The 144,179-nt window shown below is 43.3% G+C and overlaps 1 protein-coding gene across 1 annotated transcript; it reads right to left on the reverse strand.

The window, feature by feature from the left end:
- Positions 1-43,084: 43,084 nt before the first annotated feature.
- On the reverse strand, positions 43,085-102,027 carry JUP (junction plakoglobin). The gene is made up of 15 exons (XM_088474688.1): positions 101,888-102,027; positions 65,518-65,732; positions 62,308-62,561; positions 61,556-61,794; positions 60,813-61,014; positions 58,227-58,371; positions 56,303-56,406; positions 53,069-53,407; positions 52,809-52,964; positions 51,766-51,885; positions 47,484-47,634; positions 46,838-46,959; positions 46,652-46,691; positions 46,035-46,189; positions 43,085-45,521 (listed from the first exon to the last, which is right to left on the reverse strand). Exons 2-14 carry the CDS (start codon positions 65,723-65,725, stop codon positions 46,050-46,052), a joined length of 2,220 nt encoding a protein of 739 aa, XP_088330814.1. The 5' UTR covers positions 65,726-65,732; positions 101,888-102,027; the 3' UTR covers positions 43,085-45,521; positions 46,035-46,049.
- Between the last annotated feature and the right edge of the window lie 42,152 nt (positions 102,028-144,179).

The raw sequence follows: 144,179 nt of genomic DNA on the forward strand, positions 1-144,179 counted from the left end.
CGGTTTGGGTAAACCACCGTCAATTTGCCCATTTTAAACCCGTCACCCATTGCCAGCGGATTTAAAAGCACCATCCAAATAGCTGATTAGTGAATCCAGCAGTATATAGGTGATGGACGCTGATTTGAAAACACCACCAAACCTGCCATTTTGTAAATCTGCCTTTAAGGTTTTTTATTACTAAGTCAAAACTAAGAGGTTCCAGTTGCTGGTGTGGCAGGGATTATCCTACAACTGGGGATACCAGTGGTGGGTTGGCTGGCTTGGCCAAGCTGTGAGAGAAAGATTAGTAACAACCAGTGGAGGCTCCAGGGGTGGGGCTGCAGTACAGTTCAAAATTCAAATAGGGGAGCCACACCTACTGCCAGTGAGTCCCAGCCATCTATGTTTAGCAGCGTTTGAAATGGCAGTTGGTGTTGCTCCCCTACTTGAATTTTGAACTGCACTACAGCCCCACCTCTGGAGCCGCCACTGGTAACAACTAGTCAATGAAAACCATCTAATTCCACAAAAAGCACAGTAGAAGAGATTGTGTACTAAGGCCATCCAGCCACACCTATTTATATAATAAATAGGCATCTTAGGAATCCCTTTTTTCTACTTCAGGGTCCATAGGGTATCCACAGGATACCTTGGGGTATAGGTGTGACGTCAGTCGCAGGGCACCAAAGAGTTAAGCTTTCAGCCTCCCAGGATGCACTAGGTCCCCCTCCTATACCCCGCCCCCGGGCCAAGGCACCTCAGTTTAGTTTGGTGCCCGGCCGGAGTCGGGTGCACCTGTTGGAGTGGGGGCTAGAAGAGCCCCTGAAGCTTATTCTTCATGCAGCTGTGGCTGCACATCTGGATGTACAGCATGGACAGTCAGTCCTGACGTCCATGCTGTCTTCCCTACACCCCGCCGGTACCAGAACGCCGGTACTGATCCGGGGATGCTGGTGGGCGTCTGGGGTCACAGCTAGCGGTGACCCCAGATGCTCCGGACCATGGCCGGATTCAAGGGGGACAGAGGTAAGCAGCGGGGTCCCGCGGTGGGTCCCCGCTGATCACATGGTCCTAAGTCCCCAGGCAGGGGGCTCCCTGGGGACTGGCTGCAGCGTGGAGCCAGGCGACCAACCTGCGCTTCCACTACCCCCTGGGACAGCGGACCGCAGCAGAGCGGTAGCGCTGCGGCGTCCCAGGGGTTAAATGCATGCCAGGGGAGCGCGCCTTCCCTGTCTCACAGCCGGCGCCTCCCCCGCTGCACACAGCCCTCTCTGCATGCTGCCGACTGGTCCTGTGGCAGCGCTCCTCCCCCAGGCCAGCCTCCTCTCTGCTCCTCGGCGGCCATCTTCTCCAGAACGCATGGTGAACGCTGCTGGAAGCGCTGGACGGAAGCATCGTGGTCTGGGTCCCCCCGCATACCTCTCCTCCGCTGTGGTCAGGTCTGTGTATGCAGCGCTGTGTCCTACCAGGCCCTGTGTCTGTGTAGTTGAGTGATCAGCGCTGTTAGTGCAGGAATTGTTATTTTTCTGCATTGTATGTGACTGTGCTAGCGCTGCTGCCTGTAATCTTTTCTTCTCTAAACTGTCAGCTTTATTACTGTCCCTGTTCTTTCTGCTAAAGCCCTTGCGGTGCGGTGCTGCAGGGTGGTCTCTCGCCTATTTAATACTTAATTGGTGAGAGAGGTCACATACGTGGTGCCATCATGTCTGAAAGTGATTTTCCCCTCCGGCTACAGTGTACCACGTGCAAAGTACCGTTAGCGGAGGGGGAGGGTAGCGCGGAGGGCCTTTGCCGGCAGTGTTTGTCCATGGCGCGGCCTATTACGGTTACAGCACCGGTACAGGAGCCGCCCTGGGCTTGTTTCGCTCAGGCGTTAACAGCTTTAGTGGGCCAGTTAGCTCCGCAGCCCGCGTTTACTCCGATGGGTTTGTCCCAGCAGTCTGTGGTGTCGTCACCCATGCAGGGGTTCCCACGACAATTGGTGGTACCCCCCAGTCTCCCTATTTCCCCGCTCCCGGGTTCTCAGGAGCCAGCGTGGGTTAACTCCCTGACGAGTTCTGTACAGCACTTGTCGGATGTGTTGCAAGGGGAGTCTGTGATGCGGTCTCATAAAAGGCCGGTGGCGTCTCTGTCCGCTCCTTATGAGGATGACGAAGGGACGTCTGATGATGGGGAGATTCTAGATCCTTACGATCAGGAACCTCTCCATACTAAGGACGCTGATGCTAAGTCCAAAGTATATATTCCTGGACTTATTCGGGCGGTCCGCACAGCCTTGGTGATTGAGGACGAAGTTCCCCCAGCGGCTAAATCTAAGTATGCCTTTTTCAAAGATGTGAAGGGCGATGCCACAGTCTTTCCTCTTTCGGGTCAGTTGGTGGACCATTTAGAGGAGGCGTGGAAACAACCTGGCAAAAGATACCAGCCGCAGAGACGCCTGGCGGTGGCTTATCCGTTCGCGGATAATTATTTTGCGAAGTGGGAATCCCCTCCACAGGTGGATTCTCACGTGACCCGTCTTGTCCGTAGTGCCACATTGCCGATGCCATCCATGTCCTCCCTTAAGGATGCTACGGACCGCAAGGTAGAAATCTGCCTGAAGTCCGCTTATTCCCTTGCTGGGGGGGCAGCACGGCCGGCTATGGCCATTTGCTGGGTTGCCAGAGCGATGGAGCGCTGGGCGGATTCATTAGAGGCTTCTTTTGAATCCGACTGTCCGGCCGATCAGGCGGAGTTGATTGGCAATCTCCGTGATTCGGCCACCTACATCAACGAGGCGGCTCTAGACATTAGTACTCTGGTGTCTAGAATTTCTTCAGCAGCGGTAGCTGCTCGTCGCACCTTGTGGCTGCGATCCTGGAAGGCGGACGCAGATTCCAAGAAAGGTCTGGAAGCGTTGCCGTTTACCGGAGAAGTTCTCTTCGGTCCGGATCTGGATAAGATTGTGGCCACGCTGGCGGCAGCCAAATCTGCCTGTCTCCCGTCGGCCGCTGCTCCTTCTGGTTCGGGACCATCGTCCTTTCGGTCATCTAGGGCCCAGGGCAGGCCCAAACCACAGTCGTTTCCTCGACAGGCTGGCCCTAAGAAATCGGTCAAGCCCCGGAAGCAGGCATGGAGTACCAGACGTCCGGCCCCCAAGCCAGATGGCAAGCCTGCGGCCTGACGGTCCGGGCCTCCCTTTGGGGGATCCCAGGGTGGGAGGCCGCCTGCTACAGTTCGCCCAGTGTTGGTCGACCACTACGACAGACACTTGGGTTCTGGAGGTGGTTTCCCACGGATACGCCCTCTCCTTCCGGCACAGACCCCCGGCTCGCTTCTTCACCACGGGTCTCCCATCAGACCGGAACAAGGCTACGGAGCTGCGGAAGGTATTGCACACTATGCTCCAGGCTGGAGTTATAGTGGCGGCTCCATTCTCCCAGAGGGGCCAGGGTTTCTATTCAAATCTATTTTTGGTACAGAAACCCAATGGGTCATATCGTCCGATTCTCAACCTCAAAGCACTCAACAAGTCTTTGCGGGTCCCGAAGTTTCGGATGGAGACCCTACGGTCCATCATTCTGGCGCTGGAACCTGGGGACTACTTGGTGTCATTGGACATACAGGACGCTTACCTGCATGTCCCTATTCTTTGGCGCCATCAACAGTTCCTCAGGTTTGCAATCAGCAGCGACCACTTCCAGTTTCGGGCGTTACCTTTTGGCCTGGCAACAGCACCACGTGTTTTCACCAAGGTGATGGCGGTCATGGCGGCTTCTCTGCGGCTGCAGGGAGTCCGCATGTTGCCGTATTTGGACGACCTGTTATTGGTGGCAGGATCTCCAGAGCTCCTGTTACGCCACTTGGACCTGACCATTGCACTGCTGCAACGGCACGGCTGGCTAATCAACTGGCAGAAGTCCACTCTAATCCCGTCTCGGAGGATTCTGCATCTTGGAGCCTTATTGGACTCGGGACAGCAAAGGATCTTCGTGACGGAGGACAAGATCTCTGCTTTACAGTCAAGGGTGCGCAGTTGTCTGCACAGCCGCCGGGTGTCCTTACACTCGGCGATGAGGTTACTGGGCTCCATGGTGTCGGTGTTCGACATGGTGGAATACGCCCAGTTTCACTCCAGACCTCTGCAGCACCTGATCCTGTCCAAGTGGAACGGGCTGACTCAGTCTCTGAAGTCCCAGACGATTGTGCTCACCCAGGAGGTTCGCCTGTCCCTTACGTGGTGGTTACAGACGACCCACCTCAACAAGGGACGTCCGTTCTGGGTTCCAAATTGGGTCCTGTTGACAACGGACGCCAGTCTTCGGGGCTGGGGAGCAGTTTCGGGTCCACACTTGTTCCAGGGCAGGTGGACGCCGACAGAAGCGGAGCTTCCAATAAATATCTTGGAACTCCGTGCGGTCTTCAATGCTCTCCAGCAGGCACAGCGGTTTCTCCAGGGTCGCCCGGTGCAGGTCCAGTCGGACAACGCTACCACCGTGGCCTACATAAACAGGCAAGGAGGAACTCGCAGTCGGGCGGCTCTCGTAGAGGTCTCTCGGATCCTGGTTTGGGCGGAGCGCAATCTTCCGGCCATATCAGCGGTCTTCATCCCGGGAGTGCTCAATTGGGAGGCGGACTTTCTAAGTCGCCAGGACGTTCATCCGGGGGAATGGTCCCTGCACCCGGACGTTTTTCAACTACTGGTGGACAGGTGGGGTCTTCCAGAAATCGACCTCATGGCGTCCCGGCACAACAACAAGTTGCCGGTGTACGGGTCTCGCACAAGAGACGAAGGGGCGTCTCTGGTGGATGCTCTGTCCGTCCGGTGGACGTTCCGGTTCGCATACCTGTTCCCTCCGGTCTCCCTTCTTCCACGGGTAATCCGGAAATTCAAACAGGAAGGAGGGACGCTCCTGTTGATAGCTCCCGCGTGGCCCAGACGGCACTGGTTCTCAGACCTTCAGGGTCTGTCCGTGGACATTCCTCTGCGGTTGCCGCTACGACCGGACCTTCTGTCTCAGGGTCCTTGCCTTCACCCGGACCTGACTCGGCTGTCTTTGACGGCGTGGCTGTTGAGACGGCCATGCTGAGGTCCCGGGGGTTTTCCAGCTCTGTGGTGCGTACCATGTTACGAGCTCGGAAACCGTCTTCCGCGAGGATATACCATCGCGTGTGGCATACGTTCTTCCAGTGGTGTCGACCGAGAGGTTATGCACCGCGGGAGTTTCGTCTGTCTCGGATTCTCGCCTTCCTGCAAGCGGGACTAGATCATGGGCTTCGCCTTGCTTCTTTGAAGGTACAGGTTTCGGCCCTATCTGTCTGGTTTCACCGTAGGATTGCTACAATCCCGGATGTGCGCACCTTTATGCAGGGTGTTCTCCGCATTCAGCCGCCCTTTGTTCCACCTGTGGCGCCTTGGGATTTGGCTGTGGTCCTGAGGGCTCTCCAAGGACCGCCGTTTGAACCACTGGGCTCAGTGGATCTTAAATGGCTAACAGCTAAGACTGTTTTCCTTCTGGCCATTGCTTCGGCCAGACGTGTTTCTGAGTTAGGGGCTCTTTCTTGTAGACCCCCTTTCTTGGTTTTTTATGGGAACAGGGCAGTGCTCCGCACTCGGCCCGAGTTTCTTCCCAAAGTTATTTCCCAGTTTCATATTAACGAGGAAATAGTTGTTCCGGCCTTTAACTCACCGGGTCTTTCCGTGGGTGAGGCCTCTTTGGATGTTGTGCGGGCCTTAAGGACTTATGTTGACCGCACTTCTTCGTTTAGGAAGTCGGACGCTTTGTTTGTCCTCTTTGGCTTCCGTAAAAAGGGTTGGCCTGCTTCAAAGCAAACTTTGGCAGCCTGGATCCGTATGGCTATTTCTGAAGCTTATCTTCATGAAGGCCTACCGGTCCCTCCTTCTCTGAAGGCTCATTCCACTAGGTCTGTGGGTCCTTCGTGGGCAGCTCGACGTGGTGCCTCGGCAGTTCAGATCTGCAAGGCTGCTACGTGGTCTTCTGTCCATACCTTCGTGAGGTATTACAGGTTTGACACCTTCGCCTCTCAGGATGCTTCCTTCGGGCGGCGGATTCTCCTTTCTGCACAGGAGCGTCCCCACCCTTAAAGGATACTGCTTTGGGACATCCCCAAGGTATCCTGTGGATACCCTATGGACCCTGAAGTAGAAAATATGAGATATGGTAAGAACTTACCCTTGTTATCTCTATTTCTACGAAGTCCATAGGGTTCCACAGGACTCCCGCCCTGTCGCACCTGTGCTGCAGATGGGCTTTGCTCTGGTCACCGGTTTTCCGTCTCCCTCTGGTGAGAATGTGATTCTTGTATGTGTCCAGATCTTTGTTCTCTCTCTTCCTTCTCCTCCTCCGGCCTATGGCTTGGTAACTAACTGAGGTGCCTTGGCCCGGGGGCGGGGTATAGGAGGGGGACCTAGTGCATCCTGGGAGGCTGAAAGCTTAACTCTTTGGTGCCCTGCGACTGACGTCACACCTATACCCCAAGGTATCCTGTGGAACCCTATGGACTTCGTAGAAATAGAGATAACAAGGGTAAGTTCTTACCATATCTCATATTTTTACACAGATGGCTGTATCACGGATCTCACAGGCAGCTATCTTTAGATCTTGCATGCTAGTTCTTATGTCAAAATGTGCTGTTTAAGCACCATATCGTGTCCTGGAGTGACGGGGAGAGTTCAAGGGAAATCGTTCACGATATTGCATCATGAGTACATCGTTCCATGTGTAAGGACTTTAAGAAGCAGTTCACGGCTGGGACAATCAGCGCCAGTGAGCCCCCTCTGTCCCCTGCTGCCCTTGTGCACTGCCCCACTGCTGCCACTGCCCCACATGCCTGCAGTCTGCCCCTGCAGCCGTCTCTCTCTGCACCCCCGAAACACCTCCGGTGTGCTGTCGCCACCACCACCAGCGCTAATGGGCCATTTTGTTGCCCTTCTCCCCTGCAGGTGGCCCGGTTTGCTGCTCCCGTCCTTGATGGTTAATAAATCATAAAAGAAAGCAATGAAATTTCATAGACAAAAAAATGCGGTTTCACATGTCCCATTAAGGCTTCTTAGACATGATCTGAAATTTCACAAATCCTACTGAATTTCTGCCACTTAAACTTAAAAAAGCAACGAAATTTCAATCAAGGCTGACTCCTTAATAGACCTGTTTCTTGTGCAATACAGATCTGGTATGCCATCGCACCCTGTGGTTAACTGCAGATTCAGCACTCTCACAGATTGCTGTCACTCACAAAATGGTGGAGCTGCTACTCTCACAGAGTGAGATTGCGGTCACTCACAAAATGGTGGAGCTGCTAATTCACAGAATTGTGTGCTCATTGGCATACGCATGCAGTCTATGCAACTGAGGTCTGAGCAGAATATAGAGCTGCGCAGATGGGCTAAGAGTGGTGTGGATGGGTCGAGGAGATAGAGCGATGGGGAGGGGGGGGAGATTAAGCAGTACAGATGGGGGGTAGCCAAGTGATGCAGATGGGCGGAAAATGGTGCGGATGGGGGGTACAAATTGATGCAGATGGGTGGAAAACAGTTGTGAAGATGGGGGAGACAGCAGTGCGGATGGGGGAGACAAAGTGGCATGGTTTGGGGGGACAGCGATGTTAATGGGGTACAGAGTGGCATGGACTCTGGAAGACAGTGCAGTGCAGATGGGTAAAGACAGATTGGTGCAAATGAAGAATACAGACTAGACAAATGAGAGATAACACCGGTAGGGATTGGGGAAGACAGATGGAGCGGATGGGGGGGAGACAGAGTGGTGCAGGTGGGGGGGCGAGAGAGTGGCATGGTTAGTGGATACAGAGTGGTGCAGATGAGGGGAAGACAGCAGTGTGGTTGGGGGGAAGGCAGTGGTGCAGATGGAAGGAAGCAAATTGGCACGGATGCCAGAAAGACAGGGTGGCGTGGATGGGGAAAGACATTGGTGCGGATGGGGGAATACAGACTAGCACAGCTGAGAGACCACACAGCAGTAGGGATTGGGGAAGATCAAGAAGCATGGAGGCATATAGGGGAAGAAAGTGTACATGCATAGACAGAGTATAATAGTTTTAGTAATTAGGGAGCTTAATGTGTATTCTGAATAAGATGGATGTATGGAGTGAGAAGGATGTTGCAACCCAGTGGGATTGTTGTGGTGACCATTGATTGTGGGCACTGAGTGAGATGTGTGTGCTACATAACTGCTCAGACTGCAGTTGCATAGACTGCATGTGTGTATTCCAATGAGCACACCATTCTGTGAATTAGCAGCTCAATCATTTTGTGAGTGACAGCAATCTCACTCTGTGAGGATGCTGAATCTGCAGTTAACCACAGGGTGTGATGGCATTCTATATCTGTATTGCGCAAGGAACACGTCCATCAAGACGTCAGCCTTAATGATCGGAATTTCATTGCTTTTTTAAGTTTGAGTGGCAGAAATTCAGTAGGTTTTGTGAAATTTCAGATCATGTCTAAGAAACCTTAATGGGACATGTGAAACCGTAAGTTTTTTTGTCTATGGAATATATATTATATATAGTAGTTCCCATATGGCCAGTAGTCAATAATGCATCAATTGACCATTATAAAAGCTCAGTCAATTCTGTTGTCCAGCATAAAGACCCATTTATGGCATAAAAAGATGAGGATGCATAGTATAGACAAATGCTAGGATCATATTCATCAGCAGCAAATTTGTATGTACGGTATCTGGTTCACAGTATCTAGCTTAATCTAGGGAAAGCTGGGTCATATTTGCTGAAAAAAATAATCTTTACAATATTCGGTGTCATCTGTAGCTAAGGAAGTTGGCAGAAAAACAAAAAAGCGGTAGTATAACGGTGCACAAATCGATTATTGTAAAATTAAAATATAACCTTTATTGTATATTCATTAAGAGAAAATTCCCCTCCGGGAATAGGTTAGTATTTAAAAAAAGTAATAAAATAAGGAAAAGAAAATTAACAAAAATATTTAAAATGATGTGCCAGGGGTCTTATCATACCAACAAGAAGAGACTCCTTATATTATCTTGGATATTAGGCACTCTTATATCTTCTTATGATCAGATGATCATTAAGTAATATATCTCTGTTATGTCTAATCTGTTATTGCAGTATGTAATTCAAATAAAATGAATGATTAGACAGAGATCTATAATGTTCTACATCATACAAGGCACCTGACTGTCACGTATGTAACAGACATATGTACACAGATTACTCTAGAGGTGCATTTTAGAATGTATATAATTAGGGGTATGCCAATTATATAGTCACCCCTTATTGATTTAACTAGTCTTGGAGCTATACAGGATATTCTTATGCCCTAATCTTCATAAACACAATAATATTTAAATATATTATTGTATATTGATCCTTCTCTTTGAACCAATTACATTTATCTCAAACCAGTTATACATATGTTATATTGGTATGTAATCAGATTGTGTGATTACTAGTGTAGGACTAATCACTCTGAAATATGGCATATATGTCGATAATGGTTATAGTTGGTGACAAAATGTAAAGGAGCAGCGTCAGGAATGGTCCCTGGGTTTAGTTCTCTTATAGTAACTCACACTACTTACACACAATTATAGATTAATCATATGATGGTATATAGTTCAATTGCATAATAACCAGTATAGAAACTGGTTACTCAGAGATATAAAATGGATGCAAAGTATAGCTGTAATTGGTAATATGAAGTTAGAGAATTGACCCTTAGTTTAAATAGGATAGACAGCTGATAATCAGTCAATTCTCTGTATATAGCACATGCCCTTATGGATTAGTTTAAACAAAAAATCTAAACACATTAGAGACCAAGTAATTACTGCTGTTTTATTCGTTCTCAAAAAGATAGAATAAGTGACATATTAATATTAATTCAAACGGAGTAAATCATATATCCAGCTGTACCCACACTGTTTGGAAGCATAGATATAATGTGTACAATAGCTAGGATGTTTATTACAGTAATGATTTGTAACATTGCATCTTTCTAGCAATGCACCTATGCATCCAATCCCTCATTCCCTGGCTTCTATAGGCGGCTTGAGAAACTTGCCTACACTCACCTCACACAAACTATTAAACCAATGTTAGTCCGGCTTTCACTCCCAACACTCCACAGAGACTGCACTGACTAAGGTGGTCAAGAATTTGACCAATGCTAAGTCTAAAGGCCATTACATCTAACTCTCCTGGCTCTGTTTTCTGCATGTCATTGTCAGCTCTCTTTTCATAGAAATGTGATAATCCCTAGGTCTTCAGGACACTATCCTATTACTAGTTTTCATCCTAATTATCAATTTGCTCTTTCTGAAATGTTTGTTTCTCTGGATCTTCCTACCTCCGCTATCTTTATCAGTTGGAGTACCACAAGGCTCATTCCCAGGTCCTCTGTTTTTTTCTCTATTTATTTCACCTCTCTTGGAAACTAATCAGCTCTCTAAGATATCAGTATGTATGCGAGTAATAACCATATTTACCTATCCACTCCAGATCTCTCTACATCTGTGTTGGCCAGTGTTGCTGAATGTCTTTCTGCCATTTCATCTTGGATGTCATCTCACCAATTCATACTCAATCTTTAAAAAACAGAGTTAATAATATCCCACCTGCCAACAGTAGTAACAGACCAGACAACTTTATTTCTGTTGACAACACAACAATAAGCCTTACCCCTCAAGATTGTGGTCTAGGTGCAGTGGCAGATCAAGTAAGAAATGATAGTTGGGGTACCATGAACGGGGAAGGGTGGATAGAGGCATAAGATTTGGTCACGCACCTGCTGTAAGTATAGGCCAACTCAAAGGCGCCATGGCCTCTTGTCTCATTGCTGGGTGAAAGCAGTGCATGAATAATCATTCTAGCACCCCTCCTATCAACCAGCCTAAACATAAAAAAACAGTAGAACCAACATGGAACAAAAAGTATATACAATAACAAAGCCAAGACCAGATATGTCCTACCTGCAGCTTTAACAGCTTACTGCATACGCCAGCTGGTGTTCTAAGTTCCATAAGTGCTTGTCTAAATCTTGGAAACTTTTGGGCCTGTTTGGAAAAGTGATAGGTAGTAAATACCTGCATTTAAAAAAAGTGCAAGATAATTTAGTCCCCCCCCCCCCCCCTGAATCTGCAATTACCAGCCAACATTAAGCATTAGTATGCATGGATCTGTCTCAATCCCTCATTATTTCTCACTGCCCATATCTATTGTATTGCCTCTTCAATAGTGTTCTCACTGCCACCTCTCTATATGACTAACCCCAACATAGCTGTCTCATTGTTCCCTCCCTCATCACTCTGAGTGCCCCCTCTATTCCTATCTCATTGTCCCATCCATTGCCATCTTAATGTCCCTGCATATCTTTCTGATTGCTCCCTCCAGAGTTGTCTCATCAAGCCGTCCCTGCAGATCTCCATGATTGCCCCCTCCCTCCATACTGTATCTCTCTGATTGCCCCCTCTATATATCTCTCTCATTACTCCTCCATAGCTCTCTAACTGCCAGTTCCTTCCATATCACACTGACTCAGAGCTCTCACTGACCCTCTTGCAGCACACACTGGCTCCCTGCACAGCCCTTCTCACAGCTCACTCACTGACACCCTCACAGCACTAACTGACCCCCCCCTCACAACACTTACCTTTTCAGCACTCCACTGCACAGCTTTCCTTCAATGACCCCCCTCCCAGCTCTTGCACTGCCCCCCCCTGACAGCCTAACAACTTACTCACTGACCCCATCACTGCACACACTGCCCCCCCTCCCTGCTTACAGCAAACACTGACCCCCCCCCCCTCACAGCACACATTGACCCACATATTGCCCCCCTCACCGCACCTTCTGCACCGCTTACAGCTCACTCAATAATACCGCATACACAAGTTGGACGATATGAACGATAACGATATAGTTATTGTTCATCGCTTTCAATATCGTTTGTGTATCGTTTGTGTATGCAAGACATAGTTAATGATGCACATTCCCACGGATCATTAACGATGTCTTTCATCGCCCGTACTTGCAGGAGGTGATGAGGGCGGGTGCCGTCTTTGAACGATATTGTTAACAATATCGTTCAGTGTGTATGTTCAATGTCATTAACGACATTGAGCCCATTCATGGAGCATATTGTTAAGTGTGTATGCGGCTTAACCCCCTCAAAGCACAGACTGTCCCACCTCACAGCACATCAACCTCTCTCACTGATCCCATCACTGCACACATTGACTTCCTTACAGTTCACTCACTGACACTCTCTCAGCCTTCCTAACAGCTCACTGACCCTTCATTGCACACACTGACCCGCTGTTGGCTCTCACTGAACCCCACCCATCTTTCAATTACTCCCTCACGAGACTCAGTGACCTCCTCCTTTCACTCACTGGACCCCACACAGCATATATTGCCCCACTCACAACACATTCTGTGGCGCTCACAGCTCACTCAATGACTACTCTTCTGGCACTCACAGACCCTTCCCCCACAGCCCTCCATACAGATCACTTACTGACACCCTCCCAGCTCAATGCACTCAATTACCCCTCACAGCACACACTGGCCCCCTCACAGCATATATTGCCCCACTCACAACACATTCTGTGGCGCTCACAGCTCACTCAATGACTACCCTTCTGGCACTCACAGACCCTTCCCCCACAGCCCTCCATACAGATCACTCACTGACCCCCTCCCAGGTCAATGCACTCAATTACCCCTCACAGCACACACTGGCCCCCTCACAGCACATATTCCACCCTCACAACATACTGTGCAGCTCATATCTTACTCAATAACCCCCCCTCCTCTTAGCACAGTCTGAGCCCCCTCACAGCATGACATCCTCATGCATATAGCAATAGATAGACCAGAATGCAGGCAGTTGCTAATTGTGAATAGGGGCGCCCACTAATGCTTCTGTCATTTTTGACAAGCAGAAAAGAATACTCGGCAAATGGGAGGGAGGCTGTCATATGTGCTTTAAGGCAGGGACATAGTCAAGCAAGCATTTTGCTTTTGGCATTTCATATCAGATATTTAATGTTTGAAATTGTTGCTAGAGGGGCAGGGCCTTGTCAACAACAAGCCATGGCAAGGCCTCCCTAGGAAAACCTCAACTTGGTGGACAAAATGATCAGAGGTAAGTCGGTAGCTGATCCCAGCAAGTCTGTGCGACAAATAGCCCAAGAGTTCTGGAAAACTATAAAGTAAATGTCCACATTACAACTGTAAAGCATTGACTGAAGGATCTTACTGGGTTGCTGTCTGGGCACGAAACCCCTTCATCAGTGCCAAGAATAAGAGACCAACAGTTGCATTTGCCAAGGAGCACCTCAACTGGCCAGCCACTGGTTGCTCTAAGTTATTATGGACTGACAACAGCAAGTTTAATCTGGTGTACTCTGAAAGAATAAAGTATGTACGTCGCCCTAAAAATCAAAGTTACAATGCATGGTACCCACTGTGAAACATGGTAGTGGACACATCATGGCAAGGGAGTAAGTCCTCTACACATTGTAGATTTTACGAAAAAAAACATGCTCAACTAGACTCCCAAACACGGTTCCAAAATAATTCACAAAATGAACTGTACTCGAGTGGCCAAGTTAGAGTCCCGACCTATATCCCATTGAGCTCTTGTGTTAAGAGCTAGACAAGTGTGTTAGGGGTACTCAAACCAGGACACTTTGTATTTTAGGGAATGGACAAATAGTCCTCAGGAACGCTTACGCAATCTTGTTTAATCTATGCCCTGACAATATCAGGCCATAGTATCAGCAAAAGGTTTTGCAGCAAAGTATTAGTGCTGCTGTCCTAAAATATCCCATTTTATGTTATTTTGTTGCAAAAACACTTATGAGCCTCAGGATATTATATTTTCTTTATTATCATACATACAAAAAGTGCAGTAAAAAATTTAGTTACCAATTTTTGTTACTTTGTACCATGTTCAAAAATGATGGGGCACTGTATGCTGTGGCTGCTGTGTAAACTAAAATTATGTGGTGCAGGGCGCAGTACAAGTTCTGTAGCCCACAGATTCTGACAAATGGCACGCATCTGACAGTCGATTAGGCAACATTGCACCAAGAGCTCCTTCTCCACCCACATCACACCACCAACTAAAGGCACCAATGGCCAGGACATCAGAATTTCTTGTCCTATCTAGCATACTCCTACCCCTGCCGGACCTTTGGATGGTGTCACACTATGCCTGGAGTCAGGAGAGGCTGGGGGAGTGACACACTATCATGCCCCCAAATGTCATACACCAGTGTCTCTAGTAATGCCACTGGCTCGGCCTATCCACTATGCACAAGATTTGCATCTTTCATTCGCACTCATTACACGCTCCCATTCACACTAACAGGACATTTTTTCAGGCTGCACCCACTCTGTGAAATGACCTTTCAGACCCCGACGCTATTTGCGGACGATGGTCTGATTCAGAGCCACTTGTAAGCGGCCGCTCGTTCGCTCTGAGCGATGTTCGCACAACTGCACATGCGTATGGTTTGCAATGCGCAAACCAGTCATTGTGGTAAAAAATCGTGCACTCGTAAAACAATGAGGGGCTGCTAATTTGATTGACAGAATGTACCGTTTGTTGGTGGTAACAGGGGAAGGTGCTTGAAAACGGGGGAGTGGAGATCCAAACGCAGGCGTGCCTAACGGTCAAAATGGCGTTTAATGGGAGTGCATAATTAGTAAAGGAGCGTCATCGACCACGTCACTTGGTTGTCTTTTAGTCTGAACTGCTCGCAGTGATAGCGGGAGGTAAATCCTACCACAAGCACTGCGAGCAGTTCAGATGCCTTTCGATGTTCCCGATTAATAACGGAGATGACGTGTGATGCGAACAGCAAAGGGGCACCTTTACAAAATAGCGAGCGCATTTTTCGGACGTTCACTCAGACATAAAGGCGTCAACACACCGCAAAGAGCGAGCGCTCAATTTAAATATCCGGACCCTTTTTAAGGACCTGGAAAGTTAGCAATTTGTGAGTAAGATCTGACCAGCTGCTGGGTGTGGGTTCGATGTCCTTCCATGTGTCCGATGTTTGGGCGGTGTTGTGAATGGGAGTGTAGGCAGAGGGCGTGTGTATGTTAGCTATATCTAATGCAGGAGTTCCCAACCACGGTCCTCAAGGCACACTAACAGTCCAAAGTTTAAGGATAGCTATACTTGAGCACAAGTGTCTTAATTAGTATCTCAGTTATTTTGATTTAACCATCTTTGCTCAAGCATGGATATCACTAAAACCTGGACTGTTAAACAGGCAATACATCAGAACAATATCGTTCCAACCAGCCAACTAGTTGGCTGATTGGATCGATAGTTGGGCAGTGTGTGGGAGCAAACGATAATCATTCATTTGCTCCCACAAAATGGCTAAAAAAATAGTCGTTCCAACTAGTTGGGAAAATCAAAACTGAATGATAAGTAGGTGGACACTGGCCTCTCTGCCTGCCTCCCACAGCCAGCTAAAAACACGGCAGCAGCGGCGGGCGGTTGGAGAGCTAGGGAGGGAATACAGTAGTGGGCGCGGGCGTCCGCTGCACGCTGGTAGGAGTGGACCACTGGCCGAGCCTGTCAGAGACAGAGAGAACCTACTCCCTGGTTTTGTAATCAATCCCTTCCTAAGGGCATGGCAGGTGGCATAGTGACAGGCTGACTGTCGTGTTTGGATTCCGTAGTTGTCATGATCTGTCATCATTGTTATTGGGAGCCAGAAGCTCTCTGGGGCTTGCGGCCACAAGCCCCTACCACAAGGGTCTTGTCGCAAGCCCGATGGTCGCGATGGTCTTGACCATCGCGACCATCATCCTGGCCGCTTGCAATAGCTGCGGGTGGTCACCCACAGCTATTCGAGCAGCCAGAAGGCTGCACAAAAAAAAAACGCCCAGATTCAGAGCGTCTGTCTCTGAATCAGGGCCAGAGTCCGGATCTGTGTCACTACCTCCAACCCACACTACCATCTTGGGAACTCAAAGAGGACATTTTATGCGGTCAGGGATGTTTTAAGAGAGGAGGGGGCCCGTGTGCACTCCTCATGCCTGGTGACCCCCTCATCTCTGCCTGGTGGCTGGCAGCCATTTCCCGGCGTTCTGTGCATGCGCAGTAGACCCTGGGCACACGCTAGTGCCGGAGTCTGCTGCGCATGCGCAGAACACCGGAAAATGGCCGCAGCGGCCATTTTTCCCAGTGTTATGAGCAGCAGTGACACCCGACGCGGGACCTCGGACAGGAAAGTTTAAAAAAAAATATGGGTGCAGTGTGTGCGGTGCGGGGCCCCCCTGGACCCGGGGGCCCATGTGCCCCGCACACACTGCACCCATTATAGATACGTCACTGGATGCAGTGCTGTTTTGCCATGGAGGGCAATTTACATGCTGTTTTAAACGTCTTTGGGGTCTATTTACTAAGCAGTGTTAGGAGACAGAGTGAAAAGTTATAAGAAATAGATAAGGTGCCAGCCAATCAGCTCCCAACTGTCATTTTTCAAACACAGCCTGTGAGATGACAGTTGGGAGCCGATTGGCTGGCGCCTTATCACTTTCCACTCTGTCTCCTAACACTGCATAGTAAATAGACCCTTTTATCTTGTAAGTGCAATGTGTTATTAAAACTTGAATTTTACCTTAAGGTTTTTGCACTATTGCCTGTTTCTGTTCTTGTGTTCCCCCCGTTTATTTGCACTGGTTGCATATATGGGAGACACGCCTGTTGTTTCAGGATAAGGATACGTTGCATCGTTGGGATGAACATTTGATAGGACTGCTTGATTGTCAAAGAAGAAAAATACACACAGGACTATATGTAACGTGAACACATTTATTCTGGTGGTGATCATTCTTCACCGCATTTTACCAGGTGTATTGAATCACTCACCTGTGTATTGTCTTACATGTTTAAATAGGACGCGTGGAGTTGAGGCCAATATATCTGTCTGTGTGTACCCAGCTTAAGCAGTGCTGATTTGCACTACTAATTACCAATGTCAGCTGGCATGCCTTCCGATAATTGTTAAAAGGTATGATATTTTTTTTTCATCACAAGAATTTTTTTTCGTTTTTTGTTTTACCAAAATGCCATAGGCCGGGGGAGGGAGAGGGCGCCAGAGACTTTTTCGGCAGGAGAGAGCTAAATTTATAGTTACGCCACTGGTTGGAGGAAAGTTGGCCTGATGTATGGCCAGCTTTAGTGTGCCTTGAGGACCGAAGTTGGGAAACACTGATCTAATGGGTAAATAAAAACGTAGAGGCAAGGAATAGCAATCAGCTTAAAGACGACAATTTAAAATAAAATTAAATAAAAAAACAACAACAACAAATATAGCATTTACAATATCATTTACAGTTTAACATGTTAAGCTGCATACACACACACACAACGATTTTGTTACCAACGATTTTATGAACGATTTTCTGTCAGATTTTTTAAAGTGTAATGAACGATTTTTTGAACTACAAATGATATTTGTAACTTCCCTTAATGAAAATCGTTCAGTTGGTCAGTCAGAATGAACTACAAACGGGAACGCGCATGAACGATAATCGTTCATCGTTATAACTCAGAAACTGAACGATTTTTTCAACAATTGAACGATAACATCGTTATAGTTAAATTGTTCAAAAAATTGTTACATGTGTATGCACCTTCAGTCAGAGATTCCCAAACTCTGCCATTACAGTCCATGTTTTAAGGATATGCATGCTTGAACACACGTGACTTAATTAGTAACCATCTGGACTCAAGCATGGATATCCTTAAAACATGGACTGTATTGGGAACCTCTGATGTAAGGTATATTGTAACCATGACAGATGCTGAAGTCATGCATGAGTAAGACCGATTCCAATTGCTCTAAAGTTGAATAAATATAGCTGCAAGAGCAGAGTTGCCTACCTTTGAAGATCTCTTCCCAGGAGAAGCCCGGGTAAGAGAAGCAGGAGGGAGGCAATGGGGGGCAGGGCCTGACGATTCACGTAATTAAGCCCCGCCCCCTCGTGGTAAAATTGCAGCGATTGGCTAGAATTTGCGTAGGGGGCGGGGCCAAATGACGTGATTCATGTAGAATCACATTTTAAGCCCCGCCCCCTACTGGGAGACCCGTGATCGCTGCGGGTATTCTCCTCATTCTGCCCACTTCACTAGGAAGTGGGCAGAATGCAGGAGAAATGCCTACCCTTCCGGGGGTGCAGGGGGTTAGCCGAAAAATCGTGAGCCTCCCGCGAAAACCGGGAGGGTAGGCATGTATGTGCAAGAGGTTATTTGGAGTTTCATTCTATACCCGTTTGTGTACTACAATTATCTCATAATATCTCTTAATATTAAGCATTTCATAAAACAAACAACTTTAGATTTGATATAAATCTGCAGTTTAACTATAAAACAGTAACTACAAAAAGTGGATTAATCTTCTAAATCAAAACATACACTTTCTACTATATATGTAAAAAGATATATACTAATAGAGGGACAATTTGAAAGGTAAAAGATCAGTGGATTGGAATACAAACACGGATAGATGAAAGTTAAGGATTATCTTGTGCGAGTACTTGGGCAGTGTAAATTTGACACACATGGCAAAGGCTTTGTTTTTCAATATGCAATGCCAGAAACGTAGTTTTAAAGTTTAAAGCAGCTTGTTTTAATGGGGAACAAAGTACATGAAGACCTTTTTAGAATAAAATTGAAAAATTGTATAATTTATATAAATGTTAAACAGGTTATTTGGTTGATCATCCATACAAATAGTACTGCAAAAAGTTCAACCATTATCTTCATTATTCGAGACTTCAGAAAGTGTTGCAAGTCTGCCGCCCAGTGGCCTGATGCAGTACAGCATATATATATATATGATAAAGAACCTTATGTACTATCTCCAGCTAACATTTGCCAATATATTTGTTTTCATCAACTTAACTTATAGGTTTTAATAGTTCCAGTGGGATCTTTTATAAACTAGAGACTATGCAGAAGATGCTGCAGCCGTGTGACATGTTGAGCTAACATTATCATGCTCCTGCTTTATGATACAGTGCTGTATTCACAGCGCTTCACTTTTTCCACATTTTGTTATGTTACAGTCTTATATCAAAATGGAATCAAATCATTTTCTACATCAGGGTCCATAGGGTATCCACAGGATTGGGGGTATAGGCGATGGCGGCAGACATCCAGGCACCACAGAGTTAAAAACTTCTCCATCCTCCCAGGATGCACTGGGGTCCCTCTCCTATATCCCGCTCCCGAGCCTCAGGCACCCAGTTTTCGTCGGTGCCTGGCCGAAGTCGGATGCACCGTACAGAGTGGGGGTCTGCAGGCCCCTGAAGTTCTTCAATGCAGCTGTGGCTGCACAACTAACGAGCAGACAACATGGACAGTATGTACTGACGTCCATGTCGTCGCTCCTACACCCCGCTGGTACCAGAACGCCGGTACTGATCCAAGGATGCTGGTGGGTGACTGGGGTTACAGCTAGCGGGCGCCCTGGTTGCCCGGACTGTGGCCGGATTTAAAGGGGTTCCGGTAAGTGGCAAGGTCCCGCGGTGGGTCCCAGCCGAATAGCACAGTCCTTAGTCCCCAGGCAGGGGGCTCCCTGGGGACTGGCTGCAGTGTGGAACCAGGCTACTGATCCCTGCGCTTTCCGCTACCCCCTGGGACTGCGGACTGGACAGAAACAGTAAATGTCCAGCGTCCCAGGGGTTAAATGCATGCCAGGGGAGCGTGCTTTCCCTGCTAAGCAGCCTGCACCTCCCCCGCTGCACACGGCCTCTCCACAAGGTGGTTAGGCATCTGCATGCGCTCCGCCTCCGGACCAGCCCTCCCTCTGCTCCTCGGTGGCCATTTGAATACATGTGGCAAACACTGCTGGAAGCTGTTAACGCAGGCATCGTGGTCTGGGTCCCCCTGCATACCTCTCCTCCGGTGCAAGGTCAGTGTATGCAGCGCTGTTTCCTACCAGGCTGAGGTCTGGTTAGTTGATGAAGCGCAGATACTGCAGGGTTTTCAATATTCTGCATTGTATGTGACTTTGGGCTATCGCTGCTGTCTGTTACTTTCACATACTGTCAGCTATTTTCCCTATCCCTGTTTTTCTTCTCTGCTAACAAGCACTTGCGGTGCGGTGTTGCAAGGGGGATTTATACCTCACTATACAACTTGTTGTTAAGTGCGGTGGTCACATACAGCTCCGGGTCACACACTCAGTATGTCTGAGAGTGAGCATGATTTCCCCATTCCGCCTCAGTGTACTGTATGCAAGGTACCATTGGCAGAGGGTGATGGTAACTCTGATGTATTATCTAAGGCGTGCCTGCGGTGGCATGGCCGATTTCTGTCACTACACCTGTGCAGGAGCTACCATGGTCTTGTTTTGCTGCGGCACTTACTATCCTGGTGGGCCAGTTAACGACAACCCCTGTGTGTCCCCAGATGGGGGTCTCACAGCAGTCTATGGTGTCGTCCCCTATGCAGGTGTTTCCTAAACAGTTAATCGAACCTCAGAGTTTCCCGTTGTCGCCCCTCAGGTCATCCATGAACCTGCATGGGCTAATTCACTGTCTACCTCAGTACAGCAGCGGTCAGAGGTGTTACAGGGCTAGTCGTCTGTGTGGGCGCAGAAGCGTCTGCTGCAACCTCATCAAGATCAGTATGCTGTGACGACAGATGATGGCTCATACGTGCGGTGCGCACGGCCTTGGTTATTGAGCATGGCGCTCCTCCTGTAGCTAAATCAAAATATGCTTTTTTCAAGGATATTAAAACCGATACTACAGTGTTTCCCCTATCTGATCAGCTAGTGGATCGTTTAGAGGAGGCGTGGAAAACGCCGGGTAAGTGTTACCAGCCCCCTAGACGGTTTGCGGTGGCATACCCTTTTGCAAATAATTATTTTGCAAAATGTAATAACCCGCCACAAGTGGATTTACACGTCTAGTAAAGAGTGCTACGTTACCTATGCCCTCTATGTCCTCCTTAAAGAATCCAATGGATCGCAGGGTAGAAATATTCCTTTGCAGGAGGTGTGTCCAGGCCGGCTTTGGCCGTGTGCTGGGTGGCAAGAGCTATGGAGCACTGGGCTAAAACCTTGGAGGCATCCCTGGACCCAGACTCGTCACCTGAACAGGTGGAGGTGGGTAATTTAAGGGACTCAGCTACCTACATTAATGAGGCAGCTTTAGATATGGGCCTCATGGCGTCCAAGATCTCCTCGGCAGCAGTGGCAGCTCGTCGTATCCTGTGGCTGCGTTCTTGGAAGGCGGACGCCGATTCCAAAAAGGGCCTATAGAACGCAGAACAGACCGAGGGTACAGTCCTTTCCTAGGAGGGCTGCCGCCAAGAAACCTGCAGAGCCCAGGACGCAGGCCTGGAGTACCAGACGTCCCACTCCCTAGTCTGATGACAAACCTTCGGCCTGGTGGGACGCGCCTCTCTTTGGGGACCTCAAAGTGGGAGGCAGACTTCTGAAATTTGCCCAAAAAGCTGGTGTCTGACCACTTCAGACACATGGGTCGGAGAAGTGGTCTCTCAGGGGTACGCCCTCTCCTTCCGCAGGAGGCCTCCCCACCGGTTTTTCACCACGGGCCTTCCGTCCAATCAGGACAAGGCCCAGGACCTCAAGAAGGTAATGCACTCGATGCTCCAGAATGGAGTTATAGTGCCAGTTCCTTTGTCTCAGAAGGGATTGGGGTATTACTCCAATCTTTTTCTGCTGCAGAAACCCAATGGGTCCTACCGGCCAATACTCAACCTCAAATCCCTCAACAAATTTCTGAGGGTTCCTCAATTCTGGATGGAGACCCTGCATTTCATTAGTTTAGCAGTGGAACCTGGGGATTTCATGGTGTCGCTGGATATTCAGGATGCTTACCTGCATTTCCCTATTGTCCCAGCACACCAGTGCTTCCTCAGATTTGCAGTGGTCAAGGACCACTTCCAGTTTCAGGCTCTGCCCTTTGGTTTGGCTACAGCACCTCGGGTGTTCACCAAAGTTATGGCCGTTATGGCAGTTCCTGCGGTTGCAGGGAGTCCGCCTGTTACCTTATCTGGACGATCTCCTGTTACTGGCGGAGTCTTCAGAGAAACTTCAGTGCCATCTGCAACTAGCAGTCTCTGTATTGCAGTCTCGCGGCTGGCTGATAAATTGGAAGAAGTCCTCCCTGGTACCATCTCAGAGGATGCTCCATCTAGGAGCTCTGTTGGATTCCCAACATCAGAGGATCTTGGTGACGGGAGAAAAGATCTCCGAGTTACAGGCAAAGGTCCATCTTTGCCTGCAGAGTCACCGGGTTTCTATTCACTCGGCAATGAGGTTACTGGGACCCATGGTATCCATGTTCTACATGGTGGAGGTTGCCCAGTTTTACTCGAGACCTCTGCAGAAGCTGATCCTCTCCAGATGGAATGGGTCGCCCCAAAGGATAAAGAAACAGACTATGGTGCTTTCCCCGGAGGTGCGATTATCTCTGGCCTGGTGGCTACAGACGGTTCACGTGAACAAGGGGCGCCCCTTTTGGAACGCAGACTGGGCCCTTCTGATGACGAATGCCAGTCTCCGGGTTGGGGAGCAGTGATGGGTCCACACTTCTTTCAGGGAAGGTGGACATCGGTAGAAGCTGCTCTTCCAATAAACATATTGGAACTGCGGGCAGTATTCAAGGCTCTCCAGCCAGCAAGACAGGTCTTGCAGGGAAAACCTTTGCAGGTACAGTCGGACAACTCCACCACGGTGGCATACATAAACCACCAAGGAGGGACTCGCAGTCAGGCGGCTCTGACAGAGGTGTCCCGCATTCTAGTATGGGTGGAAAAGCATCTCACCCCAATATCAGCAGTGTTCATACCAGGAGTTCTCCACTGGGAAGCAGATTTTCTCAGCAGTCAAGACGTGCATCCAGGAGATTGGTCTCTTCACCAGGAAGTGTGTCAGCTACTGGTGAACAAGTGAGGCCTTCCAGAGATAGATCTCCATGGCCTCACAACACAACAACAAACTGCAGATGTTCGGGTCAAGAACAAGAGACGCAAAGGCTTGTCTAGTGGCTGCTATGGCGGTCAAGTGGACCTTCCAGTATGCGTACCTCTTCCCTCCGTTCTCCCTTCTTCCTCGAGTGATACGCAAATTCATGCAAGAAGGCGGCATGCTACTGCTGATTGATCCAGCGTGGCCCAGGTGGCACTGATACATGGATCTTCAGGGTCTCTCAGTGGACCCTCCGCTGTTGTTGCCTCAATGTCAGGACCTGCTGTCTCAGGGTCCTTGCCTTCATGCGGACCTGAGTCGGCTGTCTTTGACGGTGGGGCTATTGAGACTGCCCTCTTGAGGTCCAAAAGTTTCTCCAGCTCTGTGGTCAACACCGTGCTGAGAGCTTGGAAGCCTTCATCTGCCAACATCTACCATAGAGTATGGCGGGCTTTCTTCCAGTGGTGTCGCACTAGAGGTTATGCTCCTCAGGCGTTCAGATTGTCCAGGGTTCTGGCCTTCCTACAAGCGGGTTTAGACCAGGGTCTTCGCCTAGCTTCCCTGAAGGTACAGGTGTCTGCACTTTGTGTGGTTTCATCGTAGGATTGTTATGCTTCCTGATATCTGCACCTTTATGCAAGGGGTGCTTCTTATTCAGCCTCCCTTTGTTCCACCTGTGGCACCATGGGATCTGGCTGTGGTCTTGAAGACTCTTCAAGGACCACCGTTTGAACCACTGGGCAAAGTGGATTTGAAATGGCTACCAATTCAGACTGTATTCCTTCTGCCTATTGCTTCGGCCAGAAGGGTGTCAGAATTGGGAGCTCTCTCATGCAGACCTCCATTTCTAATTTTTCATAGACACAGGGCTGTGCTGCGCACTCGTCCTGGGTTTCTTCCAAAGGTGGTATCTAGTTTCCATATCAACGAGGAAATTATTGTACCATAGTTTACTTCACTGGACCTTTCGGTTGGTGAGGCCACCTTGGCTGTGGTGAGGGCTTTGAAAATCTATGTGGACCGCACTTCTCAGACTCTGTTTGTCCTTTATGGCTTCCATAAAAGAGGTTGGCCTGCCACTAAACAAACATTGGCAGGATGGATTCGACTGGCTATCTCTGAAGCTTTTGCTCACGAGGGCCTTCCTGTTCTATCTTCTGTTAAGGCTCATTCCACTAGGTCTGTGGGTCCTTCGTGGGCAGCTCGATGTGGCTCCTCAGCTGTTCAGCTTTGCAAGGCGGCCACGTGGTCATCTGTCCATACTTTCGTACGGTATTATGCTTTTGATACCTACGCCTCTCAGGATGCTTCCTTCGGGCGACGGATTCTCCTCTCAGCACAGGAGCGTCCCCACCCTTGAAGGAAACTGCTTTGGGACATCCCCAAGGTATCCTGTGGATACCCTATGGACCCTGAAGTAGAAAATATGAGATATGGTAAGAACTTACCTTTGTTATCTCTATTTCTACGAAGTCCATAGGGTTCCACAGGACTCCCGCCTTGTCGCACCTGTACTGCAGATGGGCTGTGGTTCTGGTCACCCGTTTTTCCGTCTCCCTCTGGTGAGAATGTGATTCTTGTGTGTTCCAGACTTCCTTCTCTCTCTCTTTATCCTCCGGCCTATGGCTTGTGACGAAACTGAGTGCCTGAAGCTCGGGGGCGGGGTATAGGAGAGGGACCTCAGTGCATCCTGGGAGGATGGAGAAGTTTTTAACTCTGTGATGCCTGGATGTCTGCCGCCATCGCCTATACGCCCAAGGTATCATGTAGAACCCTATGGACTTCGTAGAAATAGAGATTACAAAAGGTAAGTTCTTACCATATCTCATATTTTTTTCCTCAAAATTCTACACACAATACCCCATAATGACAACGCGTAAAAAGTTTTTTTGAGAATTTTGCAAATTTAATAAAAAAAAAAAAAAAACACTAAAGGTGCGTACACACACGATGTAACTAATGAATGATTTTCGTTCAGTTTTTCCCTTGAAAAAGTGAACGAAAATTGTTTTACAAAGTAGTTGGTTTTACTTTACTTAATAAACAATTTTCTGTGTGTTGAAGGAAAAATGTTGCAACTTCTATTGAAAATCGTTCAGTTGGCCAGTCTGACTGAACTACAATCAACAAACGTGAACGTGCATGAATGATAATCGTTCATCGTTTATCATTTTACACTGAATGATTTTTTGAACAATTTCGACGTCGTTATAGTTAAATCGTTCAAAAAATCGGTGTGTGTGTATGCACCTTTAGAAACAACATGTACTTAAGTATTCACGGCCTTTGGCATGAAGCTCAAAATTGAGCTCAGGTGCATCCTGTTTCCACTGATCATCCTTGAGATGTTCCTACAGCTTAATTTGAGTCCACCTGTGGTAAATTCAGTTGATTGGACATGATTTGAAAGGTATACACCTGTCTATATAAAAGGTCCCACACTTGACAGTGTATGTCAAAGCACAAACCAAGCATGAAGTCCAAGGAATTGTCTGTAGACCTCCAAGACAGGATTGTCTCGAGGCACAAATCTGGGGAAGGGTACAGAAAAATATCTGCTGCTTTGAAGGTCCCAATGAGCACAGTGGCCTCCATCATCCTTAAGTGAAAGAAGTTCGGAACCACCAGGACTCTTCCTAGAGTTGGCTGTCCGTCTAAACTTAGCGAACGGGGGAGAAGGGCCCTAGTCAGGGAGGTGACCAAGAACCCGATGGTCACTCTGTCAGAGCTACAGCATTCCTTTGTGGAGAGATGAGAACCTTCCAGAAGGACAACCATCTCTGCAGCAATCCACCAATCAGGCCTGTATGGTAGAGTGGCCAGACGGAAGCCACTCCTTAGTAAAAAGCACATGGCAGCCCGCCTGGAGTTTGCCAAAATGCACCTGAAGGACTCTCAGACCATGAGAGACAAAGATTGAAGGCTTTGGCGTGAATGCCAGATGTTTTGTTTGGAGGAAACCAGGCACCGCTCATCACCAGGCCAATACCATCCCTACAGTGAAGCATGGTGGTGGCAGCATCATGCTGTGGGGATGTATTTCAGCAGCAGGAACTGGGAGACTAGTCAGGATAGAGGGAAAGATGAATGCAGCAATGTACATAGACATCCTGGATGAAAACCTGCTCCAAAGCGCTCTTGACCTCAGACTGGGGTGATGGTTCATCTTTCAGCAGGACAACGACCCTAAGCACACAGCCAAGATATCAAAGGAGTGGCTTCAGGACAAGTCTGTGAATGTCCTTGAGTGGCCCAGTCAGAGCCCAGACTTGAATCCAATTGAACATCTCTGGAGAGATCTGAAAATGGCTGTGCACCAACGCTTCCCATCCAACCTGATGGAGCTTGAGAGGTGCTGTAAAGAGGAATGGGCGAAACTGCCCAAAGATAGGTGTGCCAAGCCTGTGGCATCATATTCAAAAATACTTGCGGCTGTAATTGCTGCCAAAAGTGAATCAACAAAGTATTGGGCAAAGGCTCAATGTACATGTGATTTCTTTGGGTTTGTTTTTTTTATTTTGCAAAAATCTAAAAAAAAACTTTTTACACGTTGTCATTATGGGGTATTGGGTGTAGAATTTTGAGGAGAACAATGAATTTATTCCATTTTAGAATAAGACTAACATAACAAAATGTGGAAAAAGTGACGCACTGTGAATACTTTCTGGATGCACTGTACATGAAAGAAAGATATGGGTGCCCAATTATCAATAGTCGCATTTGCAATGTGATATGGGTGCGATATTAGCGCCACAAGTATCAATTTGCACATACAGGGACTCTGAGCACAGCGCAGGGACAGGCTCCTTTCAGAGTGAGGAGACCATCTCTTCACTTCTTTGCCGGGACTCCTAGGCATGCACAGTCTTCAGGCCACGCATGCGTGGCAGCCATTGCCAGGGAGGGTTTTTTCAGAACCCTGTCCCGGTAAATTTTATGAAGTGTAGTTAATAGGCTACAGCAGCTCTCCTAGGAGTATATTTACTAAAGTGCAGGTTTTTAGATTTCTAGTTGTTGCCCGTACCAACCAATCAGATTCTACTAATGTATCTAGCACCTTCTAGATTTGAAGATAATAGCTAGAATCTGATTTGTTGCTATGGGCAACACCTCAACTTCTAAAAACCACACTTTAGTAAATATACTCCCTTGACAACGACTCTAGGGACCCCAGTCTGAAGTACAACACCAATTCCAGATATCAGTACTGCTATTGCTAGGTTACTAGTGTCGGACACATTTTGTAGCACATAAACATAACCACAGCTAAGCACATTAGTGCTTCTGCAACAGAGGCTGGCACTAGTGGAGTTGCCGTAAAGTTACAACTATTTCTACTTTCCAGGTACAGTCCCAATATATCCCCCTTTCTACCACCGTCTCTCTCACATATCCCTCTTTCTGGGACTGATTCAGTGGTGGACACTAATGCGGACATGACTGTGACTTTTTGCGGAGTCACAGCACAGTCCCACAACACGCCCCTGTGGCCGGAGGCTGACCACACGTGGCTAATGGTGGCCGCAGCACTGAAGGGGTTAAACCCCCCTCCCCCCGTGCTGCAGCGCCATTTTTAAATGGAACAATAGGCGCCCAATTTTAAATGAGTCAGCGGCGCTAGGCGCTGATTGTGTAAAAAAACATTTTTAAATGTTTTCATCTGCCGTGGCAGCTCTGTATGTTAACCCCCTGCTCCTGGCACTCCAAGGCAGCTGGGCCGAGTGCTGCACCCAGGGGGTCTGGGCAAGCCAGCCCCCCTTGCGACGATGCAGGGCTAGGAGTCGCCGCCGAGTGCTCCACGCTGCAGATCGAGAACTTTGCTCCCGGCGCACCAGCACTCCGTGGGTTACAGGAAGCCGGGACCATTGTCCCGGACTGCAGGGCTGGCCACACACTGGGAGACCTGGAGAAGCCAGCTCCAAGTGCAGCAGGGCTGTAAGCAGACCGCCGAGGACCAAGAGCTAAGCTCCCAGCACTTCAGGGCGGCAAGTAGCCGCTGCAGTTGGGATAAGTGTCTGAACTGCAGGGCTGAGTACTGCACACGGGGACTGGGCTAGCCGGCTCCCTGTGCAGTGACTGCATGGAAGATCCCAGCTCTACAGTGCAGCCAGTCGTAGGCTAACCACCGGTGCGCCGCACTGGTGGTCAGCAGTAACACCAGCCTCAGGAGCTCCGGAGGCGGCCGGCTATGCAGTAAGAGCTAATAGCGCTGGGGGCACTAGGCAAGCAAGCTCCTGGTAACCCCCGGCGCTGAGAACCCCCAGCACTGAGCCCAGACTGCAAGAGTGCTGGGCTAGGGAAGCCCAGCGCTGAGCACTGGGCGCACAGTACAGCCATGGCCAAAAGTTTTGAGAATGACTATTGGTTTTCACAAAGTTTGCGGTTTGTGTTTTTAGACCTTTTTGTCAGATGTTACTATGGTAACTGAAGTAAAATTACAAACATTTAGTTTATGCAAAGAGTCAATATTTGCAGTGTTGACCCTTCTTTTTCAAGATCTTTGCAATTCTCCCTGGCATGCTGTCAATCAAATTCTGGGCCACATAATGACTGATGGCCGCCCATTCTTGCCTGATCAATGCTTGAAATTTGTCAGAATTTGTGAGTTTTTGTTTGTCCACCCACCTCTTGGAGGATTGACCACAAGTTCTCAATGGGATTAAGGTCTGGAGAGTTTCCCCTGGAAGTCCCAGGGGATTCGGGCTCCGTGTCGGTTGCTGGATCCCCCAGCCATTTCCAGGGAGATGAACTGCTCTCCTATGCAGCCTCATGCTTGAAAGTGGTATGAGGAGGTGCATGGAGAGCTGGCTAATGCAGCCAGCTAAATTGTTTCAGGGAGTTCACAAAGAGCTTCCCCTCAGTGGCCAGGAAACCCTGCCTAACCTTGGTTGCCCACCCCTGGAGCTCAGAATATGGCAGTGGTGACAGGTTTAGTCCCTTAGCAGATTCCTGGAAGTTCATTTTGGAGAGAAGTTTCCCCCAGCCCTAGACGAGCCAACTCCTGGGTGGCAACTAAAACACGAGGTGGGCTCAGGCACAGAGGAGTGACCACTCCCCACTGTCCATAGGAGACAATGTTAAATGTGCATGTGGACAGCACATGCACTTAAGTTGATTGGTTGAAGACCACAGGGCGGACTTACTCCCTGTGGGAATGTGTATTGGAGTGGCATAAAAGGGCATGTGAGCCCTGTGTGTATCTTTTTGAACATCAAGGGCTACTGTAACAACTTTGTATGCTGACCCCCTTAAAGCTGAGGGAAGTCTTTAAGACTATTGAGTAAGAAACATCTTTACCTTTACAATGACTGCATCAGAGTCCTGCGATAACAGAATTTCGCCAAATGCAATTCCGTTCTCCGGCTGTTCTGGATTGAGCTCAGGTGTCTCCAAGCTCAAGTCCTCTGCCAGCTACTGTGCAGAGCCTGGTCCACCGCGATGGATTAGAGAGTATCAGCCAACACCAAGCAGGGGTGGCCACAGTTAGCCGATGTATACACAGCAGTAAGCGGTTCTAAACGCTGATTGAAGGAGTTTGGTGGTAGTTGCAATGTTACATGCCCATGGTGCAATGGGCGGACTCAGTAACAGGCAGTTACTGATGGTAAGAGAGAATTCATGATACCCCAAGATCCAGTGGGGATCAAAACCCAATCTCTGATCACCTCAGGCCACCTCCCAGTCACTGCCCATGGTATTGCACCCTGTTCCTAATGCCTAGGACTCCATACCCAACAGCACATAGAGAAATACACTCAGGATGATGCATGCGCCAGAGGCGTTTTCAGGACCTTTCACGTGAGTGCAGTAGCAAAAAAATTGCTCATCTGCGCAAACATGGCCATTGCATCCACCTGTGAATCAGGTCCTCTCCCTCTTTTCTGTCTCTTTTCCCTCCAGGGAGGCCCAGGGTGTGTTAAATGTGTGGCGTTTGTGACAGTGGGAGCCACGAGCAGGTGACATGTGCCACCGCCTGGCTCTCTCTATGTATGTCATATAGTGATGTTTAGATTCAATAAATATCACACAATGATCTTGTAGTGTTTTAAATGTCCATTAAGACACTACCATAGAAGCTTAGCTGCACCGGTTTAGCAGCAGAAGATATATACTGTGCCAACATTTTTAAATATGTGGTATCTATGGGACCACTCTAAATAGAATGTAAGCATGCCAGCAAGTAAACTAAATTATGATTAAACTCTGATTTCACATGGATGGCAGGTCCTATTTTGTCAAGTACACACTAATAAAACTGTACAAAAAAAAAAAAATGTATAAAAAAAAAAATGTATACACTGGGGAGGGGGTGCTAAAGGCTGTAGCTAGCATACTAGTAAGGTGGATTAGGTTGCAGACTTATCTTGAACCATACTTGAAAGCTCACACAATAATCTACTCTATTTCTAGTTCTCTTTTACATACACACTAATATAATTTTGTTACCAAGAAGCGCTCCACCATTTTATATATTATATCCACTATATTTCTCCCTCAAGAACAGGCAGTGACAGTCATGCCCCACTTTGACTGGGAGTCTTGATCAGGGCTGGAAAATGTTAGTTGCTAAATGGTTATGGTGGCTGAAAAATCCACTTTGGTATTGGGAACTTGTCAGCCTGCTTTTTACTGGCAGCCATTAATATGCTTGTCCTCAGTGTGTAGAGTTGGTTTCATAATTCTATTACTGCACCCAGAGTCACACCCTAGTGACCTCATACAGGGAAAGTCTGTGTGGACATCAATAGCATAGGATTATGTAATGCATTGTACATATAGCATCTCTACAGCTGGACAGAAGATCTGATGGGTCCCGAACAACGTACGTGGTTAGGTTAATGTACTAAATGGTGACAACGGCAAGGTTGTGCAAGTGTGAAATTCAGAATGTAATAATTGTACAATGAGAAAAAAAATATATATATTTTTATCTCTAATAGAACGACTTGTAAACCGATCATATATAAAGCAGAACTCACAAAATACTGTAAATCTTCAAAAATGTTTAGCAGAAACCTAAGTAGTAGCCCACAGTACAGCACTACCTACACAAACATTTTCTGCATGGAGAGGTTTCCTACAGCCCCATCACAAAAATCTATGTCTAAAGCAGCGGTACACAAACTCTGCCATTACACTCTACATTTTAAGGATATCCATTCTTAGACACAGGTGTTTTATTAGTACCTCAGGCAATTTGATTTAACCATCTGGACCCAAGCAGGTATATCCTTAAAAACTGGACTGTAATTGCGGAGTTTAGGAACATCTGGTTTAAAGTGTGCAGAACATATTTAGAGAGGCCAAAATTAGTGTCACAATGTGCTGAAGAGTTGAACTTATTGACTACAACTAGCGACGAGAAGCAACAAAAGCGATCACTTTCTTTTACACAAAGACATTTTTATTTTATTTTTTTTATCATGCAGGGATAGTGCTCACTTTCTTCACTAATCTGAGATGATAGGTGAGATGAGCCATTAAGGCTCTCTGTTTATGAAAAGTAACTAATGCAGATCAGGAAAGGATTCAGATTGGTGGATTGGTATAACCAAGGCCTTTCACAGATTTCTTCTTGTTGGGAAGAGTTATCACACCTTTACTTAATCATAGCAGATTTGCCTCATAGCAATAGTGGGCCACATACGTCATTGCATAGATTAGAGGATCCCATCTCTCATCGCATGTATGTACTTGCTAGGAAATAGATAAAACAATGTATTGCATGCAAACAGTATAGTTATGTCAAATGTTTCAAATAGAATTTAAAGTAGAATACAATTATACCAAAATGCAAATGTGAAAGAAAATAACTTCTAGATTAGTTAGTTATGCATAATTCAAAACTGCAATTAACATCCTCTGTTTATCATAAAGTAAACATCAATAATTGAACTAATAAAGCTTAAATAAGGCACAAATTAAATTACATTTGTAAAGCATAGCTAAGTGTTCATAAGAAAACTGTTACAAATTAGGAATATATGTAAAATAATATCAAGTTGCCCTAGTTTGGTGTGTAAAAGGTGCATACACACTTAACTAGTTAGATGGTTGGACAAAAAATCTTTAAGTGGTTGGAATGAAAATCTGGTAAGGTATGAAAGCAAATGACAGACAAGTTTGTTAAATGTTTGTTCTAAACAATTTGTAAAAACAACAGAGTTCGTCCATTTTCCAGCATTTGGGAGCAAATTGCTGATTGTCATTTGCCTTCATACCTTACCAGATTTTCATTCCAACCAATCAGCAAATTGCTCCCAAAAGCTGGAAAATGGACGAACTCTTGTTTTTACAAATTGTTTAGATCAAACATTTAACAAACTTGTCTGATGATTGTCATTTGCCTCACTACCTTACCAGATTTTCATTCCAACCAATCAACTACCTGGATGATTGGACAGAAAATCTTTGCGTGTGTATGTAGCCTTAGACTACATGCAGTATGTAAAACAAGTTTGTGAACTTGTTAGGGTAGCTACTGTCTGAGTAATGCCATATTTCTATGCAAGTCTGCCCCAAACATTGATTAGGTTTTTAACATGGAATACAATCTCAAAATGCATTTAAAATATTTATATGCTGATATATTACTATGAAATGAATGCCCAAATAGTGATCAAATACTCCTATAAAGTGCTAAATTATATACTGTATTGCAGACAGATCTACTCAAGGGGGGTGGTGAAGGAGTGACAAAAGATTGTAACACACAAATATTAAATCATGTAAAAGTTATTCTGTGTCTATATGTTGAATATGTGTTGAAAGCTGGTTGAGGTAAAATGTAGAATATTGCACTTTGATATAACGCAATTTTTTATTAAACCATATGTAAAAGCACAACCTACGAGATCCAAATTGTATTAGCAAGGACATTAATAAACATACGTATAAGCATTTATCAGGTTGGCAAGTACAGGCTCTGTCTACAAATATATGGACAGGAGTACCATTGAACTTGATGGATGGATCAATGATTCTAAACATTGACATAATTAGTACACAAATAGTGTACTCCAATCATGGTTCCTAGGGGTAAAATATTATATATAAAAATAATTAAAAATTGGACACTCTTCTTTGACAAACTCCGGTGCCTATGTCAAGGGGTAAACCGGACAAAAGGAGGACAGTGTTCTAGGATATACTACAAAATTAACCACTGAACCCAGCAAACACGTTTTGAGTTACTTATGGTCTCTTTCAAGTGGTGACTATTTTCTTCTAGGTTACTTCCCTATTTACTCAGTGGAAGGTGAATTACATGAAAATGGCCACTGCTCTCCAAGCACACATGTAATCAATATTTATTCTCCCCAGTGTTTCCTCAGGATAACTTGAACAAAGATGGTAAATGGAATCCCACTTGGAAGCTCACTGGCCACATTTCACCAGAGAAATAACAGACTTTGCTGCCAAAATAAGGAAAGTGGTAAAATATGATTTTACATCAAGATTCCTTTTTGGTTGACATAGATAGCAATTGATCAGCAGTGCATCCTAATCAACTACTGCCTCCAATAACAGCATATATTGTATAGCCAATTATCACTATATAAAGTGATTGACTTCAGTACTCATATTTGACTTAAATATGGTTATGAAAGCAATTTATGCCTTTTGCGGAATTAAGGCAAGTTATTACTGAATGTCATACAGTAGAATCCTTTTGTGTAAATCATGTACAATTACCAGTGAAGGTCATATTTAGTAATGGTATTATGCCAGCCAATTGGCAAGTACTAGGTTAGAAAACCTTACAGTTAGGTACTGTCATTAGGATCTGCTTGTGCATTCATTTAATCCTTGATGAATCTTGGTTTTATCTTAAATATAGAATTTATTGGCAATTTGCATACTTTCTTGTTAACATAGAAAAAAACACTCCAAGTTTTAGTGTGTCAATATGTCTTAACTGTTGTTGCTACAATAAGAATCTTCTTTTTTCCCATGTGCTCATGTAGAATGGTGTCTTTCCATACTTTTGCTGGAGTTTGTCTTTTCAAAATATAACTTCACAAGATTCAAATAGTGTGAAATACAGAACTCCTGACTGATACCCTAAACAGTGCCTGGGGTGAAATTGATGATTATGTTGGCTATACAGTGTCACAATTTTACATTTATTTGCTTAATGGAGTTTGATACGGAATTCATAAGATGCCGGCGTTCGGGATCCCGGCAGTCAGAATGCCAACACTTTGTTGGTCGGTATCCTAACCATCCCCCTGTCCCTACCATTATATCCCCCCCCCCCAGTGCCTAAACCTAATATCCCCGCACCCTAAACCTAGCCCTCCCCCTTAGTGCCTAACCCCAGTATTTACCATCGGCATTCTCGCCTCCGGAATCCCCTCGTTCTGGATATTGACCACATCCCTTTGATACAGTAGGTGAATATATAATAGTACTATACATATTGTAGTTCCTTTTTATGAATAGCAGTATAAACTCACTCACTTTTGGAAAAAGACACTAAAAGATGTTCCCACAATGCATGTTTTTCATTAAAATGAACCCATTTTTTTCTTCTATGTCAAATATAAAATATGCAATGTAATGCAAAAAAAATTCAATCAGAAATAAATTTGGTCATGTTTTAATTTTCAATCACTGTACAGGTTTGGGGTCTTGTAATACAAAGTTCATGGAACATGGGTTTTCCAGGTTCTTTGGCCTACACCAGTGGTTCCCAAACTTTGTGTCAGAGCTCTTGCAGGGGGTGCCACTGGTTGCTGGTCCAGGACCAAATCAAATTATTTATGGTTCATGTGATAGGCAAAATGTATGTAAGGATGACAGGGAAGCACAAATTTAATTTAATATTTTTTGCAGAATTTCTCAATAAAGGAACTATTGGCTTAGTGGTGCCGTGAAATAAAATAGACTGTACAAATAAGCGCTTGAACAAAAACATTCAAATGCAACAAAATAGCATTCAACAAGGAGGGTCACAAACTCCCAAATTAGAATACATTAAAGTGTAATGCTGTCAAATGCACTAATGAACCAATAGCATGTTATCATAAAAAAATTATTAAAATGATCATCACCCTAAAATCATTCCAGCAATGTCTCTTAAAAGGAAGTTCCACTTTCATGAATCCTTCAAAACACAACAATGCTTTCTTTTCCTCTCCCAGAAACATCAAGATTTTCCCCAATTTTCCTTTTAATTGTGTATTGATCATCAAGTGAACCGTACCATGTACATATAGGAAACAGGAAAAAATAGAAAGTCACTAGTGCAGATACCTTCAAACAAAGATATCATTTTAATAATAAATTGCACTCCTAAATAAAAACTTTTTTTACAAGCATATAAAATCATGGACCTCTTCTATGAGGAATCACCAATATAGTCATCAACCCAGATGTTAAGTGCATGGAACAGCTCGGGCTCCGAATCCCCCTTGTTCTGTGCAAGATTGATGAAATCCAAACAGGTATCCCCTCACAGTCCAAAGTCTTTTCAAGTAAAGCGGTGTGGCACCCGAAAAGACTTTGGACTGTGAAGGGTTACCGGTCTGGATATCATCAAACCTGCACAGAACAAGGGGGATCCGGTGCCCTATCTGTTCCATGCACTTAACATCTGGGTTGATGAACTGGGTGGGTAGGAACCGCGCTAACACAGGGAGGGGTAGTGGTGAAGATGCGGGATGTGGGCAAGTGCAGGGTGGAGAAAAAAAAAAAAAGGAAGAGGGGGAGGCTGGTGGTAAAGTGTGGTGGGGGTAGGTATGTGTGGGGTCTGGGTGTGTCAAGGGAGTGGAAAGTGCTGAATCTTCTTACAGGAGTACCTAGTCCTGTCTGTAGTAACAATGAAACTGGAGGTTAGGTGCGCTTTTTAGAAGTGTGTTGCTGGAGATGGTGGAGTTGTGGTGTTGAACTATGTTGTTTATATGATGGGAGATGCAGAATTGTAAACAGTGTAAGAGCCAAACAGTTTAATTCGAGTAGTCACAATGCTGCTCCGAAATGGTCAGGGGGAGAGGGTGGTATGGTTATGAGGCCTGGCTAGGGATCTAGGGACAATGGGGTTGGTGTGGTAGTAATGGAATGACTGGCTGTGTGTGAATATGGGTAGACCCTTTCAGGGGGCTCATTGTCATGCGGTTCTAGACCAGCACGTACTCCCTGCTGGACCTTTGGTCTACAGTCTTATGAGCAGATATAAACTATACAACGCGTTTAGACTGATGAGCCTTTATCATCAGTCAAAATTCGTTTGACAACCCCTCCCCCCTACAAGCGCACAAAGGGAGACTCCGGCATCTAGATACCAAGTCCTCACTTCCCGCCCCCACCCGATAAAGACAAGTCAGCGCAACATCAGGAGACGCGCTCCTCCACAGCACTGCTCCACTGTGTGCAGTGCAGAAGCCCAGGAGGCCGCTAGCACCATCAGCAAACAGCAACACATCCTGGACTGGTCCCAAGTGCCGGTACACATGAGCAGTGCACATACCACGGGGCTTAAAGACAAAGGGGAAGGTCACCCTCCTCCTGAAGGCCAGACTCCAGCACCAACAGCTGAGACATCCTCGAGGCCCTGGAAGGGTGAGACTTCCCCCACACTGTGCAATCTCCACAGGTAGCCCCAGAGCTGTGAAGGACTCCACAGGTGCGTTACCACACAGATGCCCCAGTGAACCATCCTCTGCCTCCTGCACTGCAACAAACAGCACAAGCCAGGAAGAGACAGTTTGGCAGCAAGAATCCACTGCCAGCAGCATCTCCACTTTTCCCAAGAACCTACCGGTAGGTAAGAACTTCGCCAAACCACCGTGTGGGACACAGTCTACTCTCAAAATCTGAGACTCTCTTCACCCAACCACCTAGTCCACACACTTACAGTATATCTACTCATAAGACTGTAGACCAAAGGTCCAGCAGGGAATACGTGCTGGTTTAGAACCGCACAGCAAGGAGCCCCCCTGAAAGGGTCTACCCATATTCCCACACAGTGCCAGCCATTCAGTTACTACCACACCATCCCCCAACCCCATTATCCCTAACCAGACCTCATAACCATATCTCCCCCCCCGACCATTCCGGAGCAGCATTGTGACTATTCAAATAAACCGGTTTGGCCCCTACACTGTAATATAGTTCAAAACCACAACTCCACCATCTCCAGCAACACACATCTAAAGATCACACCAAGCCTCCAGTTTCATCTGGGTTGATGAGTATATTGGCGATTCCTCATAGAAGAGGTCCATGATTTTATATGCTTGTATAAAAGTTTTTGTTTGTGAGTGCAATTTATTATTAAAATTATACCTTTGTTTGAAGGTATCTGCACTATTGGCTATTTTTTTTCCTATATGTATGTGGTACAGTTCACTCGATCATCAATACACAATTACGGTAAATGAAAATTGGAGAAAAATCTTGATGTTTCTGGGAAAGGAAAAGAAAGCATCATTGTGTTTGAAGGATTCATGAAAGTGGAACTTCCTTTTAATAATTGCTGGAATGATTTTAGGGTGATTAATGATTATTGTAATTATTTTTTTATGATAACATGCTATTGGTTCATTAGTGCATTTGACAGCATTACACTTTAATGTATTCTAATTTGGGAGTTTGTGAACCTCCTTGTTGAATGCTATTTTGTTGCATTTGAATGCTTTTGTTCAAGCGCTTATTTGCATAGTATTTTTTTTCATGGCACCACTAAGCCAATAGTTAGTTTATTGAGAAATTCTGCAAAAAATTAATTTAACTGAAATTGTGCTTCCCTGTCATCCTTACATTCAGTCATGGGGTGATGGACAGGGTTGCAATTCTGTTTGTGCACATATTTTATGAATGGCAGCCACCAAATCTGGCTTTTAAGAGACATTACTGGAATGATTTTAGGGTGGTTAATGATTATTTGAATAAATTTTTTAGTAGTGCTGTGAACAAAATGCTTTTAACTTTAGGGCACTATGATTCAAGAACATTTGGGAACCACTGCTCTAGGGTTTATTTTTGGTCAGAATCCAGTTGACCTACTAGTATATGTTTGGATTGTGGAAGTAAACCCATGAAAATGCAAACTACACACAGTTAGAGCCTTGATCGGAATTGAACGCAAAACATCTTCATAAACAAGCGTTTTGGCTAGGAGTGCAGTGAAAAACAATGCTCTGCGACACTGTGATTAATAAAGGTTTGGGAACCACTTGCTTACACCATTCCCCACACAAAGATGGTAGGTCACGATCATAGACAATGTCTTTTTGATATCTCCCCCTCCCCCATGATAAAATTGTTAGCAGTCCTCTTCATTGAGGCAGAAGAGGTCTGTATAACCCCAGCCATTAAGCAGCAACATTTAACGCCTCATGTACTTCAGAAAACTTTTATAGTGCAAGTTCTGAACAGATCCTGTACCTGTACTTTTAAACAAATACATTGTCATTCAATTTGCTCACACATAGCAATGTGCATCTTCAGGATAAAGTGTATAATTTAGAGCTTCCATTTATGTGCAAGGATTTAGTTTCGGCTGTGAGTGGGTACCTTCAGCAGTGATGAAAGTTAAGAAATTAAGAGTTATGGTATAACATACCTTTGTTAACTCTTTCTTCGAGGTCCATAGGGTATGTACCTTGAAAATACTTTGGTGCCTGGATTACTAAAAACCACATACCCCAAACAGTTAACAAGCTCTTAGCTCCCAGGATGCACTGGGTCCTCCTCCCTATATACCCAACCCCTGGCTACAGGCAGTTTGTTATCAAGCCCAAGCAGGAGAAGGAAAAAGGATGAGATGGACAGACAATTGTACTCTAGACACGCTCCTAAGAAGAGGGCATCATAAATAATATAAAAGAAAAGATTACCCAACACCACTAGGTGCGTATGGGTGGGTGTCCTGTGGACCCTATGGACCTCGAAGAAAAAAAAGAGTTAAACAAAAATGTATGTTATACCATAACTCTTAATTTCTTCTTCAGGGTCCACAGAAAATACCTTGGGGATGTCCCAAAGGGTTCCCTTTAAGGGTGGGGATGGTCCAGTGTTTCAGTAGAAAGAAGAATCCTACACCCAAAGGAAGCATCCTGAGAGGCAAATGTGTCAAATGCATAAAATTTGACAAAGGTGTGGACAGAAGACCACGTGGCTGCCTTGCACAATTGTTCAGCAGAGGACCCACAAGGAACCGCCCACGAAAGACCCACAGATCGGGTAGAATGTGCTGTTACCACGTTCAGAACAGCAAGATCAGCTTGTGTGTACACTTGAGAAATTGCCATATGAAGACATCTGGCCAGAGTGTGCTTGTTGGCTAGCCTCGCTTATGACAGCCATACAACACAAATAAAGAATCTGACTTCCTAATGGAGTTGGTGCGATCCATGGAGATATGCAACGCACGTACAACATCCAATGTTGCTTCACCTGCCGAGAAGCCTGAATAGCCGGAACCACAATTTCTTCAGTTACATGAAAACTGGATACCACATAGGAAGGTACCCCGCCCTAGTACAAAGCACAGCTCTATCCTGATGAAATATCAAAAAAGGAAGAGAGGAGAAAGAAAGAGCTGCCAAAGCAGAAGCCTTACGGGCAGAAGCGATAGCAAGAAAAAAAAAAACCTGTCTTTGCTGTCAACCACTTAAGGTCTACTGATTTCAGGGGTTCGAATGGGGGAAGCCTGTAGAGCCCTAAGAGCCAACGTCAAATCCCACGGAGCTACCGGAGGGACAATAAAGGAGACTGAACCCTCAGAACACCCTGAAAGAAAGTCCTAACCATCAGGCAATGGGGCGATTCTTTCGCTGAAACCAAAACAAAGTGCAGATGCCTGAACCCTCAGGGTGGCTAGACAGAGACCAGATTCTAATCCAGCCTGAAGAAAAGAAAGCACTGGAGAGACCCTAAACATTTTAGGATCATATTTTCTAAGTTCACACCACTGAAACTACAAAGTGCCGCCAAAATCTGTAATAAATGCGGGCATCGTCTGAATTACCGAACCGGAAAAACCTTTGCTTTTAAGACGGAAGTTTCAAGAACCACGCCGTCAAAGAAAGACGAGGAAGGTCCGGATACATGCAGGGACCCTGTATTAACAACAGGTCTGGCCTTAGAGGAAGAGACCAAGGAGTGTCTATGGAGAGACTCGAGGTCGGTGAACCAAGGGCGTCTGGGCCAAGCAGGGGCTATCAGTATTACTGTCCCGCCTTCCTGCTTGAACTTCCTGATAACCCTTGGAAGAAGGGAAAACAGGGGAAATACAGTAGATTGGCAGTAAAGTGGAACTTCAGTTTGGCATGAGCGTCCACAAACACAGCTGCAGGATCCCTGGTTCTGGACCCGTACCTGGGAACCTTGTGGTTGGGACCAGAGGCAATGAGATCTACCACTGGAAGACCCCATCTGTCCACTAGGCTCTGAAGTACCTGTGGATGAAGAGCCCACTCTCCGGCATGTATATCCTGGCGACTTAGGAAGTCTACTTCCAAATTGAGGACTCCTGGTATGAACACTGCGGAGATCGCTGGAAGATGACATTCTGCCCAGACCAGAATGTTTGATACTTGCACCATGGCAGCCTGGCTCCACGTGCCTCCCTGATGGTTGAGGTAGGCTACTGCGGTGGCGTGGTCAGATTGTACCTGGACAAGCGTGCCCCTTAGTATTTCCTGTGCTTGAACAAGCGCTTTACATACTGCCCTTAGTTCCAGGACATCTATGGACAGGAGACTTTTCCCGGTCGTCCATTTCCCCTTAAATGTGTGTCGACCTGTCACTGCGCCCCATCCGGAGGCTGGCATCGGTAATGAGGAGCACCCAATCTGGAATCCAGAATGGGCGACCCTTGTTGAGACGGAACTTCTGTAACCACCATTCTGGCGAGAGACAGATTGACTATCGAGTGGTACTTTCGGTTCCAGTGTGAGAGGATTAACCACTGCAATGGTCTAAAGTGGAACTGGGCATATTTTACCATGTCGAAGGTGGACACCATGGATCCCAGAACCTGCATTGCTGAATGAACAGATACTGACCGGCTGCGAAGAAGCCTGCGTATCCGCAACTGAAGGGCCGCAATCTTGTCTTCTGGCAGATATATCCTCTGTGCCAGAGAATCCAAGCATGCCCCTAAGTGCACCATCTGTTGTACTGACAGAAGCGACAACTTCTTCCAATTTATGATTCCGCCATGCCTGTGTAAAACAGGCAATCGTCAGTCTGAGATGATACTGCAGCTCTTGTGGAGATTGTTGCAATAACAGGAGATCGTCCAAGTATGGCAGTATCCTGACTCCCTGGTGCCTGAGACAGGCCGTCATTACCGCCATGATTCTGGTAAGCACCCGAGGGGCTGTTGATAAACCAAAAGGCAGCGCCTGAATTTGGAAATTGTTCTGCAGCACCGCAAACTGCAGAAACAGTTGGTGGGACGGTGTAATTGGTACGTGCAGATATGCATCCTGAATATCCAAGGACACCAAAAAATCCCCATGTTCCATTACCAAGAAAATTGACCAAAGGGTTTCCATACGAAACCTGGGCACCCGGATAAACGTTTTGAGTCCCTTCAGGTTCAGAATAGGCCAGTGAGACCCATTGGGTTTTTGAATCAAAAATAGGTTGGAAAAAACTCTTAGTTGATTCACTGGAATCGGGACTATTACCCCTGACACCAGCAGGGAGTGAATGGCCACTGCCGGAGTTACACAAAAAAAAAAAAACCTTTGTGGGGGACTTCTCCAGAAAGTAAGAGCATACCCGTGGGAGACCACCTCCCAAACCCAAGCATCTGTTGTGAGATGCCAGGTGTTAACTACGAACAGCCAAGTAGGATATAGAGCTCTGTATGACCTGTTCACCGTAGGAGAGGCATACAAGGAGACTGACCCAACCTCCTGAGGACACAGCCACTGAAAGCACCTGAGAGTGGTCTCTGGGTGGCTCATATAGTGGAGGCTTGGAGGAGCAATCAAGACGAGGGAAACATACCTTGACCAGTGTCTGGGTCGGGGAAGGGGCCGCCGGGGAGAGCGTACCTCCCCTTTGCCGTATAGGATCCACCTTGCACACTGACATGGCCGCCACCATCTAGCCCTCAGCTGTCAAGATCCCTCACGTCCCGGTGGTCTAGTGTGGGAGGCAGTTTACCTGGCTCCTCACTACAGCGTCCCCCGGCCAGTCTCCAGCACCAGAGGCACGGACTGCCACGTAGTTCCCCGGCATCAGCGGCCGCAGGGAACCACCTTACCTGCATCCCCGATGTTCCCGGCCGCAGTCCTGGGCTCACTATGCCCGCCAAAATCACCAGTTCCCTCACTGGTGTTGCGGCACCGGCAGGGGAAGCTGGAACAGTGACATGGGCGTCTATCCGGATGCCTAGCTGCTTGAAGTCTCCTTTCCATCAGCACATGCCGCTTACTCTAAATAAGGAAAAAAAACCACAAAAAAACCACTTGTTTGGGACTGCCGTCGCAGTCCCGCTGTCAGCAAGGTGCCTCCTGCACACCAAACAAAAAACTAATTGCCTGTAGCCAGGGGCGGGGTATATAGGGAGGAGGACCCAGCGCATCCTGGGAGCCAAGAGCTTGTTAACTGTTTGGTGCCTGGACTCCTCCAGCCACATACCCCAAGGCATTTTCTGTGGACCCTATGGACCCCGAAGAAAAATAAATTTTATGGTTCAAAATTCAAGATGGCTGCCACACCTATGTACAGTGCTTTAAATTCTTTAGCTGGTCCCTGTAGAATACTACATTCACATATCCTACTCAATCTGTGATGAGGTTATAAATTGTCCGGAACTAATAAACTGGAAGATTTTCTGAAAACCTCTTTGCATATTATAGGGATGAGAAGATGCTGAAAATGTTCCATCATACCTTTAGAAATTTGTGGGCTGAAAAGAAAAAGCAGTCTATCAATTCAATATAAACCTTAAGCACTCGGGAAAGAATCAGATAATATTTAAATAGTGTCATGACAAACTTAACAGGAAAAGAAAAAAAAAAAAATTTATTTGTTTTATTGGCTGCTTTCAGTCTATACAAATATTACAGTAAAAAGGTAAGCTTTAATCCAAAATTTCAATCAATCATTCTCAAAAATATGAAAAACAAAATAGATTTAAGAAATAAAACAAACCAGAATAAAGTTGAACACAGAGCAGCAGGTTAGATTTATTGCCAAAACAGATTTATATCAAACTGGAAAAAGAAAATGTATATACATTTCTAAAAACATGACAAGTATCAGTAAGTTTACCATTATAATATGCATTTAAGAGGAATGTTTTTTCTGTTTTTAAACCAAAAAATATCCACCCAAAATTAGCAATCACCACCAGTGAAAATAAAAAATCACTTCAAATATGCCCCAATAGCTCCCAATACTTTTGCACAATGATTTTCAACATGACATTTCTTTAAAAAGTGGCAGAGTATAAATTGTAAAGTGCACCTGTCGCCTACACATAGTGGACACAGCCATATTGTTCATTTAACTGTCTACACTCTGTGTAGTGTGCATAAAACTGTACTTTCCTTACAAAACTTAAATTCTCTAAAAACAAACCTAAAGAATATGGACAGTTATATTACTTGCACATTTAAATTCTTATACATACTTTGGTTTAACTAAAGGCAAAAAAAACACTTTCATGAAAGGAGAAACAAACATTGGCAAAAAGCAAAAAAGAAAAGAAAAAATTATCAAGGCCATAAAATAATCTGAATAATTTGAGCATACTAACCTTTTGAAATCCAGCAATGTGGATATAAGCAGTAGCACTTGCACAGTAGCACTTTGGGGGGGGTACCCCCTACCCCCCAAAAATAATAAAAAAAACCCAACATTTCAATTATTGGTTTAGTGGTAACCATTTCAAAGAAAAAAAAATCCATGTGCAGTGACCTCATAACAGTTACACTAAAACCAAGTATAAATTACAAATATAGCACATAGCATCTAATCAAAGAGGACCACATTAAATGGGAAACACCTGAACACGTTGTATTAACCATTTTCCTTGAATGGGAACACAAAATTCATCAAAGTGTACAATTATTTTTTAAGTCCCCTAGCAGTCACTAGTGACTTATTTCACAGACTCACCATGAGCCACTCAAACAGAACAAGTTATAGGTAAATATGAAAAATAAACAAACCACCCTTAAAGTATTGAACAGAAGTAGAATGTATTAATTCTGCTTCTTGCACCAGTGGAAGACACTTTTACCAATGGAAATATCTAGGCATAAACATTGCAGGTGTTCATTCCCATTTAATAAAGGTTTGCTAACAATACACCAGAAAAAAGGGGACTTAAGCTGGCCACACACTAGACCAACTTTCATCCAACTAGTTGATTGGTTGGAATTAAAACCTGGCAATGTATGAAAGCAAATGACAATCCGCAATTTGCTCCCAAACGCCGGAAAATGGACAAAAACTGTTGTTTGAACAAATTGTTTAGATCAAAACATTTAACAAACTTGTCTGAACGACCATTTTCATCTGTTTTCTGGCATTTAGGAGCAAATTGCTGATCATCATTTACTCCCAATACGTTTCCAGATTTTCATTCCAACCAATCAACTAGTTGGATGGTTGGATGAAAGTTGGTCTAGTGTGTGGCCAGCTTAAAGCAAAATCCAAGGGAAAACAAAAATGTAAAAATAATAAACGAACAAAAAATCATGAAAGACATGTCTAATTTTAAAAACTAAAACTGCTAGTTGACATATATTGCTACATGGTTAATATTTTGGTATTCTTCTGTACAATAAGAAAAAACATTGAGGTCACTGCTACAAGAATTAAAGAGCAGCCATCGCATAAATGCAAAGCAAGAAGCCATTTTGAGAGCCTGGATTCTTCTAAATATCGGTTCATGAGTTGACAAATAACAAGAGAACTGAAAGGTTGTTTTCTCAAAATGGATTCTACCACTATGCATAGGAGATGGTTGTATCTGAAACTGGTAAAATCACACAAGAAAAAGAAAAATGCATGAAATGAGTTAATATATTTATTCACAAAAATGATTACCACTGAACAGAGATTCACTCTAGTGACAAGAATGTTAACAGTACGGAATTGTAGACAAAACTGAGAAGGGGGAAAGGTGAAGTATTTAAATGTGGCATTGTCAGGGCAACAGATCACTTCAGTATTGGGTAAACAAACATTTTTAACGGTTAATAAATCTCTTAAAAGAAGATCTTTGTAAAAATAAGGTTGAATAGAAGCCTTTTGCATGTTAAAATGATAAAAAAAGAAATACAATTATATATATTTATAAATCTATAGAAAAAAGTCTTTAGGCCAATGCACAAAATTAAGATTTAAAGAGGCATGGAGAAGAACGGTTTATTAACCTCGATGCCCAAGAGACAGAGGCTAATATGCAGCATTCTAAAAGCAGGACCCCTTATGCTGAGCAGAGGTTATAAAAGAAATTGACCCCATGCAAAAGTCCATCAAATAAAAGCTCTTTTTAAAAAGGGAGAGTTTGGGTAAAGGAGATGCAGGAACAAGTTCTTGGTAGGCACTTCTGTCTTGATTATGCTCTTCCACACTAAGGGACTGGAAAAAAGAAAGATAAATTAGGCCGAACGTATACATGTGTTCGCTATGAAGACAATAATGCATTAAACCTTGGCAAAAATGCACATCATTAAATGCTATACAGCACATTACAATGAATCACGGAGACTGGATAGCTGCATAGCATGCAAGTCTGTAGACGTGAGAAACCGTTCCACAAAGGCATGTCTGAGGACAGCGCAAGCACATGTCACACTGTAAATGCCGGGTAGGACAGTACAAATAAAAAAGTTCATTTATCATTATGGGAAAACCTTACTGCAGTCACTTACTGAATAACCAGAAAGTAATCTTTTGAATATTCAATTTACCATGCAGGCAATAAAAAAGGATCAAGTCCAGGGACTGTAGCAACCATGTTACAATGGAAATGCCAGGACAAAAATGTATTCCATGCTGTAGATCTTTTCCATTCTTGTTCATAAGAACTAAACCTTCTTACATCAGAGTCTGGGGATGACTGGATTGCCTGCCTGTGGGGCAGACTATTACCTTGTGCATGTAGAATTAAGCCATCATGTTGTTATCAGGGTATCCCATTCTTCCTCCGTGATCACTGTAACCATCCATTCCGTATTCTCCGTCCAGATCGCCCAATTGATCTAAGGGAATCTCCTCTGTGTACATGGAACGATAATTTTCCAATTCTGCAAGGCAAGAAACTGCACATTTAGCCCACAAGCATACAGAGCAGAATATTTTACAGTAATGCTCATCCAAAACCATGAACCAGTGACTAATAGCTGTAATATTCATACATCAAATTGTTTTTCCATTTTATCTTTTGTCTAGGATTGCATTTGCCAGGGGAGCTGTCAGGCTCAGCCACCTACAAAGTTTAGTCCCTGGGGGGGGGGGGGGGGGGGGTAAAGGTTTTGGTTAGACCCCTAGATATGTATGGACTTCTGTACCTTGCAAAATGTACCCAACTCCCAACAAATGTCAGTTGTCTTTAAATTAATCACATCAATATGTAGTCACTGATGTGAGTGGCCAAATATGCTCTGTAAAGCGCTGCAGAATACGTGTGCGCTATATAAATAACTGGTAATAAATAAATAAATCTGAATGCAGATTACGTGCGGAGAAATTTAGGCAATTTCACTTACCATCTGGGTAAGGATCACCGATGGGAATCATGCTCTGCGCCTGGAAATTAAAAAAGGAGATGCTCACTAGGCAGTTCAAGCACACCTATAAAACTATTAAAAGGGTTATAAAAAAACAAAACACAGCACCACACCAACAGAAATAACTATATTACATGCTCCACTCAGTGACAATGGATCACTTACCGCTTCCCAAGCTGCAGGGTCCTGGCGAAAAATGGCATTAGTAAGCTCCACTGACACCCTCTTTCTATAGTCCGGGTTCTTGTCCTCAGAGATGCGGAACAGGACAGCAGCAGCATAGGTGGCTGGGTTACAAAATGTGAATGATGGTTATTATAGAGACATACAGGGTCTAGGATAGGTAAAGTAATCTACAGTAATGTTCCATAAACTCATGAACATGGATGGAAGTGGATTTTGAAAATAACATTGTACCAAGACTGGTGCCTGACAAAGTAACAAACATAGTTTTGACTCTCACAATTGTGCATGGACTTTGCAAAAAGTGAGCTGTGCTCGAATTTATGGATACTGCTGTAAAATAAAAGTATTTGTATTCACAAATTCAGGAGTATTCAGGTTGTGAATTCAAGATTACACAAATTACACTGATCCTACTGCAAGAACCAGGAAAGGAGCATGGAGACATGCCAACCCAAGCAGAACATGGCCTAACAGTGAAAGCATGCAAAAAGTATGTTGCGTTAAGCGTGGAGCTGCATTAATTTAACTGCAACTCACCTCTTCCTCCCCCGCTATACAACACAGCGCTTACCTCCATATACAAGGTAATGGGCATTTCTAATACAAGTGGTGTGCTGCACCTCACCTGTGCCCTCATTACGGCAATGCAGTAGTTCCATAAGTGGAGCAGATGCACCTTCCGCATCAATGGTGTCTGCTGCCTCTTTGTCCTGTGCGAGTTCGCAGAGCACTCCAGCTGCAACTCTCTGTATGTTCTCTACGGGAGAGTACAGGAGCTGTCAAGGACAAAGGAGTACACAGTTAATAACAGACCAAAATTCATTCATTGGAACACAAGAGGTCAAGTAATTTGGATGTAATAATAAGACAATACAGTGCAGGGGACAAATACCAAATTAGAACTCTTCCCTACAATTGACCCTTGCTCATATAGTTATTACAAAGTTTAAATGGTACCTACACGGTCAGTACATTCTGCAAGTGGTTCTTAAAGTGGAGGCAATTCAAAGTAATAAGCAGCAGAAATGGAGTTTCGCCTAAAAACTTTTCATCTCAGACTGGTGACCCTTGTCCAATGCATGTGTCTAAACTAGTAACTTGTACAAGGTTAATAGTATTTACAAATTAATTATCCCTTTTTATGAAGGTCAGAATTTAATTTTTTACTTTAAGTTAACTAGTCTTCCCAAATCCTGGCTTCTATAAAAAAAAAAACAAATAGCCACCAATTACAGAATACTCATACAGGCTATAAACTGGGTTCATCTGAAGTTTAAATGATGGGAAAATGGCTTCTCTGGGACTGATGCAGAGTTGTTAGCTAAATAGTTGTAAATTACAATATAAGAAAAACAAAAAGCCAAGCATGGACAAATTGTATAATTGTGTCCATATGTAGAGCTGTACAGGCGTTAGGTGTGCCCACATGTGCAGCATATATGCCTGGCTTAGGGCGCATCATCGGTGTAAATTTGCAACTGTCCTATACCTGACAGGTGCATAGGCATGTTTCGGCAATTCTGCATGAGCTGCATTTTGCTTACGTTAAACCACCCATTCTGATCCTTGCCAAGCCTCTCCAAGTGCAGACGGGCATAAGTGCTAGAATCATACAAAGAAGAAAAAAACCCTTGGGTGCTGGAGCAAAAATGTCTAAAAACAAAAGCTGCTGCCAAGAGGGATTACCATTCCTCTAAAGGAATAAACCAACACAGAAATAAGCAGTGCTAGAATCATGCAAGTCTGCAGAGGTGCTAATGCACACACTTTCACACAAGAATTGCTATGTTAACTGACATACATCCCATGCGGCTTCAGTCCGTGTGTTTGGCAATTTCGAGAGGGAGAACAAAGGGGATTTCCCAGGAAAAACTGGGAGACATGGGAGCACAATCTTGGATACATGACCTACTTACAGGTCTGGCATTGGGGCAAGGGACCAATAGCATGATAGCGTATACAGAGATGCAGCATCCATGAGTGTTCAAAGCCTTTACAGAGGGATCTTCAGTGAGCGTTTAAATGTCATCCACTGGACACAATTTGGAACTACTGGACACTGCAATTTCCAAATTGCACCTGGATTTCTGTAGAAGTGCATAAGTTTATAAAACACAATGGTGGCATTTGCATTGGGAGCAAATATTCGCTCAGCCAGAAGGTAGCAGTTGGGAGTAATGAAGTCCAAACTAGACACATAAGTTTATCATGTTCTGCAGACCAGTGTAAAAGACGTACACATTTCCAGGTGCTCTACAAGCAGTGCAGAAAACAATGAACAAAAACATATACTGCACACACACACAGCTGTCACATATGCCCTCACATGTAATAAGTGCCCCATATGCCCTCACTCAGGATACTACTCGGTAAATAGCCTAAATATATATTTTAGTAGAAAGCAGAGCAGCACAAACAGGCCACAAAGCAGCAGAACCGCACACAGGTCACAAGGCAGCACAGCCCTGCACACACACACACACTGGCCACAAGGCAGTACACCCGCACACACAGAAACATAAGCTAGAGCAAAAGCAGATAAAGTAGAACCATACCCCATATATTGATTTCATCCACCTCCTTTCATTGATACATTTGCTTTAAATAGTGCACCGCGTTCATCCATGTGCCGGAAATATGGCTCACGTTAATGGAGCAATTAGCAGCACAAATTACTAATTAATGAGGTGGTGTGTTTCCAGCCCAGGACTTCCATTCCAATCAATTATGGTGTGCAGTGGATAGGTCTGGAATATCCAGGGACAGCATCCACACAACACTACATTTGTCAGCTTTTATTACAGACAACATGTCTTCTGCTAAGCTTTCATGATGCGTTAACAGCAAAAGTCAGATAAAGGTCACAACTGAGGTTATTCTGCTGACTAAAACCATGTTTAAATGATTCAGTGTGAATGCATTTTGTTACATGCAATGTGTAGCTCTTGCAACACATTTACACATATAGCTTATGGTCAGCTGGAGTAACTTGCACGTTGCATAAAAAAAACATTCAAACACACAGACATACATATATATATAGATAGATAGATAGATATATATCTCTGATTGGATACCGCAAGTGCACACCATCTATTCACCGCTTGCTCCGCTAAGCAGAGCGGCAGGTGAGAGGGTGCCTCACAACCTCCCCTTCCACCATGGACGGTGGGTGGGACAGGGCCCCGAAAAGTGGGACAGTCCCGCCAAAATTGGGACTGTTGGGAGGTATGATAAAGGAATGCCCCCCGTTCTGTGCTGCCTGTTCACCCAGATCTCAAAGACTGTTTAGTAAGACCCAGCCATTTGGATCCCATGAGGCTAATGATTGCCCACATGCAAGTCAAAAGTACGTCTGGCTGTAAATTTGTTCAAATTCAAATGGTATTCAACCATTCTCAGCAATCTTTAGAAACGGAGTTCGACACATGCAGAAGTTTCTGGACCATTTGCCCTAAATTAGCTGATGAAATTGCCATGTGTGGTGCACTTTACCTTGCCTTTAAAAGCCTAATACATGATAAAATCTGTGGCACAGAGGTCACAACGTTTTGGGGCACAATAAATTAAGAAGTTATTTCCAAGCAACAAAAAGATGCAATTTATTTAAACTTGGAAAATTGAGGCTACCTTTTAAGTATGAAGTTTACTAGTCTAATACTCTTATTCTGTATATCCTGCTCATTCGGGTGCACTCTGTTCGAGCTAAAACAAACAAACAATCTTAAGCCAAGATGATTAGAACATTTACAGCAGCATAGTATAGTCAGGTGCTAACCTTGTGGTGGCAGAGATTTGCACATACATGCAGGCCTGTCCTTACAGACAATCACTGGATGGAGCAGTGTCAAAACACTGCATACAAAATACTAAGAGGAGAGAGAATGCTAACCACCAGACTATCTGCTCAGGGTCTACGTAGTGGTGGCTTCATTAGAGTGACTGTTTGCAGCAACTGCAAGTTGCAAAGTTGTTCTGCTGCAAAATATTAATATTCAACAATTACTAGGACAAACAGTAAGCTGGGAGCTATGAGTCCATATCAATAACTTAAATGCATCACATTAACACTTTTCTCCCATTTATTTCTATTTGTATTTTTCAACGTAAACATGGAGGCCAATAAACACTTATTTTGGAGTGCCTTTGAAAGCTGCCAACAGCATTTGTGAAAGCTAGCTTTTACTATGTATGTATCTTTTGTTTTGTCTGTCCCTTACATCCTCTCCAAACCATCCTGTCATATTTATTCATGCATGAGAAGTCTTCTATAATAACTGGCTCCACTGATAGGTTACAATTCCAGTGTGCGAGATCTTTTGATGTGTAGTCAACAAAACAGCAGCAAAGAGACTAGCATTACCTTTCACATCTGCCAATAGCCTTCACAGAGAGAATGTAATACAATGTACAGCATTTGGAGTCACCTCTATTAGGCACAATTAAACACGGACGGCCAGAGTTAAGTTTTTTTTACTGTGCAGAGAGGTTTTGTGCCAATCAATAATGAAGTCTTAGGGGTATAGTTACTAAAGTGCGGGATTATAGAGGTGGAGATGGTGCCCATAGCAACCAACTAGATTCTAGCCATTATCTTCTAGAAGGTGCTAGATAAATAAGAATATGATTGGTTGCTATGGGCAACACCTCCACTTCTATAAACCTGCACTTTAGTAATTATACCCCTTATGGTGTAGAATATTTTCAGGGTCTAGTGCTGGGACTTATGGTTCCAATGTAGCTGGATCCACAATCTGGATACAAAATAAATGCACAGTTGTAGTAAATTTAGATGGCTGATGTGCATTCTCACTCCCTGTGGTCTTTAGCTACCCCTACCTCCCACACAGAAATGTAGAAATACTTTCCCCCACATACAATGCATGTTCCAGTCTACTAAACCTCACCTGTACAAACAAGGGGATTGTGTTGAGCCTGTAGATTTCCATGCGGTTCATAGGCTCTCTGGCCAGGATGTGAAGGGCTCCAGTACAGCCTTCCACTATTTCCTCCATTCTGACACCATCCTAGAGAAACAGAGTTTGACAGATGAGATCCAACTTGCCCATCTAGAATGCCTAGTTCCCACTCTATTTAGCACATAGAACAATACAGAGCAGTCTGAATCAAGGAAACATTTGGGTATGAAACAATTAATTTGTCATATCTATGGCAGTGTGACAATGTGCAGGAAAATTTTATTTTTAGAGGTAAGATACTTTTTATTACAAACCTCATAAATCCTTAAGGTTTTTACTTTGTTGAAAAGTTAGATTGTATATATTTTTGTCCACTAGAGGTAGGCACCCTGTGGCTTTGCAGCAGATCTAGATTGCTGAGACTTGTGATTCCATTGTAACTGGAAAGCCACAGGCTGCCCTTAGATATACTCTATTTGGCAGGATAGGGATGATTGTTAATTATAACAAAGTTGAAAATATTACATTAAAAACAAAATCCTGACTATTTACCAGAAAAATAATTGACCAATTCAGACATTGGGCGATGTAAAAACAAAAATGGTTCCTACAACGTGTATAAGATTAAATACAGTTAATTGGTAACTAGTGAGCGATGACAATTTCCAGCATGCTCAAACCTGCGAATATGTAGTTTACAGCTTTCATGTTTACCGTCCCAAAAGCGTCTCGAGTGTATGAAGACACTGCGGGGTTAATGTAGCAGCTTTCTATGAAGGAAAATATTGGCTATATGGAAGTTCGCACTGTATAGCACTTATGTGCTTTACAAAATGAAGGACAATTGCCTGATACTACTCCAGGAAGTTGAAATTTGTATTAAAAAAAAACAACTAAATTTTGGTTCTGCAAATATATTTTAAATCTTATTTATCGGATCCTAAATCAGCAGTTAATCATAAGCTATAAGCTACAAAAAAACATAATAACCAACATGTTACATTAATATCACTGCATCTAAATCATCTCACCGTGTAAGGTTGCTGGGTTCCTGATGCTGCGTGTCTCTGTGCATCCTGATGGGCCTTAACCAACAGCTGGACCAGACGGGGGATGACACCAGCATCATGAAGTGGGGCATGATTGGCAGGACACAAAGCCAAGTTTCTTATCAAGCCAATGGTTGCCTGTTCATTCAAGGAATAGACCTTAGTACTATATATGTACTATAGTAATAAATGTAATGGTAAAACAATATAAGCCATGGCAGCTTCTACATCAGGTTTCTTACCTTGACCAGGGGCCACTGGAAAGGCGGGTTGATCAATTTGACAATGGCTGGGATGCCATAGTGAAGTCGTACAGAATTCTGAGCCACTTCTGCATCTGGGTGGCGACTGGTTAAATGGCGCAAAGCACAGACAGCAGGCTCTGCAATGTCATCCTTGTCACTTGCTCGTAAGATCGTATGGATCAGAGATTCAACCCCGTTGCTTTGGGTCACCAGAGTTTTGTTGCGCCCGTTGTTGCAGGTCAAGTTGGACAAGGTACCGGTGGCACAAGTAAGAACATTGACATCATCTGAGCTCAACTGGTTGACCAAAACTTTCAGCACGTTATCCAAGCCCTCCTACAATTTAAATTCAAAACAAATTTGTTGAAAACTATTTGACAACATACAGAAAATAAATGTAAAGCTATATACACACACTATACAATGTGTGACCAAGCGACTGTGCGATGCAACGATACATCACATGCACCGTACACGCTGCATGATCTGGTGTATGACGGTGCCTTGTGTCGTTATATGCTGCATGTAACAGCACTTCGCTGCTCAATGCATCATCCCATCCGCTGTGCAGAACAGCAGATAGGACAATGCGATGAACGAGCATCGTTAACGTATCGGACGTACACACTATACGATGTGTAAGATATATCATTCCAATCTACACTGGAATGATATAGTGTGAACCCAGCTTTAATATGTAAGTTAGCTTTTGATAAACTCAACTCTGCCTCCAGTTTAGTGATCGAATCTTTGGACCATAATTTACATACTTATGTCATGTAGTAATTGTTTGCACAAATATATTGTCAGGAACAGCAACTTTCTGGTTAAAACTTAGTATGCAACATTTTTGTAAGTTCAAGGGAGATACAGTATTAAAAGTTCTCTCAATTAAATGTGTGAGGAGGGATGTTCCTTCTGCTAAGTCTTAACCATTTAATGATAGTTTGTTTATGCTATGTAGTATGTCATTGTAGTCAACATGGCTGTACATATGGATTTAGGGGGAGTTGTCCTAAGCCTTGGAGAGATGATACAGTACCAACAAATCAGCTCCTAACTGTCATTTTACAAACACAGCCTGTACAGTGACAGTTAGGAGCCGATTGGTTGGTACTTTATCTCTTTCCACTTTCTCTCTCCCCAAGGCTTAGTACGTCTACCTGTTTATAACCTCGTTATATCTAGAAAATGCTCCTTTAGCACAAATAAAATGGACATAAAAAGGACACAGCAAAATTGTCCCAACCTCAATGTATTGCATCCGAGTGAAAGTTATTAAATGCCTTGTTGGATGGAATGAGTTTTTCTGCTATAAGAGTATGATATGGCTCCCAGCACTGCCCTGGGGGTAGCCCACACGTGTTTTCTTCATAAAGGGGGTACAGGGACAAAGTATAGTATTGGATATCTCAAAACTTTACCACTATGAACAAGACATAACAGAAACCAGAGCCCCCTGAAAACTGGAACACGAGAGGACAAATAATTGTAAAGAGCAGCCACTAAAATATAAAGTCCCTGTCTATACTTCTTAAGCTATTTATCATTTATGAACCACGAATGATCTCAGCACTGCGTATCCCCTCTTCCTGATTATGCAGAAAGTAATAACGTTTTTGTGATAATAATAAGAGGACACAAGGGCCAAGTGTTCTTACACATGCTGAGGTGTGGCTCGCTGAAAAACCACAAACCTTTACTGTCTTTCATAGACTAGTACATGCAAGGTGTGTGCAGTATCTTAGAAGAGTACACACCCATGTTTGGTTTAATTGCACCATATAATATTGTTAGTCAACCTGCCTGTAAAGTGAAGTGAAGTCAGACTGGGTAAGTGAGCTCTAACACTACAGGGTGGTAACCAAATGCTACAGGTGAAACTTGCGACCGACAGGCTCCATACAAAGCCAGCAGCTACAAATGAGGACGCAAAATTAAGGTTTTAAGTTGGATTCCTCTCAAAGCCACCTTTTGGGCATCTCAAGATGAAAATCCTTTTCACATTGAATAAAAAAAGGGAGGCGATTTACATACACATGCAGAGAATTGCTACGTTGTATATATTGTTGTGTTCAACGGCAATGGAAAAATAAAATGTATGGAAATTCTCTGTAGGTGGAATTCCACTTTAAAATGGCAATAAACAGCATTATATAAGTTACTGTGTGTAGTAACATAGGCATTTCCCAGGCCCACCCATTTGGCATTCACCTATTTCTGTAGAAATATTCAAAATACTTCATACCATACTGTAATTCGCATGAAGGTCTTTCACTTGGTCACAGGAAGATTTAATATGGCAATCATGTGGTAAAGTGCAAAACCTCAGTAAAGACAGAGAACATGCCTCTTGGGCCAGTGACATTATTTAATCATAATGCAAATGCTGCGTTAGGCCTCTGAGAGATCACCAGCTCTTATGCTTGGGATACACTATACTATTATCTGTTAAGCTTGGTACAGACTGACCGATACATTGGCCGATTACACAGCGGCAGCAGCAGGGAGGGGGCGAGACACGCCCCAAGCAACATGCCCACTGCTCGCCGGGACCCGCAGCAGGACACAGATTATGTAGTGTGTATGAATGACCATCATCTGCAGATATATCTGTCAGGTGTGTACCCACCTTTAGACATCTGTCTAATCTGGTTGGTTGGAATGAAAACCAAGTGATGTATGGGAGCAAATGACATTCGACCATATGATCCCAAACACTGGAAAATGGTCAAAAATGATTGATTAAACCAAACGAATGTAACCAATCTAAACAACTTGTTTGAACAACCATTTTTGGGATTTTTCCCCAGTGTTCGTGAGCAAATGGTCGATTGTCATTTGCTCCCATACACTACCAGATTTTCATTGCAACCAGCCAGATTGGACAGATATCTGATAGATAATTGTATAGTGTATGCCCAGCATAAGTAACAAGTATTATAGAATGCAAACTTTTTCGGGCAGAGCTCTCTCCCCTCGTCTCCTCTACGTAATTATGTAACTTGTATTTATGTAATTATGTATGTAGAATTGTAAACTTGTCTGAAACGGTCTAATGTTCTTTAGTAAATGTTTTGTATGCTTTATGTCCTGTATATAGCATTACAGAATGCTTGTGTATACAAGTAAATAAAATAAAAAAAAGACTATACACTTTAATACCAGTGTACACATACGCTGCATCTAGTAAATCTAGTAGTGACAAGGCAGAGGTCTGTCAGGTCTCACCTGTTTAGTGGCCACATCAGACAGATTCCGTAGAGTCCACAAACAGTTCTGTACAAGTCTAGGGCTGGTGCTGGAGAGATGCTTCCCCAGAGCCTGCATTCCTCCTGAAAGAAAATAATTACAATTTTAAAGTGGTATGGCGTGAGCAATGGCTGGGAATGATAGTGAGAATGATACCACCTGAGGTGGTAATAAAGCACATGCAATGACATGACATGTGCCTGGTTACAGATCAATTATTTATCAATAAATATAAGCACTGAAAATGCTGAGCGTGTGTCCTTTGGGCACTGTAATAAGTGCGGTGCTGCTATTAACATTCCGAAGCAATGATTTCAATTGAACCAAACTACATAGGAGCCCTTAGGGCGCTTATTGTAAAAGTGTTTTCAAAAGTCTACACTTTTATAGACTTTGCACCCAGGTCATTTTCATTAGCCTAACAAATCACCTCCTGATCTGATATGTACCACAAAACTGCAATCACAAACGCTAGATAGATTCACAATCTGACGTTCGGAAAGATGGTTAGCAAGTGACGGCCGACTGCTAGTGTATTCTGTCATCGTCCAGTTGTATTTATAGGACCCAGTGTCACTAGATGCTGGAGCTTTGTAAGATGGCATCCTAAATGTATGACAAATTAGACACGGACGAAGCCTTTTGGCAGAACCGGTCTATGTGGCAAAGAAAATAAATCTGTTTTCTATTGATGCGTAGTTCATCTTTAAATGCAGCATTTACTGCATATGCTGCCACAAAGTAATGAATAGCTTTCCGTATTCCAATTCACACAAGTGCTCATGCACTGCAAGTGCATATGCATGTAACTTAGGTTTATTTAACTTCTCATGTTTATCTTCATTTGTGCTCCTAAACTGTATCCTAATAAAAACTAATAGCATGATTAAGTTTAACTTGGGTAAGTGAACTTTTAGTGTCATATAAACTATATAGACAAAAAAGTGATTGGACACACCCACGCAGGCAAAATGTATACCATCCCATTGCACAAGTTCTAAATGGCCACTAATGTGGCGGTTCCGACAGTACAGCACGCGGTGGACCTACAAAGTACCGACCAATAAAATCTTGTTAATCTATTTGCGGTCAGTGTCCAATAACTTTTCTCTACATTGTTTTATACACTATCTTAAAATATCTAGAAAAATTAATTCTGTAACACTTTGCAGACAAGCTGAGGAACTCTGGTAACCTGTATAAGGCCAGATTGGGTAAAGCAGGTAATTACTTCCACACCAGTGCAAGGCTCTCCACTCTTGAGGAAAGGAGTGCAAGGCTAAGATTCCCTTGTGTGCCAGGACTGCACGCAGACATATGTGACAGGTTACAGAGCAGCTTTCTTGTACTCAGTGCCTTCAAACCTTGCCAGAGAACATCACAAGGAGCTGCCTGTTGGCTCAGAACAGACGGGCTAGCAGCTGACTCAGAGTGAAAACCAACATAGTTAGTGGTAGAGGGATTAAGATGGAAAGAAAACAATAAATATCTCGTCCTCTGAAGGAAGTCAGAAGATCTTTAATTCATATACAACACAAACAGATTTAGTAATCTATAGTTTTACTCCCCTGTAATAGGTTTAAACACTTGGCCACTCACCTCTGATGCCATATGTGTATGTATAATGTAAAGAAAAATCTTATTTAAAATGATATATTTCACATATACATGACTAGCAAAAACTTGGCTTCATAAATAGGCTTGACATGAACTGACCTGGCTGAATACATGACGAATTAGTTTGTAATCAAGCAAAAAAAAAAAAAAAAAAAGTGATATCTGCAGCAATATTTACATAATATTCCATCTCAAGTACCAAGTTATACTCCCAGGAGAAAAAAAAAAAGTTTGCCTCACCACTTGAGGAAGCGTCAAGTCATTCATATCATCAGAATTTACTTACCAGCTTCAACAATGGCTGGCTTGTTGCTGGGACATACAGACAGCACTTTCAGCACTCTGCTTGTGGTCCACAAGAGTTTCTCATAGTTGTAGGTCCTCATGATTTGCACAAGACCCTGCGGTCCTCCATTGGCCAGGATAATGAGCTAAAGAGACCCAGCATATCAGTTTTATTCCACTGTTCCCCACAAACAAAGTTTTAACCATGAAAAGTACCACGCCACTAACTAAGCTCCTCTTTACGAAGTTCATACATTAACTAATATTTCCTGATCATATCTAAACATACTATTTCTATTATGCTAAAAATTCCAGAAAGTTACATATTTTGATTCGGTCTCTGAATGCCAATGCCTCAAATATTATACCGCTAAAGCCTTATATGCAACTGGATTGTCCACATTCTGGAAATGAAAGTTAAAAATGGTTATGGCCAGACATTGGGCGCTACGTACAGTAATGCATACAATGAAGAAAAACTAGAACTCTAGCGTGAAAACAATAGATTTTTCCACTGTAGATTGGTATAGAATAATGAAAACCTTTATATAGAAATTTAGAAAAATCCTATCTGAGGTATTACAAAATAAAATAAATTTTTTCAGTGAAGATTGAAAGTATATCTTAAGGGGTTACAAGGGGGAGATCTTTCTTATGTCAATACTTTGCTAATTTAATATATATTTTTGTACCCAGCTCTTCTATAGTTGTTTCTTTGACATTGCAGCAGTCTACAGGTTTCCAATACACAGATTTAAAGAAATAATTGAATGACAATGTTGGCCTTCACTCAGAGGAATAGAACACACAATGGGCCCAATGCAGTGTAATGCTTTTGCACAGAAGCTGCATCTTTGGACACAACTGCTGTGCAAAAATATGCTGAGGCATCTCAGTTCCGACGACGCAGAATCAGATCATCACCACGACCAGCGGTCGTGATGTTTGCAGCACCGGACATCTGAGTAAACCTAAAGCTTAGTGATAAACAAAAATGGCAAGTTACTCAAAATAATTTGTCCACTCCTGGTGCTTGCAAGGGAGGGGCTCGTCTAGACAAGAAAAAAAAAAACACAGAATTCCCCCAGCAGACTATAATGAATCAGTAAATGAGACTTATATTGTCAATTTAGAAATATATAAATGTGTGCGCGATTATCATGTAGTATAACAAAATACACAAAAGTATGACCCAGAGTGGGTGCTATTATCATGTAGTGTTAGGACCACCATAACAGAGACACCTTGAAGTGGCTGGTGGCTTAGCCATATGTTTGCAAATATATATGTAAACTGAGATATCTGCATTACTACCATCATATAGGATGTTAGTTATTTACTGGTCCATTAGTTTGTGTGGGAGGAATGCTGTGTTCCAAGCCTATAGCTTGCTCAGAATGGCCACACCTCCTGCCTGCTTGCAATGCCATTAAATCTGCGTCAGAAGACTCAGACAAGTGAGGCTAACATGCCCCAGTTTTCTGGAAACTCAGGCAACGCCCGCCCCAAAATGGCCACAGCATGCCAAACAAGCTGCAGCTTGGGGCCATCGCGTGCGATGTTGCAGGACTCGTTCTGCACATGCACATTGCGGGTCCTGCGCATTCGCAGTCCACCCACCATTGGAGTTGAGTACAACTCTGAATCAGGTCCAATATGTCCACTGCTAAATTGCACACATTTTATAAAAATGGACTAAACATCAGTTCTGTATATGGAAGCTTTTGCTGACAGGAGAGAATAGATCAGTTTTACATGTTTCCATATCTATCACCTGAAAGCACTCATCAAAAGGTCTTTTTTATAAAGAAAAAAAAGAAATCTACTAAAAAGAAATGCCTAGCCAATATGTATTTCATGTGGATAGAAGACGACCAGAGGCAAAAAAGGATACCAGTGAGAAGAATAATACACAAATAAAAAGTATACTATTTTCAGATACAAATATCATTTTCTAGCCTAGGAATAGGTTAGAAAATGAAACAGAGATAATAACCAAGAACTTTACAATTAAAAGGTCACCCAGCAAGGTATGACATATTCAAATTAATGATTCAGACAATAAGTGTGGCTCATATTAGGCCTGAATATGTACTACTATTTAAGACTATCCACATTGAGGCAGAAATATTAGAATAACTACAAATAACTTGGCTTTTCCCAAAGAGAGATCAGTCAATGTACTGCCTATAAACAGGATAAATCAGTCTGAATTTGCAATAGGGAAACCTGAACTACAGAGGTGTCCACATACATCTTCCTTGAGCGTTAAACAGCCATTCTAGTTGCGCCATGCCGTGTTGTAACTCAGATCCAAGAGTCTTTTCATTCTACATTCAAATGAATCTTATTCACAAAATGATGCAAATGTAACACACAAACAGCTCCTGCTGATTAAAATGATATGCACCATGCCTATATTCTGTGTGCGACTGCATCTGCAATGCTATGTTAGTGTCAATGCCTGTGACATGTCATGTGTTTACTGCGACTTGTAGTGCTCGAAAGTAAGATGTATGTGGACACATCTTACGCAAGCAGAGATTGGTATTAAAGCTGTTTTATATTATATCGTTCCAGAACTTACCTTGCTTTCTTGATTTCCATACGCCAGAAGCTGCAGGCAATCTGTTGTAATGGCTAAGAATTTGGGGTTATTCTTGTTGAGCAGGGGAACCATTTTCTGCAGGCCATCAGCTAAACGCACAGCCATCTTTGCACCTTCTTGGTACAGCAGGAGATTGTGCAAAGTGGTGATGGCATAAAATAGCACAGATTCCACAGGAGAACTATGAACATGGGAGAATGAGCCAAAAGTCAGCAAAAGGGAAAATTTATAAAATGAAAAAAAAAAAAAAAACTGTCCTCTTTAACAACTATCAAGCAAATTATCAAACCTCAAATACAATGTCCTCTGTAATTTTTTTTTTTTTTTAACCAACTCACAATCAAAGCACCACAAGAGCAATGAAGCATTCAAGCGTATCTGTCACCACCACATAGCAGAAGACGACATTTTGTGTGTTGAACAAATATTAAGAAAATGGTCCATCAGTTAATTGGGAAACAGAAGCCATCGATGCTTGAAGCACAAAATTCAAGTCCCAATGTGTGAAAATGACAGGTAAACTTAAACTGATGTGTAAAAAACAAAAGCAGTGATTTAGAGACAAAAAGGAGAAAAAAAAATCATCAAGATGTATACAATGGGAACAGCATTAAACACAGATACATACTTTGTGGGTCAAGAGCCCCTTTATTTATGGCCCATAGAATGGGAGAACCTAAACTACAGTACTTTAAGAGAAGTAGCTTGGCACAGGAGATTACCTAAGCATACGAACAAGAGCAGGAATTCCCCCAGACTTGAAAATAGACAGAAGTCCCTCACGGTGGTGGGACAGGTTGTGCAAGATGCTGGTGGTACAACGGGCAGTTTCCATGTCACTTGTGTTCTGCATGGTCCGCACCACAGCTGCCACGATCTGAGGCGACTGCATCAGTGCTCTGCGGGATGCTTCCTTTTTGGACAGCTGGTTCACAATCATAGAAGCCTTGTTTACAACCACCTGATAGAACAAATGTTATATTAGTTAAGCCGCTTAGAAATCTTACCATCAGGTCACCACAATACCTACAAAGTCTTTCACCTCAGATTTAAAAAGAAACTCAACTCCTACAAATCACATTTATATATTCATATTACTGGCGTCACTAGGGCCTCCTAACCCCATTGAGTGCTGCGAACGGGGGCCTTAGCATGCAGTCACACTCCCAAGAGTGGAACACTTGAGTGGGCATGGAGTCACATAAGGCCACGCCTCCGTCATGTGATAATCGCCCAAAAAAGCGCCGCCGAAACTCTTGAACGCTGGAGCTGCCAGACCCACCGTACAAAGTAACCAGTAGACCACCGAGGATGCTTTGTAAACATTCTAGTTATGTTGACATGCATGTCGACATTACGACCAGCTAGACATTCTCATTCCCTTTCCACAACAATGCATCTTCACATCCACATTTTGTATGCAAGCAGTTAAAAATCTAATAAAAACCATTCTCAAATTACAAGGTGGCCATACCGGGTCCTCATCGTTCAGGAGTTTGGTTAACTCAGGGATGGCACGGGTGGCCAATTCAGCATCATCCTGGTAGTTGATAAGGTGGACAATGGCAGATTTCAGCATCTGTGAGGGCTCTGCCAGTTTCTGCACATTGGTCTGTTGTCCATCAATCTGTGTTGCTATCAAGTAGGTAGAATGGTCTTCAACGGTCTCAGGATACATAGCTGCACGGACACGCTGGGCTCGTGTCATGGCAAGTTGAGACTCTACCTCTGCAGAAGGAAAGAGAGCAAATTAAAAAGTATACTTAAAGCAATATTCTTCTATGTTCATATCTTATGTAATGTGTAGACAAACCTGTTTCCACCTACTCCCTGGACTAAATCCTAGCAAAATATAATCATGGGATCAATACAATTAGAAGCAGCGGCTGCAAAGTGACAAAGAAATAACAAAATGCCGGCAACTTGCAGCCACTTTGCACACATTTACTCCACCAACACCAAAGAGGTGCACACTAAAAAATGTACAGTAATTCTCTGTGATGAGATTAAATTGCCCCTAGAAGTTTGCAGGCAGAGAAGGCCAATACTCCAGCACTGAACTTGTCCAAAAATAATCTATTTTTATAACAGTTATAGATTTAAACATTTTTCAAGATAAATTTGACCACTGCTAGCTGTGTGCCAACTGATGCTGTAATAAACTAAAATATGTCCTGGTTAGCTTCATAGAACATTTATGGAAAAATAAGTTGAATATAAAACTACATATTTTTTCCTATAAATGAGGCTTAGGAATAGTAGTTGTACAGTTTTTAGATAAACTCGAAGTTCTATCCAGCCTGCATGTTGGGACTGCTATGTGTACAGCAGCAGGAGAGGCACGAGGTACCTGCCATAATGAAACTATATATCCCATCGGCTAAACTTTACAAAGAAGGAAGACATGGTATTTAAGCGTTGAGACTACTTCAAGTAGACAGGTAGTCCCTTATAATACTTGTTCTGGATACATGCTAAGTAACCGCCCATAGGCTGAGCATACGGTACTGAGCCATCCAAAATAAGGAAAGTCTCCTCCATAGTCTCTTGCAATTTAGCTATTCCTAACCATATCCCGGCAGCCTATTTACAGTGAAGCTGACTAATTATCCTAAACGGTTACACATTGAGTTAATTAACAGGGGAAACAAAGAAAATGGCTAACAAGACAAATACAGAGCCCTACAGAAACAAGCCGATTAACATTCTCCCTGCAATCCTATGGCTGCAAAGCAAGAAACTATGGGTTTGACTAATGGCTCTTATATCACACATGGCAAGGCTGTTTTTGCCTTTGTTGAATTTTTGCATCAAAGCAACCCTGATGAGGAGAAAGATAAGACACCTCTAATCCCACATCCAAACTGTAGACGCAATAACCAATACCCTGAGAAGGGTCCAATACGGCTGGGTTACACACTTCTGTTCAGGGCTACAGTCAATCCCGGTATCATGAGAATATGCCATAAAGGCCCTAAACAGCTTCTAAAGAGCTTGCTTAAATATGCTACAGACAAAAGCAGAGTAACAATGAGGTCTTTGTTTAGCTGCCCAAGGTCAGAATCGCTGCCACAAGACTGCTGGTGCCAGCTGTAGTAAAAGGAAGTGTTACAGTTCCCCTTGGAAATTCACACGGCTGAAACACTGCGCACAATAAGCAAACAATAGCTTTGTATGGTATTTGCTGCCCCCCTTGACAAAGTACACGGAACAACTTTAGCAAGAGTGATATAAAAGGCATTAGGACAGTAACCTGTGGTGTGGGTATAAGGTGGGGGGTAGCAAGGGAATGGTGCATTACAGGCAAAATGACAGGCAGTGCACTCATTGCACAATGTAAACAAGCCCCAATAAGTTATAATGTAGAGTCATGTGGTCAGATTAACAAGTGTGATCACATCACTCTGGCATTTTGTGTCAAAACAGTTATGAGGAGGTGTTAAGGGCTCCTGTCCTTCTAGGCTACAGATCAGTCTCTGGAAGACCACATGTTGCTTCCAGGTGGCTGGATGCCCAGAAGAGAAATATTAAATGCAACATGCCCTTGTATTCATGTATTAGATAGTGGTGGTGAAGCGTATTCTAGCAGAACCTGATTAGACAGTAGTGATAAGATCACATGCCTGCATTAAAGAGGCAGCAAGAGCTGCATTAAGAGCTGATAAAGGAGAACACATCCTGGTTTATATCTATGGAGAGTAGCATTACAAAAAGACAAGGTGACCTGCTTCCTAAAGCTTTATGTTTAACAATTGGTTTCCAATTTTAGGCAGAAACAAATAAGTTTACCACTTAGGGCTTGTTTGCACTTATGCATTGGGAAACGATGCATGAAAACAAACATCGGTTTTAGGGGCCTATTTATCAAGCAATTTTTTCATAAAATGATGTAGAAACTGCAAACCAGTTAGTTTATACCATTTTTAGATGGTGTAGACTGCTTCAAGCCTATGGAGGCTTACGAGCAGGAGAGAGAGGTTCTGATCCCTCTCCTGCAGCCTTTAGCCAGTAGTGGAAACGGACACTGTGCATGCAGTGTCAGCTTCCCCTGGAAAAGTCTTTAACAAACACGAAAGACTTCAATAAAATGCAGAGAGGAAATTACTCGCTGGGAGAGCTGTTACACCATGTACATAGCGGGGTTATTTTCATTACAAATGAAAATATCTGCCACGATACAGAACATTAATACTCATGTCAGTTCCGCAACTATTAATACACAAACCCCTTAACCCTGTGTTTAAAATACTCATTTAACATACTTTCGGCGGGATGTACTATGCATTGCATTATGGATGCAGTACATCCCAGCCACTTATCGGTTACATACCGATGTTAATAACGCTGGTATGTACCTAGAAATGCGATTACATTTGCAAAGGACTGTTCTTCTGAAAAGGGTTGCCCAATGCGAAGAGGGGAATTTCGCATTTATGACTCAGAAGCCCCTCTGTACGTGCGCCATATGACGAGCGCCACAGGTAATGCTAGGAGGGATCCAAGTGGATTCCTCTTTAGCACAATTCCGAAAAGTACATAAGTTTTTATTGGCCAGCAAATAAAGTAAAAATTTGAAGAATTAATCTTACAAATGCCAAAATGAAAAAAAAAAAAAAAAAAGTCTCAAATGGAATTTTGAAGAGAACAAAATATTCACTGCTGCATTTAGTCCAACAAAACATACCTGGGGCTTGTTGCTGCGTGTACGTGGTGGTTTTCACTGTTGTGTACTGCTTTGAATAACCCATATCGTCATCCTCCATCAGCAGAGTCTTGCCGTTCAGAGACGGTGCAGAGGTGTTAACTCCAGAGTTTATGCCAGAGTCGTAAGTATAGGTTTTTTGCCACTCTGTGACCTTAATAGGCCGTTCCGCTACATCAATCAACTCCATTTTACTTCTGTGGAGAAATAAAAACAGCAAGTATCACAGACTGCACACTTAAACCACCCACAAGACATATAATGTTGCGTCCATACAAAGAAAAAAAACCATCTGTGTCTGCTAAAATAACTACATATCATTTAATGCAGGCAGAGAAGGGAAGACCAGGCAGCAGAGGTTAACGGCTGCTTAATGTTGTAGTTCAGCAACACGTTATCCTTATGGGTACACAGCTAAGCGATATATCTGCAGATGATTGTTGTTCGTACACACTGAACCACCATCATCTGCATGCTGCAGCGGGTCCCGGTGCCCGGGGGCATGTACTCAGAGACTCACGTATATGGTGAAAAAAAAAAAAAAACCCTCTCCAGGGTAGCTTTAATATGTCATAGTCGACGTTTCGGGGAATGTATCTCCTTTCTCAAGACAACATGTTGTCTTGAGAAAGGAGATACATTCCCCGAAACGTCGACTATGACATATGAAAGCTACCCTGGAGAGGGTTTTTTTTTCACCATATACGTGAGTCTCTGAGTGCCGCCCTTTGCTGCTGTGAAAATTATAATATATAAATATATAGAAAAAAAAAATAAAAAATAAAAATATTTATTTTTATATATATATATATATATATATATATACACACATATATATATATATATATATATATATATATATATATACACACATATACATACATATATATATATACACACATATACATACATACACACACAATTTTATTGATAGTGGCCCCCACAAGATTGTTGCCCGCAGACCCCCACAGGAGGTCACAACACGCCCCCCCTGGCCAGCAGGACCCATGGCCAGATGATGGTTGTTCAGTGTGTATGAACGACCATCTGCAGATCACTCGATTTGCAGATATATCAGTCAGGTATGAACCCACCTTAAGGCGCTTACAAAAATGCACTGAACAAATGGCAAAAAAATAAATAAAATGAAGACATAGAAGACTTTAGATGCATTCTTAACACTTTACATTTCACCAATGCAATCTATTGTGCAAGAAACTAGGCGATCTGTATTAAAAGGTTTAAATGCAGTGTTAGAACACAATGCTCTTCATGTGTTAAAGATTCTTAATGAAAAACATTAAAATGGAGAAACAGTAGGAGCGAATGAAAAAAAAAAAAAAATATCTACCTTATCCTACATTGATCAGCCTGCTTCTTTCTACAACAAAACACTAAATCTATATCGCATAGCCAACCCATAGTCCAGCATTTGTGGGCTATGGGTTGGCTATGGGGGGGATCTTATCAGAATACCGACAGTGGCATCCCGACACCCTTCGGTAAGGCAAGACTAACCCTTACCTCTACCCCTAACCCTCTCTCTCTGATGCCTAACCCTAACCTCCCCCCTTGCCGATGCCTAACCCTAACCTCTCCCACGCCGGTGCCTAAGCCTCCCCCTAACCCCAGATACTTACCTTCAGGATGCCAGCAGTCGGGATTCTGGCGCCAGTATTTCGACCATCGGCATCCCACCCACCGTGATGCTGACTACATCCCATGGGCTACTTGCAAAAGCAACCAGTATGTACCAAACTTGTAAAATAAAAAAAATAAAAAAAGTGGCCCGATTCAGACCCGCCCGCTAAGCGGCGGACGCACGCTATGGCTGATAGTCGCCCGTCTGCGCATGCATCGCGGTTCGCGTGCGCAAGCCAGTTACTGCGATCGGGAATCGTGCGCTCGTAGCACAAAAGACTGAGCGCTACTTTAAGTGACAGAAAGTGCAGTTTGTGGGTAGTAACAGGGGAAGGTGCTTGTGAACGGGGGAGTGGGGCTGCGAACACAGGCGTGTCTGGGCATCTAAACTGAGTTTAATGGGTGTGCATAATTAGCGTGGAAGAGTCATTGTACACGTCACTTGGTTGTATTTCACCCTGCAGTGACCGCAGTGCTTGTGGTGGGGTAGGGTCTACCTCAAGCGCTGCATGCAGCTCTGATGGTTCTGATCATACACTTCCTGGAGATGACGTGTGCCAAGAAAGAAAAGTGGGCTTCTTTAGACCAGACAGTGCGATCGTGGAATTTGCATACCCTGCCCCTTTTGGAAGCGAGCGATCGCGGCTTAGCGTCCGGGTCTGAATCGACCCCTCAGTTACTTGCTAGTTCTTACTCTATACACAACTCTAAATAAAGCAATTAGACAATTCAGTTCTGGCCACTACATATAGGGGTAAATGGCACACCAGACCCAATACCTGCCAGAGAATACCTGTTCTTTGGAGCATTATTGAGGAAAATCTTACTTTAAAGCAGAGGTCCCAAACTCAGGAGCTGATTCACACCCGCTCGCTAGGAAGCGACTGCTCGTAGCTGGTCAATTTTCGCAATCTGCGCATGCATCGTAATGTGCGAACCACTGCGAAAGATCGGGAAGTGCTCGCTCGCCAAGCATAGACAGCCCAGTTGAATGAGTGACAGGAGAGGCAGTTTGTGGGTGGTAAAAGGGCCAGGTCACTAGAAACGGGGGAGTGGAGGTACGAACGAAAACATGCCTGAGTGTTACAACGCCGTTTTCAGGCGTGCATAATTAACAGGCAGCATCATAGTACACGTCACATGGTTGTATTTCACACTGAAGTGATCGCAGTGCTTGCAGCAAGGTATAGTCCACCTCAAGCACTGCGAGCACATCCAATGATGCTCGATGTACCAATGTTTTCATGCACTTCCAGATGACAACGTGCACAAATGGGAGTCTTCTGAATGGCTAGTGGGCGTCTGCATACACAAAGTGATCGCACGCCAAGACATAGTGGGCGTGCTAATGCCTTACCGTACGATAACCTGTCTTGCTGGGCGTGTGTTAGATTTGTATACACTGGGAGGGAGCGAAAAGCATTTAGCGAGCGGGTCTGAATTAGCTCCTCAGTCCTCAAGACATCCTAACAGTCCAGACTTTAAGAATATCCATGCTTGACCACTAGTACCTCAGTCAATTTGATTTAACCACCTGTGCTCAACCATGGATCTCTCTAATGGTGGGTACACACTAGAAGATATAATCACCCGGTATGGCCGACATCTGCCAGTGTGTATCCACTACGGACAACCATGCATACTCCCGTAATCGGGGTCGTTCCATCAGCCTGCATGTAGGGCTGATGAAACAACCCAGCTGCTGACGCCAGGCAAGTGAATGGAGTCGGTGCCTGACATATCGGGTGGTCGGGAACTGGATCGCGTAATGTGTACTGGTCATCTGATATGTCGGCCGTCACATCGCTGGGTGCACACATCGGTAAGTGTGTACACAGTTTTAAACCTGAACTGTGGGAGTGACCTGAATGCCCCGTTTGGGAACCTCTGTCTAAAGCCAACTGATCGGTTTATCCAGACTCTCTCTACAACTACCGCATTATTTCTCTCCGCCCTCATTTACCTCAGTTTCCCTCCACTCCACCTATCTGTTGTCGAAACTGGATTATTGGCTGAGACAAGATCAGTTTAAAATTGAATCGCAGCGACACCATCTTGAGACTGGACGCAAGACGCCATTTTGCGAAATGGCCGCCTAAGCGCCATTTTAGATAAACTCACACTTTAGTACATGTGGCGATAATACTATTAGCATCATGCGAATGCATCTGTGACCATCGCCATAAGTTACGGCGATTCACCAGAAGCCTATTTCATGACTTTACGTATTATAAAGGATATATTTCAGAAATGGCTACGTGACAACTAGCTTGCGTAGATAAGCTTCCTGGACAGTGTCTGCTCTCACTACAGGTGGTCTGGCTCGAATGCACACCTACATTAGCAGGCTTCCTGCAAGGACATGATTTCAAAGACTAGAGTGTCATCTTAGGTCAGTCTCTTGTAGCTGGGCTATTTGCATTTCACACAAGAGACTGGGAGAATAAAGAGTTTTTCCTTTTGAAGCCTGGGACAGGTGGGGGTGGGGGACTGCTGACAGTGGGCATGTGGAACTATCTGGCTCAGCATGTCACACTGCTAAGATGTTCACTTAGTGAGAGTTAAGTGCACCCTTCCTCATACACACATTAATACGTCTTTATAACAAACCCTGAATACTCACACATTAAAGCTTATTTAACCTTTTGTGTGAATATGTAAAGTATATGATTTAAGTTGGTTCAGTTAGTTTAAATGCTGAGAAATAAAGATATTTGATAACTAAAGGTTCTATACATGTAAGACAGCCGTGTTTGGTTTCGAACTGATGCGTACTCTTTCAACAGAATTCCGGTACTATCGGTGTGGAGATCGCATCATGCATTCCCAACTTATGGACCGCAGAGACAACAAAATGTATATTTTAGGAACAACTGTTAGGATGCAGCATGGGGAGGCGGGAGGGAAAAGACCCTCAGCTGTTAGAGGCTGGGCGAGTCTATTTGAACCAGCCTGTTAAATGCACTGTAACATATGCTTCTCCCCTGGGAACCAATGGCATAAGCAAGAAACTTCTCTATTGTCCGGTCTATTCTGGGGGGGTATTTATTTATTTATTTATTACCAGTTATTTATATAGCGCACACATATTCCGCAGCGCTTTACAGAGAATATCTTACCATTCACATCTGTCCCTGCCCCAGTGGAGCTTACAATCTATATTCCCTACCACATGCTTGCAAACATACACACTATGGCCAATTTTTTGAGGGAAGCCAATTAACCTACCAGTATATATTTTTGGAGTGTGGGAGGAAACCGGAGTACACGGAGGAAACCCACGCAAGCACAGGGAGAATATACAAACTCCACACAGTTAGGGCCGTGGTGGGAATCAAACCCATGACCTCAGTGCTGTGAGGCAGTAACGCTAACCATTACACCGTCTGTGCTGCCCATCATAAACATGTGTGCTCAAACACTGGGTCTTTAGTCTTCATGCTGAATGCCGATTGATGGAGGTTTTCTTTCTGAAGGCCGGGATCTGGTCCAGAGGCGCTGCGTATGTATACTGTACTTGGGTCTGTATAATTCCTTTGTGCTAAATTGTACACAGATCATAGCGTGTAACTGACTGTACTTTTACTTGAATAATACTTTGCTTCGGAACCACATGTTCTGAGTCTGGAGTCTATTTATTGTATGACTGCGTACGCAAATTAGCGTCATCCTTAGAGGTTTATAGGAAGGATTTTAGAAGGTACAGGCAGGGGTATATAGAGGTTCATTTTAATATTGTCACTGTCGAGGTCCTGCAATGCCTAAATATTGGATTAAATTATTCTTTTTATCCAATTTTTATTGTGCATTATATGTTGAATAAAATATATTTTCCATCAAAACAACTATATTCTATGTGAGAAGACAGCGCTCCAATTTTCAGTTTTTTCTTGTATTAGGTATAGGAGGGTCAGCTACTCTTCCAAACCGTGAGATATTTGGTTTTAAACAAGGAGAATAGAATCCAATAGCACCCTCATTAATTTTTTTTTTTTTTTTAATTATTGGGCACCCTGTTTATCACTGCACACCTCTTCTCTTGGAGAACTAATCTGCTCATGTGGCCTCCAGTATAATCTTCCCCTTTGTATTAGCTCATGTAAGCAACTGTTTCTCTGCAATGTCCATGTGGAGGACCCAAAGCTACACCCAATATGTCCAAAACAGAGCTTATCTGACCCTACCTGGGGTTCCCATCTCATCATCAATATCACAACTTACTCAACTTCCCAACAGCACTGGTTACACTCTACTCCACTGCATTATTCCTTTCCTCACATCCATTCTCTTCTCCGAGTCCTTTAGCCTTCAAAATATGACCTTTTCTTACCAAAGATACAACCAAAAAGGTTATCCACTCATCTCCAGCATTCCTCTCAACCATCTATAAAACAACTGCAACTTATCTTAAATGCCACAGAAGGACTGATTACAGTCTCAAAACAGACTATACCAATCTATACTGTACACTACTGTTGTTTTCCAGAATCCAAATATAATTAAATCAACATTAGCACAAAAGCCATTAACATTGCCCCTTCATACAGCTCAAAGTACACATCCCTCTTAGGTGGTTACCAGAGGGGAGACCCAGGTCAGAGGTAGATCACTCAAACCTACAAGGCTTCCTTTCCGGCCATCACCCACTTGAGGCATACCCTAATCATGCCTCATTAAATGCTTCTACAGCTTTCAAATTTTGAAACGTTCCGTGAAAATGACTGCTTTATTAGATCTTACTATACCTTCTACTAGGCTCTCTGAAGCACCCCAACAACTGTCCCAATCTCCACTCTTGCTCCTCACCTCAACTGTGCTCTCTTGCAATTAGAATGTAAGCCCTCTCAGAAACAGGGCTCTTCATACCCTTTGTTTTCAGGTCTGCATTTATTTTCTACCTTGCATGCTCTTCTTTTAGGTTTGCCATGTGTTTGCGTGTTAAAATTACAGAATTACACTATGTAGTTTTTTATCTCTTTGATATCCATTGTGGAGATATGTGGTGTAAAGGAGGAGTGTTGGTAAATTCCGTCTGATGTGATATGATGTGCTGATGTTTCTCATCCTTTGCGTGAGTATTAACAAAGGGGTTGAATTCCTCCCCAAATTATTCCAAGAGGTTGATTGAAACACATCACTTATTTTATTTTAGTGCACTGGGTGGTTTATCAACTCTAGAAATAATCAGAATCCTCCTCTCTGTTAATTTTTTTCATGTCTCTATATGAAGAGGACTTGTGAAGGAAGATCATCAGCCAAATAAACCACTTAAGGATAACAAATTGGAACTCCATCTTTTCATGTAAGTATTATTTATTAAATTCTGTGGGGCCAAAGACAAATTCACATATTTGATTGTTCTTACTGTATGTTATGGAGGAGAGTAACTCCCAGGCTGATTCAGGTCCAGACGGCCTCTGGGCGCATTAGAAGGTTATAGATAATATTTTTTGCATTTAAGTTTGCCCACTGTCTGGCACTGCAGGGCAAAATTAACATTTGCAGATTTTACCAATTGGAGAATATGAATTTAAAACAAAAATGCTTGTGTGGGCAACCTTGTAAAAATAAATATCTGATAGTGATTCCCTCTAAATTATTTTCAGAGTTTAATGTAAGAAAACAAAGTCAAATAATTATGTATATTTATCAGTGACTCATTCAGCTATTCTACTGGGAACAAATATACTACCCACAAGATATTCACAGCTGCTGCATACTTAGATTTTTTCAGGAGACGGCTGGCATAAATAAGTATACTGGTAGCAAATTGTACTGAGCGCGCAGTATGGAAGGTAGAGCATAGCTGTTCTACGCCCCACCACCACATATACCCTTGGACAGCAGGGCAAAATGCTAGTTAAACCACAATGTGAAGTGAATGCTAAGAGATAACAGCTATATGGGATTGGAATTGGGGGGATTAGATCTGTGTAAACTACAGTCTGTCACCAATGATTTATGTGACAAAGTTAAAATATAAGGGGAGGGAGAGCGTGCATCAACAGTTGATGCCAAAATCTTCCCCTTTTGGCCATGGAGAGATCACAGACTATATACCTATGCAGTATGCTCATTACAGCGAAAGCCTTGTGGGATAGACAAAAGACATCTAAAGTGGTGTTCCACATATATTGTGGATGAGGTGTACAAATATATAGGGATTGCTATGTTGGCGACATTTCAGATGAAACCATAACAAGTGCATTACCAGGAATTTTTTTCATTACCATACACACTTGCCTTCTTTACCAGCAGTCAGTCCCAATCAAGAAAGCAGTTATACTCCGTGGTACCTATGCAACAGTATGTATCTAGCAAATAGGGTAAATGTCTCCACAGATGCCAGACAGCATTCTTAGGGACTTAGCCACTTACAGGGAACATGTACCCACTTATAGTGGCCGCAACAAGGGGGGAAAGGAAATGCCTTCTCCTCGCTCACATTGGAATGGTGTCACTATGGAGCGGCGGCCACAGACGGTAAGGGACTTTGCTTGAAGTTAAAATAGCGCACATTACACCTCCTCCGTGCAGTCCATGGAGCCTATTGTTACAAAGTATATCCGCGGCCGCCATTCCAGTCCTCCTGCCTCCTTCTGCTCCATTATGGTGCTTCGGCAACTGTGCGCTCAACAGGTAAGTTGGAGGTGGGGGGGGGGATGCTGCCAAAATTAAGTTATATATTGCTCCCCCTACATAAAATTGTTCCAACACCCATGCACCCACCCGTGGGAGAGACAGGATAAGCAGTGGGAAAAAAGGTACACGTTCTTTGGAGAAATTAGGCTGCTGTGTGTTTGACATGATAACTTGGGGTTGGAGTGCTGTCAACTCCCAGGAACACTGTGTGGGCAAGATCTATCCTAGGGGCTTTGACGATTAACCTGGCAATTAAGTGACCATTTATTGTTATATTATATTGCTACCTTAAAATATAATAAAGATACGGCTGTATCTTCCCTGTCTGTGTGATTCTGAACCCCAGCTCTAAAATTTAGGTACCTCACAGTTGAACATAAATGTGGGCTGCAAGCTTTCATACAAAGCCTCTTATAGGAGTTTCTCTAAAGAAACCAAAAAAGGTAAGCTGTTAACCCCACTCTTCATGTCTCTGTTGCGTTAGTGTAATTTTCAGTTTTAAACATCTACATTTTTACTTTTAAAAAATAAAACAAATACAATAACTATTCCACTACAATAGTTTATAAACATATGTATATTTTCCAGTAAAATTATGGTTGAAAACAATGGGGTCAATTCAATTAGTCGCCACGGAGATAAAAAGCAGTCAACGGCACCCCATCTCTCCCCCCTCGTGGCACGCTCGGAGCCCGAATTTGTATAAATTTGCATGCAGACCACTTTTGTGCGAGTTCCGGCTGCCGTAGAGTAAGGCTGTTGCCGCAATTACTAGCACCGTCTAATTGGATGGATCCCAATATTTTACGTTCAGCAGGACCACATGTTGTAAACAAACAGTTGTGGAGCCTCCCTACCAATCCTCTCATGCTTATTTTTGCACAAGGACTACTCCACCCCAACCTCCACCCCCCCCCCCAAAAAAAAAATGGCCATTGCATGCACACAGTAGAGGTGATAATTCTATGACCCAAATCAAATATTCATGAGAATGCAGTCCATCAGTTCTCTAAGGACCAATGATATCCACTTCAAAGCATTTGATGCATCAACGGTCAATAACGTGCCCTGACACTGACAACGTTCATAGCTGGCTGATATTCAGACATTTTACCTGTTCCTAGAGAATGAACGGGAGGTGAATACAGCTAAGGATAAATGGCAAACTAAACTTATAGGGTTCGATCCAAGTAGCAGTAAGTAGCTCATCCCGTGATTAAGTGCAGCCATATGCTGCACTTATGGTGGCTCCGAGCAAGGAGCCAAAAAGTACAAAAACCTGAGTGCCTGGGGCAAGATCAGGCCATGAGGGGGGGTTAGAGTTGAGATACCGATGCTACAGTTTCCACAGCAATTCAAATTGACCTCTATAAAGTAAAACCAGTCTTGACACATTATCTACAGATATGCCTACATATACCTAACCTCAATACACCATGATACAGCTTGCACAAGGGAGCTGCGCAGACTGCTCCAATGTGCATCTTGGTCACAACGCAATGTGACAAAACCACTTCACAAGACTGCACTGACTCATTTTATATGTGACACTTGCATGTCTGTGTGCCACATGGTCTGAATCTGTAAGACAAACCTTGGTGGGAAAAAAGGCTGCATCCACTACTTCTTAGAAGTTTGTAAACAGATTCACACTCAGTCGCACAAAGCTATACAAGAGACGCATATCAATGTAATCTGTGCGGTCTCGTGAATCGGTTTTGTCGCATCGTGTTGTGACCAAGACGCACATTTAGGTGAAAGATGCATAACGCACGCTCGGCACAATCTGAGTCGCACAGGACCTGGCGCTCTGAAAAGGGTTGTGGCCTGACTGCGGCATTAGTGTATGAGAGCACATCTGTAGATTTCATGAAAAGAAAAAAAAGGTAACTTGTAGAAGTCAAATAAATAAAGGTCATAAAATTCTCACAAATGAGAATGGAGAAGAAAGCAAAACACTGTTTTAGAAAGTGTCCAAAATGAATTAGGGTTAGGGGGAGGGGAGAAGAAAAAAAAAAAAAAAAACGTCCATAAACAAGCAGAGACAAAGCCAGCTGCTCCTCCAAAGGTCCGGCACACCCTGATCTGGAATGTCAGCTTGTCACAGTCACTGCTGATGGATTCCTAAGAGAAGCTAGTAAGCTACCAAGCTGGTTTACCTAGAAACTGAGAAGCAGGAAAGGGATGGAGAATGTATTTACATGGCTTCCTAATCTCTCTGCCTAAACATTGGGACTGTGGACAAAAACAATTTAATGGCCTGACCAGTCACACAATGTGAAGTGTGTATAAGCACAATGGTATTAAAGAGAGCGGCTGGGAGGTTTTGTCACAATCACTCTGCCAGATCAATACAGGACAAATTTGAACCTAGAAATTCAAGGGACACCTTTATCCACACTTCAATCATGGTGGCAGGCTGGAGACAATGTAGATGCTGTGGCCTGTAACAGCTGCCAGCACAAGTAACTCTATATCTGGTTATACACAGCTAACACATGATGGTAACAATCAAACGCCCGTACATATTCATGCATTCTGATCTCGCTTTACTATATCCATTAGAAAAACATTTGTGGCAAAGTTTTTATTCTCGATTTCAAAATGATATATTTTCCCTATTCAGCTATTAATGTTATCGGAGATTAATACGGCTGGAGAACAGCGTGGTTATTCTTGTCTGCGGCTCTCAGGCTAAAATGAGGAATCAGACTCTGTGCTTCTAAGAATTATGTAAATCTCCAATATTCTGTCAAATGATCAGTTTTCTGTTCTATACGTTTGTACAGTAGTTTATGTCATAGGAATATCGATATGTTATATGCACAGAACCAAAGCTACATGTTTTGAACGGGAACCAACACTTACCAAGCAGCAGAACAATACATTTACTACCATGTTTTATGATATTTATTATCATTTATTTATAATAAATACATGATAAAGACTAATGAAGGTGTATTACTGTACCATGGGAGCAAAAGTAGTGCTCCAAGGCCACAGGTAGCCGATATACACTCCAAGACAATGACACTCTACAGATCAGTGCTATATGCACAAACAGAAACTCAAAGACCAGATAGAAACCAGCAGCTCCCCAGCACAGCAGTCATCCATATGTGTATGGTGGGGGCAGTGGACATATTTTACTATCACTTCCCTTCCCCCATCCTCTACATTACACACAAGCCAGGAATGTAGCACTATCAGAATGATAGGAGGTGGGGAGAATCAATAACAGGTTCATACAGATCTCTTATTAATCATGCATTCCTCTCTAGAGAACACTGAAGAAAAGGACTACAAGCTAGAAACTCACACAAGGCTCAGTTCACTGATAGAAGTATTAACACAATATTCCTGAGATCACTGTGGTACTCCTCATGGTATGTGCAACTTGTGAAGAAGCAGACTTCTCTCCCAACATGTATGCATAGCAGGTTACCACAATGTCTGGTGAAAAGTCTAGCTTTATTTGAAGTGTACCCCGCTATACCTCTGTATCTGCCTGTGCCGTCAGCCCACCCCAGCGTGCTGGGTTTTGATGTCTCTCACTTCCATGAAAAGTGGAGCTGTCTGTCAAGCACATTATCCTGCACGGCCAGGCATGCTCTTCCGCTGTGCTAAATAATGCACCGACACATTCACTTACCATCCAAGGGATTTGCAGGCAAAACAGCAAAAGGAAAGCATGTGTGAGGAGGGGGGAGCTCGCAGTTGTTTTTGCTTTTCTTTGTGTCAATTAAAGGGAATACATTACATATGCAGTATTAACATTTAACCTGTATTGCATATTTAAGTATATCACAGAGATCAGCAGTGCATGGCAGGTTCTTTTATTAAAAGAGAAATTAAACAAGGGGGAGAAGGCTTCCATGGCCATTTGTTAACACGTGGACATGTCAGGCCAGAAATGCTACAACTCCCAGTCCACACCTTAGCCTACACGAACTGTAAACAGTCAAAGCGCAATGGAATATTTAGACAAATGCATGGAAATGCTTGTATGCCTTCCAATATTCATAAATATAATTTCAGTGTATTAACTAAAGCTTGAACCATCCTTTTTCTTATGAATCAAAATGTCTCTTCCGTTCCTCTTTTTATTAATCAGCCAAAAGCAAAGACATGGTCTGCCTCCCCCCACTATCTTGCTCACAATGCACTAAAAAGGAAAAATTAAAAAAAAAATAGTATAGTAGTAGCACAGTGAACCTAGAATGTCATCTCACAAGCTAATGCTGGGCACCAAGTTTGGAGATTGGCTACACAGTTATGCAAGTGGGATGGTGACATGTTACTGCTTTAATCTCCCAAGCGATAAAGTGCACAAGTTACCAGCACATATTTGATAGTAGCCATCTGTGATGTTCCTAGTGAATAAAAAGGCTAAATTGTTCTACCCCCCACAAAACAGCTGCCTCCACTAGATGTAGTGTATTTATCCACTTTGAAACATCTGTACTTTGATTACAGATTAAATTTAATGAACAAAGCATAAAATCAGACTGTAAAAATGTGTCCATTACAGCTGTGAATGAAAGTGGTTATATACAAGATATGGTACTACACCCAGGAGAGGATGCAACAGTAAATTGTACTGATCACTGGAAAGAGCAAGTGACACAGCTGACCCATGATCATTACGATGACAATGATAACTACTCCCAAGGATATTTCATTTTAGGGGCTGAGTACACCCCATGATAAGTGTATAATGTATTAGGGAAATAAAGCTTACATCACCCCATTAACATGCAACTGTAAGATAAACACACACACACACACACATATATATATATATCACATACATACATACACACACACACACACACACACACACACACACTAGTACCAGTCAATAGGACACCTTCTCATTCAATGGTTTTCGAATATTTAAATTATTTTCAACATAGTAGATTAATACTGAAGACATAAAAACTATGAAAGAACACACATGGAATTATGTTGTAAACAAAAAAAACAAAAAAAAGTGTTAAACAAGTAAAAATATGGTTTTATATTTTAGATTCCTCAAAGTAGCCCCCTTTTGCTTGGATGACAGCTTTGCACACTCTTGGCATTCTCTCAATCAGCTTCATGAGGTAGTCTCCTGGAATGGTTTTCCAACAGTCTTGAAGGAGTTCCCAGAGGTGCTGAGCACTTGTTGGCTGATTTTCCTTCACTCTGCGGTCCAACTCATCCCAAACCAGCTCAAATGGTTTTAGGTCGGGTGATTGTGGAGGCCAGGTCATCTGACGCAGCACTCCATCACTTTCCTTCTTGGTCAAGTAGCCCTTACATAGCCTGGAGGTGTGTTTGGGGTCATTGTCTTGTTGAAAAACAAATTATGTTCCTAGTAAGCGCAAACCAGATGGGATGGCATGGTGCTGCAGAATGCTGTGGAAGCCATGCTGGTTAAGTGTGCCTTGAATTTTGAATAAATCACCAACAGCGTCACCAGCAAAGCACCCCCCACACCATCACACCTCCTCCTCCATGCTTCACAGTGGGAACCACACATGCAGAGACTATCCGCTAACCTTCTCTGCGTCTCACAAAGACATGGCGGTTGGAACCAAAAATCTCAAATTTGGACTCAGACCAAAGTACAGATTTCCACTGGTCCAATGGCCATTCCTGGTGTTTCTTGGCCCAAACAATTCTCTTCTAGTTGTCCTCAGTAGTGGCTTCATCGCAACAATACGACCATGAAGGCGTGATTCACGCAGTCTTCTCTGAACAGCTGATGTTGAGATTTGTCTGCTACTTGAACTCTGTGAAGACTTTATGTGGTCTCTAATCTGAAGTGCTGTTAAGTAGCGGTTTCTGAAGCTGGTAACTCTAAAGAACTTATCCTCTGCAGCAGAGGTAACTCTTGGTCTCCCTTTCCTGGGGTGGTTCTCATGAGAGCCAGTTTAATCATCGCGTTTGATGATTTTTGCAACTGCACTTGAGGATACATTCAAAGTTCTTGAAATTTTCCATATCGACTGACCTTCATGTCTTAAAGTAATGATGGACTGTCGTTTCTCTTTACTGAGTTAAGTGGTTGGTGCCATAATATGGATTACAATAGTAGACAAATAGTGGTGTCCACTGTGTACCAACCCTACCTCTGCACAACACAACTGATGGTCTCAAACACATTATGCATGCAAGAAATTTCACAGATTGACTCTTGACAAGGCACACCTATTAATTCAAAACCATTCCAGGAGACTACCTCATGAAACTGCATGAGAGAATGCCAAGAGTGTGCAAAGCTGTCATCAAAGCAAAAGGGGAATACTTTGAGGAATCTAAAATATAACACATATTTTGATTTTAACACTTTTTTGTTTACAACATAATTCCATATGTGTTCTCATAGTATTTATGTCTTCAGTACTAATCTACTATGTTGAAAATAATTGAAATAAACAAAAACCATTGAATTAAAAGGTGTTTTTTGTTTTTTTAATATATTACACACACTGCATATCCATCCCCACTATCTTTTGAAAAGTTTATGCAACCTTATTATGAAAAGTTATATTTGATATTACACACATAGCTTTGTGAACAAGCAATTGAAGTAGAGAAACATTGCTATTTGTGTTCATAATTGTCTGATTTGCAGGTATGCATAATACCAACATAGATCATTGCTCTAGGAGATACAGGAGTGGAGAATCGAGAGTGTGTGTGTTACAGTATATACTTGTGTCTATTATGGTCAGGATTCTTCTTCAGATGTTGGGCTTTACCAGGTTATTACCAACTTCTTACCCCCATTTTAATTCAATTGGTTTTTCAGAAGATCATTGGCTTTGGAAACTTCACTAAACACTAAGCTGCACAAGAGAGACCATAAAAGAAACCAACAACATTATTTACATATATTTTCAGTTGCTAACAGGAGTCAATACTTTTAGTAATGAAAAGGAAAGTGGCTTTAATACTTTTTTAAATCAAGTCAAAAAGTGGTTTACCAACATTTCTGGTCAGCATTGCTGTGCTCTGGGATCAATGATCCCTAGCCTACAGCATTTCTACAGCAATTTAAAATATGCTAAAGCCACTTGTCTGAACTAGTCTTTATCATCATCATCAAGCAGTAAAAATAAGAATTTTGATTAAAAAAAAATCCTACATTGTTGAATAAAAGAACATCAACCCCTAAGCCAAAAGGCAACTGATCACTCTACATACACATCGCCAGACATGGACCAATCCTTCCAATCAGTCGAAGTACTCAGCAACATAAGGACTGTTCAATTTGACAACAGTCAACTACCAAGAACGCTCATCTTCAAATATGCAAGACAAAAAAATTCTCTTTAATAAGATTGCCTAGTGCTGTCCTTTTGGAGCCACACCTACAGTGCCTTGAAGTAGTATTGACCCCCTTGGCTTTTTACCTTTTTTGTTACATTAAAAAAAAAATGACAGGTTGTAATCTTGATTTTATGTGATGGATCTGCACAAAATAGTCTAATTTGGTGAAGTGAAATGAGGAAAAAAAAAAAAAGTATAACATTATAAAAAAATTCTGTAAATTGGCATGTGCATATGTAATCACCCCCTTTGCTATGAAGCCCCTCAAAAGTTCTGGTGCAACCAATTACCTTCAGAAGTCACATAATTAGTGAAATGAAGTCCACCTGTGTGAAATATAGGTGTGACATGATCTGTCAGTATAAACACACCTTTCTGAAAGGCCCCAGAGGCTGAAACACCACTAAGCAAGAGGCATCACACCATGAAGACCAAGGAGCTCTCCAAACAAGTCAGGGACAAAGTTGTTGAGAAGTACAATTTTGGATTGGGTTATAAAAAAAAAAATAAAAAAAAAAAAATCCAAATCTTTGATGATCCCCCGGAGCACCATCAAATCCATCATCATCAAATGGAAAGAACATGGTATCACAACAAACCTGCCAAGAGAGGGCCGTCCACCAAAACTCAGACCGGGCAAGGAGGGCACTAAATCAGAGGCAGCACAGAGACCAAAGGTAACCCTGAAGCAGCTGCAGAGTTCCACAACAAAGACTGGTGTATTTGTGCATGTGACCAAAATAAGCCGTTCACTCCATAGAGCTGGGCTTTATGGAAGAGTGGCTAGAAAAAAGCCATTACTTAGTGATAAAAATAAGAACACACGATTTGAGTTTGCCAAAAGGCATGTTGGCATCTCCCAAAATGTATGAAGGAAGGTGCTCTGGTCAGATGAGACGAAAATTAACTTTTCGGCCACCAAGGAAAACGGAATGTCTGGCACAAACCCAACACATCCCATCACCCCAAGAACACCATCCCCACAGTGAAACATGGTGGTGGCAGCAGCATCATGCTGTGGGGATGTTTTTCAGCAGCAGGGACTGGGAAACTGATTCGAGTAGAGGGAAAGATGGAGGATGCTAAATACAGGGATATTCTTGAGCAAAACCTGTTTCAGTCTGCCTGTGATTTGAGACTGGGACGGAGGTTCACCTTCCAGCAGGACAATGACCCGAAGCATACCGCTAAAGCAACACTCGAGTGGTTTAAGGGGAAACATTTAAATGTGTTGAAATGGCCTAGTCAAAGCCCGGATCTCAATCCAATTGAGAATCTGTGGTCAGACTTGAAGATTGCTATTCACAAGCGGAAACCATTCAACATGAAGGAGCTGGAGCAGTTTTGCCTTGAGGAATGGGCACAAATCCCAGGGGCAAGATGTGGCAAGATCATAGAAACTTATCCAAAGCAACTTGCAGCTGTAATTGACGCAAAAGGTGGTTCGGCAAAGTACTGACTTTAGGGGGGTGCACGCTGAAGTTTTCTGTTATGTTGTCCTAAATGTTGTTTGATTTACAATATTAAAAAACAAAAAAACAAAAAACAAATGCAATTCAGTTGTAGGAATGTTCTGTGAATGAAATTATGCACACCTTCAAACAATCCATTTTAATTCCAGGTACTGAGGCAACAAAACATGAAATAATGCAAAGGGGAGTGAATACTTTTGCAAGGCACTGTAGCTACATAGGAAAAATTGCAGTGTTTTGCAAGGCAAGTGGCTAGAATTTTCCAGGAGGCAAAGGTGTAGGCTCTATAGGGCTCAATTCAATTGAACGCAAATTAAACGGCATCGGGAGGGAGCTCCCGGAGCTATTCAATTCAGCGCGCTGTTGGGTCAGAGAATGCCCGTTCTCCCGCCCCTTGTGCCCTAAACATGGTGTTTGGTCACGAGAAAGGGCATTTTCCGATTAAACTTCCTGGCGCGATGCTGTTTCCATGGCGCCAAGGGCAGGAAACAGCATCGCGTCTGTACTTTTGTCGTGTTTCTGCTCGCACCCCTGGAAGGGTGTGAGAAGAAATCCTTAATAGCGCGCTGAATTGAATAGCTCCGGGAGCTCCCCCCCGACACTATTTAATTTGCGTTCAAATGAATTGAGCCCATAGGACTGTAAATACTGAGCAAAATGATGCATATTTAATAAAAGCCTATGCTGTAACCTATCCAATAAATATTGAACAACCTGCTTAAGATACTTTTTTAAAGTTCAAAACATGGACAATAGATTAAGAAGCGCTGCATAACTGACTAAAGCACTCCTTTTTAAAATGTCTTAAAAGTAAGTATGGCAAACCTAAGTGTCCAAAATAAGAGATGTTGAAATATTTTTCAACACACAGGTTTCCCAAAGAGTAAATTATAGCATGTACACTATTTTATGGTGGGTCAGTGACAAATGCCCACATACCACCAGAGCAACAGTGTGGTCAAGTAAATAATGGAACAGCCCAACAATGTTAAATAGGTGTAATAGACAGGTCATAACACAAATCACAGTACAATGCCATGAAACAACTCAAGCAATAGCTATGCTATATTATACATTGATGGCACTGTTACCCACTACACAGGTTTCACTACAGCAGTTGAGGAGTTACTAACACTGCAGAGAAGGACCCAGAGCACTACTGTCAACTCCAATAACTGTGTGGATGTACGACAGCCAGGCTTGTGCTGCAATTCTGAAAACCCCAAAAGATGTCTGGTTAATAGGAACTGACTGACTATCTCTACTCACTGCTGCATTAGCACTAATAGGGACAAAATTTACTTTTCTGTAGTGGAAAATGAGACACCAGAACCCAGGATGTGTTAAAAGCCTATGGAGGTGAATTCTGTAGTAGTAATAATAATAATAATAATAATAATAATAATAATAACACATCTGTAGCTTGATGCAAAATGTTATATGAAACATGCAACACAATCTCTTATAATATTAACACACAGTAATCTAATTTTGAGTAAATGGGGAGGCTCATACACCTCCATGTAATGGACATCATACATCTGCAAACAATTGCTGCAATTCCCTGATCCCCCAATGCCTGGTTCGGGGGATCAGGGAAATCATGTTGAATTTTCTCCGATTTGCCGATCCAGACCAAAAAATTATCAGGGTCGGTGTGACAGAGTGGGTCTCTCCCACACTCTGAGGAAAGGATTAACCTCCCTGTAGCCAGGGAGGAACCACATCCTTACCTCAATTAAGACCAGCTAAGGTATAAAAACCTGGTAAGTTTAGTAATGGTGCATACACACAGTCAGATTTTTCTTCAGATCTGAACGATAACTATTTAACCAATCGTTCATATCTGACATATCTGTCAGACCTGTCAGATGAACGATTTGAACGATGCGCGTTCCCGATGGTCAGATAACGATATCTGACATCTGATGTGTTTGCAGTCAGACTTGGACGATTCCATTAATTTTAATGCAGTCAAAAATCATTCAAATCATGCAATCGTTCATCTGACAGATCTGACACATCTGACCGTGTATATGCTCCATTAGTCAGTGGAAATGTGAGGGAGAGGTTGCACCTTTAGCAACTCTCTCTATGCTGGACAATCTGATCCATGACTGTGCTGGGAATACTCTGCTTGTTTGAACTGTTGTCTCATGCAAGCTGAATAATTGTTCCTAAACTGTGTTTGCCTTATGTAAGAAGCCATTGCATTGGCTCTGCCTTTTCAAGCCTGGAATAAAAAGCTTACTTTTTGCAACACCTCAGTCTCCCATTGGTCATCTGAACTTACCCACTATAGTCGGCAAATCTGAGATTTTTAACATGCAGAATTTCCCGGATTCCCAGACAGATTGCCGATCATCAATTTTGATCACTGATCGGCATCGAGGGATAGGGGATAGCGCTCATGTATGGACCGCATTAGTGTAGTACAAATGTTGTAATGGTAATAGGACTTCTTGCCTACTAAAGATTTAGCACATGTCCAATTGTCTTTTAGCTGCCCAACATTCTGAAAGTAAATTTAAGAAAATATACTATAAAAGGAGATCAATATTACACTTTGGAAAATACTATTCCACAAGCTGCCGAAAAAGCATGTAAGAATAAATTAACAATTAGAGAGACAACTTGATACCTGCCACATCTGTAAAAGGCTACAATAAATTCTAAAGGTGCACAGCCACTTGCCGATAATACTGAGTGATTGCATGATTACGACATCGTAATCGTGCAATCGCTCAGTTATCGGCTGCAAATCAGGCACTTAAATGTCTAAAAACGACCAGAGAGGCGCGCGCCCGCTGGTAGTTTCCGACATCTATCATCGCCCGAACATGGCAGTCAACCTGACGACAGTCGTCAGGTTGCCCATGTTCGGGGATGATTGATGTGCATCTGACCGTTCAGAGTATGCACTTCACCCCTAGGGAGACAACGGCATGATTACGATGTCATAATCGTGCAGTCGTCCCCGCATCTACAAGTGGATGGGCACCTTAACCAAAGTCCAAGGCCCAGAACACTCTGTGTATCAAAAGCAGATTACAGTTGAATAAAGCTACTAGGGGAATTCCAATGAGTTATTTTTTTAATCTAAAAGTAAACAAACTAAAAACCATACTGCACAAGAATAGCCACAGGCAGTCCCACTTGTACATCCTGGAGGTAGACAGAGGGTTTAGCTGATATGGAATGGTAGGCATTAAAATAAGATAAAGGTTCCTGTGGAGAGCCAGATTGAAATGAGTGATCCTTCCTGAGAAGGACAGGAAGTGACATTGTTTGGCAGCTTATACTTGTTAAAACAAAAACCTAACTGTCCAGTCACATCATGGGGCTATAAATCCAAAGATTTATCCTTGTAACACTAATAAGTCCTTATTTCCAATAGTACTGTGGAGTGAGATGGAATTAAGCAATCCTACTTCTAGGACTCATGGATATTGCAGAAACCATTTTAATTGTAGTATAATTAACTAAACCTTCATGATAATATACTTAGGATAGGTGAATATTAAACATGCTTAAACACTTTGTATACTGCAGAGAAATCTGTAAAAGGGGGCACAAATTAAAGTTTATTAAAGTGTTCCTGAACCAGACAGACTTTTTTAGCCAGATTAAATATTCATAGGAAAGAGTCACCCATCAATTCACTAGGAGCTAGTGACATCACTTAGGCACTATACTTCCCAGAAAGCTGCATTGTCATGGATACAGCACAGTAACATACCTCCCAACCACCTAGATTTTGTCAGGACAGTCCTGCTCTTTGCACACCGTCCCACCCGCAGGCGGCAGTGTCCCGCAGGGAGGAATGGGAGAAGGTTGGAAGGGCACGCTCTCATCGCTTCACAGAGTAATGAATGGATGCAGTGCGACTTCCAACCACGAGGCTGAGGGCATCGGGAAGCTCTGAGCATGCCTTCAACATGATGCGGGATGGTAGAATGATGCACCCGCTATGCCCCCAACTACTTCCCCCTACTAAATGTTGAGAGGTATGAAGTGATGGCAACAATTTCCAACTAAAAGGAAAACTAGATATAAACCCATGTTGAGTGTTTATAGATAATAGAATATTGATTGTAAACTCCACTGCGGCAGGGACTAATGTGAATGACTCAATATTCTCTCTAAAGTGCTACATAATATTTGTGCACTATATAAATAAACTAGACAGCAGCATTTTATTTACTTAAAAGGTTCACTTCAACCCAAAGAGGACTTCTTATGTCGGGCATACATTGCCAGATAAAATGTATGTCAATCTGACAGGCATTTTATCTGGCAGCCTGTCGTTATTGCGGGCATACACTGCGAGACATCTCAGTGTATTGGCGCCGATATCTGCGCTCTGCCCCCAGAGGAGACGACATTTTCCCTTTCCTTCCATGGGACGGAACAGGGGAAATGTCTGTCGGCCACGGTTGGGCATACACTGCCCGATATTGGATCGGACGGGCATGCTGCATGATCCGGCATGACTGACTGATCGATATTTAATCCCCGGTCGGCCACACACTACAATTATCAGGGCGATCTGCCGATATCGAGTAGAGTGTATGCCCAGCAGTAGTGATATAAATATAACCCTATAACCAAAACTTTAAGATTAGTATTTTATACAACTTTACAAAATGTGTGGATTATAAAATGTATATTAAAAATGTTATTTCCATTATGTATTTAAAACACTTTTGAGCTTATTAGTTAATGATTTTACTTTCAATTGAGGAAAACCGGACATATGGACAAAAGCATGAAGAGATTCACCCAGACTATTTATTTAACATTACACTGGCTGGCATAATCTTAGCACCTTTATGCTAGCGCCCATTAAACTATGGTTAAAATAATCCAACAAGTCCGTACCCATAAAGCTGTATCTGAACTCTGCAAACCAGGACATGGAGGCCTTTTATTGATGCCATGCATGTCTACACAATGAGGATCATCTAATAAAATAATGGAATGTGCACACGACAAATAGTCATTTCTGTGGCGCAAAAAAAAAACAACCCTCCTGAACTCAAACTCCATATAGTTGGTACGGGTTGCTGCGCAGCTTAGTGATCTTGGGTGCGCTATATACATTACTATGTGCATGCCAATTCCTTTCATTCTTCCTAAGCATGTCAATTACTCGCACTTTATACATTTTTCCTGGTCACATCCTGCTACTCCAATCCTTTCACCACATCAAGCACATAATCCTCACAAATTGTCCTAAGAAATATACCAAACCACAACATATTTCAAAACAGACATTATAAGCTCAGTCAATTAATGTTACAAGCATTGAGGTACTGCACACAAATATCAGAATACCCTGGCCCACAAGGGGCTAAATCGCCATGAAGTTATTCTCTGCGCTGGAAGGAACACGATGTTTTCCTGTAAATGCTGACTGCCTCCTACCCAGACAGCTAATGATCCCTCCTATGTCACAGGCTACAGCTCCTCTACAGAAGGTCACATTGTGCACAATGCACTTCAACAGGGGAGATATATATAACAAAAACAAACTTCAATAAATTACAGGAAGGAAATCAGGGGGAATCACCTTTGAATGACCCGGATATTTACTAAGGAGGAGACCAGCAAAAATCTGCTGCTTTTTACACTAGAATGGGCTTAATCAACCTCACACTCAACTCCACAACTTCCAAAACATTTTCATGCAAGTCCTGACAGATTAGGGACTTGTTTTGTAATTAGTTAATCCTTACAAAAGAAAAAATAAATGTTTAAACCAATCTACAGTTCACATGCCATGGCCCACGGTCCCCTCTACCCTGATGCTGTAGGGTTCAGCATAAGTGATGTAACATTGTTCCCACACAGCAACAGGGGGACAGTTTGGAGGAAGAATAGCTGAGCAAGCAAGTGCAGCTTAGGTCGGCATAGTCAGAGCACCCTTCACTGCTTGGAACTTCAGGGAAGAAGAGAGTACACCAGTATCACAAGCACTACAAGGCTCATCTGAGAGTGTCCCACTGTCTAATGACACCTACATGCTGAACACCCATAAATCTAGCATGCAGCCAACATTAGAAACAATGTTGAAAAGAATCGAGAGGATGACCAAAAAGTGGTTTCCACAATGAGTAGGTTCAGCACCACCGACAAAAAGGCGCTCATCCCATTTATGTAAGTTCCAGAAGACCAGAAAGATTCTGTGCACCTTGACATGTGCTTGGCAGACAGACAGATGTGCAATGCAAAAATAAAACCAGCGCAGGACCACATTTGTATTTGGAGTCTGGAAAATTAATGGAGGATACCATTTCAACACGAGCGATAGACGAGTTATCGGTCCCTTAAAGATACACTACCAACTAGAAACAATAGAGTTATATTTAGGGTGCCCACTAATGCATAACAATCACATCAAACTCAATCAGTGACAGAGTGCACAAGACCAATCCTCCCAGCACACAGCTGTAAAAGCTCCAGTAAGATGGAGGGGCACCTTCATAACACTGTAGTGCAGCTTTAAGATTATAGAGAAATGTTTTTTTCTTAAATTGAATGAAGATGTCAAAGGTTAATTTGAACACCATGGAATTACACAATCTTGCTTATAAAATGGCTGCTCATCACCAGCCTCGTGGACCCATCTTCTAGGTTTTACATGTGATCTTACAAGCTCAAGCCTCAGTTATCGTTTAAAAGTCAGCACAGAAATTTCTGAGCAATTAGCTGGCTATAACAAGCAGTGGGGAAGGCACGGGTCAGTGTGCAGGGCTGCCTTTGTATGTGTAGCCGATGGACTGTTAAAGCAGGAGTTTGGGGATTTTTTTTTTTGTCCTATGACAATAAGGAGAGCGGAATTGTAACAGGATGACAGAACGTGCACAGAAATCTCCTGTATCCTTTAGATAAGGCAGTGTATGAGGCATAAAACCAAATTCACAGATGCATTGTAATGCTCGGCTTGAATGCTCGAGAATTTGGGCTGCTCTTCGCCTAAAGGCTTTTTAGTCATTACTTATTCTCCATGATAGGCTCCTTTTCAAGCAAAAGTAGTAGTGTATGAAACGCAGGCAGCCCAAATAGACTTAATGCATTTTCTTTGTATTACTACAGAAAGGCAATTTTTTCTCTGTTACTTCACATCAACCTATAAAAAGCTTAAGCAAACAGACTTCACACCTGGAGTTGAACTACAAATATCAACATGACCTACTAGACCAGGCTACCAAGGCATGATGGAACTTGTAGTTTGACTACTTATAGCCTATATTCTTTGTTAAACCTTTTTACCAGTAGTAAATCTAAAACCAAATCAGAATTGGGATTAAAAGGTTTTATAGGTCATGTGACACATGATCATAGCTGTACCGTAATTATGTGATTTAAACAGAAAAAAAAAAAAAAAAAAAAGCCCTACATATGATGAAACGGCTTTTCAATGGTTTCGACAGCCATGACAACTTAGACAGCCATAACCACCTCAGTCAGATTGCCAATATGGTGCCACCTTTTGAAATTGTCTAGCGGTAATTCTTAAGATGCGTAGCCACTAGCCGATAAAATGAACGATGATATGGTTATCGTTCATTATATCGGCCAGTAACGACCAGTGATGCACGCTCCCGCTGGTCGTTGACGACGCTCATCGCCCATACTTGCAGGACAACCCGACAAGTATGGGGATGAGGGAGGGTGCCGGCACTGGACGATATATATCGTTCAGTGTGGGTGCTCAGTGTCGTTAATGACATTGACCACACCACTGCTGTGGACACACTACACTATATCGCTCATGGAGCAATATTGCGTAGTGGATATGCGGCATAAGATATCTGGAGAGTTCCAACCTTATCCCTCAACTCCACAACTATGGAAATACATGGGTCACAATGGTGGATTGGGACCCAAACAACAATTTTTATTTTTTTTTTTGGGGGGGGGGGGGGGGGGTTCTGGGACAACTATGTTCGATAAAACATTGGCATTTCAGTAAGACATGTTAACATTAGAAAAAGTGGCATTTCCTACAGCTACTACATTATATTTTCTTTTAGCGCAGTAAACAAGATTATTGCAATCCAGTTACTATGGGCAACAATATTTTTATTCTGCATAGGTCTTCTAAGGTCATAGAACCCACTAAAACAGCAATCACAGAGCAACCTCCTTTTCCTCCTGAAGGATATTAGGGCAGTGGAGTGTACATAAAACAGCTGTTATGCTGCAGATGTTTGGATATAAACATAGGCAAATTCTAAATTGTGCACATGTTCTTATAAGACATTTTAATTAGAATGATGGATCCAATCTCTTAAAAATACACCATTGGAGTGAAAAGGATAATCATGCCAAGTCCTTCTAATGCGTCCCATGGATACCAAATTACCACCAGCACAGGCAAAACTGCAAACCACACATTGCAGATTTTCCAGATAGTTTGTGGGACCTTAAAGGAAGCCCTCTATACATTCTTTCCTGAAGATGAACACTTTATAGGCATACCTGCTGTCTAGGCAAATGCTGGGTAACAGGGTTTATTTTCAGGGGGGGGTTAAAGCTGGTCATAAACCTAAAGATTAATTCCAACCAGCCAACTAGTTGGCACAATAATATGGTAAGGTATGGGAGCAAAATTACACATTTGCTCCCAAACACTGCAAACCTGAGGGAATCAGTGTCAGACAAATTGGTTAAATCAAATTGATTTAACTAATTTCTCTGAACAACCATTTTCATCCATTTCATTGTTTGGAAGCAAATGGCTAATTGTAATTCGCTCACATACAGTAGATTAACAGATTTTAGTTCCAACCAGCCATCTAGTTGGATGGTTGGGAAGAATCTTTAGGTGTGTGGCTAGCTTTACATTCGAAAATCAGAGCAGCAGTATGGAATTTGCTCAAAGCAGGTTAAGCAAAAAGCTGGTTGGAAGCCAACCATGGACTATGATTATACAGCACTATGGGGGTGATTCAGACACCGACTGTTTTGCTATTGCAGCTGCTAACATGATAGCAGCTGCGATAGCACTATTATGGTAATGCGGCAGGAAGCATCACGCCTCCTGCATGGATTACTGATCCAAGCTGTGTCCATGGACGCAGCATCGGATCATCTGCGTGATCCTTGGCCTGCTAAGTGACAATGGAGTCATGAGAAGCACATTTGGGAACCTCTGGTCTTACCAGAGACAAACACAAAGCTATACAACGGTCGTGTCCATAAATACTGGAAAAATATGACTGCAATTGGCCTGCGCATCGGCCACCCATACTAACAGGTCCAAGAAGTGGCTATTTGGGCATCTGGCCAGTGCAGAGCCCACACTACTTGGTTATTCGCATGCGAGCACAAATTGGACAGTAGTTCTGCTGCAGAGTGGAAATAAATATCACTTCAGTTTACAGATCCACTTTTAAACTGAAAGTAACCCCACAAAATTGCATGTAAATATCATAGCATCAAAACACATTTAAATACAAAACATTACCATCCTGGAGTATTTCTGACGTCAGGAAGAAATATTTAACTATGCAAATATGAACTAGCTCAGTATTAAAACACCAAACAAATATTTAAAAATAAGCATGCTATATCTCACTGCAGGAAACAATGTGGTAAGAAACGCACATAAATCTGGATAATTGCTTTGCAAATCCTAAGAATTACAGACTTCTGTATAGAAAAACAATTTAATTGGACACTGGTGTTTTGCTTTCTACGCTTGGAGATTGAGAGCCCTGCAAGACCTTTATACCATCTACAATCCATTAGCACACAATGTATCTGACAACTGCTTATGTAGTATAAGCAAATGCATTATGTAATGTAATGTTAACCCTAGTAGCACTTTCCCCAAACAGACAAACAAGTCAAGGAGAGCAGTAAACAGGCCAGCAGCAACAATCTCTTTTCACTGTGTGGGTCGAGCCCTCCAACAAATCATTTATGCTCTGTAACACACTAAAGTTTAACATTTCCTTTTCAGAGGAACAGTAAGTGACTGCAATTTTGACAAAGGTCATAGATCCCACTGTAAATGTCGATTACTTTTGCGATTAAAAGGTCACATTGATGGTCGTCATTAAGTGGTGTCAGCGTTGTCCTACATGAATAATAATATACACTCACGCACAATCTTTAGTTGTATTCAGCTCAACAATCACACAGGACTAACAAGCCTTGACATGTGATCTCTCCGGTTAGACATGTTTCAAACTGGTATTTTGATGAATATGCAATTTCCCATAAACAAACTGCAAACCTGACACCTCCCAAAACTCTGGTGTGTGAGAAGCTTCTAAAAACTTTTGGGTAGAGGCAGCAAAACATAAAAATCTTTCTGCCAACAGTTGGGTCGGATAATTCCACTAAAGCAACAATAAAGCCACAGTACAAGCCTGAATTAAATTTGTCGCCTACACAGTGCAGCCAGCCCTTTTGCTATATGTAACAAGAGAGTCACTGATGCCCTGCATGAACCAAACTAATAAAGGAACCTATTACCACTGCTTCCTAGTGAGTATACTGGACTCAGATTGCTACAGCCAACAAAATGGCTTCCTCTACAGTGTGTAAGCAGCAGGTGTATGTTACTAAATGCAACTAGACTTCTTTCCTAGTGCAGTCTAAAAAAATTAGTTAAACAGAGTTGTCCACATACATCTATCCTCCGTGCGCTAGAAGTCGCGTTACATATAATGCGTGAGCACCGTGTGAATCGGTAGCGCAGAGGGTACTTTTATGCAACTTAACACCTTAAAATCTGCCTTATTTGCAAAGCAGCTTCTGCTGATTAAAATGATATGCGGTATGCCTATATTCTGTGTGTGGCTAAGGCACTGTAACATTTCACCTGCAGATACAGCCGCAGTCACACACAGAATATAGGCATGCCACATATTTTAATCAGTATAAGCTGCCAGCGCGTCCTATTCACATCGCCTTGCGAATTCGACGTATTTTAAATGGAAAAAAGTTGCACAAAAAGATCCTGTGCACTACTGAGTCACGCCACGGCATGGCACAACTAGAAGAGCTGTTTAACATGCAAGGAGGCTAGAGGTTATGTGGACACATCTGTAATTACAATGAATCACGTCCTTTTTCGCATATGGCGTGATGAAGAAACGATCTATGAAATATAAGATTGTACTTTAGTTATCTGAACACAAATAGGCACTACCCAGATACGTACACCAGCCAGGACACAGTTAATACAGATTCAGGATGAAGAGCATGAACTGTTCCACCACTGCTCTATGAAGCCAGAAAACAAGGGTCACTACACTACCACACAATCAGCTGGAAGCATGTACACTCCAGGCTGGGCAGATTTTCTCATGGACACTGGAGGGTAAAGGGGAGGTCTAATTCCTGCTGCTAGAATGCAAAGAATGTGAATAAAGTTAGAAAACAGGTTGATGTGGGAGAATTACTGCCCCTGTTTAACTTCAAGTCATAAGAAAACAAAACAAAGTGAGCAAAGGGTGTCCTTACCAAGCTGCAGGGGCCAGGAGCCCTTCACAAGCACAAAAAGGGGTTTATAAAAAGTTATTTAAAGCTACACTAACTGCTAGTTAATAATACTAATTATTATTTATTTACTAAAGTGAATCCTACCCCTATCCAAAGCCCTGATCACTGCTACATGCAATACAGAACCAGCACTTCAATTGTGTTCACCAACTTACAATGGCGGCTGGGTGTGAAGACTAATAGGAGTGTGCGGAAGGACCAATCACAAACTGTGATCAAGTACAGCCAGAGCTGTAAGAGGAATGCAGAAGCCCCAGGGCTAGACTATGGATGCCTTGCTAATATCTGTTACTAGGTGTAGCTCTAAAGGACAAAATTCAAATTGTCAATCCTAAAAAATTTTTTCTTACTGGTGTACTTTTGGTGACACAGATAGTTTTAAAGTGGAAAATGACTCAATTTGCACGAGTGAGTGATTTGCAATTGCCTCCAATCACTACTGAAATTCACTGCTCAGAGATGGGAGGTTTTGCAGGCCATTCTGAGATTTAACATACAAAGAAATCAGCAGCTACAAATTGCTGATTAACTGTAATTATGCTGTGTGACAGGTAGTGGTAAGATATCATTCATTTCCACAGAGCTACATTTTCCAGGAGCATCTTTGTCTGCTAGGATAAATTCCTGCCCACAGTAACTGACACTGTACTGAAAATAACTTGTATGACATCCACTAATGATATATAGCAGATGTCTAGAAGCGTATATTTTATCAACAAACGCGGCAGGAAAAAAATAAATCTTTCCCCACTCTTTGTAGAACTTCCTGAAAAGGTAGAGATGGTAGCCAAGTATGTAGTTTTATAATCAGAGTAAGCATGAAGAAAACAAGCTACCAGGGCAAAACATTTATAATTTATTTTTCGTGTATCAAAACTGAGTTTTTGAACAGCCTATTTATTACAGACAAAAATGTATTTTCTGTACAGATTACCTAGGATATTCAATGTTTTTTTTTTATAGTGGGCTAGCAATGTAGCAAATTCAATTGTTTTGGGTGCCCATTAATTGTCGCACTTGTCAAGCCCAATTAGACCGGCTATACCCACGTAAAACAGCTAAACCTATCAAATTCCAGGAAATGCCAGCGACGGCGGTTATCATGCCCAAACAGAGCAACAATTGAAATGCTCCGGGGGAAACTGAATTCCCCACTATGAGATATTACAAATTGGCAGGGGTACAGGCGAGATAAGCTATTTTTCACACATGCAAAGTAATCAAGTCTTGCCTTCCCATGACCTTCAACAGCAAACCTTACTGAGAGTCTTAAGCTGGGTTCACACTACACAATGGTGTACCCAGCTGACGGGACGACACGATGTAACAATACATTGCTCCGTCCGTCCGTACACACTGCACAAAGCAGTGTACGACAGCGCAATGTATCGTTCCATGCTGCATTTAGTAGTATGGCATCATTCATCGCTTCATCCCATCTGCTCTGCAGCACAGCATATGTGACGAATGACCAGCAGGCACGGGCGATTGGGCATACACACTATACCACAGGTTCTCAAACTCAGTCCTCAGGACCCCAAACAGTGGTGCATGTTTTCGAGGTCTCCTCACATAATCGCGAGTGAAATAATTAGCTCCACCTGTGGATCTTTTAAAATGTGTCAGTGAAGAATGACTGCCCCTGTGCACCTACTGGGTGACCTGGAAAACGTGACCTGTGTGGGGTCCTGAGGACCAAGTTTGAGAACCTGTGGTGTACATGATCCATCTATACAATTTGCAGCGGAACGATATATCAGAGGTTCCCAAACGCGGTCCTCAAGGCTCCCCAACAGTTCAGGTTTTAGAGATATCCATGGTTAAATCAAATTGACTGGAGGTACCAATTAAGTCACCTGTGCTCAACCATTGATCTCTCTAATGGAGCATACACAGTCAGATTTTTCTTCAGATCTGAACGATGATTTAAAAAATAAAAAAAAAAAATCATTCAAATCGTTCATCTGACAAATCTGACCATGTGTATGCTCCATAATGGAGCATACACACGGTCAGATCTGACAGATGAATGATTGAAAGATTTTACCAAAGATTTGAACGATTGAATGATTTTTGACTGCATTAAAATGAATGGAATCGTCCAAGTCTGACTGCAAACACATCAGATGTCAGATATCGTTATCGGACCATCGGGGACGCGCATCGTTCAGGCATGTCAGATATGTCAGATTTTCCTTCAGATATGAACGATTGAACAATTTTTTAAATAGTTATTGTTCAGATCTGAAGGAAAATCTGACCGTGTGTATGCACCATAAAACCTGAACTGTTGGGAACCCTTGAGGACCGTGTCTGGGAACCTTTGCAATATATTGAGTAATGGATCGCATAGTGTGTACCCAGCTTTACATTGTTAGTTCACTAGCTGAACTTCAGACTCATTGGAAGAAAGTTTAAGGCTTTAAAGCGGTTGCGCACAATACGTGGTCAACAAGTTTCTGTGGCCCATGTATAGTAATATTTCTATCCCATATTGTAGCAAACCTCAGTGTCACCATGGGGTTCCACCCCAGCAGTCACTGAGATCCAGCAATAGTCCATGAGATCAATGTAGCAGTGAATCAGAGTGAATTTGCTGTCAAACTGTCAAAGGAGAGGGTTCACTACTCTCTCCCTATTTGACATGACCACAACCCTGGTTGTGTACCACCACTTTCCAGTTACCATGGAAACATTGGCACGTGTGACATAACAGCAAAAGGTTCCTCTTTTCTCGGGGGGAAAATTCGACATAATTTACAAGTTAGGTTTTAATTTAGGTCCCAACCAGAAGAGAGAAACACACAAGAAAGAAATCCCAGGCGCTAATAAAATTATAAAATGTATATACATAAAAAAATAAACAAAATGTGACAATTATAAAAGGTATGATCTAAAAATATAAAATTTGTAAAATGTGTAAACAAACACATTAGCACGTTCCAATCTGGGATCAGTGCAAGAGTCCCAAAGGAATTAAACAAAAAAGGTAAAAACCTGATGAGGCACTTAGAAAAAAAAAAATATATATATAGTCAACACAAAATCTGATATAATAAAATAACAGGACATGCTAGATTTAAAAAAATAAAAAAAAAATACTTAATATAGCCGATGTGATATGTTTGTCAACGACGTTATTCACAGACATATCGGGTGTATACACCTGCTGACGTGCTCGCGATATATCAGCCATCCAAATTGAATGGCCGATATATTGCCCAATGTGTGCCCAGCTTAATAAGAGAATCATTGCTCAATTTCAGCCACACACATGGGTGGCAAAATAGAACATAAGAGGGCCAACACTGCTGTACCAGTAGATGAATTGAATGCGGCCATCCATATACTTTAATATGTAATAAAAACCTGATGTAAAGCAGGTAATTCAACAAACAGCTTAGTACCTTGTGAAAATATGGTCTGCTATTAGTTCAGTCCACAGAATTGGTATATTAGTTATATAAGAGCCACCTACCATATCTAACTCTGCCAACCTGTCTTCCTGGGAGGAATTATTGTGCGTGATACATTTCATGGACAGAGAGAAGAAAAATAAATGTATGTATGTATGTATGTATGTATATACACACACACACACACACACATCCGGCTCTCCCTGTTTAGATTAATGGCGCCGGGTGCCCGCACAGAAGGAAATTTCCACTGGGGAAAAAACAGCGGTGGTGCAGCACTACTTGCGCTTTGTGGAATAACAAACTTAGGGCGGCATGTAGTATGGCAACATTTCAGTTCCCTTTATTGCGGAACTTTCGTCAGGAGCCTGGCGAAAGTGCCGCAATAAAAGGGCATTGAAACGTTGCCTTAGTACATGCCGCCCTAAGAGTTTGTTATTTCACAAAGCCACAAGGAGTGCTGCACCACCGCTGCTTAATAATAATAAATATATATTTAATTTTTTTTTTTTTATTATTTTATATTTCTGTGCAGCTGACCCAGAGATGCGTTCACAGTGATGTTTTAAAAAAAAATAAAAATAAAGTATGGGCAGGCAAATCTAAATACCAACCCAGTTGTGATGTCAGGTGCTATATTATATATGTATGTATTTTAGCATAGCGCATTTGGTACAGGCACAACAATGGCTGGTGTACAGAAGTCATTCTCGCACGTGGTTATATTTGAAATATCCATTGGCAACTTGTTAAGCATTGTATTACCTACCAGCTGAAAGACCCTCAAGGGGCCTATCCATTACACGACTTTGTGAACAATCCAACCAAAACCAGGAGGTTTTGGTCACATTGTTCACAAAGTCGTGTAATGGATAGCCGGCAAGGACCAGCGATGCATGTGCACGCTGGGTCCTTGCCGACCCAACTATCCACTCAACATGCCCGTCAACATGACAACGCTCGTCAGGTTTGGCATGTTCAGAGATAGGAGGTCAGGCTCCTGCACTGAATGACGTTCAGTGCGGGCACCACACCTCGGCGACCTGAACGCTAGATGCTCAGTCTTTCAGGTTGCCTAGTGGATAGGACCCTTTAGCAAAAGTATTCTGGCCTTTTAATCTCACTGCTATAAATCTTCAAAGAGGGGGTCAAAACTGAAAGTATAGAAATAAACCATTATGACAAGCTTGTAACAAGCCAAAACACAAGTGTCAAATGACAAGGTTATCTTTGCAGTAGTCTTGAAACATTGTTACGCTACAAGCCTTTTCTGAAAGTGCCATAGCATTGGCTAGATTACACCGTTTTCCAAACAGTATTTCTCTTGCAATAGGTGGTTATAGCAGGAATCCTGGGAATACTTGGAAATTTTTGGTTTACTAGAGATTATAAGGGCGCAGCATCACCAATATTGTCATTCCAAGGCACAACCTGGAAGGGGAAAACATTTTATTTAAAAAAAACAAAACAAAAAAACACCACACACACAGGAAGTCCATAACACTGAACACAATGAAATTAGATTTCAGACAAAGCAGAAGCTGCCAGGAAAGGATTTTCCATTTGTTTGAAAAGCAAAACAAAAAGATTCCAACTGGCAGGATCGTGGTACCAAAAATAGCCAGCACGACGACTGCCTTGGGAAGCAACATCTGCCAAAACTATAGCTTGTGAGTATAAAGGCAGGCTGGGTAAAAACAGCAAAACAATCAAACTGTGATATGGCTTCAGACCATGTGTATAGGTCCCTCCAACATATGTAACTGTAATTCAGGACAGAGAGGAAGAGAGCAGTGTTTTCTTTCTATAATGATCCATAAATAGGGTTAATATTTAACACAAATTCAATTTAGTTATGTAAAAAAAACATACTGCACAATTATATGCACATACATAACTGAAAGGGGTAGATTTTCTAGGGTATATGCCCAATGTGGATAACAATTTAAACAGCACAGTTCATGTTTATTCATTAAATCAATATATTAGATTAAATAGAGATGTTAAACTGTACAGAGCTCATAGTTAATAGTATATTCATGAGTGCATATTGAGTCTAGTATATAAGGATCGGTATGATGCATTCTAGGCATAACAAAAAAATGTTATCAGTGACAATATGATCAGAAAATAGCAGGATCCCCTCTCTTCAGAAAGATTCCCATTTATAAAATCAAAAGAAATATTGATAAAAAAGTGAAATCTTACTGACTCTAGTAAAAAAATAATAGCTTTGCTGCTTGTATTCAGTTACATCGAAGGCATATTGAATAGAGCAAAAGTATGATCAATTCTACTAACACACGATACAGATAGAAGCCATGTAATGAGGGACTGACATCCCCAGGTATGACGTGTGTCGATAGAAACTCTTGTCAAAATGTTTACTCAGATTTTTCCTGTCAGGTAAAGCACTATAAGATTACAGGCGTGTCATCCAGGAGCAGCCTTCTTCAAGCCACCAACGCCCAGATGCCTTCAGCTTCCTACAGTGCTGCTACAACCTGGTAGCGTCTCGGCCTCGCCCCAGGCCCTACCCTTGTCTGATTACTCTTTGTATTCAGAAACCTTCCCATGACTAAACTAGGGAGTAAACCAGAAATTTCTCACATGGATGAGATATGGAAAGCATATGATGTTAACTCCTGCAATGCCAGCGATATATTAATAGTGAATCCTGACAAAAAGAAGGTAAAGATTTATAATTTTATGAACACCCTTTGTACTGCCTTCTTAAATCCCACATTCTTATACTTAATTGTAATTACTACTGTAATTTCCACATTGTAGGAAGAGGGAGAAAAATTGCCGACCTACTGACTTCAATTTCTTAATCAATTCAACATTTCTTCCTCATTTCTAAGCATGCAACATGCATTTCCAGTTCTGAAATAAGCTCTTAAAAGACCACATGATAAACAAAAAGCAAAAGAAGAAATGTAATTAAAGAAATCTGCACACAAATCCTTCAGGTGTTCACCCTATTTACAAGGGGAAATCATACATCCGATCAACGACACCATCGTAACTCCGTAAAGTTATCTTTTGTTGACAAATATGCTACGGTTAGTCAGGGTTAAAACGGTTGATTATCCTTTTATGGGTATAAATTATTAAAACTAACCTTTGGAGAAGTCTTTACTTGTTTAGCATACATGTATTAATAGTCTGGTTTGGGGATTGATGCAAACACATCAGAAAAATTCTGACAGATTTTGATTGGTGTCAGAACAATGTTGACAGCCAAACACTGGGATGTAATTTGCAAGGACCCCAAAAGACAGGTTCTAAATATACTGTATAGCATTTCTAAGGATCCGGAACCCCCAAAAATAGATGGCAGCTTACATGAAGGTCCCAACTCACAGGTTGCACAGCTCATAACTTAAGCCACTCTTAAGTATTATTTCCTACAAAGAGCATTCCATGCATTTATAAAAAATATATCCATCACACACAAACAAAACACTGCCCAAAGCCATCCAGCAACCTAAATCATGCGCTTACTGATGACAAAGGCAGAATTTCACCCACACACACAGCCATTGTCCTGCTCAATCAGCAAATAAAACCTTTAGAGAATATTCCCATTAATGGCAGTGTGGATGTGGGCGGAGGCCCTATCTGAACACAATGTACAAAGTTCAGTCAAGCATAGCACAAAAGAGGTTGCACTATTTACCAAACACACTGACAGTAAGAGAAATATATATATAATTTATTTTAATTAAAAAAAAATTGTGTACTCCAGGTAGTGATCAAGCTGAAAAGAATAGTTTCTCAGTCACTCCATTTTCTCCATAGGATATAAAATATATCTAATAGTTTTTTACATTAGTAAAGCAAATAATTAAAATAAATGTGGATTGCACGTACAATAGAGGACGAAGAAAACAATGACCTTCCACAGTGATGTTATAGTGACTTCATGAATAAATGGGAATGGAAACAAGCAGCGTTTATTTATAATGTTTCAATGTACAGTAGTACTATAAACGTGCACATTTACATGAGATCACCTAACATTGCATGTCACAGCTTTGTGTAGTGTTGCATTTATAGTACTACTGAGCAGTGTAGAAGTTAGAACAGCCACACACAGCCTAATTCGTACAGAGAACAGCCACACACCACGTATGGGAAAGCTACGGTATAGAGGGGGAACATAAATAAGTTATATCCAGTATTACATGACAGATCATCAATGACCACTGCGCCCCCTCCCTTCCCCGCACAGGTAGACGGTATAGTAGCAAGTCCTTGCTGCAGCGCACGGCGTGTGATAATAAGGAAGGAAGGGCAGAGCCATGTTACACAGGAGGAGTGCAGGCTGCTTACCCCGCGGTGTGTGTCGCTGGAAGCGGCAGCTCTATCCCCAGACTCTGCTCAGGACTCTCCCAGACCACGGCACTCCGACCGACAACGACGTCCTACTAACCCCAACACCGAGCTGTCTGACAGCAACACCCCCCACCCAACCAATGACGAGACGCCCCTACTCTAACACCGCCCGCCTCCCGCATAACCTTCATTTCTTATTGGACATTACATCTATCCGTCATAGCGCCGCGTCCAACTGAGTTAACGCCCATTTCCCGTCTGACGCCAGTTGATTGGCTAAGGCACATGCCAATCTGTCTCCTATTCAGAATCGTATCCTGCGCTTACCGAGCATTGGCCGCAAGTTCACAAAAGTAAAATGCGATTGAAATTATTGATGTCAGTCATGTAGCGCTCACTCAATGGGGGCTGTCAGCTGACCAAGGGCGTTTCCTAGCTTGCACCGCCCTATAATGACGTTTTATCTTCACCTGGCCAGGTGAGTAACAGTGAGAGAGTGAGCCAAGCATTAGTCATCTCCTGCCACCAGACTGCTGTGAATACAAGATGTAGGATCTCATGCAGTGCAGCCAGTCATAATTCACCATAAATACAATAGTCATATTTATGTTTAAACATGTTTCTCAATTGTAATAACCGCAGCTGAATTTGTTAGTTCACTTAGCAAAAGTGTGGAAAAAGCAGGAATAAGACCATTGTGTAATGGGAATGTTCCGGCTGGATATGCAAATCATAAATCTCAATATTACATATTGTATATTTTCATGTAATATTTCCTCATTTAGGCCACATAGCTTTACAAAATATCATTGCAAGATTTCTTCCACCATGCATTTACCAGCAATAAATACAATAAATACAAGTACAAATTCCAGTAGGAAGGGTAATGCTAGAATTATAAACACAAAAAGAGAAAGAAAATGAACTGTCATGGGTGGTGCACTATTAATTAAAACATAACTTTTAATAAATTATAGTCTAATACCAATTATATAGGAAAGACAACAGCGAAAATTGGTAAAATATAGAGATGTGTAATAAGGATAGAAAATGTGATTTTAAAATAAGTGGCAGCGCATGCACCTGCCTCAATTATGTCATAATAAAGATTGGCTAAAAATACGTTATATATCTGTGTTTATGCTCCAATATGTTTGGGATACAAATTTCCCTATGTTATAGTAATAGCGTATAAATATTTATTGATTATAAGATACTACAGAAATGTATGGTTCATACCACTATTATTAAACTTTATTTTAATACAGCCAAACAATAAGTGTGTTTGTGTTTACTGTTTTGAATAGCAAATGTGCAGACACAAATTCTATTTTTTTATAATTGCATCATCATCGGGTGTTAATTAACCAAGAGAATTAAGGATCACGTTGGGGTAGTGATCACCAGGAAATGTCCTTCTCTGATGTATTGGAATTAAGGCCCTGATTCAGAGCCGCTCGTAAGTGGCGGCTCGTTCGTTCTGACCGATGTTCGCACATCTGCGCATGCGTACGGATTTTAATACGCATGCGCGAACCAGTCAGTGCGGCCGAAAATCGTTTGTTCGCTATATAGCGAATGCCTGCTATTTTGAGTGACAGAAGGAGGCGTATGTGGGTGGTAACAGGGTAAGGTGCTTGAAAACGGGGGTGTGGAATTCGTACGCAGGCGTGCTTAAAGGTCAAAACGGGCGTTTTAAGGGAGTGCATAAGTAATACAGCAGCGTCATTGACCACGTCACTTGGTTTTTATTTTACTCAGAACTGCTCGCAAAATAGCGGTTGGAAAAACCAGCCACAAGAATAGCGAGCAGTTCATACGCTGTTCGATGTACTCGATTAATCTAATAAATAGCGGACATGACGTATGGTGCGAGCGGCAAGGGGGCGTATTTTTCAAAATTACAACCGCAAGTTTTGCTCGCTTGTCCAGACTTAGAGGCGTGAACAGACAGCAATTAGCGAACAGTTCATTTGAATAGCCACCCCTTGTTTTAGAACGAATGACCGCAAATAGCAAGCGGCTCTGAATGAGGGCCTAAGTCTGTTCTTAAAACAACATATCATTGTACAATCTCAGGGGGTGATTGTCATAACATATTAAGATAGTTATGGCAAATATAGTTTCACTGTTAATTAACTCTCCCAACAACCCCTGTTATTCCTTAGGACATCAAGGAATGTGTCTTACATCAGAGTTTCCCGGTTATGGAATCATATATCAACTTTAATAGCATTTATAGCGATTTACGCTTGTTACAGCAAGTATATCTGGGAAATATGGAGATAGGACACTTTCAACATTTGACCAAGTATAATTCTATGCTAATCGCTACATTACAGGCATGAAATTTGCACTGTCACTGTCAGCTGTTTCTCCAAGGTTACACAAACACAAACATCACATTAGTACTGCGTATAGTGAGACATGAGGTCAGGTTACACGCGCCGTTAAATGACACGGCGTTTCGCTACACTGGCTTTGTCAAGGCAAGCCGAATCTAACATCGGGGTATCCTCATATACCCGGATGTCTTGCCCTTGTCCAATCAGGAGATGTCCTAAGTCTGGGTAACCAATCGCGCTAAGTCGCGTCATGCTGGCACCGCCCATGTGATCTTGTTAGACTATACTACTCTACTATGGAGACCAATGGTGTCTATTCAGGATTAGGTCATCGAGTTTAGAGTTCACTGATCCCAGTAAAACTCAAGTAGCTGCAAACCTATTAGCATATTCTCTAATGGATAGAAACACGTATCATAATTCAGTGACTACATTTCCAATTATCAAACAGTTAAAGAAAGATCTTTATTAAATCGATCTGATTAATTAGGTAACCATTATAACTGATAATACTAGTTAAATGATCTCTGTTTAATGTCCAGTTTAGAGACCAAATAAGACCAAAGTAATGGATAGAAAAGTCATGGATCAGATTCTGATAAGAATAATAAATCAGGTATCTATATAGTAAATAATTTTGAAAGACACATCATATATCCATCTGTAATGGATCTATATGGATTTCACTGCACAACTATATAAATAGTAATAGACATTACAATCAATGATGTTTATCTTAAATTAATGAATCCACATATCAGTAATTATATTATTTAATTGATATTCCATATTCATTATACATATAAAACAACTTCAATAGTGAAATGATAAAATGTGAATTTAATAATGTGATGTGATGTGAAAAATGTGAGACTAAAAAGAAAAATAAAAAAGAAATAATGAATTAAAAAAAAAATTTACATTTTTTTTATTGTATAAATAGCTTGAATTGATTTATTCTGAAAGCTGTAATGGCCCCTATAAATAATATTTGTGATATACAGTGACATAACTCTAATTGAGATGATTATACATATGTGTATAATATGTGTTAATCAAAATTAATAAAAATACCACAAGACCAAATAAAAATATAAAAAAATATTAATAAAATAATATGCGTGCCAATGTAAATTGTATGACAATAAAAAGGAAGAGAAAAGAAAAGAAAAAAAGAAGAAAAAGAAGAGAAGAAAAAACTTGTGAAGATTTTAAACAAACGTGAAGTGAAAATAAAGTGAAGAAAATTCTTTTATATCACAACAAAAAATGGGTGAAAAATGGTTAGAGTGATGTATATACCTCTTATCAAAAAATTGATAATGGGTGAAAATGACTGTGAAAATTGATATTCCAATATCCAATGATCCGTTTGTAACACATTCAGATGTTTGTGTAGGATTCTTTGAATCTGTTTCCATTCATGACAATAAGTCCCAACATATCTCACACATTCCTGCTCTTTCTTTTTGATCTTCGGTGTCAATAATTGATCTCTGGTATAGTTGGTCGAGTCCACACGGGCTTTCTTGATAGCCCTATTGCTATAACCTCGGGCTCTCAATCTTTCACTTAGTTGTTCTGATCTCTCTTGGAATGTGTGCTCTTCTGAGCAATTGCGCTTCATCCGAAGGAATTCACCCTTAGGTAACCCCTTCAAAACTGGGGGAAAATGAGAGCTTTTGTTATGCAAAATGCTGTTAGTGGAAGTTTTTTTACGAAATAAATCCGATGATATATGTCCATCTCTTTCAATAGTGAGGGAGATGTCTAAAAAATTAATGCTTTTTTGGCTTGCCTCATAAGTTAATTTTAAATTCAGATTGTTAGCATTAAGTTTCATCAAAAATTCTTCAAATTGTCTCACTTCACCCTCCCAGATTATCAGAAGGTCATCGATATATCTGAGCCAAAGAATGATATATTTTGTATATGCATCATTTTCCTTGTTAAATACATACTCCCTCTCCCACCACCCCAGGTAGAGGTTGACATACGTGGGGGCACACGTGGTCCCCATCGCTGTCCCTCTTACCTGGAGGTAGAAGTTGTTATTGCATACGAAATTATTTTTAGTAAGTATGAATTGTAATAATGAAACGAGGAAGTTGTTAAAGTCAGTATTTCAATCCATACTCAAAAAGTACTCGACTGCCTTGATCTCGGTATTGATCAAACATGATGAATTATTGTTAAACAAATATTCACAGGAGATATACACTTTAGGTAATAAATTAAAAACTTTGAAGGAATGGAAACATTTCAAAAAACATATGACAAATATAAGCGGGAAGTTGAAGAGATCGAGAAAGAAGTCATTAGTAGAAAACGGGGTAAATTGCAAAGAGATAAAAATGACTTTGCCTCTAATAGAGTATATAAGTGGAATCATTTGAACAAAAGAGTATCAAATGAGCGTATGAATTATACCACCTCTGATATTGATTCATCTGATAATGAAAACATAATAAAACAAACACCATTCCACAGACAACAAAGGGAATTTTTAGAGGTGACTACCAGAACAATCAGAGACAATATAGGACAACCTCTAAGAGGATCAGGAGAGGAAAGAAGAGGCAAACGAAGTTTAAGGGATTGGAGGGACAAACCCAGGGATTACCGAAAATACAGGAAATAAATGAGTTGGATACCCTGAGAGTTATCAATCTAACAGAAAGAGTACTAACACCTTCACAAATAGGAGTCCTTAATAAAGGACTCTCTTTCTCACCTACGCAATCATTCGATAGATTCGAATATGAGAAAGATATTAACCTCTTCGCAAGAAAACTTCTTTTGAAAAAAATTTTAAAAAACAGAAGGGAAAGGGAGGAAATAACACCTAATCCCAGGGGTCTTTCACAGGAAGACTTAATAGCTGTCTCAATTTTGGGAGAACTGTGAGAAACACAACCATCACTTGAACAATTAGAAACATCAATTTTGGATGATCCTATGAGTATTAGAGCAATCCCTCTGAAAAAAAAAAAAAAAATTTTGTCCCGATTCATCAATCTGTCCCCAAGTTAAGATCTTTGTTGATTTAGTAAGTAAAGAGTTAGATCACTTGGAAAAGAATAAATTGATCATGGAATGTGACCATAATTTAAAAAGAGAAGAGAGACGAGCATTAAGAGAAATGCAAATGTGGGAAGATACAATAATTAAACCATCAGATAAAGGTGGCAATGTGGCCCTGTGGTCTAGAGATCAATATGTAATGGAATTGAATCGTCAATTGGGAGATGATTCTTGCTATAAACGTCTAACCTTCAATCCCACCATAAATTTCCTGGAATTGTATAATAAGATCATTACAAGAGCAAAAAATGAAGGCATCATAACAAAAAAAGATTTTGAATTCTTGAGGGCAGAGCATCCATGGATACCTACTTTGTACCTATTGCCCAAGATCCACAAAAATGAAAACAACCCACCCGGAAGACCAATTGTCTCTGGGATGGGTAGTCTCACTGAGAATGCAAGCAAGTTTGTGGATTCCCATTTAAGGAATTACGTTGTGAGTTTACCATCTTTCATCCGAGATACTTCTGACGTATTGAATAAGATACAAGATATTACCCTTGATGAGGGCACGTGGCTGAGAACTTGTGATGTGGAAAGCCTCTACACAAGTATCAGCCATAATTATGGGATCAAGTCAGTCGAGTACTTTTTGAGTATGGATTGAAATACTGACTTTAACAACTTCCTCGTTTCATTATTACAATTCATACTTACTAAAAATAATTTCGTATGCAATAACAACTTCTACCTCCAGGTAAGAGGGACGGCGATGGGGACCACGTGTGCCCCCACGTATGTCAACCTCTACCTGGGGTGGTGGGAGAGGGAGTATGTATTTAACAAGGAAAATGATGCATATACAAAATATATCATTCTTTGGCTCAGATATATCGATGACCTTCTGATAATCTGGGAGGGTGAAGTGAGACAATTTGAAGAATTTTTGATGAAACTTAATGCTAACAATCTGAATTTAAAATTAACTTATGAGGCAAGCCAAAAAAGCATTAATTTTTTAGACATCTCCCTCACTATTGAAAGAGATGGACATATATCATCGGATTTATTTCGTAAAAAAACTTCCACTAACAGCATTTTGCATAACAAAAGCTCTCATTTTCCCCCAGTTTTGAAGGGGTTACCTAAGGGTGAATTCCTTCGGATGAAGCGCAATTGCTCAGAAGAGCACACATTCCAAGAGAGATCAGAACAACTAAGTGAAAGATTGAGAGCCCGAGGTTATAGCAATAGGGCTATCAAGAAAGCCCGTGTGGACTCGACCAACTATACCAGAGATCAATTATTGACACCGAAGATCAAAAAGAAAGAGCAGGAATGTGTGAGATATGTTGGGACTTATTGTCATGAATGGAAACAGATTCAAAGAATCCTACACAAACATCTGAATGTGTTACAAACGGATCATTGGATATTGGAATATCAATTTTCACAGTCATTTTCACCCATTATCAATTTTTTGATAAGAGGTATATACATCACTCTAACCATTTTTCACCCATTTTTTGTTGTGATATAAAAGAATTTTCTTCACTTTATTTTCACTTCACGTTTGTTTAAAATCTTCACAAGTTTTTTCTTCTCTTCTTTTTCTTCTTTTTTTCTTTTCTTTTCTCTTCCTTTTTATTGTCATACAATTTACATTGGCACGCATATTATTTTATTAATATTTTTTTATATTTTTATTTGGTCTTGTGGTATTTTTATTAATTTTGATTAACACATATTATACACATATGTATAATCATCTCAATTAGAGTTATGTCACTGTATATCACAAATATTATTTATAGGGGCCATTACAGGTTTCAGAATAAATCAATTCAAGCTATTTATACAATAAAAAAAATGTAAATTTTTTTTTTAATTCATTATTTCTTTTTTATTTTTCTTTTTAGTCTCACATTTTTCACATCACATCACATTATTAAATTCACATTTTATCATTTCACTATTGAAGTTGTTTTATATGTATAATGAATATGGAATATCAATTAAATAATATAATTACTGATATGTGGATTCATTAATTTAAGATAAACATCATTGATTGTAATGTCTATTACTATTTATATAGTTGTGCAGTGAAATCCATATAGATCCATTACAGATGGATATATGATGTGTCTTTCAAAATTATTTACTATATAGATACCTGATTTATTATTCTTATCAGAATCTGATCCATGACTTTTCTATCCATTACTTTGGTCTTATTTGGTCTCTAAACTGGACATTAAACAGAGATCATTTAACTAGTATTATCAGTTATAATGGTTACCTAATTAATCAGATCGATTTAATAAAGATCTTTCTTTAACTGTTTGATAATTGGAAATGTAGTCACTGAATTATGATACGTGTTTCTATCCATTAGAGAATATGCTAATAGGTTTGCAGCTACTTGAGTTTTACTGGGATCAGTGAACTCTAAACTCGATGACCTAATCCTGAATAGACACCATTGGTCTCCATAGTAGAGTAGTATAGTCTAACAAGATCACATGGGCGGTGCCAGCATGACGCGACTTAGCGCGATTGGTTACCCAGACTTAGGACATCTCCTGATTGGACAAGGGCAAGACATCCGGGTATATGAGGATACCCCGATGTTAGATTCGGCTTGCCTTGACAAAGCCAGTGTAGCGAAACGCCGTGTCATTTAACGGCGCGTGTAACCTGACCTCATGTCTCACTATACGCAGTACTAATGTGATGTTTGTGTTTGTGTAACCTTGGAGAAACAGCTGACAGTGACAGTGCAAATTTCATGCCTGTAATGTAGCGATTAGCATAGAATTATACTTGGTCAAATGTTGAAAGTGTCCTATCTCCATATTTCCCAGATATACTTGCTGTAACAAGCGTAAATCGCTATAAATGCTATTAAAGTTGATATATGATTCCATAACCGGGAAACTCTGATGTAAGACACATTCCTTGATGTCCTAAGGAATAACAGGGGTTGTTGGGAGAGTTAATTAACAGTGAAACTATATTTGCCATAACTATCTTAATATGTTATGACAATCACCCCCTGAGATTGTACAATGATATGTTGTTTTAAGAACAGACTTAATTCCAATACATCAGAGAAGGACATTTCCTAGTGATCACTACCCCAACGTGATCCTTAATTCTCTTGGTTAATTAACACCCGATGATGATGCAAATATAAAAAAATAGAATTTGTGTCTGCACATTTGCTATTTAAAACAGTAAACACATACACACTTATTGTTTGGCTGTATTAAAATAAAGTTTAATAATAGTGGTATGAACCATACATTTCTGTAGTATCTTATAATCAATAAATATTTTTACGCTATTACTATAACATAGGGAAATTTGTATCCCAAACATATTGGAGCGTAAAAACAGATATATATTATGTATTTTCAGCCAATCTTTATTATGACATAATGGAGGCAGGTGCATGCGCTGCCACTTATTTTAAAATCACATTTTCTATCCTTATTACACATCTCTATATTTTACCAATTTTCGCTGTTGTCTTTCCTATATAATTGGTATTAAACTATAATTTATTAAAAGTTATGTTTTAATTAATAGTGCACCACCCATGACAGTTAATTTTCTTTCTCTTTTTGTGTTTATATGTATAATACAGTTGTCAGTGGTAGCACCCCTCAATAATACTTTTTGATGATATTTTAGGAGGGCCTCTGTAATTTTCTAATTTTGAGTAAGGATATTATCATTCTTGTGCGACTGTTATTGCTTCTATAATGCTAGAATTAGTTTCTGATGTTAGAGCTTTTTTTACAACTGGTGTTTTTCTGCATTACAAAATACAAAATGGTCAGGAAAGTGTCATTGGTGGATGTGATTGTACATTGTTTGCATAAAGAATTGGAACAGGTTTTGCGCCAACTTATATCTAACCTAGGGCAGTTTGAAAATATTGAGAATTTTGGTGGTTCTCTGTGTTATGTGAGTGGCTTTTTTTTTGCACCTTGAAAATCTATCTGTTCTTTCCTCGTAACTCTAGACTTTTTGTTTACGGGAGTGGTTTACCAATTATTCAGACCTGGTAATGAAAATATGTCTGTTTGCATATATCTGTATTCCTGAGCTGTGTTATCCACTCCTAGGAGTGTATTTACCAAAATCTGGATTTATAGAGGTGGAGATTTTGCCCTTATTAACCAATCAGAGTCTACTTATCATTTATCCAGCAACTTCTAGAAGATAATAGCTAGAATCAGATTGGTTGCTATGGGCAACATCTCCACTTCTATAAACCAGCACTTTAGTAAATATACCCCCTAGTATTTGCTGTGCACTTTCACCTTTCAGTGTGTGACCACATTAAGTTTTCCTCCATGTAGTCTGGAATCCCAACTTTGACGGCAAGTCAGTGCCAAGGTCCCAATCTTGCGAATGTAGCTTCTTGGACTATCTTTGACTCCCTGAATGTTGAAACCACAATTATTTTGCATCCCATCACTTGTGATCTAGACCTTGCTGCAACCAAGCTTGCATTGACGTAAATGGCCCAGTATTTGCCAATATAGTACAATGCTCTTTTCAAACATGCATTTTTCCTGATTCATTAAAGGAAACAGTTGTTAGACTTTTTCTAAAATAAAATAATAAAAAGAACATCCTTTAGATCCTGACTGCATGACTAACTACAGAACAGTATAAAATCTTCCTTTCCTAGGAAAGGTTATTGAGAAAGAACTCAACTGGAAACCTGTCTGTCAATCCATGATATTTATGATCCATCTCAGCTAGTATTCAAGAGATGATATAGCTTTGAAACTGCCTTGTATGTGCTTAAAGTTCTTCCTTTAGCAAGAGATAGAGGTAATTTGTTCAATTTGAATCTGTCTGTATCTCGCTGCAGCATTTGATACCATGAGATTCTAATTGAGCTGAAAATTTTATGTGGCCTGGATGGCACAGTCTTTAGCTGGTTCAAATTATTTCTCACAGGTCACTGAGTGTGTCATCGTCACCAGTTCCACTGTCCTGTGGTGTCTTCCAGGGCTCTATCCTATTGCCCATGCTATGTGCAGTATACATGGAACTACTGGGTGAAATAAACAGACATCATGGCCTGGTCTACCACTGGTATGCAGATGGTACTCAACTGTACCTGACCTTTACTCTGGGTACAGAGAACCCAATACCAAACTTAAATGGCTGTCTAGCTGAGCTCCAGGAGTGGATGATTGCCAGTGGCTGTACTGAATACTGATAAAACAGAGGATCTTATGCTAGGAACATACCCACAAAGCACAAGACTGCATATTTGCCTGGTGGGTCAGAGTTGAAAAAGACAAACCATGTGCATAATTTTAAGCCGCCCATACACGGTGCGATGTGCACCTTGCAACGCGACCTGCGATCCGACGGCTGACACGATATGCCAGCACCCCCTCCCCCGCCCGCAAAGCGCTGCATGGGATCATACATCGCATCCCCAGATCAAGTGAACTTGCAGTAAGATCTGGAGGTGCGATGTATGACCCCTCGGGTGCGTGCACTGTCCAATATCATTCCCATACACGGTACGATATAGCAGCGATATCGTACCAATTTGTCGGATTGGCTGCTATATCGGACAGTGTATGGACACCTTTATGGGCCGTACACACGGTCAGATCAGACAATGATCAGATATCGTTGTCTGATCATCCTACATGTGCTGAATAATCGTTATCGAACATCCAGCACATGCACCATTCCCCCAACTACTATAACGACCCTCGATCAACGATCCCTATTGTAACCAGGCGACCATCCGTGCCCGCGCATCCTTTGAAGGAGCAAAAAAAGGACGATTTAAACGATCAAACGATAAACGATATTGTTATCCTTTAAATCTGACCGTGTGTATTCACCATTAGTGTTTTCCTGGATTGTGACTTGACACTTAAGCTGGGTACACACTATGCGATCTGTGTACCCAGCGATGCAACCAGCTACCCCCCCCCGCCGACGGGTCGAAATACCGGGCAGCCGGTACACACTAGACAATCCGGTGCCCGACCCCCTGATATGTTGTCGGCCCCTGCCGCACCCTGCTGCATGGGGTCGTCAGCTGCATCGTTAGGTTGGCCTGCCGATCTGACGATGCGATTGACCGCACGGGAGCGTACACAAGACGACATAGAGCATACACACTAGACAATTTTGAACAATATATTGTTCTGATGTGTCGGAATCGGGCATATCGTTCCAAAAATCTTCTAGTGTGTATGCACCTTTAAACATTATCAAATTTTCATTCTTTCATCTGTGGAATATAGCCAGAATGCTTGAAAACGGGGAGTGGAGATCCGAACGCAGGCGTGCCAAACGGTCAAAACGGGCGTTTTAAGGGTGTGCATAATTAACAAAGCAGCGTCATCGACCACGTCACTTGGTTGTCTTTTAGCCTGAACTGCTCGCATGATTGCGGTAGGAAAATGCTACCACAAGCACTGCGAGCAGTTCATACGCCTTTCGATGTACTCGATTAATCTAATAAATAGCGGAGATGACGTATGATTAGAGCGGCCAGGGGGCGTTTTTTCAAAAATAGCGAGCACATGTTTCGTTTGCTCGTTCAGACATAGAGGCGTCAACAGACCACAAAGAGCGAGCGCTCTATTTAAATATCCGGCCCCTTTTTCTGAACGAGCGAGCGCAAATAGCGTCCGGCTCTGAATCAGGCCCTTGATTCCTTCTAAAGATCTTCCTACACTCAAACATGCTTGGACTTCTGCAATGCACTCTGCCTTGGTCTCCCAGCAAAAGAATTGCCACATTTGCAGATGGCAAAAAATGCAGCAGCAAGTCTGTTAATTTACCAGACCCATTTCTGTAACATACAACATATCATCAGGGGCGTAGAGAGCCACGCCGGGCCCCGGTAAAGATGGGGCGTGGCCTAATCACAGGAGGCATGGCCACGCCCCCTTAAAAAAAACACGCCGGGGAGGGGGCGCTGTGAGCCCCTCAGCCGGGCACAAAGCCAGAGAGGCGCACGATCAGTGTGATCGCTCCCCCCTTCAGGTCTAGGAGATTGCTTGCGAATGCTAAGCAGCAGCCACAGCAATCTCCCACTGCAGCACAGCACACGTTGTGTGCTGGGCTGCTGCAGAGGGGGGGAGGAGGGAGGAAGTGAGGGGGGGCGGCGCCGGACCGGGCCCCCTCCGGGCCCCTCTGGAAGCCCGGGCCCGGGTAAACTGTACCAGCCCCCCCCCCCTCTCAGCACACCTGCATATCATTCTCTTCTCCCTTCACTATCTGCCTGTAAGATGCAAAATCTATACAACATTGGCTTACTGACGCCCATACTCCATTTGGTGGTCAAGCTTTTAACATTGCACACACTGTGTACATGCTGGGTATGACTTGTGTGCGTCGCCCAGTGTGTACTATGGATGGGCCGGTTCGGATTTCTGAAATCCGAACCCCCCCGATCCGAGTCGTATCCAAGTAAGGCTCGACTTTTCCCGCCTGACTCGGATCTGAAATCGAGGCAAAACGTCATCATCACGCCTTCCGGATCTCGCAGGTTTTGGATTCTATAAAAGGTCCCCGCGTCGGCGCCATTTCTCACTCCGGCTGTGGACAGTGAAGAGGGAGGGTGGGAGCTAGGGCTGGCTGGGCTGTGTTGTGCTGCTGTTGTCCATAAGGGCTGTGACCACTCAGTCTATAGGGGCTGACTGGGCTGAGTTGTGCTGCTGTTGTCCATAGGGGCTGGCTGGGCTGTGTTGTGCTGCTGTCATAGACAGGGGCAGGATCTAGACTGATGTATTAGGGGGGGCGAGTTAATGATTAATTCCACCTTCCCCCTCACGGCAACCCCCCCTCCCCCGCGGTAAATCCCATCCCCCCAGCGACCCTCCCTCGCGGCAACCCCCCCTCTCTTTACTTTTACTTACCTCCGGTGCTATGGTGATGTTCTCCCTGTGGGCTTCGATCAGCTGCTCCCCCATTCTGCACTGTGACCCGGTCAGCTGTTTAATGCAGCAGCTGGGTCACAGTGCAGGAGCTGGGAGACCAGCTGACTGGAGGGAGGACATAACCGAAGCCCCGATCTTCGGTGCCTGGACAGAGATAAGTTGCTGATCACAGGGTGTGAGGAGCCGGCTGTGATCGCTTCCTCCCCGGCTCCCGGGTCAGGTGACAGCCTGTCACTGACACATCCCCCTAACTGGGAGACGGGAGCTCCGATCACAGCACAGCCCAGCCATTATCATCTCTCTCCTCTGAACTTGCAGAGGAGAGCGATGATAAAGGTCGGACAAACTGTGCTAGGGGGGCGATCGCTCCAATCGCCCCCCCCCTGGATCCACCACTGGTCATAGGGGCTGGCAGGGCTGTGTTGTGCAGTCAGTTGCAGTCATAGGGGCTGTCCACTCCAAAGTCTATAGGGGCTGGCTGGACTGTGTTGTGCAGTGTCCCATAAAGGCTGTAGTCCTAGAGGGGTGCTGTAGTGTTGTCCAGGGGGTGATCTGTGCATCAGGGGTGCTCCCCCAAACTGCACTCCAAAAAAAAATTAAAAAAAAATTTTGTGTTTGTGAATTGTGTGCGCAGTAGCCGCACGTGCATCAACGCCTGTGTCATAAGTACGGCTGGCTTGACCGATAAAGGGTGCAGTAACCCCCAAAGTGCATTCCAAACAAAATAAAAAAATATTTTCTGTGTTTGTGAATTGTGTGCACTGTGGCTGCACGTGCATCAACAAAGGAGCAGCACCAAGCGTGCGCCTGTGTCCCATAAGTAAAGGGCCGGCTGGCTTGTCCGTTAAAGGGTGCTGTAACCCCCAAAGTGCACTCCAAAAAAATAAAAAAATATGTTTTTTTGTGTTTGTGAATTGTGTGCACAGTAGCCGCACGTGCATAAACAAAGTAGCGTCAAGCGTGCGCCTGTGTCATAAGTAAAGGGCCGGCTGGCTTGACCCTTAGGGGTGCTGTAACCCCCAAAGTGCACTCCAAACAAAATAAAAAATTATTTTCTGTGTTTGTGAATTGTGTGCACTGTGGCCGCACGTGCATCAACAAAGTAGCGCCAAGCGTGCGCCTGTGTCATAAGTAAAGGGCCGGCTGGCTCATCTGTTAAAGGGTGGTGCAACCCCCAAAGTGCACTCCAAACAAAATAAAAAAATATTTTCTGTGTTTGTGAATTGTGTGCACTGTGGCCGCACGTGCATCAACAAAGTAGCGCCAAGCGTGCACCTGTTTCATAAGTAAAGGGCCGATTGGCTCGTCCGTTAAAGGGTGCTGTAACCCCCAAAGTGCACTCCAAAAAATATTTTTTTTTTCTGTGTTTGTGAATTGTGTGCACTGTACGTGCATCCTCAAAGCAGCAGCGCCAAGAGTGCGTCTGTCTGTTAAAAGGTGGTGTAACCCCCAAAGTGCACTCCAACAAAAAGAAAAACATTTTCTTCTGTGTTTGTGAATTGCCTGCACTGTACGTGCATCCTCAAAGCAGCAGCGCCAAGCGTGCGTCTTGTCTGTTAAAGGGTGGTGTAACCCCCAAAGTGCACTCCAACAAAAATAAAACATTTTCTTCTGTGTTTGTGAATTGTCTGCACTGTACGTGCATCCTCAAAGCAGCAGCGCCAAGCGTACGTCTGTCTGTTAAAGGGTGGTGTAACCCTCAAAGTGCGCTCCACAAAAAATAAAAAATTCTTCTTTTTTTTCTGTCTTTGTGAATTGTGTGCACTGTAGCTGCACGTGCATCAACAAAGGAGCAGCGCCTAGTGTGCGCCTGTGTCCCATAAGTAAAGAGTCGGCTGGTTAATTTCTTAAAGGGCGGTGTAACCCACAAAGTGCACTAGTCTCTAACAAAAATAAAAAATTATTTTCTGTGTTTGTGTGCGCCTTAGTCGCACGTATATATCAATATAACATAAATGGAGGACCAAACTTTCTCCGATAAAAATAAAATAGGGAAAGATCAAGAACCACTTCCTTCTAGTGCTGAAGCTGCTGCCATTAGTCATGACATAGACGATAACATGCCATCAACGTCGTCTGCCAAGGCCGATGCCCAAAGTCATAGTAGAGGGCATATACAATCCCAAATGACAAAGTTCAGGAAAATGACCTTAAAAAAACATTTAAATCATCTGAGGAGAAACGTAAATTTGACAATATGCTATTTACGACATGGAGTGGCAAGGAACAGCTAAGGTCTTTCCCTATGTTCATGACTAGTGGTTCAGCTTCACATGACGATGGAAGCCCTCATCCCGCAAAAAAAATCAAACGAGTTAAGCTGGCAAAAGCACAGCGAAGAACTGTGCGTTCTAAGAAGATATCACAAATCCCCAAGGAGAGTCCAAGTGTGGAGGCGGTTGCGATGCCTGACCTTCCCAGCACTTGACAGGAAGAAGTGGCTCTTTCCACCATTTGCACGCCCTCTGCAAGTGCTGAAAGGAGCACCCACAGTCCACTTGCTGATATGCAAATTGAAGATGTCACTGTTGAAGTACAACAGGATGAGGATACTGGTGTAGCTGGCGCTGAGGAGGAAGTTGGCAAGGAGGATTCTGATGGTGATGTGGTTTGTTTAAATCAGGCTCCGTGGGAGACAGTTGTCCGTGGGATGAAAAAGCCCATCACGGTCATGCCTGGGCAGAAGACCAAACATTCCACCTCTTTGGTCTGGCAATATTTCTATCCAAATCTGGACAACAACTGTCTTGCCATATGTACCATATGTAAAGGTGAAATAAGTAGGGGTAGGGACGTTAACCACCTAGGAACATCCTCCCTTATACGTCACCTGCAGCGCGTTCATAAAAGTTACTGTCAAGTTCAGAAACTTTGGCTAAGACTGTAAGCAGTCCAGGGACACCTAAATCCCTTTGTCCTGTTGTATCCAAGCGCCTGCAAACCACACCGTCAACTCCCTCCTCATCAATTTCCTCCTTAGTCAGGATTGGAAGTAGTCCTGCAGGCCATGTCACTGGCATGACTGACTCTCCTATCCGGGATTCCTCCAGAGGATCCTGCATTGCTACGCCTACTGCTGCCGCTGCTGCTGTTGCTGCTGGGAGTCGTTCATCATCCCAGAGATGAAGTAGGAACACCACTACTTTTACTAAACAATTGACCCTCCAACAGTCCTTAGCGAGGAGGATGAAGTACGACAGCAGTCATCCTGAAGTAAAACGTATAACTGAGGCCTTGACTGCTATGTTGGTGTTAGACGTGCGTCCGGTATCCGACATTAGTGCAGTGGGATTTAGACAATTGATGGAGGTAGTGTGTCCCCGGTTCCAAATCCCGTCTAGATTCCACTTCACTAGGCGGTCGATACTGAGTCTGTACAGAAACGTCTGAAAAAATGTCCTCAGTGTCCTGAAAAATGCGGTTGTACCCAATATCCACTTAACTACGGACATGTGGACAAGTGGAACAGGGCAGACTAAGGACTATATGACTGTGACAGCCCACTGGGTAGATGTATCACCTTATGCAGCAACAACAGCAGCATCACCAGTAGCAGCATCTCAGAAACGCCAGCTCGTTCCAAGGCAGGCTACGCTGTGTATCACCAGTTTAAGTAAGAGGCACACCGCCAACAACCTCTTAGAGAAACTGAGGGAAATCATCGCCCAGTAGCCTACCCTACTTAGACGCTCCTGGGGATTTGTGATATCTGACAATGCCACCAATATTGTGCGGGCATTACTGGGCAAATTCCAGCACGTCCCATGTTTTGCTCACACAATAAACTTGGTGGTGCAGAGTTTTCTGAAAAGCGACAGGGCCGTGCAGGAGATGCGTTGGGTGGCCCGAAAAATTTCTGACCACTTTCGCCATTCAGCGACTGCGTGCTGAAGACTGGAGCACCAGCAAACACTCTTGAACCTGCCCCGCCATCACCTGAAGCAAGAGGATGGAGGAGCAGCAAAAGGCCATTCAAGCCTATATATCCACCTATGACATAGGCAAAGGAGGGGGTATGCACCTGACTCAAGCGCAGTGGAGAATGATTTCTGTGTTGTGCACGGTTCTCCAGCCCTTCGAACTTGCCATATGTGTAGTCAGTTCAGACACTACCAGCTTGAGTCAGGTCATTCCCCTCATCAGGCTTTTGCAGAAGCAGCTGGAGAAAGTGAAGGAGGAGCTAAGACGGAGCGATTCCGCTAGGCATGTGGGACTTGTGGATGAAGCCTTTCATTCGCTGTGCCAGGATTCCAGGGTGGTCAATCTGTTGAAATCAGACCACTACATTTTGGCCACCGTGCTCGATCCTAGGTTTAAAGCCTATGTGGTGTCTCTCTTTCCGGCCGAAACAAGCCTGCAGAGGTGCAAAGACCTGCTGGTGAAAACACTGTCAGCTGAAGCGGAACGTGACACGTCAACAGCTCCTTCTTTATTTTCTCCCGCAACTGGGGCTGCCAGGAAAAAACTTAGGTATCCTAAGTAAACCGCTGGCGGTAATGCAGGGCAGGCAGGACCAAGTTTGGACATCTGGTCCGGACTGAAGGACCTGGCAACAATTTCTGACATGTCTACTGTCACTGCATATGATACTGTCACCATTGACAGAATGGTGGAGGATTACATCGGTGACAGCATCCAAGTAGGCATGTCAGACAGTCCGTACCTGTACTGGCAGGAAAAAGAGGCAATTTGTAGGCTCCTGTACAAACTGGCTCTATTTTACCCTCTCCAGTGTGTACTCCGAAAGAGTGTTTGGTGCAGCCGGGAACCTTGTCAGCAAAAGGCGTAGGAGGTTGCTTCCACAAAATGTGGAGAAGATGATGTTCATAAAAATGAATGATCAACTCTTCCAGGGAGACCAGCCTCCAGAATGTACAGAGGGACCTGTGGTGGTGGATTCCAGCGGGGACGAATTAATACTCTGTGAGGATGAGGATGTACACAACACTGAAGAGGGTGAGGAATCGGGGGATGAGGACGACATCTTGCCTCCGTAGAGCCAGTTTGTGCAGGGACAGATTAATTGCCAGCTTGTTTTGTGGGGGCCCAAACGAACCAATCATTTCAGCCACAGTCGAGTGGCAGACCCTGGCGCTGAAATGATTGGTTTGTTAAAGTGTGCATGTCCTGTTTATACAACATAAGGGTGGGTGGGAGGGCCCAAGGACAATTCCATCTTGCACCTCTTTTTTTTCTTTGCATTATGTACTGTATGGGGCCTAGTTTTTCAAACTGCCATCCTGTCTGCCACTGCAGTGTCACTCCTAGATGGGCCACGTGTTTGTGCCACCCACTCGTGTCGCTTAGCATAGTCATCCAGCTACCTTGGTGCAACCTTTTGGACATAAAAACACTATTGTGAGGTGTTCAGAATAGACTGGAAATTAGTGGAAATTAAGGTTATTGAGGTTAATAATAGCATAAGAGCAGAAAAACCCACAAATTCTGTGATTTTAGCTGTTTTTATGCTTTTTAAAAAAAAAATACAGATCCAAAACACAAAACCCAGAACCCAAAACACGGAAGGATGGTTTTGGCAAAACCAATCCAGATCCAAAACACAAAGAAAGATCCAGATCCAAAACCAAAACACAAAACACGAAAAGTTGCCGGTGCACACCCCTAGTGTGTATCAGCGATATGTCTGTAAACGACGTTGTTCACAGACATATCATGTCGGCTGTGCAGCACAGCTGATGCCCAATACATTTGCATATATTGTGGCATCGTGGTGTGTGTATGGGCTGTCAGCCGACCACCCGAACACTTGCTACACAGACCGTCGGTGAATCACAGCTCAACTGGGCAGGCACATGTAAATGTCCGCCCACTTGGAACGTCAGTCAGGACGGTTCATGCAGACTGTATGCAGAACACATGTTCTGCATAGTCTGCAGATATATCTGCAGATCAGTCGATTTGCAGATATATCTATCAGGTGTGTATCCACCTTTAGATTGTTTGGAACTCACTGCCTTGCTACCACGTTGTCTCCACTCTAGAAACCTTCAGAAACAAACTAAAGGCTTACCAGTTTACTCATGCATTTCATTAAAACCCTATTATTTAATCCATGAAAAAACTGACAAAAAGACAGAGCTACTGTATATATTTATTGAACTTGATCACTACTCAACTCTGTAAGGGGCAAAATGGTGAAGTTTGCTCAAACACTGTATTTATTACAGTACATGCAAATATTTATATGATAACATACACATTAACATCAAAGAGACATTCATAGGAACATGTTCATAAGCTAAGAAACAGCAATTGTGCTACTGAAGTAAATATGTTGGCAAGTTATTCTTAATCTAAAATCCACACATCAAACCGGAACAATACCAGTACCTCTAAATACTTGTATCAAATCCATTGCAAAAACAATTTTTTTCCAGACGGAATTGATATTCCATCTGGTAGCACAATCTCTCTGTTTCTCCTTGAATAATAAATGGTTTAGTAAGTTATAGATGATAAATAAAGTATGATCAGTTCTGTATATACTAGGGGTGAGCGGGTTCGGATTTCTGAAATCCGAACCCCCCCGAGCCCCCCCGATCCGAGTCCGATCCGAATCAGGCTCGACTTTTCCCGCCTGACTCGGATCTGAAATCGAGGCAAAACGTCATCATCCCGCCTTCCGAGTCTCGTGGGTTTTGGATCCTATATAAGGTACCCACGTCGGCGCCATTTTCTCACTCGGCTGTGGACAGTGAAGAGGGAGGGTGGGAGTTAGGGCTGTGTAGTGTAGTGTAGTGTAGTGCTGCTGTTGTCCACTACTTCAAAGTCCATAGGGGCTGGCTGTGTTGTGCTGTGCTGCTGTTGTTAATAGGGGCTGTGTCCACTACTTCAAAGTCCATAGGGGCTGGCTGGACTGTGTTGTGCAGTCAGTTCTCCATAGGGGCTGTGTCCACTCCAAAGTCCTGTGCAGTGTCCCAGTCCTAAAGAGGTGCTGTAGTGTTGTCCAGGGGGTGCTCTGTCCATCAGGGGTGCTCCCCCCAAGTGCTAAAAAAATAATATATTTTCTGTGTTTGTGAATTGTGTGCGCAGTAGCCGCACGTGCATCAACAAAGTAGTGCCATGCGTGCGCCTGTGTCATAAGTAAAGGGCCGGCTGGCTTGACCGTTAAGGGTGCTGTAACCCCCGAAAGTACACTCCAGTCCAAACCAAAAAAAAAAATATTTTCTGTGTTTGTGAATTGTGTGCGCAGTAGCCGCACGTGCATCAACAAAGTAGTGCCAAGCGTGCACCTGTGTCATAAGTAAAGGGCCGGCTGCCTTGACCGTTAAGGGTGCTGTAACCCCCGAAAGTACACTCCAGTCCAAACCAAAAAAAAAATTATTTTCTGTGTTTGTGAATTGTGTGCGCAGTAGCCGCACGTGCATCAACAAAGTAGTGCCAAGCGTGCGCCTGTGTCATAAGTAAAGGGCCGGCTGCCTTGACCGTTAAGGGTGCTGTAACCCCCGAAAGTACACTCCAGTCCAAACCAAAAACAAAATTATTTTCTGTGTTTGTGAATTGTGTGCGCAGTAGCCGCACGTGCATCAACAAAGTAGTGCCAAGCGTGCGCCTGTGTCATAAGTAAAGGGCCGGCTGGCTTGACCGTTAAAGGGTGCTGTAACCCCCGAAAGTACACTCCAGTCCAAACCAAAAAAAAATTATTTTCTGTGTTTGTGAATTGTGTGCGCAGTAGCCGCACGTGCATCAACAAAGTAGTGCCAAGCGTGCGCCTGTGTCATAAGTAAAGGGCCGGCTGGCTTGACCGTTAAAGGGTGCTGTAACCCCCGAAAGTACACTCCAGTCCAAACCAAAAAAAAATTATTTTCTGTGTTTGTGAATTGTGTGCGCAGTAGCCGCACGTGCATCAACAAAGTAGTGCCAAGCGTGCGCCTGTGTCATAAGTAAAGGGCCGGCTGGCTTGACCGTTAAAGGGTGCTGTAACCCCCGAAAGTACACTCCAGTCCAAACCAAAAAAAAATTATTTTCTGTGTTTGTGAATTGTGTGCGCAGTAGCCGCACGTGCATCAACAAAGTAGTGCCAAGCGTGCGCCTGTGTCATAAGTAAAGGGCCGGCTGGCTTGACCGTTAAGGGTGCTGTAACCCCCGAAAGTACACTCCAGTCCAAACCAAAAAAAAAATTATTTTCTGTGTTTGTGAATTGTGTGCGCAGTAGCCGCACGTGCATCAACAAAGTAGTGCCAAGCGTGCGCCTGTGTCATAAGTAAAGGGCCGGCTGGCTTGACCGTTAAGGGTGCTGTAACCCCCGAAAGTACACTCCAGTCCAAACCCAAAAAAAAAATATTTTCTGTGTTTGTGAATTGTGTGCGCAGTAGCCGCACGTGCATCAACAAAGTAGTGCCAAGCGTGCGCCTGTGTCATAAGTAAAGGGCCGGCTGCCTTGACCGTTAAGGGTGCTGTAACCCCCGAAAGTACACTCCAGTCCAAACCAAAAAAAAAATTATTTTCTGTGTTTGTGAATTGTGTGCGCAGTAGCCGCACGTGCATCAACAAAGTAGTGCCAAGCGTGCGCCTGTGTCATAAGTAAAGGGCCGGCTGGCTTGACCGTTAAAGGGTGCTGTAACCCCCGAAAGTACACTCCAGTCCAAACCAAAAAAAAAATATTTTCTGTGTTTGTGAATTGTGTGCGCAGTAGCCGCACGTGCATCAACAAAGTAGTGCCAAGCGTGCGCCTGTGTCATAAGTAAAGGGCCGGCTGGCTTGACCGTTAAAGGGTGCTGTAACCCCCGAAAGTACACTCCAGTCCAAACCAAAAAAAAATTATTTTCTGTGTTTGTGAATTGTGTGCGCAGTAGCCGCACGTGCATCAACAAAGTAGTGCCAAGCGTGCGCCTGTGTCATAAGTAAAGGGCCGGCTGGCTTGACCGTTAAAGGGTGCTGTAACCCCCGAAAGTACACTCCAGTCCAAACCAAAAAAAAAATATTTTCTGTGTTTGTGAATTGTGTGCGCAGTAGCCGCACGTGCATCAACAAAGTAGTGCCAAGCGTGCGCCTGTGTCATAAGTAAAGGGCCGGCTGGCTTGACCGTTAAAGGGTGCTGTAACCCCCAAAGTACACTCCAGTCCAAACCAAAAAAAAAATTATTTTCTGTGTTTGTGAATTGTGTGCGCAGTAGCCGCACGTGCATCAACAAAGTAGTGCCAAGCGTGCGCCTGTGTCATAAGTAAAGGGCCGGCTGGCTTGACCGTTAAAGGGTGCTGTAACCCCCGAAAGTACACTCCAGTCCAAACCAAAAAAAAATTATTTTCTGTGTTTGTGAATTGTGTGCGCAGTAGCCGCACGTGCATCAACAAAGTAGTGCCAAGCGTGCGCCTCTGTCATAAGTAAAGGGCCTGCTGGCTTGACCGTTAAAGGGTGCTGTAACCCCCAAAGTACACTCCAGTCCAAACCAAAAAAAAAATTATTTTCTGTGTTTGTGAATTGTGTGCGCAGTAGCCGCACGTGCATCAACAAAGTAGTGCCAAGCGTGCGCCTGTGTCATAAGTAAAGGGCCGGCTGGCTTGACCGTTAAAGGGTGCTGTAACCCCCGAAAGTACACTCCAGTCCAAACCAAAAAAAAATTTTCTGTGTTTGTGAATTGTGTGCGCAGTAGCCGCACGTGCATCAACAAAGTAGTGCCAAGCGTGCGCCTGTGTCATAAGTAAAGGGCCGGCTGGCTTGACCGTTAAGGGTGCTGTAACCCCCGAAAGTACACTCCAGTCCAAACCAAAAAAAAAATTATTTTCTGTGTTTGTGAATTGTGTGCGCAGTAGCCGCACGTGCATCAACAAAGTAGTGCCAAGCGTGCGCCTGTGTCATAAGTAAAGGGCCGGCTGGCTTGACCGTTAAGGGTGCTGTAACCCCCGAAAGTACACTCCAGTCCAAACCCAAGAAAAAATTATTTTCTGTGTTTGTGAATTGTGTGCGCAGTAGCCGCACGTGCATCAACAAAGTAGTGCCAAGCGTGCGCCTGTGTCATAAGTAAAGGGCCGGCTGGCTTGACCGTTAAAGGGTGCTGTAACCCACAAAGTACACTCCAGTCCAAACCAAAAAAAAAATTATTTTCTGTGTTTAGCCGCACGTATATATCAAATCGATATAACATAAATGGAGGACCAAACTTTCTCCGATAAAAATAAAATAGAGAAAGATCAAGAACCACTTCCTCCTAGTGCTGAAGCTGCTGCCACTAGTCATGACATAGACGATAACATGCCATCAACGTCGTCTGCCAAGGCCGATGCCCAATGTCATAGTAGAGGGCACATACAATCCCAAATGGCAAAGTTCAGGAAAATGACCTTGAAAAAGACATTTAAATCAGCTGAAGAGAAACGTAAACTTGCCAATATGCCATTTACGAAACGGAGTGGCGAGGAACGGCTAAGGTCGATCCCTAGTATGTTCATGACTAGTGGTTCAGCTTCACATGACGATGGAAGCCCTCCTCCCACTAAAAAAATCAAAAGACTTAAGCTGGCAAAAGCACAGCGAAGAACTGTGCTTTCTAAGAAGATATCACAAATCCCCAAGGAGAGTCCAAGTGTGGTGGTGGTTGCGATGCCTGACCTTCCCAGCACTGGACGGGAAGAGGTGGCTCTTTCCACCATTTGCACGCCCCCTGCAAGTGCTGAAAGGAGCACCCACAGTCCACTTGCTGATATGCAAATTGAAGATGTCACTGTTGAAGTACAACAGGATGAGGATACTGGTGTAGCTGGCGCTGAGGAGGAAGTTGGCGAGGAGGATTCTGATGGTGATGTGGTTTGTTTAAATCAGGCTCCGGGGGAGACAGTTGTTGTCCGTGGGATGAAAAAGCCCATCACGGTCATGCCTGGGCAGAAGACCAAACATTCCACCTCTTTGGTCTGGCAATATTTCTATCCAAATCCGGACAACAACTGTCTTGCCATATGTACCATATGTAAAGGTGAAATAAGTAGGGGTAGGGACGTCAACCACCTAGGAACATCCTCCCTTATACGGCACCTGCAGCGCGTTCATAAAAAGTTACTGTCAAGTTCAGAAACTTTGGCTAAGACCGTAAGCAGTCCAGGGACACCTAAATCCCGTTGTCCTGTTGTATCCAAGCGCCTGCAAACCACACCGTCAACTCCCTCCTCGTCAATTTCCTCCTTAGTCAGGATCGGAAGTAGTCCTGCAGGCCATGTCACTGGCATGACTGACTCTCCTATCCGGGATTCCTCTGGAGGATCCTGCATTGCTACGCCTACTGCTGCCGCTGCTGCTGTTGCTGCTGCTGGGAGTCGTTCATCATCCCAGAGAGGAAGTAGGAACACCACTACTTTTACTAAACAATTGACCCTCCAACAGTCCTTAGCGAGGAGGATGAAGTACGACAGCAGTCATCCTGAAGCAAAACGTATAACTGAGGCCTTGACTGCTATGTTGGTGTTAGACGTGCGTCCGGTATCCGCCATTAGTGCAGTGGGATTTAGACAATTGATGGAGGTAGTGTGTCCCCGGTTCCAAATCCCGTCTAGATTCCACTTCACTAGGCAGGCGATACCGAGACTGTACAGAAACGTCAGAAAAAGTGTCCTCAGTGTCCTGAAAAATGCCGTTGTACACAATGTCCACTTAACCACGGACATGTGGACAAGTGGAACAGGGCAGACTAAGGACTATATGACTGTGACAGCCCACTGGGTAGATGTATCACCTTACGCAGCAACAGCAGCAGCGTCACCAGTAGCAGCATCTCAGAAACGCCAGCTCGTTACAAGGCAGGCTACGCTGTGTATCACCGGTTTCAGTAAGAGGCACACCGCCGACAACCTCTTAGAGAAACTGAGGGAAATCATCGCCCAGTGGCTTACCCCACTTAGACTCTCCTGGGGATTTGTGATATCTGACAACACCACCAATATTGTGCGGGCATTACATCTGGGCAAATTCCAGCACGTCCCATGTTTTGCTCACACAATAAACTTGGTGGTGCAGAATTTTCTGAAAAGCGACAAGGGCGTGCAGGAGACGCTTTGGGTGGCCCGAAAAATTTCTGGCCACTTTCGCCATTCAGCGACTGCGTGCCGAAGACTGGAGCGCCAGCAAACACTCTTGAACCTGCCCCGCCATCACCTGAAGCAAGAGGTTGTGACGCGGTGGAACTCAACCCTCTATATGCTTCAGAGGATGGAGGAGCAGCAAAAGGCCATACAAGCCTATACATCCACCTATGACATAGGCAAAGGAGGGGGTATGCACCTGACTCAAGCGCAGTGGAGAATGATTTCCGTGTTGTGCAAGGTTCTCCAGCCCTTCGAACTTGCCACACGTGAAGTCAGTTCAGACACAGCCAGCTTGAGTCAGGTCATTCCCCTCATCAGGCTTTTGCAGAAGCAGCTGGAGAAAGTGAAGGAGGAGCTAAGACGGAGCGATTCCGCTCGGCATGTGGGACTTGTGGATGAAGCCCTTCATTCGCTTTGCCAGGATTCCAGGGTGGTCAATCTGTTGAAATCAGACCACTACATTTTGGCCACCGTGCTTGATCCTAGGTTTAAAGCCTATGTGGTGTCTCTCTTTCCGGCCGACACAAGCCTGCAGAGGTGCAAAGACCTGCTGGTGAACACACTGTCAGCTGAAGCGGAACGTGACACGTCAACGGCTCCTTCATTTTCTCCCGCAACTGGGGCTGCCAGGAAAAAACTTAGGTATCCTAAGCAACCCGCTGGCGGTGATGCAGGGCAGGCAGGACCAAGTTTGGACATCTGGTCCGGACTGAAGGACCTGGCAACAATTTCTGACATGTCTACTGTCACTGCATATGATACTGTCACCATTGACAGAATGGTGGAGGATTACATCGGTGACAGCATCCAAGTAGGCATGTCAGACAGTCCATACCTGTACTGGCAGGAAAAAGAGGCAATTTGGAGGCCCCTGTACAAGCTGGCTCTATTTTACCTGAGTTGCCCCCCCTCCAGTGTGTACTCCGAAAGAGTGTTTAGTGCAGCCGGGAACCTTGTCAGCGAAAGGCGTAGGAGGTTGCTTCCACAGAATGTGGAGAAGATGATGTTCATCAAAATGAATTATCAGCTCTTCCAGGGAGACCAGCCTCCAGAAGGTACAGAGGGACCTGTGGTGGTGGATTCAAGTGGGGACGAGTTAATACTTTGTGAGGATGAGGATGTACACACTGAAGAGGGTGAGGAATCGGTGGATGAGGAGGATGAGGATGACATCTTGCCTCCGTAGAGCCAGTTTGTGCAGGGACACATTAATTGCCAGCTTGTTTTGTGGGGGCCCAAACGAACCAATCATTTCAGCCACAGTTGTGTGGCAGACCCTGGCGCTGAAATGATTGATTTGTTAAAGTGTGCATGTCCTGTTTATACAACATAAGGGTGGGTGGGAGGGCCCAAGGACAATTCCATCTTGCACTTCTTTTTTTTCTTTGCATTATGTACAGTTTGGGGCCTAGTTTTTCTAACTGCCATCCTGTCTGCCACTGCAGTGTCACTCCTAGATGGGTCACGTGTTTGTGCCGCCCACTCGTGTCGCTTAGCATAGTCATCCAGCTACCTCGGTGCAACCTTTTGGACATGAAAACACTATTGTGAGGTGTGAGGTGTTCAGAATAGACTGGAAATGAGTGGAAATTAAGGTTATTGAGGTTAATAATAGCATAGGAGCAGAGAAACCAACAAATTCTGTGATTTTAGCTGTTTTTATGCTTTTTAAAAAAAAAATACAGATCCAAAACACAAAACCCAGAACCCAAAACACGGAAGGGTGGTTTTGGCAAAACCAATCCAGATCCAAAACACGAAGAAAGATCCAGATCCAAAACCAAAACACAAAACACGAAAAGTGGCCGGTGCACACCCCTAGTATATACCTAACTCACTGTATTTATGTAGTAGTTGTCAGTAGTAGCAATCTTTCATTGTCGTTAGTTCTTCTACTAAGGTCCGGACCTATTTTCTATTACTTGTCCCAGTTCCCAACGTTCTTAATGATGAGTGGTTCTTCTGTCCTAATGATCTGATATGATACATCTCTAATCATTACTTTCTCAAAAAGAAAGTTATATGGTGCTATCTTTTCTGCAGTTTTGTTTTTTGGAGATGGGAAAGCTGTCCTGTGCTGTCTGGCACTTTGGATATAATTGGTCATTATTAAATTAATTTTATTTATTCTAACTGGAGTAAAGTATTGTATTTCTCCATCCCCTGGTATTATTTACCTTTCACTACTTCCCTTCCCACTAACGTTTACAAATAAACTCTTTTGTCTCCTGCACCCACCACACTCACCGGCTTACATATGCAGAAACAAACCTCATACCCACTCGCAGTACAGGATGATGTAGATGCATGGTAGCAGAAGTGTATTGGAAATGTATGGGACATTTCTGGATGATGACTGTGAGGTAACAGGTGGCTAATCAGGCATGCGGAATTGTTGTGTCTAATCAGAGTGTCACAGGCGTGTTGCTGATAGTGGTTGTGTGCACAGACACAGAATTGTTCACATAGGAGGTCATATTCTGATGCATAATCTGCACCTGCTATAGAGCTGGAGCAAGTTTCAATGGTGTGACCAATGGTGGCGTCTAAAGCAGCACCTAATGGTACTGTATTTGAGCGACTAATGATGGTTAAAGTGGGCTTTTTAGTCCTTACACATTCAAACGCATGCAAAATAGTTTTCCAAAGCCGACTTCCTACACTATACATTCATTCTTTTATCTAACAAAACTGCTCTTTCACTTGCCAAGCAAACAAACTTCACTTCTACACCCAGTCTTCTGATCTGTATCCTTTCTTTGCCACCTTCAACTCACTTCACTGGTCACCTCCTGCCCTTCCTCCCTTAAAGCCCATGATTCTGCGACCTGCAGATACAAACTAACGCCATTCCATAGGATATTTCCTCATGCCAAATCTTGTACACTCTGCCTAACTCCTCCTGCACTTCCCAATCCACACTCAGTCCATCTTCATTAACCAAAGAAGAAGACTCTGCAAGACTCTGGGAACTAATTTGGCCTCAGTACCATTTCTATGCTGGCAATGTCCAATTTACCTTACCTCCCCTGTTCAGTCTCATGTAAGTGTTACCTAAATCTGAACATGCCCAAAATAGAGGTTATCATTTTCCTTCTCCCAGTCAACATCTCCACAAATCACCATCACTGTTAATAACATCACAATTGTCTCATGTGAATTATAACCAGATTTTACCCTTTTTTTCCCCAAAATGCTAGCAAACATCCTATCCACTATCTGACATTCCTCTCACTTATCTCTAACAACTTGTACCCTCTTAAATGCCACTGAATGCTGTATCACTTTATAATTCACTACACTGGCACCCTGTGTCCTCCAGATCCAATTTAATTTACTAATTTTTACTTCCGAACAACTTAACAACCAAAGCAGTAAGAACTTTCATAGTAAGAGAGAGGGAACAGTTTGTGGGTGAACTGGTAAGGACACATAGAGTAGGGGTGTAGGTATAAAGTAACAGTTTATGAGGATGGTTAGCACGCTTTAATAAACAAGTAGATTTTAAGAGCTTGTCTAAAGCTGGGGAGACTTATAGAGAGCCTCAGTCGGCAAGGTGTGATTTCCAGAGGCTGGAGGCATCTCTAATGAAATCTTGGAGTCGAGTGTAAGAGAAAATTAACAGGATGGTGAGAGAGACGTTGGTCAGAGGAGCAGCAGACAGCATCAGAGGGAGTGTGTACAACGATGAGGTTAGAAATGTAGGGAATCTTTGTGGCATTTTGGGTAACAAAAATCTAGGTTATGGGGAGATGGCCAGTTTGTGGCGAGAGTGAGAGAGCAGTATCGAGGATGACACCAAGGACTTGGGAGAAAGAATACCAAGTGACATTATCAATGGAAAGAGGGGGGAAACAATTAGTTCAGTCTTGGACATGTGACATTTAAGGAAGGCTATGACATACTGTACAGGAGGAGATGGCAGACAGGTAGTCAGAGAGACATGGAGAGTATCATCAGCACATAGATCATATTGAATGCCGAAGGAACTGATTAGATTTCCAAGAGTCTTAGGGGCCAATATAGTGCACACTGTGGAGGAGAAGAGGGTTGTTGACATTGTCGAAGGCTACAGACAGATTAAGGAGGATAAGGAGAGAGAAGTGACCCTTGATTTGACCATGAAAAGTTAATTAGTGACCTTGGTGAGAGCAGTTTCAGAGGAGTGGAGGGGACAGAAACCAGACTGAAGATGGTCAAGGAGTGACTGGGTGGATAGGAATGTTGTGAGGCAAATATCAACAATTTTCTCAAGGAACTTGGAGGCATAGGAGACAGAAGTCAGTGGTTAGAAAGAAAATCCAGGTCAAGGGATGGTTTATAAAGGATGGGTGAGATTAGAGTGTGTTTGAAGGAAGAACAGACAGATGGCTTGATTCTGAATCACACATTTCAGCATACTGCGCATGCACCAAAGAAATCGGCTTCTGCACATGTGCCGGATCAGGCATAAATACACGGATGGAGATCGCTAGTGCATACGGATTGATCCATAAGTCGACAAAGCACACTATCAATTAAATGGGGATTTCTGGGTGGTGACTAGGCGATGACCATGTGATTGCAGAGATCTCTTCTATCTCATGAAAGTGTCATTGGAGTGTCATGGTCGTGTATGCCACTTCTGTGCAGATAAAAATTTGAAACCTGTTTCATTTGGATCTTTTTCAAGTCTAGATATGAATGATGGCGGTTGTGACTGCGTATGTAAAAAAAAGTGAGCGAGAAGTAAGTAGCCTGCTGCAGCCATTTGGAAAGGTGGCCTTGGATGCAGAGCCGTAACTAGACTTTTTGGTGCCCTGTGCCAGAAAGAGCATTGGCGCCCCCCTCATTTTTCAAAGGGACATAATGCACCCAAAAAAGGGGAATGGCCTCATGGGGAAGGGCCAGGGAAGAGATAAGGATACCAGGATATGCTGGGGATGAAATAAGAGGAAGCTACAAGTGAGAATGATAATAAACAGAAATTTGACAGGCCCAAACAGTGCCCCCTGACCTGTGGTGCCCTGTGCAATGGCACTGGCCGCACTACCCTAGCTATGGCCCTGCTTGGCTGTGTCAGACTCAGAATCAGGCCCAGAGTTGGAAGAGAGGGACAGGTTACAGAGATGGGTGAAGTGGAAGCAAGCATCAGGAGAGAGAGCTGAGGATATGGTGTCTAGTGGGTAGGTGGAGAGAGGACGAGGATGCAGGCAGAAAGGATAAGAATGTAGATGAGGGAGGATAGCGGGAAGAAACAAAGAAGGAGGCTGAAGAGATAAGATCACTTTGTAGATGGAATCAACTTTGGTAGTAAAGTGGGCAGCAAAATCAAATGCAGAGAGGGAGGAGGGTAATGGAAAAGCAGGGGACGGAGAAGGGAGCTGAATGTAGCACATGCCAGGCCTCTTTACCAATATATATATATATATATATATATATATATATACACATTTCAGGAACCTCTCTTCTTTAGTGCAATGTCCCGGTAACGCGGGAAGCAGGGGCTGCTGTCAGAAAATGCACCCCTGACTCAAGTCGTGTATTCCGTCACTCTTTCATTGTGAGTAGGCCACATTTTTTTCTCTGCGACTCTTATTGACATCTCTTATTGGCTGTTGTAACAGAGGGGAGCGGAGAGGACAGGGAGATGGCAGGAAGAGCAGTTTTCACTGCTATTATGCCTTTAGAAGGCTCATTACGCCTTCCTAAGATGGAAATTTTTTTGGAGAATCGAAAAATTACCTTTCCGTTTTTCTCTGAATCGCATTTCCCACACTGTCGGTCAATGTTGTATCAACAAGCTGTAAGTTAAAGGAAAGTGTTCACCTTTTAGGGCAATATCCTCTCATATTGTCTGTTTAGCCCCAGTCATGTAGCCAGATTTCCTACCACAAGCTGCACCAGAACTTCAACGTCTCTGTAACTGAAGTTGGGCTAGTACCGCTTTTTGATGGCTGTATTCCATAGCCTCAACCTCAGGTTAGAACATGAATTATTGATATGAATTTTTTTTAAACGTTTGTTGGAATTAGGATATATACTATTTGTGGGTGTATTTTTGAACCATATACTGGTATAAATTTACTTAGTATGGCATTAAACTTCTGCTTTTGCATATTCTGTTTGAAGGTCTCTGAGTGCCGCCTCTGTGTGCTATATATATATGGACTATAGGTAGACAAAATCTGGCACTCACTCAAATGTAAAAAGTTGCTTACCCCGTTGCCCTCCGATTATAATGCAGGATCACTGCACCAAACAACAACACACCATGAAACGGCGGCACTCAGGGACTTTGAAATGAAAACAACACACAAATAGCAGCAGAAATGTTTGGCCACAGGTTGTTCACCTGTACCAGAGAGAATGGCGGCATGGATCGAAGCCCTGTGCATCGCCATTCTCTCTATGATGCACAGGTCATCGATCCGTGCCGCCATTCTCTCTGGTACAGGTGAACAACCTGTTGCCAAACATTTTGCTAATGCCGGACATTCTCTCACCGCAATGCGACACATGATTATTGACCATGTACCCCCTTTGGTGAGGGGTGGTAATCGCTCTAGGGTCCTCCTGCAAAAGGAGGCTAGATGGATTTTCCTACTTGATACGTTAAGCCCCAAAGGGCTTAATGATACAATGGGACTACACTGTTTTTTTATAATACTTAATCTGCACTTCTGTTGCAGTTTTTTAAGATGCATTATTGTCCTTAATAACACTTTTTACTCTGATTGATGTACATCAGTATCAGTATTTAGTGCGATGTAGCGCTGGAATGGTTGTGTTTATATCTGTTCCAGTGAGCCTTTGTTTACATTATGGTTGTCTCTTAGGGGTAAATTTACTAAGATTGGAGTTCTATTAAGAAGTGATGTTGCCCATAGCAACCAATCAGATTCAAGGTATTATCTTCTAGAAGGTGCTAGATAATTGAGAAGTAGAATCTGATTGGTTGCTATGGGCAACATCACTTCTTAATAGAACTCCCATCTTAGTAAATTTACCCCTTATTGTTTTAGCCTCCTTGCCGTTATAATGTGTTATTTGCCCGAATGCACTCAGGTCTCTGTTACCATACTTGTATATCTAGATTGTACTTCTCTATTTCTTCTATTGTGAATTTTTCTGTTATATATTGATGTACGTCTTTGTATACTAACTGTTACCATGGGGATCGGTGCACACGGGTGTCGTCATCATTATGCGGTCAACAGCGCGATCCCGGCCGGAAGCAGGGTGGATGAACATGGAACTATGGTGAGGGGGAGCCCTTATTTAAGGTGTGTATTGTTTGATTTCTTTGTGTCCTGATGAAAATGCTGATGCATTGAAACGTCGACTTAGGCCCTCATTCAGAGCCGTACGCTCTGAGCAGAGCGCACGCTCTGAATGAGGGCCGCCCTCCATAAAAATGAAGCGTCCTCCTGGACGCTCGTATAGCTGTGGGTCACCACCCACAGCCTATACGAGCGTGCAGTTTGATGGCCGCGATGGTCGTGACCATCGCGACCATCGAAACTGCGAGCCGGAGCCTGCGGTTGAGGTTTTCAACCGCAAGGCCCGGAGTGATTTTGGCTCTATCAGAGCCAAAATCACTCCCACTGACATCACTAGTGATGTCAGTGGGCCGGCTTCTGACGGTAGGCGTTCCCTTGGGAACGCCCCCGTCAGGGAGGCATGCCCCCGGCACGCCCACCAAAGGGGGCGTGCTGTCAATCAACATCGACAGCACGCCCCCTTTGATCAGACACAACGAGCGAAGGACTTTCCTTCGCTCGTCGAGTCTGGCGCATGCGCACGACGGAGCTCCCTCCGTCGTGCGCATGCTCAGTGCAGACCATCGACCCACTTGCGAGCGGACAGCCGCTCGCGAGTGGGTCTGAATCAGGCCCTTAGACTGCTGCTATTTGTGTGTTGTTTTCATTTCATAGTCCCTGAGTGCCGCCGTTTCATGGTGTGTTTTATATATATATATCTATATAAATATATATATATATTTATATTTAATAGTAAAGTTCACTTGGCAGCCATCTTAGTTAAGTTAAGGGTTTCTGGCGATCCATGGTGATGCAGCAATGTGCGTATAATGACAAGGCCAGCCTTCCTCTCCTCAGATAGCCAGCTTTATGAAAGTTTCATTCAATTGCTAGAGCAGCAAATGGAGGAGCTACTGCTTTCAATTGCAGTTATTGTAGAGTAGTTTGGTAAGCTCTCACGATCAGGGCCCTCGTCCCTCACGTGCTTCTCCTCCCCCTACTCATAGCATACCTCCCAACATTTCAATGAAGGGAGGAGGGACAGTGCGCGCAAAAGGGGGCGTGGCTTCCAGGAAAAAGGGACAGTCAATTGAAAATGGGGCGGAGCCTCACGGCTTTCCCCGTTTTCGTCACTTTGGGGGCGTGGCCAGCATTCTCCAAGCTTCTGGACAGCCCCAGGCAGCCCGTACACAAGAGAACAGATGCCTTGCGCATGCGCACGGCATCTGTTCTCTTCCTGCACACCCACTGCTCTGCAGGGCAGCGGTTTGTGCTTTCCCCAACTTCCCCTCGACCGCGGGACACTGCGGCCCGCGGGCGGGACAGCGGGACAGTCCCAGAAAAATGGGACTGTCCCCCTGGAAGCGGGACAGTTGGGAGGTATGCTCATAGTATCTTTTACTCCTAACTCCCCAATTGGCACCTAACATTTGATTGCTGAGGCCCTGCTGTTTGTGTTATGCAGCTATGTTTATAAACCATGTCCTTGTCCTGCTTTGTTTTGTATTACTATTAACTTTTTTACTTGTGTGCTCAATTATGTACTGTGTAAGGCGCTGCGGAACCTTTGTGGCGCCATATACATAAAGGATAATAATAATAATGGCATGCTCTGTTGTACCATAGCAACTTGAAAAAAAAATTGCAGGATGCTAAGCGATGCATATGCTGGAAGCTGGTCTCCAAACACTTGTTTAACTTGACCTACAATTAAGTGATTATCGGTGGAGGCAGCCTCAGCTCGTGAGTTCCTGCACAGAAACATTTGCAGGCATAAGTATGCAAATAACCCCTTTTTTTATTTCTAAGAACGGTATTAGGCTGGTTCTCATATTTAACAATACTAGAAGCATCTTGCAAGTAGGAGTTAGAATACTGGGCCTAATGCAGACCCGCTCACGAGCGCTAAGCGCTTGCAATTGGGTCGATGTTGGCCCAGCGTGCATGCGCACGAGGGAGCCGGCTCCATTGTGCGCATGCGCGAGACCCGGATAGCGTCTCGCTACAATGGGGGCGTGCTGTCGATGGTGAGTGACAGCACGCCCCTTTTGGTGGGCGTTCCCGGGGGCGTGGCTGCCTAGACGAACGGGAACGCCTACCGTCTGGGGCCGGCTGATAGAGCCGAAAGCACTCTAGGGCTTGCAGCAATGAGACCCTACCACAAGGGTCTCGTCGCAAGCCCGATGGTCGCGATGGTCTTGTCCGATGGATATCCTGGCTTCTTCCCTCCCCCACGACGGCGGCGACATGCCTCCGTTTCGGGAAATGGAGGGCGTCACCGCCGCCTTCCCGCCCACAAATGGTAGCAGACTGTCAATCACTCGCAGAATGGGTTCTGCGCCTGCGCAGATTCCCAAACATCTGGAATCTGCATTCAGCATGCACGCTGAATCAGGCCCTATGGGCTCTATTTACTACAATCTGCATTTGTAATGCAGATTGTAATGTGATGTTAAAGACTGAATTCGCATTGCGTATTCAGGCAATATCACAGGGATTTGCTACAAATCCCTTGCAGGGACAGAGCTTGCGATAAAGCTCTGTCCCTGCGAATCCCCTCCGCACACTAGTTAAGGTATTTTCGCTAACAAATACCGTGACTAGTGCCCCGCGCATGCGCCGACCGGCCGCCGCTGCTACCCCCCTGCGCTAAGCCTCGCCCCCGTCATTAAGCCCCGCGATCGCGGACCCCCCGCAACCCCCCATCCCTTAATAGCACTTACCTGCAGTCATCGGTGCTTCGGGTGATATCTTCCATGCCTCCGGTCAGCTGATATCCCATACTGCACTGGGACCCGATCACCTGATGACCGGGCCGCAGTGCTGCATGGGAGACCAGCTGACCGGAGGGGAGTCATCACCGGAGCCCCGACCACCGGTCCCTGGAGTCAGGTAAGTGAACTTTTTTTTTACCATATATATATGTATTTTTTTGCACTGTATCTGTGAAGGTCTGGGTTTGTTGTGGACCCGGGGTGGTAACAGGTGCAGACACAGAAGCAGATTTAAATAAAAAGGTGGAGTTTTTAATAAGTGATTTAGCAGACATGGGAATGGCAAAAGAAAAAGTCCAGGTTTAGCACTAATGTGCACTTGATAACTGTGGTGAAGCAAATGGGAGAATGTCCAGATAGTGACAGGCAGGAAATGTCCAGTATGCAGGTTTGGTGAGCTGTAACGAAGTGCAGGTAGAGGTAATGAAGTCCAGCTGGGAATTAGAGGCAAGGTGCAGGGAAACAGCAGGTTCAGGTACTCAGACAGGGGAAAGGTAAATGGAGGGTGCAGGGTGAGTCCAGTAGGTTTGGAGCAGGCAAGGTAACAGGCTAGTAGCGCTTCCAGGCAGACAGGTAAGGCACAGGTACTCTCTCTCAGCCGCAGCTGAGAAACACGTTGCACTGGCAATGAATGAAGGCTCTGGACCTTCCTAAATACCAGGTGCCGCGCTGTGACTGGCTGGAAAGAGCACATGACCCACCAGGATTGGACAGCTTGAATCACATGACCTGAGGCAAGATGGTGGCGCCCATGCCAAATGGAACGGAAACACCACTAGGCCTCACCAGGCCACAGTGACAATGTGCCCGCACAGAACCACTCGCAGCCAATGCCCCTCTCCAAACACCAGCACTGCTGCCAGCGACCCCTTGCCACAATGACCTCACAGGTAATACCCGGTGACCACCATGCCGAGAAACCCTGCCCATGACAGTACCCCCCCTCCCCCTTATGAGTGGCCTCAGGACACTCACCAGGTTTCTCTGGATGGGCAGCGTGGAACCTTATGATGAGTGCAGGAGCATGGATATCACGGGTATCAGTCCAACAACGCTCCTCTGGACCGTAACCCCTCCAATCCAAGAGGTACTGCAGCTGTCCTCTGTGGATACGAGAGTCCAAGACTTGGGAAACCTCAAACTCCATGCCTCTTTCAGTCTGGACACAGGGAGAAGCAGGCAGGACACTGTGGAACTTATTCAACATTAAGGGTTTAAGCAGGGAGATATGAAAGGAGTTGGGAATTTTCAGGTAAGGGGCAACTGAAGGCGATAAGCCATGGGGTTAATAATTTCTATAATGGAGAAGGGCCCGATGAAGCAAATTTCATAGATGTACTCTGAGCCGTAGATTCCGGGGGGACAACCAGACTTGGTCTCCAACTTGCATACGTGGTACTATCCTACACTTCTTGTCAGCTTGAAATTTGTAACGGGAGGGCACCTTCTCCAGGTCAGCACGAACTTGAGTCCAAATTGATGCAAATCTCTTTACAGTGTCTTCCACAGCTGGTACATCAACGACGGGCAGGCTTTGAAATTGAGGAACCCGAGGATGAAGACCGTAGACCACTTGGAATGGGGTTTGTTCGTGGAAGAGTGGTAGCAGGCATTATGCGCAAATTCAGCCCATGGCAGCAGTACAGACCAATTGTCTTGGGAAGATGTCATGAAAATCCTCAGGAAGGTCTCAAGGTCTTGATTAACCTCTCGGTGGAACCATTGCTTTGTGGGTGATAAGCCGTAGAAAAATGTAGCTTTACTTGCAATACTGAACATAAGGCTCTCCAAAATTTTGCTGTAAACTGAACACCACGGTTAGAGACTATCTCGGCAGGCAGACCATGGAGACAGAATATATGTTGTACAAACAAATGAGCTAGGTCAGGAGCAGAAGGTAATTTCTTTAGTGGTATGTAATGGACCATTTTTGAGAATCGGTCTACTACGACCCAGATGGTAGTGAATCCTTGAGAATTCGGCAGATCCGTGACGAAGTCCATGGAGAGATGCGTCCATGGACGTGATGGAATAGGTAGCGGCAACAACTCACCAGCCGGTGCCTGACGTGAAGACTTATGCTGAGCACACAAGGAGCATGAAGAAATAAACTCTGACACGTCCGCTTTCATAGATGGCCACCAATAGCCCAGGTGAGGAGCTGCTTCCTTAACTCCGGGGCCACAAAGGACTTCCCAGTGGGAGGCTGTACTTGTAGGGTGGCAAATATTCTTGACTCCAAGACAGGGGTATTTTGTTGATTCTCCGCTTTGTCATCACAGAGGAGAGATCTGTACAGAGCATCTGCCTTTTGATTAAGGGCTCCAGACCGGAAGGTCAGGGTGAACTGGAACCGAGCAAAAAATATTGCCCATCGGGCCAGACGAGGACTCACGCACTGGAGATTCTTGAGGAATAGGAGGTTTCTATGATCTGTCAAAATAGTGAAGGGGAAGTTAGTCCCTTCCAGCAGGTATCTCCATTCTTTTAATGCCAATTTCACTGCCAGGAGTTCTTGTTCACCTATGGCATAATTTCTTTCGGCAGGCAAGAATTTCTTGGAGAAAAACCCACAGGGATGAACTCGATTATCCTCATAACGCTGGGAAAGAACTGCACCCACGGCCTCTGAAGACGCATCCACTTCCAATTGAAAAGGCCTGTCCAAATCTGGTTGACGTAAGCCTGGAGCAGCAATAAAAGCCTGTTTTAAAAGCTGGAAGGCAGTCTCTGCCTCGGGTGACCATAGGTCAGGATTAGCATCTTTACTGATCAGAGTGGTGATGGGAGCCAATAATGAGGAGAATCCTTTAATAAAATGTCTATAGTAGTTGGCGAACCCAAGCAATCTATGGATAGCTTTCAAGGTTTGAGGTCGGGACCAATCCAAAATTGCCTGCACCGTCTTGGGATCCATTTCAAGACTGGAGCCGGAGATGACGTAACCAAGGAATGGCACAATGGGTACTCCAAAGACACATTTCTCCAATTTGCAGTAAAGGTGGTTCTTTCTTAGACAGGATAATACTTCGTTCACATGTTCATGATGTTTCTCTATAGAAGACGAAAAAATCAGTATGTCGTCCAGGTAAACTACAATCGAGACATACAACAAGTCCCGGAAAATTTAATTAACAAAGCCCTGAAACACGGCAGGGGCATTGCACAACCCAAAGGGCATCACAAGGTATTCAAAATGTCCATCTCTAGTATTAAAGGCGGTCTTCCATTCATCACCAGCCCGAATACGGATGAGATTATAAACCCCTCTCAGATCCAATTTTGAGAATATGATGGACCCCTTAACTCTGTCGTACAACTCTGTGATCAGTGGAAGAGGATATTGATTCTTGACCGTTATATCATTAAGGCCCTGTAGTCTATACAAGGCCTCAGGCCACTGTCCTTTTTGTCGACGAAAAAGAAGCCAGCTCCAGCAGGAGAGGTGGAAGGACGAATAAATCCTTTTGCTAGGTTGTCCTGAATGTACTCAGACATGGCTTAAGTCTCAGGCACGGATAGAGGATAGGTGCGACCACGGGGTGGCATCTTGTCAGGCAGCAGCTCGATAGGACAGTCCCATTCTCTTTGGGGAGGTAAGACGTTCGCCTGTTGCTTGGAAAAAACATCAGAGAACATCTGGTACTCCTTGGGAATAGCTGGAGATGTTAACGAAGCTGTCTATCTTACAGGTCATATTTTGGGAAGACAGGATTTCTGACAGTCAGTTCCCCATGAATGAATCTGCATTGAACACCAGTCTATCCTGGGATTATGCTGGCGTAACCAGGGTAGTCCTAAAATGATTTCTTGAGAAGCCTCTGGTATCACTAAAAACCTTAAAGACTCGGAGTGGAGTGCCCCAACACGAACTAATACTGGTTGAGTTGCCTTGGTGACCACTCCTTTAGCTAGAGAACGTCCATTTACAGAAGTCAGGAAAATTTGCGTGCTTGAGAGATGAACAAGGAATCTGTAGTTAATCGACTAGGCTGGAAGTCATGAAGTTTTCGGCTGCTCCAGTCTTAGAGCGGAGACGAAGACAGGGTTGGGCTTGAGATCCAAAGCTAAGGAAATCTTGAAATCTTTAGTATTTGGGAACGGGCACATAACTCCTAACTTGATGGTACCGGAATACTGTTGAAAGAGTACATATCAGTACAATACCAATCACGGCTTACTTATCATGTAAGTAAGTTGCCCTTAGTTACAAAATAATCTTTATTTCACAGAATGAACAAACTTAAATCTTATACTTTATTTATGTGAATATGTAATGTGTAAGTATGCGGGGTGTGATGTAAAGACGCTAGTTAACTTGGGGCATGAAGCTAATAAACAGCGTTATCATTCAGGATCTTATGCATTCGCTAATATGCGATTAGTTAACAGTGCAATTGTGCTTATTAATGTGTGTATGAGAAAATGGTGCACTTAAATGTCACTTAAACTAAGTGAACACCTAGCAGTGTGGAATGCTGAGCCTTATAGTTCCATGACTTGCTCATGCCCCAGCAGCCCCCACCCTTTTCAGGCTCCAAATTACTGGTCTTTGTTCTCCCAGGGCCTGTGTGGATGCAAATTAGCACAGCTACAAGACCCAAACCTCAGATAACACTCTTGGCTTTGAAGGTATTTTATTGTAGGAAGCCTGCTAATGTAAGGTGCTACAAATGACCCTCTTGCTGTATTCGAGCAGGGCCACCTGGAGTGAGAGCAGACGTTATGTCCATGAAGCTTGTCTACACAGGCTAGTTGTCACATGGCCATTTGCTCTGTTTAGCTAATGCAATCCAATTTTGACATACTGTACAGCCATTTCTGAAATATATCCTTTAGGGGAATTATAATAATATACACTTTATCCAGAGCACCCAAACTACGTAAAGTCATGAAATGGGCTTTTGATGAATCGCTGTAACTTATGGCGATGGTCACAGATGCAATCGTATGATGCTAATAGTAATATCGCCACATGTACTAAAGTGTGAGTTTATCTAAAATGGCGCTTAGGCGGCCATTCACAAAATGGCATCTTGCGATCTCATTTCCAAGATGGCGTCTTGCAGCCAGTCGCAAGATGGTGTTGCTGCGATTCAATTTTGAACTGATCTTGTCTCAGCCAATAATCCAGCTTCGACAGTCCACCATTTGATAGCGAACAACATGCTATCACAATCTGATTTTAAAATATCATTTAGGCTTACATTTATATACTATTTAGTGTTATTATGGGATGGCACAAGGTGGTTCTTAATCCATCAATAATGTGTCTCTGAGTGGGGACATAAAACTACTATTATACGCACACCGCGGATCTTGGAAGATGATGTGAAAGGTGTGGGGATACACCAGTCCTATAAAGGCAGTCTTGAAGGGGAATTGAGACTTTACATTATCTGAGGTGTTTTTAAAAATAACATTTCAATAATACATTCTATGCATGTCTAAATATAATACATTAAATGATGGTATTTCCTAGTTCAGGGTTGTAATGCAGTTCTTTATTTACCTCGGTATTCATACTGACCACCATCATAATTTTGTTCTTTCGTTTCACTCTATTTTTACATTTTCCACACTTCAGCACAATAGGAACACACCGGACACATATGCTAATTATTATGAAGACAATCAGTAAAAGGATTAAGAATTTGCCTATACTGGCGATCATTTCCTGGACCCATTCCCCTAGACCTGAGAACCATTTCACTGGGTTCAGCCATGAAACCCATCCTTCTATCTTCTCCCTTACTTCAGCCACTGAAGCGTTATGGTTCTTACGAAACTCCCATTTTAGCTGCAGAATTTCATCCATCTTCCGGTCTATCACCTCCTTGGGGTCGCTGGTATCATTGGTGACATAGTTGCAACATTTTACTCCAAATTGGGTGTCCAACGTTACGCAATACCCTCCAGTAACAGCAGTTAAATAATTTAACACTAGCCTGTGTTGCACCAGTTATTTCTTGTACGCTTGCAATTCTCTCCCTGTATACCTGAATGTGTCATCGTACATCTTGGTGATATTATCTATCAATCTAGCAAGTTCCTGAATATATCTAAAGTTTAATGTACCCTGAGCGATCCTGGTGGGATCCAATGCGACTAAAACTTGAAAGCCAGTTGTCTCACTAATTAACTGAGTGGCTTTGTGCACGTCACCAGGTATCATATTTCGTTTGCCTCTGTGTAATGTGTGTGAAGATATGGTGACGGTGTGTTTTTATGTATACCAAGCATTTCAACATGTGTGAGGGTCATAAGTTCTGGGACTACTCTTCCCAGGTAACACAAACCTTCGGAACTCGGGGAGAGCCACTTATACACTTTTCTTCCACATATAAAATATACATTATCAGGGAGAACATAAGGAATGGTATGCATCATTATCATTAAGCACATTTCCCTTGCAGACAATCCTATTTCTGGGTCTTCCATCTGGTACATGCAAGTTTCTGGCTGTATTATTTTAGCACAATAACCATCTGGCACCTTACCAATAATTTCTTTGGTGGAACTCAATGTATACCGATACCTAAAATGTTTCCCACTAGAGTTAATTGAGCGTAACAGATCATGGTTTATGCACTCATTATCAGCTCTTTGTGAGAAGGTCATCGTCTGATTATTCCCCGTCACTTCCCAACTCCCGGGTTTATTGGAGTTGGTTATGTTTAAACACAAAAGTAATCTATCTACTTGGAATTTATATAGTTTGAAATGAGGTGGTTTGGATGAGAGAAATTTTCCATCCAATGTTTTCTCTTTTTGTAATTATAAAATTTCCGTGATATTAAGCGGAAATGGCACCAACCCTACATTATGCTGTCCCTGTGGCACATGTGAACACATCCAGCAATCAGTTTGATTTAACACTTTGCCTACCATGCTATGATAATCCTCTAAAGGATACCCATCCCA

The sequence above is a fragment of the Taudactylus pleione genome, unplaced genomic scaffold, assembly GCF_031769625.1.
Source record: "Taudactylus pleione unplaced genomic scaffold, aTauple2 ptg000155l, whole genome shotgun sequence".
In the NCBI taxonomy this organism is placed as follows: domain Eukaryota; kingdom Metazoa; phylum Chordata; class Amphibia; order Anura; family Myobatrachidae; genus Taudactylus; species Taudactylus pleione.

What these genes read in the sequence shown, in the direction of transcription:
- JUP (XM_088474688.1), bottom strand. Translation starts at nt 65,725, where the DNA reads ATGGAGTTGATTGATGTAGCGGAACGGCCTATTAAGGTCACAGAGTGG. An exon ending in ATGGAAATCAAGAAAGCAAG is followed by an intron (nt 58,372 to 60,812) that starts GTAAGTTCTGGA and finishes GGGTCTCTTTAG; the next exon opens with CTCATTATCCTGGCCAATGG. An exon ending in ACCCTGCAGCTTGGGAAGCG is followed by an intron (nt 46,692 to 46,837) that starts GTAAGTGATCCA and finishes TTTAATTTCCAG; the next exon opens with GCGCAGAGCATGATTCCCAT.